At 41.1% G+C, this 144,179-nt stretch overlaps 6 protein-coding genes and 2 pseudogenes across 8 annotated transcripts in view; 3 read left to right on the top strand and 5 right to left on the bottom strand.

Annotated features, from left to right (window-relative positions):
- Positions 1 to 20,405, bottom strand: part of LOC147155515 (uncharacterized) — a 22,300-nt gene extending 1,895 nt beyond the window's left edge. The window contains exons 1-2 of the mRNA XM_086065544.1: positions 19,985 to 20,405; positions 1 to 312 (exon numbers count right to left, since the gene is read on the bottom strand). The exon at positions 1 to 312 is cut by the window's left edge and continues 1,895 nt beyond it. Coding sequence (XP_085921670.1) covers positions 1 to 312; positions 19,985 to 20,108 — 436 coding nt within the window. The 5' untranslated portion in view covers positions 20,109 to 20,405. The remainder of the gene's footprint in view (positions 313 to 19,984) is intronic.
- Positions 11,835 to 15,437, bottom strand: LOC147155516 (uncharacterized). Its single transcript, XM_086065545.1, has 2 exons — positions 13,669 to 15,437; positions 11,835 to 13,158 (listed from the first exon to the last, which is right to left on the bottom strand). The coding sequence occupies exons 1-2, from the start codon at positions 14,107 to 14,109 to the stop codon at positions 12,541 to 12,543; spliced, it is 1,059 nt and encodes a 352-aa protein (XP_085921671.1). The 5' UTR covers positions 14,110 to 15,437; the 3' UTR covers positions 11,835 to 12,540.
- An 18,555-nt stretch (positions 20,406 to 38,960) lies between the features above and the next one.
- On the bottom strand, positions 38,961 to 44,793 carry LOC147155514 (uncharacterized). The gene is made up of 4 exons (XM_086066626.1): positions 44,788 to 44,793; positions 44,178 to 44,686; positions 41,776 to 42,225; positions 38,961 to 39,084 (listed from the first exon to the last, which is right to left on the bottom strand). The coding sequence occupies exons 1-4, from the start codon at positions 44,791 to 44,793 to the stop codon at positions 38,961 to 38,963; spliced, it is 1,089 nt and encodes a 362-aa protein (XP_085922752.1).
- Positions 44,794 to 52,694: 7,901 nt separating this feature from the next.
- LOC147155513 (ileal sodium/bile acid cotransporter-like) lies at positions 52,695 to 54,657 on the bottom strand. Its single transcript, XM_086066625.1, has 3 exons — positions 54,264 to 54,657; positions 53,793 to 54,041; positions 52,695 to 52,759 (listed from the first exon to the last, which is right to left on the bottom strand). The coding sequence occupies exons 1-3, from the start codon at positions 54,655 to 54,657 to the stop codon at positions 52,695 to 52,697; spliced, it is 708 nt and encodes a 235-aa protein (XP_085922751.1).
- A 17,516-nt stretch (positions 54,658 to 72,173) lies between these two features.
- LOC147155512 (uncharacterized) lies at positions 72,174 to 89,193 on the top strand (annotated as a pseudogene). Its single transcript, XR_015091946.1, has 3 exons — positions 72,174 to 72,592; positions 81,090 to 81,263; positions 83,728 to 89,193. The product of XR_015091946.1 is annotated as an uncharacterized LOC147155512 (transcript).
- An 18,491-nt stretch (positions 89,194 to 107,684) lies between these two features.
- LOC147155510 (uncharacterized) lies at positions 107,685 to 129,960 on the bottom strand (annotated as a pseudogene). The gene is made up of 2 exons (XR_015091945.1): positions 129,569 to 129,960; positions 107,685 to 110,784 (listed from the first exon to the last, which is right to left on the bottom strand). The product of XR_015091945.1 is annotated as an uncharacterized LOC147155510 (transcript).
- LOC147155511 (tRNA (guanine(27)-N(2))-dimethyltransferase-like) lies at positions 120,158 to 124,851 on the top strand. The gene is given in 4 exon segments (XM_086065876.1): positions 120,158 to 120,553; positions 120,556 to 120,610; positions 120,713 to 120,823; positions 124,811 to 124,851. Coding segments are annotated over 4 exon segments (342 nt in total). The 5' UTR covers positions 120,158 to 120,418.
- Positions 129,961 to 141,939: 11,979 nt separating the features above from the next.
- The window catches only part of LOC147155509 (uncharacterized), a 19,190-nt gene continuing 16,950 nt past the window's right edge, over positions 141,940 to 144,179 (top strand). Inside the window, exon 1 of the mRNA XM_086065543.1 lies at positions 141,940 to 142,382. Within this exon, the coding sequence (XP_085921669.1) occupies positions 142,256 to 142,382 (127 nt within the window). The 5' untranslated portion in view covers positions 141,940 to 142,255. The remainder of the gene's footprint in view (positions 142,383 to 144,179) is intronic.

Raw genomic sequence — 144,179 nt, 5'->3', positions numbered from 1 at the left:
CATCATCTGTGTGAGATGAGCTGCTGCTTGGACGCTCCGCTCCTCCGTTCTCCTCACTTTGACTTTCAGCTTTACTCTTCAAAGGGACACCAGTTGACGGCAACTTGCAGATATTGTCTTCCTTCTCCTCCTCTTTGATGTAAAGAGTGTGTTCTCTCTCTTTCATGCAAGAGTGTTCTGACTCCTTTTTAATGTAAGGGGACTGCTGCTGCTCTTCCTCATTCAAGTGGGGGGACTCTTCATCCTCCTCTTCCTCTTTCATGGGAGGGCGCGCTGGCTCCTGTCGCTCAGGACGAACATCTTCACTGATGTCTGCATGACACAATAAGACAAAAACACATGGTAATGTGGTTTATATTTAATAATGAAAGTTATTTTAAGCGCCAGATGAGTAATGATTACTACTTACTGTTTGACATTAGTAGGCCTGTCACAATAATTACTACCTATACATTGACAAGTTTTTTTCAGACTCCTTGCCTTTTACGTCTGTCAGTCAGCCGACTCGCCACTGTGCGGCTTTGCACTCAAATGCACACTTGAAAAAAACTTGAACTCACTATGTTTATATTAATATGTCAGTTTATGCACATCATATAAGATTTATTTAATGGGATATATGCCACAGACTTTTGTAAGTCACACACCTACGCTGTTTCCGGTTACTGTTGCTTCATATAAGCCCTGTCCCAATAGTAGCACTTCGGAGAACTGAGACACCCTGAACGCGCAATGGGGTACAAGTTAGGGATGCAACGGTTCTCGTTCTTAGACCGGACCGTTCGGTCCGCCCTGCATGGGACAATACACACTAATGGACCGCAACAAATTTTGCATTGATGCTTTACACGCCACTGTGTGTGTGCGCGTGCCTGTCCAGTGTCCACAAGCGGAGACAACCTGCTGCAGAAAAGAGCTAGTGTCCAATCAATCTTGCGGTTCCGCCCACTCACCCCCTCACAAAGAACATAGCGGCAAAAACAAAATGGTAAGCGCCGAGCGGCGGAGTTGACAGACAGAAGTTTAAAGAGGACGTGTGGAATAATTTTGGCTTTGTTATCGAATAAAACGACGCGGGAGTGAAAAGAGAAATGTTGCTGTCTGTAAACGTTGCTTGAAACATGTCCCACCATACGTTAAACCATTTTGACTGGGAGAGGGAAAGCGGACCCGTCACCCTGCACTGCCCCGACCAACCCTCGGTCCCCCAGCTGATGAAAAGCATCAGAACACACACATGTGAAGGCGACGTGGGCCTCGCTGCACCGCTCGGGAACTCCACTCAAACGCTTGCGGCCGATGCAGACCTGCGGAAGCCATGAAACAAATGACGGTGACAGACGGTGCGCTGAGCCGTCAACCGACTGGCTCGAAGCACCCAGCGCAGCCCACAACTCCCGCGAATCCGCGCAGGCCATGGACACCCGAACAAGACTCCGGGAAATGCCACGCCACTCCCGCGTCGTGCACTCCAATGCACCCCATCCCCCAAGAGACCGAGAACTAAACAAAACAAATGACACGTCCGCACTCCCGGCCCAAAGGCAGAAAATAATGCGCTCCCGGCCAAAATGGGTTAAGGGAAACACGAGCAACATTAACAAGCATCTCCAGCGATTCATCTCCAGGATTTTTTGTATATTATTATCATTATTATTATTATTATTATTTTGTTTACATATTTTATACCATATAGTGTTAAAACTGTCATTGCACAATGCATTTTTTTCTGACAAGCAAAATAAAGAGAATTATTTGGGGAAAAATAGTTCTCTTTACGCACACATCACGTACCGAAACCGAGGCCCAAAAACCGAGGTACGGACCGTACCATGGCCTACCTGCACCATTGCACCCCAAGTACAGGTAGTCCTCTAGTTATGAACATCCGACTTACGAACATTCGCAGATACAAACAAGGGCTGACTGATGTCCATAAATGCCATATTTTGCTCCCAAAGTTAATATTTTTAAGTGCACAGTGCAGACCACATCATGCATTACGGTACAGTATGTACTATAGTTCTCCTCTCTGCCGCAACCCTGCTGAGCAGCACAATTCCTCCCTGTCCGGCGATGCACGGCACGAGAGTCACAGTGCACACCCTTCATGGCAGCACACTGTGAATACATTTCGGTGGCTCTCCTGGAGGATATTCATGAGAAGCAGCCCTCAGTCGTCTTAATTATCGGCGTAGTAGCAAAACAAACAATATCTCTTCAGCTTCGAAATCACTTGAATCTGACTCGGCGGTCACCATCTTGACTCATAATATGCGGCAATCACATTCATGTGCACTTCACGGACAGTGGGAAAACATACTTTCCTGAGAACGTTACAGCAGCTTCACATGAACTCAACTCAATAACTCCTCCACCTTCAGTAAGCATATTTATTTTGTTTTCATGGCAGTGTACTGTGTAAAAAAATAATAATTTACTGTGAGAAAAAGTGGTCAGGTAATGGATAGATAATTGATACATAATTTTGTATTCCGATTGTCACTGGATTCGACTCGCCTGGATTTTACCTGTAATCTCGCGCTGGTATGCTTCTGGATTGCCACCTGTCTATCTTCACGCGGAGCCATGCTGACTGTCAAGACCATAATTTACTGGCTTGCAGGCAGTTTATCACTCTCCAACTCATACGATACATTCCATCAATACACCGCCGTTTGGGTTTTGAAACGCCGGCATTTCGGGTTCTCTGCTGCTCCACTTCCCCCGTTCGTGTTCGGCATTCCTTGCACACCAGCCCCGTCGCCGCTACATTCACAGAGGATCTCGCCGTAAATCAATTCTCAATGACTCATCTCATTACCTCAACGTGGTGGTCTACTACTCGCCGTCGCATCCGCCATCTTCGGCGGACTAGCAATCACCGTCACCTGGCTATCTTAGCCAAAGCGGCAAATCCTCCTACCTGCAAAACCTCCACCACAGTCTGATTTGGCCTAGTCAACATCAGCTCACTTTCCACCAAGGGGCATTTCATCAGAGATGTCCTTGCCGACCACAATTTGGATTTTCTATCAGTTACGGAAAATTGGCAACTCCCGAATGACTTCGTCACACTTAGCGACTCTACTCCAGCTGGTTTTGTTTACGCTCCTCAACCACGGGCTAGTGGTCGGGGTGCAGGTGTCATTCTGTTCCACCGTGCCAGCTGGAAAGTTGTCTCAACTACTGGCCCCGTATTCTCATTTCAATATTGTACCTCGTTACTCCCCGGCCATTCTCCTACCGCTCTAGTAACTTCTTACCGCCCACCAAAATAAAACAAGGATTTTATCAATGAGACCTCCTCACTCAAAACTTAGTCATCCTAGGCGATTTTAACATCCACATGGACAATAGCACTGATCAACTTTCAAAAGACAAACATTCTGTCTAGATAGTTTCGGTCTACAACAACATATCCACTTCCCAACACATAAGGGTCATATTCTGGACTTACTCTGTTGCTCTGTCATCACTCCCTCTGATTGCACATCACACTATCATCCTTATACTGACTATTTTCTTATCACCTTCAATGTTCAACTCTCTTTGTCCAAACTGACCCTTCCCGGAACACTTTCATTCCGCAACATCAAGGACATCAACATTGACACCTCCTCTGCCAACATCACCAGCCTTCCTCCAACAACTGCCAACAGCTCCCCAGATGACCTTGTTTCCCACTACAATATTCATCTTCATTCACTCCTGAATTCTCAAGCACCTCTGAAAACCACATCAGTTTATTTTACCCATTCTGCTCCCTGCTTCACACCAGTTCTCTGCCATCTCAAATCTCAAGGAAGACAACTGGAACATCTTTACATAAAAAAACTGTACTTCCTATTCACAAAGAAATGCACAAAAAACTAAGTGTGTACGAGGACAATATCGCCTCAGCCAAATCTGCCTACCACTCTGGACTGATTCAAACACATAACAGTTACAAAAATCTCTTTTCTCTCCTCTCTAATATCACCAAACACCCTGACTCCATCCCCCCACACATGCACTCCACCGACACCTGTAATTCAATCATGTCATTTTTCATTTCTAAAATCAGTAATATTCATCAACAACTGACTCAATGTCCAGTTTCAGCTGATCTCACTGTCTGACTTCTCACCCCCACAATCCTGTTCTCAAACTTAACTCTTCCATCCATTCACTCCATTTCTAAGCTTATTTTCAACAAAAAATGTCCTATATAATATCTTCTACAATATTACCGGTGTATTTTTCTGGGCCATAAAAAATTGAAATATTGTGAAATTAACGTGATGACGTAATGCGTAATATTATACGTCTTCGTGTCCATTTGGACGTACGTATGTCGTTCGCACATGCATAAAAACAATGTTGTAGCGTGAGCCAGTTCTGTCACGTCTTCGGCAAAGTAGGAGTGAGCTACCTTCGTCATGTGGAAGCGGTGGTTGGAGAAGCAGTCGCGTATTGTTTGGCCAAGATAAACAGTCAGTGGTTGAAGGGAAAAAAACCATGGTTTGATATGTCCTCATGTAACCTCTTATATAAGGATAAGTTGTTGTCCTGAACTGTTGTACGAATCCAGGTGCCCAACAATTTGTAAATAAACGGCGGGATCAGCCTGGGAACTCTTCCTTGTTTTTACTACAGTTTTCCCTGCTTTGCAAAACATGTTTTCGAAAGTGTCTGAGAAAGGGCTTGGCTAGCCCGGTTTCCCACGCTAACGAATAAAAGACGGAGCGGTACACGGTCCGGACGGAGTCAGCTGTGGAACACGTACGATTGCCCAGCCGTTGTTGCAGCTCGCTTCACCCGGACCGTAGGCTCCCCGGTCTAGTGTCAAGGTAAGCGCTGATGATGATCATATTATGCTGCTTAACGTTGTAGTGTATTGATTGCTGTTTGCGGCGAATAAAAGGTACAATAATTCTAGCAAATCGAGTCGTGATTGTTGCTGTTTGCGGGGAATGAAAGGTATAATCATTCTAGCACAGCCCAGGTGTTGATTACTGTTGCGGGGGATAAAACGTACGATTATCCTAGCACAGTATAAATGTTGATTGCTATATGCGGGGAATAAAAGACACAGTTATTCTAGCAAAAGCATATCAAGTCTCTGTGTATTCAATGTTGCCGCCGACCACTACGATCCTGCATAAAAATATAAAGGTGAAGTAATGTTTTCCACAAAACAGTGGTGTTTATTTTACCGTGACCGGTAACTCGTCATCTAGTTGACGCGAGTTTGTGATGCTAACCGGTTGCTAAGCTAACGTGCTGTCGACGAGACTGTGTGTGCGTTGCTGTCGCGCAGCTGCGTAAACATGCACAAACTTCATATCGGCTAGTAATATCTACAAGCAATCACTGCATTTGCTCGCTCCTCTGATCATTGACTAATCAAGAGACATTCGCGGCAAAATAACGCTCGCAGGAGGGTTGTCGGTTACGGCAAAATAACCACTGCCTAAACAATAGCAGGGGAAAAACATTTTTCAACAATACTGTACAAAGCTTGACGATACAAACTGGCTGCTACAGTGATATCCCCCCCTCCCCTACAACACGAGGATCAACCACACAGGAGAAAATGATGGTCTGTCTTGACTCATGCAATTTGCCACTGACTTCTGAATGTTTGTGTTTTCTTTGTATTTGCTAAGTAAATGTGCTTTATGTGCTAAAAGCTGTTGTGTTACAATTAGACATCACAGGGTAAACAACACTTGGTCTGTTTTTATTTCCATTTCATTCCATTACGGTTATTATATTTGCACTTAGTTTACATTTCAATTGTGAAAAAAAGGTGGCTTAAATATTGTGCTGCAATAAAAGTGCTATTATTCCGAAGCACCAATCACAAATCTATTGTTCAGGAATTATTACAATATCGTCAAAAATATCGTCACCGCAAATTTCTTTGAAATATCGTGATATACTTTTTAGGCCATATCACCCACCACTATTCTCAACTCAAAACCCACAACCTGTCATCTTGATCCACTTCCCACAACACTTGTTAAATCCTGCCTCTCCTCGGTTGCCCCTTTCATCACTAATATTATTCATTCTTCCCTGTATTGATGCCCGCTCTCTCAAAAATGCTTCTGTTACGTTGCAAAAACTACACGCGATAATGGAAATCTGCGTTAATTTGATATTTTTCCGTTAATTATAAATATTTTTTCGTTTATTATGTTTTTTCATTTGGGTATGATTTTTAGATTATTATGAACGCTTTTTCATTCATCATATATGTTCTTTTTTTCATTTACATTAAATTATTTTTTATTTACTTATATTTGTTTCCTTTTATTCTAAATGTTTTTTCGTCCATACTATATTTTTTAAATTCATACGTTTTAAGGCCAACACCTCACGACACTATTCTTTTTTTGATAGGCGTTAACATTTTCTCACATACTGTATCTCTTTAAATACTGTAGGCCTATACATTATGTGTTCAAACCTTTGTAGATTTTAAAATAATACCAATAAAATAGAATTAAACTAATATCCAAAACATTTCTTTGAGAAACAAAAATATAACGGCGATCCATTTGTAAAGTTTCCCTAATTTAAAAAATAAAATAAAAATAGTAATAAAAATACACACAACAAAACAGCAGTTAGAAATGACACTTAATTTGAATGATGATGATAAAAGGCTGAGAAATCCATTTTCCAGGCTCGGAGCGCTTTACTGCCTGGTGGCCGGCGCCTGCCTGCGTGGGTCTATTCATCTAGCGGTCTCGGCACGACAAGCTGGTCGGCAGTCGATCCGCAGCGCATATGCAGCTGGTTTAATATGAACAAGCTGTAAATGGAAACAAATCGGCGGAGCGGATCCGCAATGCACACGCATGCGGTGTAATCTAGGGGTGAGCCATGGAGGACACACCCTGGAGCGTTCCTGGGCATGAAATTGGGGAAAATGTCGGGCCTCTATCTCCAGGTCGCGAACCATACATCGTTGGAAAGGTTTTGTCGAGACGAATCCGCGGATGCCCGTATGTCCCCGGTAGGACGTAGGGCTGGGGAGATATGGCCGGCCAAAAACCTCCAGGACTCCGAGGATTTTCCAAAAGTTATCCCGCCGTCGATGGTTCCCATCCCAGGTAAAAATCCGGCGTTTGTCGATCCTTTATCTCCGGGCTGCCCAAAGACCTTCAGGACACCAAGTATTTTCAAACGGACACGACTGGTTCGGGACGGACAATTTTAATGATGAAGATACAAGGCAGGACACGTAAACCCATTTTGACCGGGACCACATCGCCACGGTGCTCCCGAAACTCGACTCGAGCAGTGAACCGTGGGGGGCGGTTGGTGGACGCATTACGCGCTGAGCCGTCAACGGGCACGACTGCATGGTTCTGGGCGGACAATTAATTTTAATTATTGCTTTGCGGATGACACCCAGCTCTATTTCTCCTGCAAACCTAGCATCTCACTCCCCCCCCCCCCCCCTTCCCTTACTGCTAGTTTATCCGAAATCAACTCTTGGTTCACCCACAACTTCATGAAGCTCAACAGTGACAAAACAGAGGTTCTTCTGGTTGGAACAAAATCTACATTATCCAAAGCTGACAGTTTCTCCATCCCTGTTGATCACTCCCTAGTTTCCCCCATCCCCTCATGTTAAGAATCTGGGTGTCATCCTTGACAGCACTTTATCATTCCATAAACATATCAATAACATCACTCCTTCACAAATCCCTACATAAACTCCAATTGGTCCAGAACTCAGTTGCACGTCTCATTACAAGAACCCCTTCCTTCCATGACAACCTGTAACTCCACTGGTTACCGGTTAAATTCCGCATACAATTTAAGCTGCTCATTACCTTCAAAAGCCATTCACAACCTCGCTCCTCCATACCTGTCTGACCTCCTCCCACATTACCACTCCAGTTCGCACCCTCAGATCCTCCTCTTCGATTCATCTTACTATTCCACCTGTCCGCCTCAGTACTATGTGGAGCAGGGCCTTCAGCCGCTCTGCTCCTCAGCTTTGGAACTCTCTGCCTCCCGATCTCCGCAATTCACATTCCTTGACCATTTTCAAATCCAAACTAAAAACCCACCGCTCCAAGATTGCCTACACACCTTAAACTACACTGCTTCTTTATTTTTAGCTTTTTTCAATTTTGATTCTATCTAATCTGTAGAATTTTAGTTTTAAATTTAGTTTTTAACTGTTGTACAGGGTTCTTGAGGATCTTGAAAGGCGCTTTTAAGTGAAATGAATTATTTTAAGTGAAATGAATTATTTTAAGTGAAATTAATTAAGATATGAGGCAGGACACGTAAACCCATTTTGACCGCGGGGCTGCAATGCCGCGGTGCCCCCGAAACTCCACTCAAGTGCTGTGGCCGGTGCGATGCGCTGAGCCGTCTGATGGCGGCGATGGACGGCGTGTGCATACACTGTAAAAAATAAAAAATAAATATTTTTTAAAAAGCACGCTGTAAAAAAAATCGCGAAACAGCGAGGCCGCGAAAGATGAAACGAGGGAACACTGTAAAAAAAAAAAACTGGCTTAGATCCAACCAACTTCAATAACCTTCGACCCATTTCAACCTTCCATTAATTTCCAAAATTCTTGAAAAGTCTGTTGCCACCCAACTTCAGAACCACCTCATCTCAAATAACATCAACAACAATATGAGCAATTTCAATCTGGTGTCCGTCCATTTCACAGTACTGAAACAGCTCGTCAAAATCACCAACATCATCCTCATAGCTTCTGACTCTGGTCTACTCTCGGATGTTTTCAAACTATGTGATAGTATGCTGGTTGTCTTGACAAGAGAAACAATTTAATCTTTGATGGAATTCCAGAGTCACCAGGAGAGTGATGGACTGAGAATGAGGGAAATGTTATGAAAGTGATAACTGAAAACCTAAAAATTCAGCAAACAGTTGATATAGAAAGGGAACATCGCACAGGAAAATTTAGTGAAGACAGACAAGGAAGACCAAGGCTGGGGGTAGTGAAGCTGCAAAGATTTAAGGATAAATCCGTTATTCTACACAAAACTAAGAATCTTAAGGGAACAAAAGATTTCATAAATGAGGACTATACAGATTCTGTTAAAAGGAAAAGAAAAGAGCTGATGCCTGAACTGAGAGATGCAAGAGAAAGGGGAGAAATGGCATACTTACGACACGACAAGTTGATTACTCATGCTCGCACCAGTACACTAAAACTCAGTAAAGGCAAATAATCCACAAAAAGCATGAGAAATATATAATCTCCAGGGCATTATGAATATTTTATAAAGGGTAAAAATATTGTTATTGAAAAAAATTCAGACATATCTAATGATTTTAATGAGTATGTTGTTAATGTTGGCAGTAATTTGGCAAAATAAATCCGAGCCAAGAAACAAACATGAAATAGGCTTAATGTTGTTAATGATACAGAAGTATTAAATGTTAAAATATTAAAAAATAAAAAGTCCACTGACTGCTTCAAAATTGATTTGACATTAGTAAAAAGTATTAAAGATTATGTTGTGCAACCTTTCACATATATATGTAATTTGTTGTTTAAGCCGAAAATAGCTAAAGTTGTTCCTATTCATAAAAATGGAGAAAGACATATATTCACTAATTATAGACCAATATCACTGCTGCCACAGTTCTAAAAAATTTCCCCAAAAATATTTTCATATACACTGGATAATTTTATTGAAAAACATAAGCTTTTAAGTGAAAAATCAATATGGGTTTAGAGAAAAATGGAGCTCGTCGAAGCAATATCTACTAACAAAAAAAAAAAAAAAAATTACTGTTGGAATTTTTATAGATTTAAAAAAGCATTTGATACTATAGATCATTCTATACCAATGAATAAATTAGAAAGATATGGCATAAGAGGTTTGGCATATAGATGGATGAAAAGTTATTTGGATAATAGATATCAGTACTTCAGTTTAACAATAGACAATCAAAACACTTGAAGATTACTTATGGAGTCCCCCAAGGGTCTGTGCTAGGCCCCAAATTATTTATATTGTATATAAATGATATCTGTTGTATCTATAAAAAAAAATATTCAAAAGTGTCTTATTTGCCGATGACACAACTATCTACTGTTCAGGAGAGAACCTGAAGCAGCTTGACTACTGTGGAGAATGAACTAAACCCATTTAAAAATTGGTTTGATATGAACAAATTATCACTAAACTTAAATAAAACAAAGTTTATAGTTTTTGGTACTAGACAAAGGACACAACAAGTCAAAATTATGGTAAATTCAATGGAAATAGAAAGAGCGTATGAAAATTTATTTCTTGGGAGTAGTTATTGATGAAAAATTATGTTGGAAGTCACACATAGATAATGTTTAAAGGAAAATGTCAAACATTATAGAGATACTATCTAAAACTAAGGATGTCCTGAATAAGAAATCATTATACACATTATATTGTTCATTATTATTACCATGTCTGACCTATGGTGTGGAAATCTGGGGAAACGCATATAAAACAAATACCGATCCTGTTTTCAAACTGCAAAAAAGAGCCATAAGCATTATAAATCGATCAAAATATACAGAACCAACTCATTCTCTATTCATTAAATCAAATATAATAAAATTGTACGAATTAGTTGAATTTAAAATAGCACAAATAATGTATAAAGTACACAACAAACTACTCTGCCACAGTACTCAGGAACTGTTTGAAATTAGAGAGAGTCCTTATAACATAAGGGGTACAAGTGTCTACAAAAAATTAAACAAGAACACTAAATATTAAGATGTGTTTCTGTAAAAGGTGTTAATTTGTGGAATGATTTTGGAACTGACCTGAATAGATGTCAGTCACTTGCTGAATTAAAACAAATTGTTTAAAAGCGAAGCTCAAAAACAATACTTACAGTCATGAGCTGTTAAAAATGTATATATGCTGTAATCTCTTTGGATGTATCAGTATGAGTGTAATGAAAATTGTATATGTGAGTATGAGGATATGATTTATAAATATATTATGGTATACGTCTATGAATTTCATGTACAAGTGCACTTATATATATATGATTAGGTTTATACATTTCCTATTATTAAAATACATTACCTTATCATTTTATCAACATAAAACGAGTAAGGGGTAGGACAAGATACGTTTTTAACTTCCTCCTACCCCCTTTGAACATAAACTTTTTTTTCTTCCTATTCTTGTTTTCTTTTTTTACTTCTGCTTACTACTTCTACATAAATTTCAAAATCTCTTGCAGTGTGCTAAGGCGACAACTTTTGCTTTCGTCTTTTGCATGTTGTAATCCTCGTCCAGCCATTGCGCCGTAATGCTGGGCATACTTACTGTCCATATGTCCGTTGTTAAACTGATGTCCAGTCTACCAGTTTTTGCAAATTACAACTACGGGGTCATTGTCGCAAATTGAGAAAAAAAAAGCCCACACTGGAGATGGACGCGCCATGTTTAACCTGCCTTTACTTACGTCTAGCAGCACGTGACTGTCTTAAAGTAAGAGTAACCAATGTCTGTGTATTTGAGGTGCCTCCTCTATCTGTTCATTTTTTTGTTATTGGGACCAATGACTGTGATGTCATTTTTTGCCATTATCTGTCCGATAAGTATTGGTCCGATAATTATCGTGCTTCCCTAACAATTGCAGGCATGTGATTTGACCAAAGTGAAATTATCTGAAAATTTAGCCGGGGGTCTGGGGGCCGCAGGCACCCAGCTAGGTCCAGGGCAGCGCCCTTGTGGGGGGGCCAGGGGGGCGAATCCCCCCGTAGCTCATGGGTTTTCCGTGATTTTAAGTACTTTCAATGCACTCAGATGACAAAGAAATAGACAAAACAACAGCATAAATTTCCAATGTATATTGAACTATCCCATATAAAATTGCAGTTTTAGTCAACTCAAAATCAGTCACATTCAAAAATTATTTATGTCATAAATAATGTTTTTCTATTTTTTGCTCATTAAAACATTCAACATATTTACAGGAATATACAAGTGTTCATTCTTGAGCACAATCCATTCACATGACACAAACACTACTTCCTCCTAGACTTCATTGCTTTGGAATGGGTCTTTCTAGCCTGCTTCTGTGCAGCTTTGATGGTTCTTCTTGAGGCAGCCTTGCTCATTTGAGTGTCCTGTTTCACAGCAAGTTCTGTTCGTTTTGCAGACAACATAGCTGCTTCTGCATCCTTCTCCTCCCTGTACCTTTTGGAGGATGTCCTCAGATTTAGGCACAGTTTGGACTGCACAGGATCCATCAGAATGTCTTTCCTGCCAAAATGGCTGACAGAGGTGGTCTTTCTTGCTCTTAGGGCATATTTCACAGTCTGAATAGAACTGTATGTGGCTATGTCCATTCTGCATGCTCTGGGGTTCAGGACATCACCCATGACACTGAAAGCCCCCTCTACTTGAGGCCCATGGAAGCAACTCATGAGAGCCTTCACCATCTTGGCCAAGGTTGGGTATCTTCCAACAGCAAAGACTTGAGCCCACCAACGATCCAGTGCAATTGCCTTCCCCTCTGAGTCCAAAGGTGTTGGCAACTCACTGTCCAACTGGATCAATGAAGAGATCATTATGGAGTCCTTCAATCTTGTACTCAAATGGCTTGCAAAAATGCTTGGAGGCGTTGTGGATGTGGTGGCAGGTATCCCCATCTATGTCAAGGAGATGTGGTGCTGGTCCCCCTCGCAAACGCGTCTCAACTCCAGATTTGGAACCCCGCATCACTGCACATGAGTCCATCAACACAGACACCAAATTGCTCCAGGGAATATTGTTCTTGGTCATGAGGGCTGAGAGTTCATCAAAGAGAGATTTGCTGTCAACTTTAACAACACTCAAAGATGCTAAATGTTCCACCACAACAGACTTTGTCAACGGGGAGAAATAGCTGACGAGTACACACAGGACACGGTGTAGATTGTTGCTGGTGGACTCGTCAATGTTCATTGAAAAGTGGGAGGATCTTAAGTTTGTTAAAGTCTCATCAAGCATAGTGCGAGCAAGGCCATACTTCATTTTGTATGATGCACTGGTTCTATCCATGGACAGTCCATTCAGAGCTTTTGGATCCCTTGCCAGTTCCTTTGACAGTGTGATGAGCTTTGGGGCCATGGTGAACGGAAGAGAATTTTCGGCCAGCACTCCCAACAGCATTGCCTGAAGAATAAAAGAAATTCAACAATAATCAGTAAACAATTAAATAATTTAAATAATTATTTGAATTACAATCCTAAATGTCATGCGACCAAAGTAAATAAAAAAGGATTTAGTCTAAACTTGCATGCACATTCACATGTCAGAGTATTTATTATGGTAACAAAAAACGTTGCAAATTAGCTACAAAATAATAAATTATCTTTAACCATTGGAAATAATATTTACCATGCAATAAATCATTTAATCAATCATTCTTAATTTAATACATAATGCATAACAAAAACATAAAATACCTCATGCAGCAAGCTCTGGTAAAAACACAATCATTTCGATCATCTCTGTACTAACTGCATACTGTAGACAGTCAACATATTGAAAACTGAAAGTGCTAACATGCAGCATTCATTTGAGTTTGTGGATTAACCATGTTAAATAGTTAAGGCCATTTTTATTACGTTATAATATTTTCGAAAATTTGATTCCGATTAATTTGAAAAGTTTACCACCTACCTCAAAATTCACGACTCTATCAGCAACTGGTGCAGGTTGTTGGGGTGGATCACGTCTCTCCATTACCGCTCCCGATTGTGATGTCAATAAGGGATGGAGGCCATAAAGTTTTGGAGTTTTCGTTTGGGCACCAAAACTTCCAGCGATGGAATAATTTGTTGTTCTTGACTGGAGTTCTTTTACGTGTTTTTTGCTCTTTGCGTGACTTTCAAGAGCTTTGAAACCTCTCCCGCCATAGTCAATGGTATCACGGCACCAAATGCAAAGCGCTTTCCCGGCACGATCGATCTTCCGAATGAAGTCACTGAACAAATTCGTCACAGTCTTCTTTCCAACATTTGTCGATATATCCTTCTCTAACCAGTCCCAGCGAAACTTGTTTTTTACGAGTTTGTCAATTTCCTTAACTCGCGGAGCATCTTTGCGTTCGATCACGGACATCTTTCTTTAAACACTCGGCAAAAACGTGTGCGAAATGAACAACGGCATACTCTTATACCTTTATAACAAGCGCGTTTATTGGTCAACAAACAATGGCATACTCTATGCCTTTATAACAAGCGCGTTTATTGCTCAACAAACAATGGCATACTCTATGCCTTTATAACAAGCGCGTTTATTGGTCTACAAACAATGGCATACTCCTATGCCTTTATAACAAGCGCTCTTATTGGTCAACACGGAGACTTCCGCCAATCGCAAGATCGGTTTCATTTCAGTTGCGGAAACACTAAAACGGAATGCTGTAGAGAGACGAAATCGGATTTTTTTTTGGGGGGGGAGATAAAAAAAGCGGAATTCCGCGAATTAGCGGAAAAATCACATGCCTGCAATTGTTCATACTATGCATTATAGGGTTCGGTGTAGGGCTGGGCGATTATGCCTAAAAATAAAAACTCCAATTTTTTAGCAAAAAATTCGATTTACGATTTTTTCCCATTATATATATATTTTTTTTCTTTAATTATTTTTATTTTTTTACATAAACTAAGAACTTAAAAAGTTTTGCTTTAATTGTATCAGTTAACAAAAGTAACCATATCTCTTCTCTTGGAATCAATGTGAAAAACTTCTGCCTAGAATCAAATACTTCTGGAAAGGTAAATCTATGTGTTGGTAAAGTAGAAAAAGTAGTGATGCACCGAATATTCTGCCACCGAAGATTTTCGGCCGAAAATGGCAAAAATTTACATTTTCGGCATCCGGACGAAATAAAAATCAAGCCGAAAGAGGATGTTGTGGTGACGCAAGCAAAAAAAAAAAACACACAAAAAAAACGCTGCAAGCAAGTGTCTGTTTGAATTAAACACCAAACACGGGAGTGAGTGTCCGCCTTGCTGCTCGCTGTTTGTGAGTAATAGCAGCTTCATTGTGCACACCGGAGAAGGAGAGGGTCGCTTGGTAAACTATGTCAAAAAAAGAGAGCGCTGCCGAGTACTGCACCACAGGTGAGCCACTCTTTCTCCTTCAGTGTCTTTTTCACTTGCATTTTGGTGGCCGTGCTAAATACTAACGTTAGCACTATTGCTAGCAACAGTTTTAAACAAGTAAACACTTACCACTATCTCTGGTTGACTACAGATCTGTACAGGACGCCGTGTTTGACTTTGCAGTCCGTTCCCAAAGTCGATTGGCTGGTGCGAAGAAATGTATTTATTTTTAAATGTTGGCGAATATGTGAATGTGCCGATTTTAAGTGTGCCACACCGTGTCCCGCTCCAAATAGCCTACAAATGCGTCATCCGCACGGCACCGCACGCATCCGTGCCCGCCGGTGCGAACTACTGCACATTAACTACAAAGTGCAATTGCACCGCCAGAAAATGCTCCGTTACTCACCCCACGTTTGGTGTTTAATGTACCACTCGCCAACTTGTCTCTGATGTCTGGTGTGGACACATTTTTTATATTGTGCTTTGTTAAAATGCCCGTGTTAAATAGGCCTGAATATTTTATAATAATATTATAATTGTTATTAATTATAATAAATGCAATGACAATAAAAAATTTGCATTATTTTTTTTCAGCGTTTCGGTTTTCGGCCAAGCATTTCTTATTTTCGGTTTCGGACAAAAAATTGCATTTCGGTGCATCCCTATAGAAATGTACAACTTTTTTGCCAACTTTGTTTTAAAAGCTACAGTGCTATTTGTGTCCCTCAATATGACACAAATAAACGTCACATTTTGGCTTTAATGTAGGAACCGAGATCTGAGCTTGTCATCCCCTCCAACTGGCTGCTGATTTTACAAGTACAAGTACTGTTATGTAAATTGAGGTGACTGTTTTGCCATGACTGGCAAATTTCCTTTTAGCATTATTTGATTGGCCAGTCCACGGAGTAAGAAAGTCTTGGCCTGCCATAAATCGGATATTTTACCCTGTTTACAGTCCGCTTCACCAAGTCCACCCCCTTCTATAGGTCTCCTTTCACTTTTCAATTTGTTTTGTCATTGAAGATAAGGTGTTATCAGCATTACCAGCTTACTACATTTCATAAGGATTTTATGTTGCAGACGACACAGAGGCTGATAAGCGTCACAGGCACGGCGAGTGAAAGTAAACTTGTCTTTCATACCGGTAAGTGCTTGCAAGGCGAGTCCGTCTTGACGAGATAGCGTATATGTTCAGACCGCACTCGTCAGGGAGTGACATACAAGACGCTCTGTCACACAATAAATTATTACAAATGCAGCCGGAACACACCGTGAACAGACCTGTGACCACTAAACTGGACACATTGGCAGTGGTCAGCACAACCTACAATATAAGTCTAAAATTAGTGACGATATTACCGGGGAATTGGTGGGGGGTGCTGTGCTGGTGGCGATTTGAAAGCGGTCTGAATGCGAACGTTACAGAAGTAAATGGTTCACTGAGCCCAGAGTGCCATTTGGCTCAGCGCAAAAGAGTTGTTGTTGGGTTTTTTTGCCGGGTCAAAGGAGTGGCGGCTGGCTTAATACAAACGGAAACCCTGTAAAACGTAAGTCCTACTTCGCAGCCTTAAGCATAATCCATCATTGTTGAAGATAGTCCCAGCCATTTTCACTGAAGCAACCCCCTTCGCTCTCGGCTGTGTTACTGGATTTTGACATATTTTCCAAGGCCCACAGAATATTGTGTTCTATTGCTATAAAAACATGGAACCTACCAAAAGAAAGATTAGAGCCTCTTCTTTAATCAGGATTTTTTTTTTAATCCATTTCCGTTTTGTAGCAATTACCATTAGAATATAGCTAGGTTTAATCATTATTCACAAATCTGTGGATATCCAAAAGGGGAAAGAGCTTTTTGCAACATGGCCCTGGTTGATCTCTTATACTCTGCTGTCACCTGTTGGCCGTTTTTTAAATAACTAACATTTCTTCAACTATTCTCTTCAGTTCAAAGGCTGCACCAAAGCCTTCTGTATGCTCAAGGATAAAATAAAAAAAAGTGTCTTTGGGAGCGTGGTAATATTTAAAATAGAACATATTTATATGATTTTGGACGCAAATGAGTTAATGGAGTCCACACCTGTTCAAACTCTTGTGCCCTTGTGAGATAGATCCAATTTTCCAGTGCAACATACATTGACATGTCTTTGATCCAGGACTGTATAGGGACACTTCCATCTCCAAGACAGTGCAACCACCCTACTGGCCGGCAGAAGGCCAAAGTAAATCAAAGGTTTTGCATTTGGAGTTAGTAGAGAAATTGTCAGATTATGCCTAAAATACAAAGCTTTGCTACACAAGGTACTTGGGTTTTGGTAATTCTGCCTACAGTACACACAACATGTTTCCAAAAGGATGTCAATTTAGGGCATTCCCATACACAATGAAAATGCCTTTTGCTGTCAAACATTTTATACATGTATCTGGAATAGGGCCCGGCCGATATGCATTTTTTTAGGCCGACGCCGATTTTTGGCAGAAAATAAAATACAGATTACCGAATCGATTATTTATATTTATATATATACATATATATATACACACACACAATTATTCCCTCCATTCTTTTTTAGATTTCAAAACTTAGTATTTATTCAACTACTACTAAAGCTGCTCAACTAGTTAAAAGTGTCATCATAGCGTCATGCCCATTCATCCCTTCACTTTGAACAGTTGAACATTATTGTTTTTGTCAAGTAAAAATTATGTTGTTAATATGTGAAATTCAAGCCACTTGCATTTTTATTACTCATTTTCATTCTAAGCATTAATCTTTTCTTTTATACTGTATATTTTTATCTTGTGTTATTTTCACAAGTCGTGGGACTTACTAAACAAACCTGGGACCTCGGGTTTGTATTTCGTGCCATATCATGTGGAAATGTGTGTTAAGATTTTAAAAAAAATCCTTGCATGTTTGCATACTTGAATTTTGAGAAAAGAAATTCTTTGAATCCTTGAAATATCAACTTTAAATATAATTTGAAAGGGCAATGACAAAAATAAAAATAAAAATGTGAAATAACAATAGAATATACTCAAATAATAGCAACTGAAAATAATCACGTTTTTGATTTTAAACGGTTTACCTTATTGTCCATTATTACTCCAAATTTTACATTCGTCTAATTTAAAGACACAGTACCCAAATCATTAGAAACAGCACATATACAGAAGCTGTCTGAAAAAATCTTTGTAAAGAATCAGATACAAGTAAAAAGCAGGTGTTCTTCTGTTTCTATGTTACTCGTACAAAGAGCATATTCATTGTCCTCAATATTAAATTTAGATTGCAAAAATTGTTTAACAGGGATAAATATTGTTAATATTTTTTAATTTGCACTTCTTTAACTTTGGGTGTAATGGGGAACCCTATTCGCATCCAATTGACTTAACATTACGATTGGTAATTTTTTCCATTAAATTCTATCTTCTAAGAGATAAAGGGAGAAACATTATAGTTAAATCTTCTTCTAAGAAATTTGTTTTATTGTCCACAAAAAGACAGGTTTGGACAAATAAAGAGCACACTAGGGACAGTATGTGAGTATAGCAGCAAGCCTTTTAGAATACATAGAGCTTGTAGAATGGCATTACCAACATCAGAGAATTGTTGGACTGAGCAAGCCATATTGTATTTTTGCTGAAAAGCATCATAGCTAAGTAAATTCCCTCTTTCCTCCATTAAATGTAGAACTGACCATATGCCATGATTTGCCATTTTTGAAATATAATCAGGTTTTTTTCTTATGAGGATATATCTGTTGTACCACAATGTAGTATTATGGGGTGTAAAATTATGACTGTATATTAATTTCCAGTTCTGTAGGACTTGTTTATGAAATTTGGACAATTTTATGGCCAAATTGGGAGAAATCAAAAACAATTTTTTAAAGGAATTGAATGCCACCGACTGCAGAGAATATTTTGGAAGGGAGGTTGAACCACATTGTATCCATATGGCCAATAAAATTATGTATCTTAATTTTAGAGCACCGTTCATTAGATAAAAATCAATAACGTTAAGACCACCATTGTTTTTAGAATAACCAGGATGACATACGCTACACATTTGCTAGCTGCTAATGCTACGCAAGCAGAATGGTGCATTTAGGGTGCTTTCATTGCGTCGGAAATTTCGTTTTTCTTCGATTATAGCATTTTAAGGGGAAAATAATTGGCCATTAGGCCCAAGTGGCCGATTGTTTTGGCTGAAGATCGAAGGCCAATAATTGGCTTAATCTGGAATGTCAGGGAACCACTTGTTGAGTTTTTTACGAATAATGTAAGTCCTCATTTGTGTGGTAATAATTTCATACGAGTATTAATAGTCTGTGATTGCGCCCACAAACAAATTGCAGCCCACTCATCTTCTCCAATATCCTCCTTAAGATCTGAATGAACTCCATATGCTATCCTTCGGTTATATCTATGTTTTAGCACAACATCCCCAAGGCAGGATAACTGTGGCACATTTGAAACCTGATTGTGATTTGATGAAATAAGATAAGATGCACCTTAATTTATCCCACAGGGAAGACATTCACAGCGTTACCAGCAGCAATACACATCATCACACATCATATATAAATACTATGTATCACAAAAAAATACTTATGTAGTCTATAGTTAAGTTAGTGTATGACCTTGAGCGTATGATCTTGATAACTCACGGGGCAGGGTTATCAGGTAGTAGGGCACACTTAAAATATCCACTTCGTAAAAAGGCATATTAAGTGGCAGAAATATTGAACGCATCTTCCCCAAACAACTTCATCTGTTTATCATGGCCATAGAGTAATAAGGGTTGAAATACAAACATAATTATTTTAACACTATAAAGTAGTTATTTACTAAAGCGAGAGTAAGACGTGTACAACCTGCTGAGTGGAGCACAACTCGAGGCTGCTCGTAAACATCGTCCAGCAGCTGAAGATGTTGCTCGTTGTCTTCGTTTACTCCAAAAAGTTCCTCCTCGTAATTATGTGTCCTTCTTGTTCGCATTTTGGCGTAATAAAGCCAACAAACAACAAAGTCACACTTGATTTCTACTTGACCACGCGTAGTGTGTGCTTTGCTTTGTTAGCGGCTAACGAACAAAGCTAACCAGGCCGAGAAGCATCAACGCGCCCCCAGTCGAGTTTATCCGAACACAAAGACTTAATAAATGGCGTTTTAATCCTTCAAAGTAGTGATGGACATCCTGTGTGGAGGCTGTAATCCGTTCAGCATGACATCGGAAAGAATGATTGAGCAGAGGGCGTCTGGCAAGAAACGAAAGTAGCCGTGCGACGCAAGTCAGACAGGACACGCCCCGCTGCGATATGATTGGCTGCTGGAAATTGTGTGGACGCATCGAAGCTGACACTGTCATCAAGTCACCAACAGATGTCGCTAATTTTGCTGCAAATTGAACAAACACCCAAATAAAGGGTTTTCCAAACAGGGGTACGCGAGCACATTACAGTACATGGAAACCTTTTCACAATTTATTTCCCAGATCAATGACCTGTGGCACAACCACATCAACTCAAGTCTCATTAAAACTCAGATGACTGTTAGAAAGAAAGTACAACTGCGAGAGTCCCACCCAGCAAAAATTGGTTGAAATGACGTTGAAAAGACGTCACTGGTGTCCGTCCAAAAGACGTCTGAATTTGGTTGAAAAGTTAAAGGTCAAATATTATTCAACTTTTCAACATACTAAAATAGTTCTCAAATGTGTAAGACATGTCTGTGACATGCTGTTGAGTTATGTGCTCTCATTCTGTTAAAGATATGTGTTAATGTGTTTAATATATGTATGTGCTCAAATGTCAGTGAGATTGATGTACATTTATTTTGTATTTTTACCGCAATGCATGAATATTACGTCACTGTCGTAAAATTCGTAATTTTTACGTGCGGACACTCTAAGTTTTGTAGTGAAAGAAAAAAAAATGAGCGGTGGAAGTTGATTTTCAATGAGTGCGCTACGGTTGCTGATGTGTTGTACCAGCGCTATGAAGACAAAAATAAATGCCTAAAAGGTATATTTCAAATCTGGTGATTATCATTCATCAAATCTGAGCGTGCCATCCCTGTTGTGGAAATGGAGGAGCAAATGCAACACATGTATTCGTCAAATATGACTTTGGATGTCCCTAAATCAGCCAAAAAACGCTCTGTTCAAAACAGCCTGTTTTAGAGGTGTGTCACTTTTATCTAAATAGCTGCACCAGGCCACGCCTAGTCCATACCCTTCTCTCTTGAAGGGGCAGTGATTTCGGTCATGGTAGTGTTGACATTGTTAACATTTTTACTGTTTTACTTTATATTTTAACCATTTTGAATTTAGTTATAACTGTGTAGATGTAGGTATAATTATGTTAACTCAGTATGGCTCAATGAATAGTATTGTATTCTTATCTGTCTCTTTCGCCTGAGAAGAAAAGGGCAACAAGTTCTTTTTACTGTTATCTAGAAGGGAGTGTAGTCTGGTACCGGTCTCAGTCGGAAGAGGGGAGGGACAGGCTGATGTATTATTGTTTTTCTCTAATCTGATTTATACCTATGGGAACTTGCTGAACTTGCTGATGGGAACAGAAGGGGGGATTTTCTTGTATTCACTGAGTTGCAAATAAATTTACTGTGGGCCGAAGGAGGAGCACACTTTTGAACAGACCACTGTTTGAGTGACTTCAATTGTGTGATCAGAAGCTTCTGACTAATTACCTTTGCAAAGGGACTTCTTCACGAGAATCTCTCCATTCAGTTAATTGAACACGCAAAGAGTAGAATACAAATATTGTCTACTCTAACAAATGGTGATCCCCGACGCTGAATTCTAACGGATGGTGGTATTTTGACGATTTAACACAGCTGCGGCGTTTCCGGACGGGCGGAATTTCTGGCGCCATATTAATTCCGGTAAGTGGAGATTTTTATCCACGTAGAGAAATTCTGTCTGTTTGGAGGCGCTATAGCCGGTTTTTCGTCTTCTAAATTGTCTAAAATTTTAAATGAGATCTGTGTGAACAAGTTGTAGTTTGATGTCGTTCTATTGAGAGTTGGGATAATTCCTACGATATTGAACTAGACACGTCGTGGGGTAGTGTATTTTGAAAGTGACGTAAGTACACGCCTAGAGAAAGCTTTTTTTGTGCAGGATGAAGTAGTGGTTTTTGTTGTTGTTTTGTTTTGTTTTCGTCTCGCTACGAAGAATCCTTAGACCATAATATATATTGAATAAAAGGGTTGCCGGATGACGTAAGAAGTCTTTCTTCTACTAAGGATCGCGAAGATTATGGTATGCGCTCTGCTTTTTTAGCAGTTTGGCCGATTGGGGACTAATATCGATATTTGCTCATGACTCTTATTGAGAACGTCCATTTACACGTAATATGTTTTTTGAAAAAGCGCCTGTTTGAAATTGAACAGTATTGAGGGGTCCAGGTTGATTACAGCGATAATTGGATTTTGTGTTACTGTATTTGCAATCGAGAGATTACGTGAATTTATTTTAAATTTTGGCGCTCCTACTTTTGTAGTTTTGAGGTCAGGATTACCGTATGAATTCCTTTTGTTCTACGGTTTAATTCGATAGCGCGTGACGCGTTATTTTGAAAATGAGCGCCTTGCAAAAATTTTGCAATATATTGAGAACAGTTTAGCTCGGCGGGATTGGATAACCGCTGTGTATAAACGAGAGGTCACGTGATTCTTATGTGTGTCTATTGTGTGGCCATCGGTGTTAACCTATTGAACTATTATACTAAAAGTGAGACGTCACTGTATTGATAAATATTAATACTACTTGCGTAGAATAGAAACCGAAAGTAAAAAATAAAGAACTACAAACAAAATGGAGGGCGTTTTTGACCGGGATACAGAATGGTTTGACCTGAATGCGCTTCCGGTTCATAGCCGGAATTTGTGTTTAGATATACAAGTTAAGACTGCGTTTGATGTTGCTGTCGAAGCAATGCCCGAAAAACATCGACAAAAAATGAAAAAGCTAATAATGGATTGGATAACGGCGGGCTGTGACAAAGGGTGGTTTCCACCTTTGACATCCACTGTTTGTTTGGTAGCTTTGATGAAAGCAGTGGAATTTGCATGCGTGAAAAAACGGCTTTCGCTGGACAAAATGGTACGTCAGACTTTTGTATTTTCTTTGAATGGAAGGAGAGTTAGACAAAATCGGAAAAAAGTGGATAAATTGATGTGCAATGCTAGACTGTTGGCTTTGGGTAGTTCTGTAAAAACCGCTCGGGGGGCCTTAGCAAATGCTGGTAATGATGCTAAAATGACTCCAGCTCCTGTGGAAGCTATTAACCCATTTACTGAATTACCGTACAAAACTGCGGTTCAAATGCCACAGAATTTGCAAGCGCCGATTTTAAAGGTGAATGGTGGTAATCTCGATGTGGATTGGAATGGTGGAAAATGTGATATAAATTCTCGGCCAATTCGATCTAATTTGCAGGCCGCGGCAGACGGCTTAGCAGCTGGCGTAAGCGCTTCTGTGAAACAATTGGAGAGTAAATTAGACGAAATATTGATGATGAAGGATGTTCCGCAAGAAAAATTGAACCAAGCGGGTGCTTTTCAATTGGAACTGACTAGACACGCTGAAGTGCCCCAGGTTATTCGTAACAAATGGCGTGTGATTCTTTCTCGCTTTGAGGAGGCTGCGAACGACCAATTGACAGAAGAAGGCTGCTTATTAAGGGCGGAACGTGATGAATTGTTTCAACGACATGAACGTGATATGACTAATGAAATTTCTGATGCATTGACGAAGAGCTGTCAAATTGTAGAGATTCGACAACAGTTAGCTGATCTGACATGTGCTGTTGGTGACGTCATGGGACAACGTGGCCTTAGCGCATCCGATAAACTCCCAGAGGCTACTCCTAAACAGATTGTAACCCGTTCTAAAGGGGGGTTGCAAGCGCCCATGTTGACAAAGGTGGATCCAGCCACCGGTAATTCGGCTACTGTATATAGACCCTATTTGCCATCTAATTTGTGCGTGCTTGTAAAAAAACTTCCTCCGATGCAGACGGGGGGGGGGGGGGGGGGATTGGCTGCGGTCGCTACAGAGGGAGGTGATTGGGCAGATTTTAACTGCAGGAGATATACGTACGCTTTTGACACAAGCATGTCCTCTGTCTCAACTCGAAGTGTTGTTGACTAATTCAGGGATGTCATCTTTGAGTGACGGTGAGGCATTATCACGTGATAATTATTTAATGCTGTTTGGAGCACTTGGCGAATTGTTCCCACTCCCGGAAGTTGTCATCTCTGACTTGATATTTGCTCCCAAAGTTGACGAAGAGGCCGCGGCGTTTATTGACCGTGCTCTTGTGGACTTTTCTTTAAAGACTGGCCACTTGCCAAATGATTCTGCACTGTATTCACAAATATTTCGAGCTGCGGTGTTAAGGGGTGTGCCTAAGTCTGTTGTGCAGGCTATGGACGCGAATCCGGATTTGCCTGGAACCGACCATGACAGGTGGTTATCTCATCTGAAACACCATTTGAGAAGGTATGCAAAAGATGTCGAATCAAAAACTGAAAAACATTTAAGTACTGAAAAACAATTGGCGATTTTACAATTGCAGACTTTAAAAAAACAGGAGGATTTTGTTCCTCCGGCTTCTACTGGAATGTCATCATCTGATAATGTCGTGGGAGGGTGTGTTTTGTAACAGTCAGAGCCTTTTCCTTACCAAGACCAGTGTTTCAGTTGTGGCCGTTCTGGGCACTGGGCAAATGCCTGCCGGCAGTTCCCACGTGTGCGAGGAAGGGGGAGGCGTCAACAGAGAGGACGAGGCTCCTACCGGCAAAGGGGACGTGGCTCATGGGGCCCTTCCACACGCCCGACTGCATCACAACAACAACATTACCCTCCTGTGCCTTACCAACAGCTCCTGCCGCCACCTGGTGGACAGTTTCCGCAATGACTGGATCCTGGATTCACATGTCATGGCATGCAGGAGCCAATGATTGACATGACGGTAGGCGGAACTGTTTTTTCATTTATGGTAGATACTGGAGCTCGACATTCTACCATTATGAAGTTGCCACCTGACAGTACGCTCACCACGGATGGTATTTCGCTCGTTGGATTTAAGGGAGAACAGACTGTTTTGCATATGACATCTCCGATTCACACACAGTGCTTCTCACAGATTTTTTTGCACGAATTTGTCTATGCTCCGAATTGTGCTGTGAATCTTTTGGGAAGGGATCTTCTAAATAAAAACTGCTCCATTGATCCAGTGTGGACCGGACGGAATTACACTTCAGTTCCCAGACGGACACACTCATCACTGTAATGGTGAATCCGCATCCAACGTCTTCACCCAGTTTGCAGTGATGCCTCAAAACGCCATGACATGCACCCCTGCTGACATCTACTGGGCAAAGATTGACACTGATTCTTCCGGCTGGAGGGACGCTGAGAACTTTTGGAAACTATGGTCTTCTTGGGTGAGAAATCTAAGATCATATGAGATGGTTTCTGACTGTATGCATTGCACATTATTCTATGACAGGAGAAGTGATGAGATATACAGTGAAGCTTTTAGTACAGTTGTTGACAACGCCTGGGAGTTGCGTGTCGGTGATTTGTTTGCAGGAAAACCCGGCGTGGCATTTTCTGTTAATCTGACTGAAGAACAATCTCGATGGTACAAGATGGCGGAGCCACCTGATGAATCTATGCTGGCATGTCATCCTCATATTTCACTGATGGTGTCATCCCGGCATACGGCAAAAGATTTGGGTCCATTTGTCCTAGCCTGCACAAGAGCAACTGATTGGCAACACTCTATACACACAGATTTATTGTATTCCAAATCTCTTGATGCCTATTGGATTAAATCTGACTTGTTTGCCTCCATGTCTGTTTTAGAACATCAACTTTTGGATCGGCATCATGGAAAGGAGACATCTGACAGCGAGTTTGCTGGTGACATGTTGAGAACCTTGCCTACTGCACTGTGGTCTATTGACCCGACTGATGTGGGCCTGTGTAATGTTGCTCCAGTAACTTTTGAATTGAAACATGACCCCGTTTGGGTGCAACAATATAAAATGAAAAATGAAGGGCGACTTGGCATCTCAGTAACAATTGAGGGTTTGCTGAAAGCGGGGGTCCTTTGTAAAATTGATAAGTCTACCTATAATACTCCTATTCTCCCAGTGGAAAATAAAAATACTGGTAAATTTCGAATGGTGCATGATCTCCGAGCTATTAATGCTAAAGTTTTGACACCTGCACTCCCGGTGCCAAATCCGCATTCTGCGCTGTCACAAATTACTCCATTGCATACACATTTCACCTGCATTGATCTTGCAAATGCATTTTTTTGTATCCCTCTTCACCAGTCTATGCAGAAGTATTTTGCATTTACGTGGAATGATGAGTGTTACTCCTATACCCGGCTACCACAGGGTTTTGTTTTGTCTCCTGGAGTTTTCAATGCTTCCCTTCGACAGCTGCTGTCAACTCTCCAACTTCCTACTGATGTTCTTTTGGTGCAATATGTAGATGATCTACTCCTAGCTGCACCATCTGAGGAGTCCTGCCTACAAGCTACACAGCTCCTTTTGAGCCACCTGGCTTCGGTGGGTTTGAAGTGCTCCAAAGACAAACTCCAAATTGCCCGACCTCAGGTTTCCTTCTTGGGTCGACTTATATCAAAGCGTGGAACAGGTATTTCTCCGTCACACAAAGATGACATCTTGCATCATCCCAAACCGACAAATGTGAAACAAATGTTGACTTTTCTGGGTCTGTGTAACTACTCCAGACATCATGTTCCGGATTTTCCGGAACTGACTCACTCTCTCAGACAATTAGTAAATGAAAAAGGAATGAGGAACCTGTCGCATGTTCTAAGTTGGACACAAGCTGCTGAGAACTCTTTTGTTCTGCTGAAACAGTTTTTGTCATCAGCAGCGGCTCTTGTCGTCCCTGATTACAAAAACATGTTTTTCCTTGATGTTTCTGAAAAATCCAGCAGTGTGTCGGCTGTTCTTTTTCAGAAGGGGGAAGATGGTAATAGACATGTTTGTCTTTATGCGTCAACACCTCTTGAGAAATATGAACAGCGTCATCCTCTTTGTGCAGCTTTTGCTTCAGCACTAGCTCGCTTGATTCAGAAAACATCTCATATTGTGCTACATCACCCGCTTACAGTACGTACATCACATAATACAATGCAGTACGTAACCAGCCAAGCATTTACTATGACGGGGGGACGACAGAGAAAGATTGAATCAGTCCTGACACAACCTCACATTTTGTTTGTACATGAGGGAATTAACATGGCAGAAGGCATGTTGGAGGGACAATCCCACTGCTGCACTCAGCGTGTTTTGGAAGAAAACTCACTGAGAAATGACCTTTACGACATCCCAATAGACGACGCAGAAATGACGTTATTTACTGATGGATGTTGTTTTAAGGGTAATGATGGACTCTAGTCAGGTTTTGCAGTAACACAGATGATTGGAACAACTTTTGACTTGATAGTGGCAGATAGACTCACAGGGCCACAGTCAGCTCAAAGAGCAGAAATAGTGGCAGTGACAGCTGCACTAAAGATAGCAAAAGATAAAACTGTAAACATTTACACTGACTCGGCGTATGCACATATAGTGATACACACAGCCATAAAAGAATGGCAAAGAAATGATTTCATGACTGCTTCAGGGTCACCGATCAAACACCATCAAGATATTTTTGATCTAAAAGACGCCTTGCTATTGCCTAGAGCGGTGGCTGTGATTAAATGTAGGGGACATTCAAAAAAGAATGATTTTGTGTCAGAAGGAAATGATTCAGCAGACAAGGCGTCAAAACAAGCAGCGGGCTACAGCCCAACACTTCAATTGATGGTGAGCGAAGATGAATTAGGACAAGAACTAACCATAGAAACAATTAAGCTGTGGCAGGAGAAGGCCAGTCCGGAAGAACAGAGTGTGTGGCTGGCAAAAGGCGGACAAAAGGATGAAACAGGTATATGGCGGAAAGAAGGTAAATATATCCCATCGCAGAAACAACTAAAAAATCTCATTTCTGAAGCCCATGGACTGTGCCATGTTGGCACAGAGGAAATAATGAGACGATTATGTAACTGGTGGCATCCTTACATGAGACAAATTGTTAAAAATGAACTGCAGGACTGCAGTGTTTGCAACAAATTTAACAGTAAAATGACATCCAAACCTCCTCCTGGCACTCATGATCCAGAAGTGACTGCTCCAGGACAAGTAATCTCAATGGATTTTACAGATATGATTAAACCAGTGGAAGGATACCGATATTTGTTGGTAATTGTGGATTCCTTTTCCGGATGGCCAGAGGCATATCAATGTAAATCTGAGACAGCAGAGGTTGTGGTAAAACATTTGATTAATCATTATATACCATCACATGGGTTTCCCAGCAAAATTAGATCAGACAATGGGACTCGTTTCAAAAATAAACATCTACAGGAAGTAGAACAAGCATGGGCTAAGACACACTTTTGGATCAGTGTATCATCCTCAATCTCAAGGACAGGTTGAGCGAATGAATAGAAATATTAAAGAAAAATTAGCTAAAGCACTGGCCTCGTCAAATTTGAATTGGCTACAAGCCCTTCCCTTATTGCACTAATGAATGTGCGAATGTCATTAAACTCAGCTAAAGGCTGGACTCCATTTGAAGGTCACAAAAACAGACCATTTCCGGCTCCAAATACGCCGCTGGAAGAGTCACACATTGAAGGACCTCCAGTAATAAAACAATTAGTATCTACATTTTCTAAGCTAACAAAAAAGTGGCCAGTTGCTCCTTTAGAAATAAATGATTGTGAATATGTGTGGTTAAAGGTGACTAAGAGAAAATGGTTCTTCCCCAGATGGACGGGCCCTCACCGGGTAACTGAAAGAACGTCGTGTGCAGTGCGCTTGCATAAGAAGGGGAACACCTGGTACCACCTGTCATCTACCAGGCCGGCCGGGACACCTGCTGGCTCAGCAATCCGACCTGCAATCACCGGATGTCCCGACCTGGGAGCCACGTCAGCTAAATCCGTGCCCGGTTCCGGAGCTGCCGTTTGAGGACATCAGCCGTTTGAGGACATCAGTCAACTAAGATCAAATCAAGTGCCTTTTTCTGGGCAATCATTTTACGAAGAGTCACATTTTCGGGCAGAATAATCCCGGTGACATATCGAAGGTCTCGGCAGTCTACCCGAGACCTTAAAAGAAGAGACGAACTATTGCGACACTTTTTTCATTCAACAAAGAACTTCATCACGAGATGGCTTCAAAGCAGAAACATATATCCATCTGCTGCATCGCGACATTTCTTCTCATATTGACTTGGTATTTTTGTCAGCCTTTTGACACAACTTTGAACGCAATTACAACGTATCGTATTAAGTGAAGTATTAATTCTCCATATAATCCCTGGGTCATATTCTGGACTTATAATAAATCAATTGCTGTGACAGTTGCTCCAAATACAAATACTTCTGTTAAAATTCCTATTAAATCCTTAAAGGGATTTGGTAGGGGGAGACAGACTAAGGGGGGGGGATTGGATAAATTACTGGTGGTATTTGACAGGACATGTACAACGAGATTGGAATGCTCTAATAACAACACAGGATGGACGATACTGGCGTCCGGGAACTAGTGAGGAGGCAATCTTCTTTAGCAAAAGAATAACATTGCGTAATATGGGGGGTCGACTCTATATGACCTTTACTTTTCCAGAAGGAAAATTACGGTCGCCTAACACAACAATTGATAACGCCTCCTGTTTTGGATTTCTGTTGTGGGCCTGGTTCTCCGGATATGACCCATATTTCCCCATTTTAGTATGCGTAAATAAAACAATGAGTAATTTAGAACAGCCAAAAATGACTAACTACACAATGAAGAGCGGAGTGAAGGCGGTCAGCGTACCGACTGATGGAATAGTTGAAAGGTTCCGGGTTACAACAGGATTTTCCGGGGGCAGTAACAATTGGCTATTATTGGCGAACGAAGCGGCTCGAGCCTCTGATAAAAATAACTGTGTGGTATGTGTAGGTCCGCGTCCTTTATTGAGAATCATTCCGGCTAAAATAGATGATCACTGTGTAATGGAACTAATGAATAATGCTCGCAATGGGATAAGTTGTATCCCCTCGTCGATTGGCAGAAAACTAAACCAGTATTTTCAAACACAGTTGCAAATGGTAATTTTTCATGTATTAAAATGACAGGTATTGGAGAACAGTTGGGGGAACTAAATTACATCACTCAGTGCGTGTCAATAGTAGATGTGGGACAGAAGTTCCAACCACGATCCAGGGCGGACATATACTGGTGGTGCGGTGATAACAGAATATTTGATAAGTTGCCTTTAAATACAAAAGGATATTGTGCCCTCATAACCCTTCTCATGCCAGTACAAATCTACCCCATATCTATTGATAACCTGTTACAAATGATTGATAATTGGGAACCAAAACCTCCTTCTTTTCAGAGGACCAAACGACATTCTTGGCAAGAGCAGAATGTTCCCACCTACATTGATGCAATTGGAGTACCAAGAGGTGGGCCAGATGAATACAAATTAACTGATCAAGTACTCTCAGGATTCGAATCTATAATTTGCTGGTGGTGCACCATAAACAAAAATGTAGATAGAATTAATTATATACATTATAATGTACAAAGGCTAGGAAATTGGACTCAGTCTGGCTTTGAGGCTGTACGCGGCCAGTTAGCCGCCACATCTTTGATGACATTCCAAAATCGAATTGCACTAGATATGTTACTGGCAGAAAAGGGCGGAGTTTGCTCAATGTTTGGAGATCAGTGTTGCACTTTTATTCCTAACAATACTGCTCCAGATGGAAGTCTGACAATTGCAATTGAAGGGCTGCGAACACTCAATAAGAAAATGAAAGAGCAATCCGGTGTAGATACTTCTGTATGGGTTAATTGGATGAATGTGTTTGGCCGCTATAAAGCTTTGATTTCCTCAATTTTGATATCTGCGGCTGTTTTCACTGCGTTATTAACGATTTGTGGATGTTGTTTAATACCATGTATTCGTTCTCTTTGCCAAGGACTTATTACCACTGCTATTGAAAAACATGATGTACAAAATGAGTCCTCTCATATGATGGTGGCTTCTGCTAAACCATACGTGTCTTCTATCGCATCCAATGAGAGGGACGAGGATCCTGCTGGCATTTTTTTGTAAAAATGTTTGTTTTGGGCTCTTTTTAGAGCCCAATTGAAGGAATGTTGACATTGTTAACATTTTTACTGTTTTACTTTATATTTTAACCATTTTGAATTTAGTTATAACTGTGTAGATGTAGGTATAATTATGTTAACTCAGTATGGCTCAATGAATAGTATTGTATTATTATCTGTCTCTTTCGCCTGAGAAGAAAAGGGCAACAAGTTCTTTTTACTGTTATCTAGAAGGGAGTGTAGTCTGGTACCGGTCTCAGTCGGAAGAGGGGAGGGACAGGCTGATGTATTATAGTTTTTCTCTAATCTGATTTATACCTATGGGAACTTGCTGAACTTGCTGATGGGAACAGAAGGGGGGATTTTCTTGTATTCACTGAGTTGCAAATAAATGTACTGTGGGCTGAAGGAGGAGCACACTTTTGAACAGACCACTGTTTGAGTGACTTCAATTGTGTGATCAGAAGCTTCTGACTAATTACCTTTGCAAAGGGACTTCTTCACCAGAATCTCACCATTCAGTTAATTGAACACGCAAAGAGTAGAATACAAATATTGTCTACTCTAACAGTAGCCATGTGCTAATGTTGTGAATGGAAACGACTGGCCATGGGAATATAAAAAAGAAAAATACAGACATGTCTTTTACACATTTAGAACTATTTTAATATGAGGAAAAGTGGCATAACGTGCTACCATAAGAAAAAGTAGCAAAACATAAATTAAAAAGGTTGACGAACAGTACGCTGCTAATCCCAATCCCGCGCTTTATAAACGACGTGTCACTTTACAGATGGACTTTGATCTGGCTTCTACCACAAAGGTCAGAACTTCACTTTTGAAATCCAGACAGCGTTTTTATGAATCTAGCGTTAAAGCAGGGAAGCTTCTTTCACATCAGGCCAGGGTTGAGGCATCTGCAAGTGTAATCCCAAAGATAAAGTCTACTTCAGGGGTAACCATAACAGATCCGAGTGGTATAAACCAAACTTTTGCAGCGTTCTATGCTGCTCGTTATACTTCAGATGCTCCTCCTCTTCCCGATGTTATACTTGACAAGATCGACTTTCCCCAGGTAGATAATGCTACTTCAGGACCTTTGGTTGCCCCTATTACTCTTGTTGAGGTTCAGGAGGCAATTGGCTCACGCCAAAGTGGAAAGTCCCCTGGTCCAGATGGTTTTACTGCTGACTATTATAAGGCCTATTCACCTTTGCTCTTGAATGAAGCCTTTGCCTGTGGCCGTCTCCCTGATACACTGTCGGAGGCCACTATCACTTTGCTTCTTAAGAAGGACAAGGATCCTTTGAATTGTGGCAGTTATAGGCCTATCTCTCTTTTGAATGTTGATTTTAAAATAATTTCAAAGATTCTTGCCTCTTGTTTGCAACGTGTCTTACCTCTTATCATTGGACTAGATCAGACTGGTTTTATGCCAGGTCGACACTCTTCAACACCAGACGCCATCTTAACATTATTACCTCTAAAGTTTCTTAGTGCCGGAGTTTGTCGTATCACTTGACGCAGAGAAAGCCTTCAACTGGGTTGAATGGGGCTTTCTATATAAAGTACTGGCAAAATTTGGGCTTGGCAGGGCTTTCGTAGATTGGGTGAAGCTTCTTTATTGTTGGCCGAAGGCTTCGGTTCGGACAAACGACATGTTATCTCCCCATTTCCTATTACATTGTGGCACTAGGCAATGTTGCCCACTTTCCCTGTTATTCATTTTGATGATAGAACCCTTAGCCCTTTGGCTACGCTCAGTGGCTAACTTTAAAAGCATTACGCGATTAGGTACAGTAAGGTTTCTTTATATGCTGATGACCTTCTTCTCTATGTCTCGGACCCTATTGCGTCTTTTCCCATGATTTTGAATATCTTAAATGAATATGGCAGTGTTTCGGGTTATAAGATTAATTATCAAAAGAGAGAATTGATGCCAATTAACAGCCCTGCCAAGGAGGTTTCCTCTTCCATTTCACCACTCAAATAGTCGGTTGGCGGCTTCTGATATTTGGGTATACAGATTTTCCTTTCTCTTTTGGATATATATATCGCAATAATTTCAGTCCTCTGATTAGCAAGACAGAGGGGGACTTTGATCGCTGGTCGGCATTGCCCCTCTCACTCGTAGGTCATATACATTTGGTAAAGATGGTGATTCTTCAGAAGTTTCTGTACCTATTTCAACACCTTCCTGTTTTCCTTAAGTCTTTTTTTGAGAAGTTGGACAGGCTGATTTCAATGTTTTTATGGGCCGGTAAATCAAGCAGAATTTGAATGTCAGTCTTGCAGTCTCCTAAGGACAAAGGTGGTTTTGCCTTGCCAGTCTTTAGGTATTATTGGGCAGCTAACATATAGAAGCTTTTGTTTTGGTTGTGCGAAGATTTGCTGCCTGGTTAAGTGGATCTGGAAAGGAGACTGTCACCGTTTTTGTTACGTTCACTTTTGTGTTCGCAACCCCCAATTCTACTCTCACGTGTAGTTAGCTGTCCTGTAGTGTTAACTTCTTTAAAGGTTTGGAATCAGTACATGAAGCAGGTTTGGCTTGCTGGCTTATCTGTTCAGACTTCGGTTTACAGAAACTGTTTTGTTTTTTTAACCATCGAGAACTAATCCAGTGTTCCGGGTCTGGTATGACAAGGGGATAAGGTCAGTTAATGATCTGTATGTAGACAATATATGTTGTTCATTTGAACAGCTTTCCAACACATTTAGTCTCCCAGGGCATCACCTCTTCCGTTTTTTTCAGGCAAGGGACTTTGTGAAAAAACGTTTCCCCCATTTTCCAAATCGACCCCCTGAAACCCGATTAGACACTATTCTGTTGGTGGAACCTATTGCTAAGGGATGCATCTCTGTTTTATATAAATCTATTTGGCTAGCATCCTCGTCATCCCTGACAGCCATTAAGAATATATGGGAGGAAAGCCTTGGTATCAACTTCACTGAGCAACAATGGAACTCGGCCTTGTCTCTTTTTCATGCATCATCTATTTGTGCTTTTGCGTTGGCTGCTATTGCGAGAATGCTGTGACTATCGCGAGACCTACAGCGAGACCGGGAATACCCAACATGGCGGCGCCCTACTGCTCAGACAGAACTAACTCTATTATGCTAAACCAAATCCGAATTTAACCACCATATATCTTGGCTTTTCTCTTCTCTCTTTCATCCGGCAGATTTGGAATACCACCCAGCATGGAGGACCTTGAACGTTTCATCGACTGATATTTTTACAGCTGCGCGATGGAGGATCCTTCCTTTGAGAAACCTTCCAAGAAGAGAAAAAAGGACTCAGCGACGGACACGGACGATCTAACCACTACGGACGTTTCGGTCAGTATGCTGGACTCCATAAATAAAAAAACTAGATGTCCTCTGCCTTATCCGCAAGGACGTTAAAGAATTAAAGGTAAGCTTGGAATTCGTCGGCCAACAGGTAAGTGACCTCCAACGAGATAATGCCAAGTTACGCTCTTCACTCTCGGCTGTTTCAGCCGAGTTGGAAACGATTAAAAAAGAGAATAAAACGCTATAAGAAACTGTTTGGGATGTCCAATCCCGTAGCATGCGGGAGAATTTAATATTCTCAGGCATATCCGAGAATACCTTTGACAATCCAGAGGTCGAGATAAAAAAAATGATGACGACGTCGTTAAAAATTCCTCAGGAGACGGTAAATAGTATCTCTTTTCACCGGGTACATCTGCTTGGAGCCCGTAGGGGCAACAAACCCCGTCCTATTATCGCTAAGTTTGAGCATTTTAAACAGAAATAATTTGTTAAAAGTAAAGGACTAGGAGCTTAAAGGGACCTCTTTCGGGATGAATGACCAATTCCCGAGAGAGATTAATGAGCGGCGAAAGGTACTGTTTCCTATAATGAGACAAAATAGGCAGGAGGGTAAATGGACTACGATAGTCGTTTATAAGCTTTACATCGATGGCTAACTATTCCAGAACCCCAACTCCACTCTCTGGCTGTTCTAATTGGCATTGGTGGAACTAAACTTTGTTTGATTATTAGATGTATACATATACTGTATATGTGGTTATAAAACCTAAAATATGAATACTCATTATGTTTAGGCTATATTACAAATATAATATTAATGACGAACAACGATTTACACTCACACCTATGTACAATTTGGAGCACTCAATTAACCTGCCATGCATGTCTTTGGAATTTGGGAGGAAACCGGAGTACCCGGAGAAAACCCACGCAAGCACTGGGAGAACATGCAAACTCCATCCAGGAAGGCCAAAGCCCGGACTCGATCTCATGTCCTCTGCACTGGGAGGCGGACGTGCTAACCAGTCAGCCACGTGCCACCACGTTACACAAATTAAACCACCTAACCACTTTGATTCTATCCTATAACATGCCAATATTAACAAATAGCCTATACAAATATATACACAGGACTGAGTCTATATTGTTTGTATGCATACATTTGTTCTGGTTTCCTGGAATGTTTGTGGCGCTCGCTCACAGGCAAAAAGAATACAATTTTTAGACGATCTCTTAAAATTAAAAGCAGATATTTGTCTCCTACAAGAAATCCACCTTTAAAAATCTGAAGAAAAATTACTTATTGATAAGAATTTTAGTCAAGCGTACTCTGCCCCTTATAACAGTAGACAAAGAGTTTATTCTTTACTCTAAATAATACAATAACAGACCCAGAGGGCCGATACATTATTATTCATGTGACTATATTTAATAAAATATATATATTTGGTAATTTATATGCCCCCAATAATGATGATCCGGCCTTTTTCCATGAATTTTTCTCTCAGCTGTTTGAGTTCGCAGCGAACTCTACTATTATTATTGGAGGAGACTTTAACGCAGTCTTAAATCCATTAATAGATCGTTCTAATAATACAACATGTATAAGGCGATTACAATCTACTAAAGTAATAGGGGAATATATGGATGAATTTGGCCTCGTCGACAGCTGGAGACTTAAAAACCCAACTCAGAAGGAATTTACCTTCTTTTCCGCTGAGCACCGGTCTTTTTCAATAAGTGATTTTTTTCTTACAAATAACTCTATTGCTGATAAAACTGTTACAAAAATACATCCTATTATTATAAGCGACCATGCACCAGTCTCCCTTGCCCTGTAAGTTGATTATACCTTTAAACCACCCCCGACATGGCGTTTTAGCATCTCACTGCTAAACGACGCAGAGTTTGACAAAATTATAAGAAGAGAGTGGGCAGACTTTTTAGAAATAAATGACTCTCCAGACTTATCTCCATCTCTTCTCTGGGAAGCTGGGAAAGTGGTAATTAAAGGTAAAATTATATCATATTCATCTTATAAAAAGAAACAGGTTCAAAAGTTTGAATAAGACTTGGAAGATAAAATTAAACAACTGACGGATGAGTACGCAATAAACCCAAATAACCAAATATGGACTGACTTACAAAATACCAAAATACAGTTAGACGATATGCTATCTAAAAAGACAGATTTTATAATACAACAATTGAGATACAACAACTTTGAATGTAATAACAAATCTGGTAAATTTCTTGCAAACCAACTTCAACGCATTCGGTAAAAATCTCTTATAACGGCTATTAAAGGGACAACTGGTGAATGCACACAATCACCAGAAGAAATTAATCACATTTTTTATAACTATTAATGCAACCTATACTCAGAAACTAACAAGCCTAACCCTGAGCATATTGAGACATTCCTCAGTAGCTTAAATATACCTCAGTTAACTACTGAATATAAAGATATGTTAGATGCGCCACTTACTATAAACGAGTTGTACAGTGCTCTCGATAGTATGCCAAATGGCAAAGCACCTGGCCCGGATGGTTATCCGGCTATATTTTTTAAGCACTTCTGGTTAATGCTTGCTCCACTATTCTTAAGAGTAGTAACAGAAATTAAAACTAATGGTCACATACGCCCACACATGAATACAGCAGCAATTAAGCTTTTATTAAAGCCAGAAAAATACCCCACCCTTCCATCAAGTTACCGTCCGATTTCACTAATTAACACTGATATTAAAATTATCACTAAGGCTTTCACATCTAGACTAGAAACAGTTATCCCGACAATCATTCATAGCGACCAAACAGGCTTTATTAAAGATCGTCACTGTACTAATAATATTAGGAGGCTACCTTATTAGCATGTCACAGCGGCATGATAAAAAGGCAGTTATTATATCATTGGATGCAGAAAAAGCTTTTGAAAAAGTTAACTGGTCCTTCCTCTTTGCTGTTTTAAATAAATTTGGCTTTGGGAAGTCATTTATTCACTGGGTCAGTATTATATGATTCTCCTAAAGCTACAGTTACTACTAATGGGGTTATATATCTCAGAGTTTTACTCTACAGAGAGGCACAAGACAGGGATGCCCACTGTCGCCTTTATTATTTGCAATATTTATTGAACCGCTTGCATTAGCTATACGCCAGGAAAGAAGAATTCAAGGAATTCACTCTGGGGTAACAGAACACAAAATTAATCTATATACCGATGATATTTTACTTTATTTAGAAAACCCTGCTATTTCGTTAGGGGAAGTATTTAACTTAATAACTAAATTCTCACATTTATCAGATTATTCTATTAACTGGACAAAATCAACACTACTACCTATTACAGAAAATTCATGGAACCCTGCAAGCCAGGACCCACACTACTCATTTCCTATAGGTAATTTTAAAATATTTAGGCATACAAATCTCACCTAAATTAACTGATTTAATTCATTTAAACTTTACTCCACTTCTGGATAGCATTTATAGTGACTTGGAGCCCTGGAATTATCTTCCTATTTCTCTAATAGGACGAATAGCCAACATTAAAATGAAAGTTTTACCCAAAATAAACTATTTTTTCTCAATGATTCCATTTAAACCTACGGCTAACTGGTTCCAGTTGTTGGACTCGGCAGTTACAAAATTTTACTAGAATAAAAAAAAGCAAAGATTAGTCTATCTACTCTTCAGAAAAGTAAATCCAAAGGAGGTCTAGAGGAACCAAGTTGTATGCACTACTATATAGCTAACCAGCTACAATATGTCATTCTATGGGCACAACCCAACAAAGATACTAACTGTTGGCTGGAACAAGAACAGAAGGATTGTAATAACCTTAGACTTGTAGATTTACTCTTTATTACAATATCGATTAAGCGACACAATTGTTTTAAAAACCCAATGATTTCTGCCACCCTGGCTGCCTGGTGGAAGGCACTAGAAATGACAAAAGCCCAAGTGGAGCCCTGCGGGCTTTCTCCCATATGGCATAACCCCGACTTTCAACTTAACAAACAATCGTTGTATTTAGGTGTGTGGGAGCAGAAAGGAATTACATAACTCCATCTTTTCTCAGATAATATGTTTATATCATATACATCCTTGCTCCAAAAATACAATATATAAATACCCAATATATAATTATTCATAGAACATACATTACTCAATATATGATGAAGAAAAGGGGACTTTCAGACTCCGACATTTGTCTCCAGTGTTTACAAAACACTACAGACACTTATTTTCATGCTTTATGGTTATGCACTCCGGTTATGTATTTCTGGACTAAAGTCTTAGAAAAACCTTCTGCTATCTCGGTGTCTGGGGGTTTGGGGGACTGGGAGCGGCTGGGGCTGGGTTGTGGTGGGAGGCATGGGGCAGGGGGAGCGGGGGCTGGGGGGCTTGCCGTTGGTCAGGGGGCGGCGTCTGGGGGCTTGGGGTGGATGGCAGGGGTGGATGGGGGGCGATGGGGTCGTGGGGGGAGCGGGGGCTGTGGACCGGTGGGGTTCCTGGCAGGCCTGCCGTGCCCAGTCCTGCTGCGTTGGGTTGGCGGCGCGGGCCGCGTTGGAGTGGGGGGGCGCTTCTGGATTTGCTCTCCGGCCGGTGGCCCCTGCGGGGTCCGGGGGTTGTCCCTTGGCGCTTCCATGGGCTGGGGGGCCCTGGGGGGTTGTGCTTGCTCTGTCCTGGCCGGGGTCGACGGCTTCCCTCTTTGGTGGAGGTTTTCATGCATGCCAGATCCACCACACCAGCATCTATCGAAATTCAAACACAATCGGCTTCTTCCTCTGGTCGTTGAATCGGGTGAGGCTGATGTCTGTGGATCTCACTCTGCTTCATCTATCATTCCTTCCTTTCCTCAGTCTCTCCCTTTTGTCTCTTGAGGTCTCCCTAAGTTGTTGGAATTTAGATGTTTCTGACACAACGTGGTAGTTTTAGAACCCAGACGCAGAGATAGAGGTTGAGGCTGAAGCAGCTTTTATTAAACAAAACAAAAGCTCCTCATTGAGAGGGAAAAAACAAAAGCTATTCAAGGTTAATTTGACTGCCAGACGTTTTCAGAAAAGGGATACCGTCAGTGCCAGCCGATTTAAGCATTTTGACTGATCTTTCAAGGTCCACAGAAAATGTTCTGTTTGGACTATGGAAACACACGTACTACCAAATGAAAGATTGGACTTTCATCTTTCATCAGAAAAAAAAGTTTGTTTCTACCTTATTCCGTTCTTTAGTAATCAACAATAGAAAATGGTTAGTTTGACCCAATTTCGCCTGTTTTGGACCAAAATACGGAGAAATCAAGCTTTTAGTGAAACGATATTATTTCATGCATTCTAGTGAATTTTACACTTCTTTTTGTCCATGAATGATGCCACAAACACCTAAATAGTGCTTTACTTCTATAAAACACTACCACCAAGAATGAAAAAGTGTTTTTTGATAGCAAAATACGTTTATTTACATTCAACAGTGTAACAACTTGACAACAATTTGGTAAACTATTTACAAATGTGTGCAACTGTGGTGCTATTTACAAATATGTGGATGTTTCAACGACAGTTTTTCTTTTTGTAACACTCTCCTGCGTGCAAGAAGACGCAACAGCATTTGCACAACAGATTGCCTCTTCGCGTGCTCCACTTTCTTGCAGGCCGTTTTTTCCGGGGAATAGCAAGTATATACTGCAGTGTGTGTTGCCATCAAGTCTAATATCAGGATCATGCTACGGTTTCGTTACGTCTCGCTTCCTCGTGTCCTTCAGTTGCTACACCGGGTTGTAAGAGATGTTTTGATCCATTTTATCCACTCCATTCATGGTGGCATCGTAGTACAGAAACAGTGTCTTCTCCGTGATCAGACTGTACCCGCTCCTCCGATGAATATGCATTGGACTCGGGGTACTCTTCATTGTCCGACAAAATGTCCGCATGTGAAAGCTCCGGCGTTAGCAGCGGTAGCCGCGCTAGCCGGTGAGGCTTACTACGTGATCATAACAGTCGCGTCAAGGCTTCCAACTTTGGCGTCAAGCTCGGAGTCATCATCATCATCATCAATCTGCATTGGTCGATGCCAACTCTCCATCGCCCGATCGAATGTCCGATTGTGTAGAAGTACCCGGTCGGCTATTGTGCGCGTTTTCCGGCCTTAGCTGCGCTAGCCGCGCTTAGCCGGTGAGGCTTACTACGTGATCATAACAGTCGCGTCAAGGCTTCCAACTTTGGCGTCAAGCTCGGAGTCATCATCATCGTCGACATCAATGCGCTTTTTAGTATTGATCGATGCTTTCCATCTTTGAAAAAAATGCTCAAGCGTGAGATGCTTGCAACCGGTTGCCATTGTGGCTTCATCAGCCATTGTCTCCTCAACACTCTAGCTCCGCCTCACGTCTTCTACTGACGCCCACGGTGGGCGGCCCATCCAACCTTGTGCAAAGAGAGTCATCGCTGCCCTCTAGGGGCCAAAACGAGTCTTTTACTAATCAGATCTGCCTGATACTTTCAGCACAGCTGCCCAAGGCTTTCCTGCACCCGTTTTCAAAAAAAAAAAAAAAAAAAACATAGGGGACGTCTTTTAACGTCCTCGGCGCCCTTCCCTAGGTTTATGCTAAACGTTTTATAACGTTTATGGCGGTCAAAGAGTTAAACTAAAGGCGCTCCAAAAGGGAGGAAGTCTAAACTACAATCAAAACAAAATCACTCCTTAACTAAAACAATACTGTGGCTATTCAAAGTTACAAACCAAAGTTCTCTCAAGGGACAGGGCAACAAGGCTGTGGACGGTAACTGGCTTTAGTGGCTCTGACGAAAACACTTAGGCACAAGACAGGGGAGACTCAGACCATTTAACACATGAGGGTAATGGGAAACAGGTGGACACAATCAGGAATCAGGGTTGACACTGACACCACACGAGGAAGGGCAAGTGACCTGAAACGAGAGGAGTCAGAATTTTCAAAATAAAACAGGAAATGACAGGACAACCTCACCGCGGTGTGACAGTACCCCTCCCTCTAGGGCCGACTCCTGACAGCCCAGGCTGGTCAGGATGATCCCTATAGAAATCCTCAATTAGAGAGTCATCCATAATGAAGCGGGAAGGAACCCACTGTCTCTCCTCGGGCCCATACCCCTCCCAGTCCACCAAGAACTGCTTGCCCCGGCCCCGTTTGCGGACGGCCAGCAGTCGCTTCACTTTGTAGACGGGACCCCCATCCACAATCACAGGAAGCGGCGGGGGCGAAGGAGCCGGAACCAGGGAACTCTCCCTGACTGGCTTGACTTGGCTAACGTGGAACGTTGGGTGAACACGAAGGGACCGAGGCAGGCGAAGACGGACAGCGGCCGGGTTGATCACCTTGGAGATGGGGTACGGGCCCACAAACCGTGGTGCCAACTTTTGGCATGGCACCTTCAATTGAAGGTTTTTGGAGGACAGCCACACTTTATCCCCCGGCTGGTATGCTGGAGCAGGTCTCCTCTTCCGATCAACTGCTCGCTTGCCTCTGTCCCTCTGGCGCTCCAGTACCTGCCGAGCGGCTGCCCAGATGCGATGGCAGCGACGGACCAAGGCATGGGCAGAAGGAACAGAGGCCTCAGACTCCAGGTTAGCAAAAAAGGGGGGATCGTAGCCAAAAACGCATTTGAATGGGATGAGTCCTGTGGCAGAGGTAGGCAGGGAGTTATGGGCAAGCTCAACCCAGACCAGGTGTTTGCTCCACGTTGCAGGATTCTGGGAGACAAGGCACCGTAGACCGGTTTCTAACTGTTGGTTGAGGCGTTCAGACTGGCCATTAGCCTCAGGGTGGTACCCTGAGGTTAGGCTGGCTTTGGCGCCGATTAAGCGGCAAAACTCCCTCCAGAAACGAGACACAAACTGGGGCCCTCGGTCCGACACAATGTCTCTAGGGAACCCATGAACTCGAAAGACGTGGTTAATCATGACCTCAGCCGTTTCCTTGGCTGAGGGAAGCTTAGGCAAGGCAATGAATCTGACCATTTTAGAAAATCTGTCGACTACAGTGAGAACTGTGGTTTTACATCGGGAGATGGGGAGTCCTGTGACAAAATCCAGGGATATTTCTGCCCATGGTCTGGAAGGAATGGGAAGGGGCTGCAGCAGGCCCATGCGCGATCTGGTGGATGTCTTATTTCAGGCACATACCGAGCAGGCCTCGATGTACTCCCGGACCTCCGGCTCCATGGAAGGCCACCAGAATCGCCGGGAGATGGCGTACATTGTCCGTCGGACTCCCGGATGACAGGAAAGAAGCGAAGTGTGGGCCCAATGGATCACCTGTGGGCGCAGCTGCACTGGGACAAATAGTCTATTAAGCGGGCATCCATTTGGTGGAGTTGCCTCACCGTTGGCTTGTTTAACATCCCTCTCGATTTGCCATGTCACGGCTCCAACCACACAGTTCGGCGAAAGGATGGTCTCTGGTTCCTTAGCTGCAGGCTCGGGCTCATAGAGACGGGACAGGGTGTCGGGCTTGACGTTACGAGACCCCGGCCTGTAAGTGAGAGAGAAGGAAAAACGGTTAAAGAACAGCGCCCACCTGGCCTGGCGTGGCGTGGGTTAAGTCTCTTGGCTTTGCGTATGTACTCCAGGTTCTTGTGATCGGTCCAGACCACAAACTGATGCTTCGCCCCCTCAAGCCAGTGCCTCCATTCTTCCAAAGCAATCTTGACAGCCAGAAGCTCTCTGTCCCCAACATCATAGTTTCGTTCAGCCTTGGATAGTCGTCGAGACAAGAAGGCGCAGGGATGCATCTTTCCATCCTTCTCTGCACGCTGAGACAGGACAGCTCCGATCCCCTCATTGGACGCGTCCACTTCTACCACAAATTGCCGCTGTGGATCTGGCATTGTGAGGATTGGTGCTGTGACAAAGCGTTGTTTGAGTGCTTGAAATGCGGCATCTGCCTCCAGTGACCAGCTGAACCTCACCAGAGGGGAGGTGAGGGCATGCAGAGGGGCAGCTATTGCGCTGAACCCTCTGATGAAGCGTCTGTAAAAGTTGGCAAATCCGAGGAATTGCTGAACCTTCTTGCGGCTATAAGGTGTGGGCCACTCCCTCACGGCACTAGTTTTAGCCAGATCCATCTGTACCTTCCCAGGGGCTATGACAAAGCCCAGGAAGGAGACGGTTTTGGCATGAAAAACACTTTTCTCTGCCTTGACATATAGTTTGTTCTCAAGCAGTCTTTGAAGAACCTTGGAAACATGGATTTGATGTGTGGCTAGATCTGACGAGTATATCAGTATGTCGTCTAAATAAACATACACAATCTGGTCCAGAAAGTCTCTCAACACGTCATTAATCATGGCCTGGAAAACCGCAGGAGCATTAGTGAGACCGAAGGGCATGACTGGGTACTCGTAATGGCCACTAGGTGTATTAAACCCAGTTTTCCATTCATCCCCCTCCCGGATCCTAATGAGATGGTAGGCATTGCGCAAATCCAATTTGGTAAAGATCGTAGCTTGTTGAAGATTTTCAAACACGGAAGACATGAGAGGAAGGGGGTAGCGGTTCTTTATTGTAATGTCATTAAGGAGGCTATAGTCTATACAAGGCCGTAAGGAACCATCCTTTTTCCCCACAAAAAAGAAACCTGCTCCCGCTGGTGATGAGGTAGGACGAATCAGTCCAGCCTTCAGGGAAGTCTCGATGTATTCCTTCAGGGCCGCCTTCTCTGGTCCTGAAACAGAATATAGGCGTCCCTTGGGAATGGTGGAACCTGGAACCAGCTCTATGGCACAGTCATAGGCACAATGGGGTGGGAGCGACATGGCTTTGGTCTTGTTGAAAATCTCCTGGAGGTGATTGTAGCAAGAAGGGACGATGCTCAAATTTGGGTATTCAGAGTCGGTGAAGGAATTAACAGAAATGTGATTAACAGTCGTGATGTCCACTTCTCGAATTGGCGAACCAACCCCATGGCTCACACAATTCTTCCCCCATCCCAGAACTTCGCCAGTCAACCAGTTTACATGGGGGTTGTGTTCACACAACCATGGGTGTCCTAGGACCAGAGTCTGTGAAGGAGACTGAAACACATGAAAAACTAGGTGCTCCTTATGTTTTCCAACTTGGAGCTGGATGGGTTCTGTGATGTGTGTAATGGTGAATAACTCACTTCCATTTAGTGCCCTAGCCTTAATGGGCTTAATTAGTGGCTCAGTCTTGGCTCCAAAATGTCTCACAAGCCCCCAGTCTATCAGGCTCTCATCAGCCCCAGAATCTATCAGGGCATGGAGGTCTGTGGGAGTGGTGCGGTGAATGATTCTTATTGGTGTGAGTTTTCGTGGAACCGACACTGGAGTCGTAACTTGACTCGCCGTTTGGGTCCTTTTGGCTGGGCAGGCGGCCACGAGATGATCTCGGTTACCGCAGTAAAAGCACAGACCTTCCAGCTTTCGGCGCAGTCTCTCCTCCAGCGAAAGCCGCGCTCTGCCCAGTTGCATGGGCTCCTCCTCTCGCCCCAAGGGAACGGGTTGGCGCTGAACTGCCGAAGAACCGAGAGGAGCTGATCCCTCCATCATCCTTGCCCGGCGACCGCGGCTCTGCGTCACCTCCTGCAGCCGATGATCCGTCCATATGGCAAGGGCGATGAGGGAGTCCAAATCCGGTGGCAGATCGACTGAGATGAGCAGCTCTTGGATGGACGTCGCCAGGCCCTTGAGGAAGACGTCAGAGAGCCGTGGAGTTCCAGCCACTCTCTGCCGCGAGAGTGCGGAAGCGGATGGCATAGTCGCTCACGGAGTCCTTTCCTTGTATCAGGCTGCTTAGCTGCCGGGCCTTTTCCCGGTCGGAACAGGCTGGATCAAAGACCCTCTGAAGAGCGGCTCGGAATTCCGTGACGGAGCCGCAGAGTGGGGAACTGCGGGCCCACTCTGCCGTGGCCCATGTTCTGGCTTTCCCAGTCAGGTGGGAAATCATGAAAGCCACCCGGGATCGATCTGTGGGAAAGGCCTGGGGGGAGTACTCAAAATGAATGTCACAGTCAGTCAAAAATGCCTTGCATTGTCTTGGCTCCCCAGAGAATCGCTCAGGGGAGGCTAGCTTGATCCCCGACCCGGTATACGGCACGGGCGGAATTGGCATGGCTGATTGAGTCTCTGGCACGGCAGGAGGGCTATTGGTGCGATCCTGAACGTCCTGTAACTGTGCTGTGAGCTGGACTATTCGCGCTGCCATGGCTGTCTGAAACTCCTTTTGCTGGGAGAGACGGGCTTCCTGAGCTCGCATTGCTGCGGCAATTTGCTCCCTCTCTGCTGGGTCCATACTGGCCTAAGTGTTCTGACACAACGTGGTAGTTTTAGAACCCAGACGCAGAGATAGAGGTTGAGGCTGAAGCAGCTTTTATTAAACAAAACAAAAGCTCCTCATTGAGAGGGAAAAAACAAAAGCTATTCAAGGTTAAACTAAAGGCGCTCCAAAAGGGAGGAAGTCTAAACTACAATCAAAACAAAATCACTCCTTAACTAAAACAATACTGTGGCTATTCAAAGTTACAAACCAAAGTTCTCTCAAGGGACAGGGCAACAAGGCTGTGGACGGTAACTGGCTTTAGTGGCTCTGACGAAAACACTTAGGCACAAGACAGGGGAGACGCAGACCATTTAACACATGAGGGTAATGGGAAACAGTTGGACACAATCAGGAATCAGGGTTGACACTGACACCACACGAGGAAGGGCAAGTGACCTGAAACGAGAGGAGTCAGAATTTTCAAAATAAAACAGGAAATGACAGGACAACCTCACCGCGGTGTGACAGTTTCTGGGGTTGGTGAAAGATCCTGGTTGGTAACCCGGTGGATAGTAGGTAATGTCTAGTCGCTGCTGGATTTCACTTTCCTTTCTTTTCTTTGATCCTTCCTCCGGTCTCCTGATAACCTCACGACTCTAGCTGGATTCTGAAGTATTCGGTTTAGGTGAACGGTATGGGATTTTTAATAGGTTTTAGGTGAACTAATGAGTACACTCACACGCACATACAAAATAAAAATAAAATAAATAAAAAAAGTTATGATGATGACATGTCAAATGGGTAAAATTACCGAATGAACAATACTGAGCTCTCAACAAGAAAAAGAAAAAAGGGGAAAAAAAGAAAGAAAAAAAAGGAAAAAGAGAAGAAAAAAAAGGAGTGGGGGCTTCTTGCGGGATGCCGTGTAGTCGAACAACATGTCGAACCAGCAACTGAGCAGTCTACAGGGCAGAGGGGAGCTTGGGCAGGGCAACGAAGTGTGCAGATTTGGAAAAGCGGTCCACAACAGTCAGGATGACAGAGGAGCCACGAGAAACAGGAAGATCAGTAACAAAGTCTAATACAATGTGGGACCAGGGACAAGCAGGCAACGGCAGGGGGTGAAGTAGGCCGGCGGGAGGCCTTCCTACAGGCACAGGCAGTGCAAGCGTGGACGAAGTCCGCCACGTCTTGACGCAGCTCCGGCCACCAAAACCGCTGCGCAATAAAGTCTGTAGAACGGTGCAAACGCGGACGAAGTCCGCCACGTCTTGACGCAGCTCCGGCCACCAAAACCGCTGCGCAATAAAGTCTGTAGAACGGTGCAAACGCGGACGAAGTCCGCCACGTCTTGACGCAGCTCCGGCCACCAAAACCGCTGCGCAATAAAGTCTGTAGAACGGGAGATTCCCGGATGGCAGGCCACACGTGACTCGTGGCCCCACTTGAGAACCTCTGGGCGGAGAGCCTCGGGCACAAACAACCGACCGGCGGGGTGTTCAGCCGGCACCTGCATCCCTCGCAGGTAGTACATAACCTGGCTCCCAATCTCCCATCGGAGCGCCCCCACGAATCGATGGGCAGGAAGGATGTGTTCAGGACCAGTGGCAACCCGGTCTAGGTCGTGGATGTGGGATAGCGCATCCGGCTTTTTGTTCTTGGTTCCATGTCTGTACGAAATTGTGAAGTTGTGAACAACAGCGCCCACCTGACTTGCCTGGGATTCATGCGCTTGACCGCACGGAGGTATTCCAGGTTGCAGTGATCCGTGTAGACCACAAAAGGTTCCGAAGTGCCCTCCAGCCAGTGCCTCCATTTCTGTAGAGCAGTGACAATAGCCAGGAGTTCTCTGTTCCCGACGTCGTAGTTGGTCTCAGCTGGGGAGAGACGACGGGAGTAGAGGCCACAATGGTGGAGTATCCGATTGACCAGCGAGCAAGACAGCACGGTCCCCACTCCTGAATCAGATGTGTCCACCTCAACCACAAAAGGAAGAAGAGGGTCAGGGTGACGTAAAACAGGAGGAAACGTAAATGCCTCCTTAAGAGCCAAAAAAGCAGATTTGGCCTCGACAGACCAAAGGAAACGAAGCTTCGTGGAGGTTAGCCTGGTAAGCGGTCTTACAAGCTGGCTATAATTCCTAATAAAGCGGCGGTAAAAGTTAGCAAACCCCAAAAATCTCTTTAGCTGTTTGCGAGTGGAGGGACAAGGCCATTCGAGGATAGTGCGGATCTCATAGTCATCCGCCCAAATTTGTCTATCCTCCACCACGTACCCCAAAAACCTAACCGAGGAATAGTGAAACTCCCATTTTTCCGTTTTCACATAAAGTCGGTTAGAAGTAACCGCTGGAGTACCTTCCTCATGTGCATACGGTGTTCTTTGATATCACAAGAGAAGATTAGGATATCATCCAAGTAGACGAAACAAAACACATTCAGCATGTCTCGAAGGACGTTAACCAGGTTTTGGAAGATGGCGCGCCTCCTGCCCCCGCCCGGTTGGGGGGGGGGGGTCCGCTGGTCGCTCCTCTTAACTCACTGCACTAGTTTTGCACAATGCACTTTTATAAACATATATGGCACATAACACACTTTGGGGGGGGGGGGGTTGTAGGGTGGGAACACAGTCTTTGCCCTACAACTCCCCTCCAATTTTAATGCACCACACCATTGTGTGGGGGCGGGGTAGGGGTGCCATCGGTTGGGGCAGACCGCAGTATAGAGCAGTGCTGCAACCTTAGCATTATCACTAGGGTATGTCTGAGATTGTTGGTAAAAAATAATAGAGCAGTTGTGTAAAAAGGAGCCACAATCACCGGGTTCACCACCGTAGCGTGCAGCGAGTGAGAGGTCCGGTTCCCTGAATGGAGCAGACGGAACTTGAGGTACGTGCGCCACGGACACACCGGGCTCGGAACCGCTCCCTACCGGCATTTGCTCCATCCAAGCAACCAACTCCTCCAGCAGACGACCCAACAAGGTCACGACCCCCTGAAGTTCCGTGATGGCGCACCTGACTAGCCAGGGCGTGTCGGACCTCTTTGTGTTCTACGAGATCCATGGTCAGAGTATTCTGTAATGATTTCCGGAATAACCGGATAGTGGATCCCACAAACGCAGAGACACAAAGGGTGTAGATTGACAAATTTAATTGTACACAACGGAATTCTACGACACAAAGCGCTGGACAAAGACATGAGAAAAACTGTTAACAAAAGTCGCTTGCAAAGTATGCAAGGAAAATAAAGTAACAAAAAACACCCAAGGGCTGTAGAAAAACACAATGCGAATAAGAAAAACATAATTACAAAACGAGCTATACAAAGCGGATAAATAAAAAAGTGATGTGGGAAAAACAACACGTGGATACCAATCACTCAAGTGTAAAGCTGAGGAAACACAAAACTACGGAGCAAAAAAGGCTCAACGGGTGGTTAACAAGCACTCAGGCAATAAGCCGAGGAAACAACAACATAAAACTACGTGTCAAAAGACTCACATGGGAAACTGGAAACAAGAAACGAAGCCAGAGATAGGAATTTGGAACACGAAGTCAGAATATAGTTCTTGGGCGAGGATGTAGCAAGGTCAATACTCCTACGAGGAGCGTCGGCAGTTCCAGTCCTTATAAAGCGTTGATTTATGAATGAGAAACAGGTGCGGCGCAGGAGGACACGCCCCTCTACTCAATCAGAGACTGAAAACAAAAAACTAAAACAACAAACAAAAACACAACGCAATGAAAGTACAACCATAACAGAAACGTTACATGTTTAATTTAGACAGTAACTATGATTTGAGGGCTATAAGTGTCTATAAAAAATTCAAAACAAGTAGAAATATTAAGCAAAGGTGTGTTACAATTGTAGGTGTAAATTTGTGGAATAATTTTAGAATTAACCTGAAAAGGTGTGAATCGCTGGTTGTGTTTAAAAGGATGTATAAAAAGGAAGTACAACAACAATATTTTAATCAGGTATAAGTCAGTACAAATGTAGAAAATTGAGTGCAATTAAAAATTGATGTGTAATTCTTTGTGCTGATTATATATATATATATATATATATATATATATATATATATATATATATATATATATATATATATAAATATATAAATGCTTATCAACTAAATGTACAATACTGTTGTCATATCTATGCACGTATAATTGCAGCTGTTTATGTGTAAGTTTGTATTTGTTTGTTTTTTCTTTTGTAAGGGGGTAGGACTCGATATTTTTTTTTACTTCTTCCGATTCTCTTTTGAACATGTAAGCTGTGCTTAATGATGATTATACAGCTGTTGATGCTATTTTATTGTCATGAACATTGTCCATTGTCCATGGACTCACTGCAGCTAAGTGACTTCCCATATTCCCTGCATATTTTATTATTTTATTCTATTACAGAACTGACCAGTGTTTCCATTTTCCGCTTATGTGTCTTCTTCTTCTTTTCCTTTCGGCTTTTCCCTTCAGGGGTCGCAAATCAGCGAATCAGTTGCCTCCATTTAACCATGTCCTCTACATCCTCTGCTCTCACACCAACTACCTTCATGCTCTTAACTACATCCATAAACCTCCTCCTTGGTCTTCCTCTAGACCTCCTGCCTGGTATTTGGAAATTCAGCATCCTTCTGCCAATATACTCACTATCTCTCCTCTGGACATGTTCAAACCATCTCAGTCTGGCCTCTCTGACTTTATCACCAATGCCTCTAACATGTGCTGTCCTTCTGATCTTCTCATTCCTGATTCTAGATATCCTGGTCACTCCCAAAGAGAACCTCAGCATCTTCATCTCTGCCACCTCCACCTCCAGCTCTGCCTCCTGTCTTTTCCTCAGTGGCACTGTCTCCAGACCAAATAACAGTGCTGGTCTCACCACAGTTTTATAAACCTTTACTTTCATTTTGGCTGAAACTGTTCTATCACACATCACACCTGACACTTTTCTCCACCCGTTCCAGCCTGCCTGGACACGCCTTTTCACTTATTTTCCACACTCTCATTTGCTCTGGACTGTTGACCCTAAATGCTTAAACTCCTCCACTTTCTTGGTCTCTTCTCCCTGTAACCTCACTCTTCCACTTGGGTCCCTCCCATTCACACACAGATGCTCCGTCTTGCTACGACTAACCTTCATTCCCCTCCTTTCCATGGCAAAACTCCATGCCTCTGGCTTCTCCTCCACCTGTTCCATGCTCTCACTACAGATCATAATGTCATCTGCAAACATCATAGTCCATGGAGATTCCTGTCTAACCTCCTCTGTCATCCTGTCCATTACCATAGCGAACAAGAAGGGTCTCAGAGCTGATCCCTGATGTAGTCCCACTTCCACTTTGAACTCCTCCGTCACACCTACAGCACACCTCACCACTGTCTTACAGTCCTCATACATGTCCTGCACCACTTGAACATACTTCTCTGCCACTCCAGACTTCCTCATACAAAACCACAGTTCCCCTCTGGGCACCCTGTCAAAAGCTTTCTCCAGATCTACAAAGACACAATGCAACTCCTTTTGACGTTCTCTGTACTTCTCTATCAACATCCTCAAAGCAAATACTGCATCTGTGGTGCACTTTTTTTTTGGCATGAAACCATATTGCTGCTCACAAATGTTCACCTCTGCCCTCAGTCTAGCTTCAACTACTCTTTTCCATAGCTTCATTGTGTGGCTCATCAGCTTTATTCCTCAGTAGTAGCCACAACTCTGCACGTCTCCCTTGTTGTTAAAAATGGGGACCAGCACATTTCTCCTCCATTCCTCAGGCATCTCCTCACTATCTAAGATCCTGTTGAACAACCCAGACAGAAATTCTACTGCTACCTCTCCTAGACACTTCCATACCTCCACAGGTATATCATCAGGACCGAGTGCCTTTCCACTCTTCATCCTCTTCAATGCCCTTCTCACTTCATCTTTACTAATCTTTGCAACTTTCTGGTCCACAACAGTCACCTCTTCTACTCTTCGTTCTCTCTCATTTTCCTCATTTATCAACTCTTCAAAGTACTCTTTCCATCTTCCCATCACACTACTGGCATCTGTCAACACACTTCCATCACTATCCTTTATTACCCTAAACTGCTGCATGTCTTTCCCATCTCTGTCTCTTTGCCTTGCCAACCTGTATAGATCAGTCTCTCCCTCCTTACTGTCCAACCTAGCATACAAGTCATCGTAAGCCTCTTGTTTGGCCTTTGTCACTTCTACTTTCACCTTACGCTGCATTTCCCTGTACTCCTGTCTACTTTCTTCAGTCCGCTCAGTGCCCCACTTATTCTTACCTAACCTCTTTCTCTGGATCCACTTCTGCACCTCTTCATTCCACCACCAAGTCTCCTTATCTCCTTTCCTTCCAGATGACACACCAGGTGTGTGACTCCTGCCTGTCTCCCTGATCACATTTGCTGTAGTTGTCCAGTCATCTGGAAGCACCTCTTGACCAATCAGAGCCTGTCTCAACTCATTCCTGAAAGTCATACAACACTCTTCCTTTTTCAGCTTCCACCATTTCGTCCTCTGCTCTGCCTTTGCCATCTTTGTCTTCCTCACCACCAGAGTCATCCTACACACTACCATCCTATGCTGTCTGGCTACACTCTCACCTATCACTACTTTGCAGTCGCTGATCCTCTTCAGATTACATTGTCTACACAAGATGTAGTCTACCTGTGTACTCCTACCTCCACTCTTGTAGGTCACCATATGTTCCTGCCTCTTCTGGAAAAAAAGTATTCACAACAGCCATGTCCATTTCTTTTTGCAAAGTCAACCACCATCTATCCTTCTGCGTTTCTCTCCTGGATACCAAACTTGCCCATCACCTCCTCATCACCTATGTTTCCTGCACATGTCCAATGAAATCTGCACCAATGACAACCCTCTCACTTCTAGGAATGCTCTACATCATTTCATCAAGGTCCAACCAAAAGTTCTCCTTCCCCTCCAGCTCACATCCTACCTGTGGCGCATACCCACTAACAACATTGATCATTACACCTTCGATTCCTAGCTTCACGTTCATCACTCTATCTGACACTCTTTTTTATCTCCAAGATGTTACTAACAAACTCCTCCTTCACAATAACTCCTACTCCATTTCTCTTCCTATCTACACCATGATAGATTAACTTGAACCTTGCTCCTAAGCTTCTAGCCTTGCTCCCTTTCCAACTGGTCTCCTGAACACACAGTATGTCCACCTCCCTCCTCTGTATCAAGTCAACTAGCTCTCTACTTTTTCCTATCATAGTTCTAACATTCAAAGTCCCTACTCTCAGTCCTAGACTCTTGGTGTTCCTCTTCTCTTTCTTCCTACGAATACACCTTCCTCCTCTCCTTCTTTGACCAACAGGAGTCCAGTTTCCACCGGCACCCTGTTGGTCAACAGCACCGATGGCGGTCGTTGTTAACCCGGGCCTTGACCGATCCGGTATAGAAGTCATATATTTGATCCGCATGTTTGATTTGGCCAAAGTTTTACGTCGGATGACCTTCCTGACACAACGCTCTGTATTTATCCGGGCTTGGGACTGGCACAAGAAGACACTGGCTTGTGCCCCCTTGCGGCTTCATTCCATTTTCCGCTTATGTGTGTTCTATTTAGAAACGGAACTACGTGCCTGATCTTTATAGTGCTGTATTTGTCTCTCCTGTTAACTCACTGTCCAGAAGCATGCATTTGTCAGTTCCTAGTTGACAGTCTTGGCTGGCAAACTAAACCCAACTCCCACTTCGTGAAGGCCCTTCTTAAAAGTTTTCCTGAATTAAATTCTGTCACTTCACATACAGACAAAACACAGACAGACTTGCTTAAAGGCAGGGTTGTGTCTTCACCCGCATTTGGCTTTCAAATCTGTTCAACATTTGTAGCTCACCTCCGACAAACAGGACAGACACCACCAGCTGAAAGATGCTGTAGATTACATAGAATGCAAACATGATTTCCAGTTCAGCTGGACTGAAGGACAGCTGGATAATTGTGTTACACAACTGGGCGTTCTGAAAGCCAGTCTCCTCAGCAAAAATGTTGTCTGAAGAAGTCCAGATGGAGGTGTATATGAGCAGACATAGTGGCATCATTCCCAAGGCCAGCGTGGTGGAACAGGTTGTCATACTGATACTGAACAGATGGGAATTAACAGCTACAAACTTATTTTCGTTTAGAAACAGAAAAGGGTCATTGTGATTGTTTTTTGGCCCACTTGTGCAGTGAGGATGGGCTCACACGTCTGCACAACGCCATGCAGTAATGTAAAATTATGGTGATATGGTCAGTTACTTCGATTCAGCCAGCATACAATCAACACACTTTAAATTATCAAATGGACCAGATACTTCTTTCCTTAGGTCCATATCTCCATCTAGCAAGACGCAGATAATGTTGGAAGCGGGGCCTCCAGGACAGCAACCCAGAATTATGATGACAATGGCCTGAAGAGGCAACACGTTGAAGGCAACCGATAAAGCAAAGGCGGTAAAAGGCATAGTGCCAAATTGGCACAAAAAAAAATAACAATGCCCCATGGTCTCTTTTAGATGCCCCCAATGATCTTTGACCTCCACAGCAATGCCCATGGTAAACATAATAATAGGCAGCATGACGGTGAGCACGATGCTCAACGCAAGACTCAAATTTGCATTAAAGCTAGTAGTTGCAACAAGGCAGTTGGCAACAGAGCAGATTGTGGCCTCAGAGAGGCAGACAGCAGGTTCTGCAGTTATTTCTTTGAATATCGACATGATGGAAATGTGGTTGCATAAGTATCTCTGGCTAGTCAACTTAAAGTGATGTCCTCGTCAGCCTGTATTTCTTAGAACTTACTGGATGAAATATTTTATTGTTTTTTTGCTTATCCAACAAGGTGATGGTATCCGTACTGTCCAGCCCACTGCTCTTTGTGATTGCTGGCTATTGCCAAATCGTATTGGGGAGTAACCATTATGTTTTCTAGGGTCAATGTTTAAAACCCATAGCCGTAAAATAATCATTTTTAATATGTGATTGCAGCATCACTCTTTTAAATGCACTTGTTGTTGGCAACCAAACATTCGACAAATCGTGTCCTCTGTATTTAAAAGAGACTCTTCTTGTTCTTACTCTCTGAGCTGTCATCTTATTACAGTGGGGTGGTTTGTGTTGATGATCCTAGGATAGCCATATTGTCTGTGGCTTTATGCGCATGGCAGCTTCACCCAGAGCAAACATAGACATAGCGTGGTTCAAGAACCTGCTACGATGAACACGGATTTTGGGTGTAATTTTCCCGTGGCCAGACGCAGTTCATCAGAGATGTGGAGCTTGCTGGGCGGCTTGGGCTCCTTATTTGCTGCTTTTGGATTTTAAATTCTGCCTACGATGCAAAGTGGCGGCGAAGTCACCATGGAAACGAACTCACGATGCGTTTTTGAGTGTTCTTTACCTGTTTAAATGGTTATTTTTTCCTTCTTATCAGTAGGTCTACCTCTAAACGGCTTGCTGTCAAGTAAGTTGCCTGTTCCAGCTTTGTCCCATCTTGTTACCTCAGGTCCCACATTTCCCTGAAGAAAAACCTCTCACCTCGGCACCCCCTCCCAATCCATCTACTCACTGCCTGCCTTGAATCGCTCTCATACCCTGCTCGTGTGCTATCTGTTTTTGTCCAATCCTTTCCGAGTCTAATCATATTTTTCTTCTTTGCTTTGAGTCCATCTCGAACCATTTATCTGGTCAGTTGTAACAAAAAGCTTATACACTGTAACAAATAGACTGTAGAATTTACAAGAAATAACTGGCAAAATAGTTGCCAGCTAATTCTTGTAAAATTGTATTTAATTACTGTGAAAATCTATTACAGTATATAGTAAGTATTTACTGTATATAAATTACAGTTACTTACTTTTTTTTTTTACTTTTTACGAAAGAAAACAGCAATTCAATTTAATCCAATTTAAAACAGTTTCTTGCATTCTAATTTAAAGTTGCCAGTAAATTCCTGAAAATAAATAATACAGTTTGTTGTTGTAAAATCCATTCATCCATTTTCTTAACCCTTTATTCCTCAAAGGTTCGCGGACAGACCCGGCTGCAGTGCACACTTCTTCAACCTAAATCGAATGTTCTTCAGGCTGAACAGTGGCGTTGTGACAACTGCAAAAGCGCTCAGAAATATTGTCACCTAAAAGCGGCAGTTTATCATGAAATCTAAAAGAGAAACGAAAAACAATAGTGTAGTTCTGTGTGCATTTATTCAACACAAAAGTTCATTAGCAACAAAGCCGAACAACCATTTCTATAGGCAACTATGTCTGAAGGAATGACTCTGTGACCCAACCCCTTTTAACTGTGAATGGCGAGCCGTTGCCTTTCTTTGCTGGTTGGATTTAAGGCTGTATGATATGGACAAAATTTCATATCTCATGGTCGCGCATGAAAACGACTGCGGTCAGGCCAGCCTCCCCAATGATTGTTAATACTGTGCATTAGGAGGACATGCCGCTGATGTTGTATTTCATAATAAAACTCCTTTGAAAATTGAAATTTTGACCATTATTGCTGATTTAAAAAAAAACATAAAAAATTCATGGTTTGTTATCCCAGGACCAGACACATTATGAGGGACACTACAAGATCCCAGGTATCCAACCACAGTACTTTGACCAAAATCTGATGTTGCATTTCAAAATAAAACTCATTTGAAAAATGAAATTTCAACCATTATAGCTGATTTTAAAAAAAAATCATTAAAAATTCTCCGTCTCTCCGTCTTCAATTCCGCTTATCCGGGGTCGGGTCGCGGGGGCAGCAGCTTTAGCAGGGAAGCCCAGACTTCCCTCTCCCTAGCCACTTCAGCCAGCTCCTCCGATGGGATCCCAAGGCGTTCCCAAGCCAGCCGTGAGACGTAGTCTCTCCAGCGTGTCCTGGGTCGTCCCCGGGGCCTCCTGCCGGTAGGACATGCCCGGAACACCTCCCCAGGGAGGCGCCCAGGAGGCATCCGAACCAGATGCCCCAGCCACCTCAACTGGTTCCTCTCAACGTGGAGGAGTAGCGGCTCGACGCTGAGTCCCTCCCGAATGACCGAGCTTCTCACCCTATCTCTAAGGGAGAGCCCGGCTACCCTGCGGAGAAAACTCATTTCGGCCGCTTGTATCCGGGATCTTGTTCTTTCGGTCACGACCCACAGCGCACAGCTCGTGACCATAGGTGAGGGCAGGAACGTAGATCGACCGGTAAATCGAGAGCTTTGCCTTTCGGCTCAGCTCCTTCTTCACCACAACGGACCGATACAGCGTCCGCATCACTGCAGACGCTGCACCGATCCGTCTGTCGATCTCCCGCTCTAACCTACCCTCACTCGTGAACAAGACCCCAAGATACTTGAACTCCTCCACTTGGGGCAGGACCTCATCCCCGACCCGCAGAGGGCACTCCACCCTTTTCCGACTGAGGACCATGGTCTCGGATTTGGAGGTGCTGATCCTCATCCCAACCGCTTCACACTCGGCTGCAAACCGCTCCAGCGAGAGCTGGAGATCACGGCTTGAAGAAGCAAATAGCACCACATCATCTGCAAAAAGCAGAGATGCAATGTTGAGGCCACCAAACCGGACCCCCTCGACACTCCGGCTGCGCCTAGAAATTCTGTCCATAAAAATTACGAACAGAATCGGTGACAAAGGGCAACCTTGGCGGAGTCCGACCCTCACAGGAAACAAATTCGACTTACTGCCGGCAATGCGGACCAAACTCTGACATCGGTCGTACAGGGACCGAATAGCCCGTATCAGGGGGCCCGGTACCCCATACTCCCGAAGCACCCCCCACAGGACTCCCCGAGGGACACGGTCAAACGCCTTCTCCAAGTCCACAAAGCACATGTGGACTGGTTGGGTGAACTCCCACGCACCCTCAAGGATCCTGCTGAGGGTGTAGAGCTGGTCCACTGTTCCACGGCCGGGACGAAAACCACACTGCTCCTCCTGAATCCGAGATTCAACTTCCCGACGGATCCTCCTCTGCAGCACCCCCGAATAGACCTTACCTGGGAGGCTGAGGAGTGTGATCCCTCTAAAGTTGGAACACACCCTCCGGTCCCCCTTCTTAAAAAGAGGAACCACCACCCCGGTCTGCCAATCTAGAGGCACTGTCCCTGATGTCCACGCAATGTTGTAGAGACGTGTCAACCACGACAGCCCCACTACATCCAGAGCCTTTAGGAACTCCGGGCGAACCTCATCCACCCCCGAGGCCCTGCCACCGAGAAGTTTTCCAACCACTTCAGTGACTTCGACCCCAGAGATAGGGGGGCCCACCTCAGAGTCCCCAGACCCTGCTTCCTCAAAGGAAGGCGTGTTGGTGGAATTGAGGAGGTCTTCGAAGTATTCTCCCCACCGATTCACGACGTCCCAAGTCGAGGTCAACAGCACCCCATCTCCACTATACACAGTGTTAATGGCGCACTGCTGAGACGCCGGATGGTGGACCAGAATTTCCTCGAAGCTGTCCGGAAGTCGTTCTCCATGGCCTCACCAAACTCCTCCCATGTCCGAGTTTTTGCCTCAGCGACCACCGAAGCCGCATTCCGCTTGGCCAGCCGGTACCTGTCAGCAGCCTCCGGAGTCCCACAGGCCAAAAAGGCCCAATAGGACTCCTTCTTCAGCTTGACGGCATCCCTTACCGCTGGTGTCCACTAGCGGGATCGAGGATTGCCGCCCCGACAGGCACCAACCACCTTACGGCCACAGCTCCGATCGGCCGCTTCAACAATGGAAGCACGGAACATGGTCCATTCGGACTCAACGTCCCCCGCCTCCCCCGGGACAACGGAGAAGCTCTGCCGGAGGTGGGCGTTGAAACTCTTTCTGACAGGGGATTCTGCCAGACGTTCCCAGCAGACCCTCACAATGCGTTTGGGCCTGCCTGGTCGGACCAGCATCTTACCCCGCCATCGGAGCCAACACACCACCAGGTGGTGATCAGTTGACAGCTCCGCCCCTCTCTTAACCCGAGTGTCCAACACATACGGCCGCAAATCCGATGACACGACTACAAAGTCGATCATCGAACTGCGGCCTAGGGTGTCCTGGTGCCAAGTGCACATATGGACACCCTTGTGCTTGAACATGGTGTTCGTTATGGTCAGTCCGTGACGAGCACAGAAGTCCAACAACAAAACACCGCTCGGGTTTCGATCGGGGGGGCCGTTCCTCCCAATCACGCCCCTCCAGGTCTCACTGTCATTACCCACGTGAGCGTTGAAGTCCCCCAGCAGAACGAGGGAGTCCCCGGGGGGAGCGCTCTCCAGCACACCCTCCAAGGACTCCAGAAAGGGTGGGTACTCTGAGCTGTTGTTCGGTGCATAAGCACAAACAACAGTCAGGACCCGTCCCCCCACCCGTAGGCGGAGGGAGGCTACCCTCTCGTTCACCGGGGTAAACCCCAACGCACAGGCGCTGAGCCGGGGGGCAATGAGTATGCCCACACCTGCTCTGCGCCTCTCACTGTGGGCAACTCCAGAGTGGAAGAGGGTCCAGCCCCTCTCGAGAGGATTGGTACCAGAACCCAAGCCGTGTGTGGAGGTGAGTCCGACTATATCTAGTCGGAACTTCTCAGCCTCGCACATCAGCTCGGGCTCCTTCCCTGTCAGAGAGGTGACATTCCATGTCCCCAGAACTAGCTTCAGTCTAGTTTTGTACCAAGATCACCTTGTAATTACAACGAGACTCAGATCGAATGTTCTAGACCAGCTACACGAGGAGCACCAGGGCCTGACTAAGTGTAGGGAGCGAGCTAGAGTGACAGTTTGGTGACCAGGTATAGGAGCTCAAATCACTAAGTAAGTGATTTCATGTAGCTTCTGTAACTAGCACAAACCAACACAGAAAAGAGAGCCACTGACAACAACTCCCTTGCTTGCAGGTCCATGGCAAGGTATTGCAGCCGACCTGTGCAAGCTGGATGGGAAAAACGTTCTCGTCGTAGTGGACTATTATTCGAGAGACATTGATATTGCTTCTCTTACTTCAATAACAAGCAGACAGGTTATAAGCTAAATGAAAAACGTGTTTGTGAGATGGGGAGTTCTACTCGAACTGGTTAGGATAATGCAACACAGTTTACATCAGCTGAGTTTCAAGCAGAAGTAAGGGTTCCCCACAAGCCAACGGGACTGCCAAGAGAGCAGTTCAAACAGCAAAACACATTCTAAAACAGCCTGAACCCTGTCTAGCCTTGATGTCTTATCGTGCTACACCAATTGCCACAACTGGTGCCAGTCCAGCCCAATTTATGATGAGATGACAAAGATGCCACTGCAAAGGAGAAGTATTGGTTCTTCTACAACCGGCGACACTCAGCTCAGTTTCTTCCTGATCAGGACATCATAGTCAAGATCGATGGGGAGAAAGGGTGGAAGACGCCGGCTAAAGTCATCAGTAAGTCAGCGGAGTTGAGATCCTACTTGATCGAGAGAGACGACGGGGCAGTGCCATCTCCAAGCGGCTCCGGGAGCTGCCCACACTGAGGAGCAACTGCAACAGCCAGGAGCCAAACCTGCCTCACCACGTCAAGTCTCCAGTTCTCCAGACATGGCACAGGTTGGTCCGAAGGAGTCATCATTGATCCAGCCATCACCAGTTCCTGGTCTAGGGTCTACTCCCCAGCCAAGAACTCCATCGATACCCACAAGGAAGACCGCAAGAGGTCAAGAAGTAAGACTTCCTCTCAGGTACCAAGACTGAGGGTCGTTTGGCCGTGTCGTTTAGCTGATATGTTTATGTTCAAGTGTTCAAAGACAGTTTATTACTTGTTACATTGTATTGTTAAAAAAAAAGTTCTGAAAAGTAAAGGGCAGAATAATCCCTTACTCAGACGGAGGGCAGTCTACCCCGAGGATGTCTGATGTTTCCTTAAGTGTGCAATAGTAAACAAATGGAAATTAGGTAGTGGTGACTTTATTTCAGTGAGAAAACAAAGAGGAATTTTGTAAGATTTGTTTTATGATTACTCTAGGCTATCGTACTAGAAAAGTCATAGTGACGTAGCAGGAAGTATGTGGGGAGTAGGAGTCTGAGCGGGAACGTGTATACTGTTGCTGCACTGAGCTGGAAAAAAGACCGTGTTAAACTCAACAAGGCCGTGCTCCTTTCTCATGACACACCTTACCTCCCTATAGTGCCCTACTGACGGGGTCACGCCATTTTGTACAGGTTGCCGAATGTCCAGGGAGTGAAAATGTAGGGCACTCAAAATTACCCACAATGCACTCTGAAAAGTAGTGAACTCCGGTTTGATATAGACCACATTGCATTGCGAGTATGAAAAAAAAATGGCGCAAGCTCGAGAATCAAAGCGATGCATTAACTATCCATCCATTTTCTTAACCGCTTGTCCTCACAAGGGTCACGGGATGGGTGGGCGCTGGAGCCTAGTTGAAAATATGTACAGCAGAGGAACTAAAGTACAGTTTTAAAACATTTTCACTCACAATAAATAGTTGGTGATTTATACTCCGGTGCGTCGCACAGGTACAGTGGTTACGTGATATGTGACAAGGAGAAAGTACTGAGCTGGCTGTCTGAATTAGGCCACTAAATAGTGTGGGGTGTTGGAAATCATTTCCTTGATTTCTGCGTGTTCAAATAAATTCAAAGTTGAAATCTGTGAACAAGTTTGCCAGCTTTATTTCAGATTCTGAAAGTCATCTGTGTTACTGCTCAATCATCGCAGCTCACCCACAAATGTGTCGTTTTCAAAGTTCATGCATGCATATATAGAAAAATGGTTCCCTCCCCCTCATTGACCATTTGCCCCTTCTCAGCATGTGATATTTCCTGTCACCCCAATTCTACACACCCCCTCTACTATCTCTTCCTCCGGGATGTGGGCCACACTTGGCCCCCCTTCTCCCTCTACCAGGCCCCCCCTTTGATCTTGTCCTGTCAGCAGAGTGAGATACAATCTGGCCGACTCCTATTGAGTTCTTTCAGTCCTTAACAAACATGAGGTATACAATTGGCTTCCTAGATAAACTATTGACCTCGGGAGAGCTGGCTCCAGAGATTCCCGCATACCTGCTGTGTGGATTCCGACACCTCACTTCCTTAGGGGGAAAACAGACCACATTCTAACACAGTTATATTTATCTAACTAAAATCAAAAACACTTTGAAGAATATATATGTAAAACAGAAAAACAATGTTAATAATTCTATCATTCCCTCATTTGAACTATTCTATAGTTCAACACATTAGATATTGTTTTTAAAGGAAAATGCCAGCGGCATCCTCATCCCCCTCATTCGAAGCAACAGGAGACATCCATTGATTAGCAACAGCTACCATCATATGAGACGACTTATTTTGTACATCTTGTTTCTCAATCATAGTGGTAATAAGTCTTTGGCAAAGTGAACGAATACATGGAATAAAACAACATCCGCAAATCGTTAGTAGTGCCGTGAAAACAGCCGCAGTTATCAAAATTGAGGAAATCAAAGCTTTATAACGGCCAAACCCATTCATTCACTTATCCCATACAGAAGTATCTACACCTGATTGCTCTTTCATTTTCTTATTGAGTGTTCGCAGCCCTTCAATTGCAATTGTCAGACTTCCATCTGGAGCAGTATTGTTAGGAATAAAAGTGCAACACTTATCTCCAAACATTGAGCAAACTCCGCCCTTTTCTGCCAGCAACATATCTAGTGCAATTCGATTTTGGAATGTCATCAAAGATGTGGCGGCTAACTGGCCGCGTACAGCCTCAAAGCCAGACTGAGTCCAATTTCCTAGCCTTTGTACATTATAATGTATATAATTAATTCTATCTACATTTTTGTTTATGGTGCACCACCAGCAAATTACAGATTCGAATCCTGAGAGTACTTGATTAGTTAATTTGTATTCATCTGGCACACCTCTTGGTACTCCAATTGCATCAATGTAGGTGGGAACATTCTGCTCTTGCCAAGAATGTCTTTTGGTCCTCTGGAAAGAAGGAGGTTTTGGTTCCCAATTATCAATCATTTGTAACAGATTATCAATAGAGATGGGGTAGATTTGTACTGGCATGAGAAGGGTTATGAGGGCACAATATCCTTTTGTATTTAAAGGCAACTTATCAAATATTCTGTTGTCACCGCACCACCAGTATATGTCCGCTCTGGATTTCGGTTGGAACTTCTGTCCCACATCTACTATCGACACGCACTGAGTAATCTGATTTAATTTTCCCAATTGCTCTCCAGTGCCTGTCATTTTTTGCTGTTCTAAATTACTCATTGTTTTATTTACGCATACTAAAATGGGGAAATATGGGTCATGTCCGGAGAACCAGGCCCACAACAAAAATCCAAAACAGGAGGCGTTATCAATTGTTGTGTTAGGCGACCGTAATTCCCCTTCTGGAAAAATAAAGTTCATATAGAGTCGCCCCCCCATATTACGCAATGTTATTCTTTTGCTAAAGAAGACTGCCTCCTCACTAGTTCCCGGACGCCAGTATCTTCCATCCTGTGTTGTTATCAGAGCATTCCAATCTCGTCGTACATGACCTGTCAAATACCACCAGTATCTTATCCAATCTTCCCCCTTAGTCTGTCTCCCCTTACCAAATCCCTTTAAGGATCTAATAGGAATTTTAACAGAAGTGTTTGTATTTGGAGCAACTGTCACAGCAATTGATTTCTCATAAATCCAGAATGTGACCCAGGGATTATATGTAGACTTAATACTTCGCTTAATACGATACGTTGTAATTGCGTTCAAAGTTGTGTCAAAAGGCTGAAAAAAGTACCAAGTCATCATGAGAAGAAAGGTCGCAGTACAGCAGAAGGATATGTTTTTCAGCTTTGAAGCCATCTCGTAATGAAGTTCTTTGAAGGTCTTTTTGAATGAAAAGAGTGTCGCAATAGTTCGTCTCTTCTTCAAGAATTTGGGGTAGACTACCCAAATTCTTCGATTTGTCACCTGGGATTATTCTGCCCAAAATGTGACTGATCAAAGGAATGATTGCCCAAGAAAAGGCACTTGCTCTTGATCTTCGTTCAATAAGATTGAATGATGTCCTCAAACGACAGCTCCTGAGCCGGAAACTGGATCATCAGTTGACGTGGCTCCTAGATCGGGACATCAGCTGACGTTGTTTTCCCAGTTGGAGGTGATGAGATTGATGATCATCAGTTGATAAGATAGCTGAGCCTGGCACGTCTCCGGCAGCCTTGTAGACCAGATGTGGAATGTCGTCTTCATCCTCCTTTCTGTGCAGCAAACTGCATAAGATTTCCTCTCCGTCCCCCCTGGGGCCGTTCTCCTGAGTGCAGAACATTTTCATTTAGTCTCTCATAAACACACATAAATTTTATTTTGAGGAAAAACCCTGATAGTTTTTGTTAGTTGGGATTAGTAAATGTTATTTGATTAAGATCCGTAGGTACTGCACTGTTGGAACAGGAAAATATCTATTTTTGTGACATTGAAACAGAGCCCAGCCTTTGATTGAGTTGAATGACATTCGCTCATTCATTAATACAACAGACAAAGCTCGTAAATATTTAATTTTCAAATAGATTTCATATAATTGTAGGTAATTTTTTACCTCGACATTTACTGTTCTAAATTTGCATGACTGTGCCTTTCACCATCCTGAAAGGAATCATTTTACTAGCATATCATATATTCTCTTCCCAGAATCTCATGATCGGCCGAATCCTGGCATGCTGGGAAAAACTCACATATATTCATATTATCTATACTCTTTTGCAAACACTGGGCTCCAAACATTACATTTTTCACATGTGATTCTGAGATAAAAGATATAATATAATATAATTACCTTCATTCGGCGAATATGCATTATTGTCCTTGCTTGCTTCAGACTTACTTTGTGATCGATTTCCTCTGGTAGATTTCTTCATATTCAAACTGTGGATTATCACTTTCAAACTCACCCTGTCAAATGGAGTGTAGGCGATACCCCACAACCTTTGTAATTTTGTTTTTAAGTTTGTTTTTCATTCTCTAACCCACAACCTTTTAATTTTGTATTGAATGTTCTAATTCATCTACATTGGTTAATATCTTAAACATGAACTGTCCTTCTGTTCATTCCTCCCTCATTTTGGCAAAGATCTACAGATCTTTACAAACACGCATTGCACTTCAAAGGGAGACACATAAAAACCCCCGTTAGCTCATAAAGAAGGACTGCCAGACCACAGCCCCCGCAAAAGACGTCGTAAAATTCACAACTCCCAAAACCAGATTGTGAGGCAACCGAGATAGCCGCAGGACACTGCAAATAATTAGCACAGACCAGATAAAAACTAAAACACTAAATGTGAAAACTTTGGAGACATAAAAAACAATACTACTAGATTTAAGCAAACTAAAAATGATTCAGAAACTGCTAATCAACCTCACCTCTTCTACAGATTAGTGGGGCTCGTAAAAACACAGCACAAAAAATATCTCTGGGATTTATAAATCACAGTGCTGTGAGAAAAAAATAATAATCGAAAATGAATCATCAAATTATCAATTATTTGTTGAATAACAATATCTCAGTATGATAAGATGTAAGTTTCAATATTATGTCTATAGAACATATACTTAGATAATACATATTTATAACATATACTATCGTGAAGACTTCTGGGAAGACTTCTACTTAATGCTGCACTTCGTATTCAACTTTAACTGCAGCTGGACGGAGCCCAGAAAAAAAAAAAAAAATTCCCCACAGGGAAAACAAAAGTATATCGTATCGTATTAGTTAAATTCCCATTGTACCAATTCAGAAACTGATTATCCCAAGAAAATAGCCAGACATTTAGTAGGCCCTTCTCAACAATAAAATAGAGGAACTAAGATTGAAATTAATTTTTTCCAATCCCTCATTCCAAATTCACATATGTCGTGTTCAATTTCCTGAAATACCTTGCTAGAGATCACAGTTCCCCATCCAACACATTAAAATGCCTTGCATACCACTCGTGTAGCATTTCTTTGAGCAAGATCACACCCCATTCGGACCTCCATCTTTTTTTTTTAGTCTTTGTCCAGTCCTCCAGCAAAAGGCAGGACGGCAGCTGTTGTCAATGTTCAGTCCTGGCCAGCAGGGCGGCTGTTGTGGCAGCAATGTTCAGAGCAGGCATTTAGATTTCCACTGGATGCAAAACAGCCATAGGGGAGAAGTCACTGGAATGAGACGTGTACACAGTCACTGGGCATTGAGGAATTTGAGCATTATGATTGTCTGTCGGCACGGGAGGAGAATGACTGTGCTGCGGCGCGAAGCTCTTTGACTCTTTGTCACGTACATCCAAACGTTGGAAATTGCTGTCTGCAATGGCGGGCTCGATGACACATAGTCTTTCTGAGAGCTCACCTGACCAAAAAATGCACACTCGTTGATGCAATGCATTAAAAATGCCAGACTGAGGATGTGGGATTATAGCAAGATATTTCACTTCCCGTTTTCTTATTATCTTATTTCAAACTTGTTCTTTTTAGAATGCCCCTCAAAAACAGCCACTAGAAATACTTGCAAATACAACGTATCCGTAGAGCTGGGCGCATCCCGTTTGCAGATAGTCATCAAACCCCATCCGCTTTGGAACTTAAACATCAGTTTCTGAAATGACACACTCAGAAAAAACAAATATTAAACATCATAATCATTATGTTAACTACAAAAACATTCATAACTTCTCATTCAACTATCCTAAATCCAGCCACAGCTGTACGGATATAGGGATAATTATTTTAACTCAACATAGCTCAATACAAAATGCTATCATTTTATCATTACTCTTTATTCATTTGTCCCGAAAAGAAAAAGTTAACCTGGCTCGTCTTTATCAAAAACAGTATAGCATAAAAGACTGTCAAATGCAGTCACTAAAAAATAAAAACACTAAATTAATATTTTTCTACAAGAACTTAGCAACAGCCTTAAAAAACTGTTACTTATTTTGTTTTATCATCCTTCTCTTATCTATGAAAGAGAAAAACTCACAATACGAGGACACATGACTAATCCCCCACTCACACTCAAACCCCCTCTTTTTCCATACAGAGGAGGAGAGAAAATTTCTTCATTTAGCATCCCTCAACATCGCAAAACCCATTTTACCAAACTCCTTTTCATTACCTTATTCCATCTGCCATCATCTCACCAGTCTAAACTCACACAAAACCAATTTACAGTTAAGAATATTGAAGAAAATCAAACAAAACCTCCCAATATCCAAACACTTCCAACACACCCCCAACAGAGCAGCCCCCACCTTTTTTTTTAGAAGCTAGGTCCAATTTAAAAGCACATGCTTTGTCCAATTTCACTTTCGGACTCTCCCTCATTTCCAAAATTTCGTACAAGAGAGACTCCAAACGTGTCACAGAGGCGGTTACGCCAGCTGCCAAGCCGTCAGCCGCGGCCTGTAACGTAGACCGAAGCGGTCCAGAATTTTTATCATTACCACTATGCCATTCCACATCAAGATTACCGCTATTTACCGTCAACATCGGTGCCTGCAAATCCTGCAGCATCTGAGCCGTAGGCTTGTACGGTGAGCCTGTAAACGGGTTAACAACATCAGACAAAACAGCAACGAGCGGCCCGCTGCTCGCCAGAGGTGCAACAATGTCAGCATCACAATTAGCCACATCCTTAGCACCCGCTTTTACCAACGCTCCTCGAGCAATTTTAACCGAACTGCCCATCGCCAACATCCTAGCATTCCTCATCATTTGATCCACATGTCTACAATTTCGTCGTACTTCTCCACCCCTCACTCAAATGCATACGCACACACTCTTTAGTCATTATAATAATAAACGGTGTTATTCTATCAATTCGTTGTCCACAAATCTTATAGCATTTAAACCGCAGTTCCATACGGTGATTTCAGTAAACGGGTTAACTTCGAATAAACCATCCGTAAACTGCTCCAACAATGCTGGAGTCATTTTAGCACCAAATTCAGCCTTTTTTCATTACCAACAAAGAAAATACAAACGTCTGACATACCATTTTGTCCAGCGAAAGCTTTTTATACAATCGATCCATAGTTCGTTTTTTCACTGTATAGCGACACTTTTTTCCTCACGGCGACTCACAAGTCCCGACTCTAAACCGGAAGCGCATTCAGGACAAACCATACTGTATCCGGGTCGAAATCGCCTCCATTTTGTTCATAGGCTATTTTACTTTCGGTTTCTTATCTTACGCAAGTAGTATTAATATTTATCAATGCAGTGACGTCTCACTTTACAATATGATAGTTCGAATAGGGTAAATTTATTCGACAACGTTTAAACAACCGTACAACAAGCAATCACAGAAGCCCACAAAACACACAGCACGCACAACACAACATAGAACGTACACACACAACGAATACACAATAACTCACAGAACATACACAGACAACGAATCACGTGATCCAATTCCGCAGTGTCAAAACTGTCTCTCTTTTACTGCATATGTCATACAAGGCGCTCTTTCAGCGCAAAATCAAAACAAAATCACACGTAATCTAGCGATCGCAAATACAACGTTTAAAACCCAATGTCCGTTGCAATCGACCTGACTCCCCCAACTGTTCAATTTCAACAGCGCGCGCACTTTTAAAATAACTTATTACGTGAAATGGACGTTCTCATACAGGCGACATGTACTACCTGAAAGAACAATCCTGAACCAACCAAACTGCCAAGGGCAGGCGCGTCTACTATGATCTTCAGATTTACCAATGGATCTTCAAATATCCACGAAACCCCGTAACCTCTTTATCCTTATATTCAAAAAATAAATATCATAGCCTCTCGAATCCTTCACAGCGCAAGAACATAACTTACAAATTAATAAGACGCTGCTTCTTCCTGTTAACATGGCTCTGTCCCCAGCAGCCGCGCGCATTAACCGGTCCGGGCCAGCACATTCGTCACCACATGCTCCACCCCACGTACGTGTTTATAGTTCAATGTCGCAGAAATTTTTAGAACGACATCAAACTACAACTTTGTTCAAACAGATCTCATGTACAAATTTACACAATTTAGCAGACGAAAACAAGTTGCAATGATTTCAAACATACAGAACTCCTCTAGTGGATCAACGTCTCCACTTACTGTAATTAATTATTTAGGCGCCTAGAAGTTCCATTCGTTCATCAATCACTGCAGCTCGAAATCCTCTTACCTCCTTTCAGCGTTCGGGGTCACCAATTGTTGGAAATCATTTCCTTGATTTCTGCGTGTTCAAATAAATTCAAAGTTGAAATCTGTGAACAAGTTTGCCAGCTTTATTTCAGATTCTGAAAGTCATCTGTGTTACTGCTCAATCATCGCAGCTCACCCACAAATGTGTCGTTTTCAAAGTTCATGCATGCATATATAGAAAAATGGTTCCCTCCCCCTCATTGACCATTTGCCCCTTCTCAGCATGTGATATTTCCTGTCACCCCAATTCTACACACCCCCTCTACTATCTCTTCCTCCGGGATGTGGGCCACACTTGGCCCCCCTTCTCCCTCTACCAGGCCCCCCCTTTGATCTTGTCCTGTCAGCAGAGTGAGATACAATCTGGCCGACTCCTATTGAGTTCTTTCAGTCCTTAACAAACATGAGGTATACAATTGGCTTCCTAGATAAACTATTGACCTCGGGAGAGCTGGCTCCAGAGATTCCCGCATACCTGCTGTGTGGATTCCGACACCTCACTTCCTTAGGGGGAAAACAGACCACATTCTAACACAGTTATATTTATCTAACTAAAATCAAAAACACTTTGAAGAATATATATGTAAAACAGAAAAACAATGTTAATAATTCTATCAGGGGCTATGTAGTGAATGAGGGGTTAGGGGATAAGGGTGGACATTCAGAGACAGCCATGAGTTCCCCTTTGTCCTGTGCTAGCTTACCTTGTCCTTTGTGCCAGAGTTCTAAGCCTTCAAAGCCACATTCCAAGTAAGATCTCAGTCATTGTTTAAATTTTTTATTGCGGATGTGTGGCCTAGTTTAATAGTAGTAAACATATTAGCAAACGATGTAATCTAAATACCAGATTTTCCAAGCAAAGGTATGTTTTTATAACCTGGCAATAGCCAGATTGATATTGTGATTCTAACACCCACATTATCAATCTGGGACTGCTCGACTGTGATTTGCTAGCGTCACAACATGAGGGGGGCTGCCGTTAAGTTATGACTGGATAGTTGTCTGCTGTGTTGACGGCGATCCACCAAAGTCGAGACTCAAGTCTCCTAATGCAAGGTAATAAAATAAAATAAAAAAACACAACACTTGTCACAACGAGGAAGGGAGGACCCAGGCGCAAGGAGTAAGTTGCTCTCAACGGCTGCAGTTTATTTACAGACACAAAAATCTGCCTAGGGCCCCCAAGCCACTAGGGGGGCCCCAAGCTCTATGTGTAGTCTTACCTGAGAACGATACCTGAGGACGATAAAAATGTCCTGTCTTTATCTGTCTCTAATATTTGTTTATTACATGCCTTTTATGCTTAAAAAACAAACATAGGATATAAATGAAATAAATTGTGATGATAAGCAGTGGCTGGTGTTTTTGTGTCACACAGTTAGTGACGTAGAGCCTCTACGTCACTAACTGTGTGAGAATGATTGACAGCTACCCATCTACCTTTACCATTAGCAAGAGTATGTTGGAAAACAATCCTTTAAGTTTTCCGCGTGTTCGTAAAGTTGTTTTCAGAATCAGAGTTGAGATCGGCGAATCAGGTTTCCTTCGAAGGTTTTATTTATTAAAAATTTTCTGGGCAGAAACACATGTGTGGCCAAACGCCATGCTCTCCCCATGCGTCTGTAAAGCTCCTCCCACTTGCAGCCGCCATTATAATTCCAGCATCCCAAAAAGCCCCTCCCCTTCCTCTTCCTGCCCTGCTGCCCCCAAGCCCCCTCCCCTTGCTCTGCCCTCTAAGTCACAAGACAATAACAAATGGTCAATTGCTATGTAAACATTGCCCGGCGATCCGGCCCCCCGCAGCTGATCAATCAGGCGGAAACACAGTTTGCCAGACATTCTGGCACTTTTGTAGACATAAAACTTTACAAAGGAACTAATAACACTTTTTCTCCCCCGAAACAGATGGCTAATTAAGTGATCAAATGTGGAAGGAAGAATCTTCAAACGTTTGGTCACATTATTACACTTATCAATCTTTGCTGAGTAAGTTAAAACAGTTATGATTAAATCTAAACAGTTATAATTAAATTGAAACAGAAGATTCTCTTCAAGTACTAAACAAAACAGACCCTGTAATGGCATCAAAAAGAATCTCAGCGGCGCGAAAAAAAGAAAAAAAAGAAAACTGAAGAAAAAAATGGTCAAAGGAGAAAGGTTGGCACTTGTTGGTGATGGATAGTTGGAGGTGAAACTCCATTTTAATTTATTTTGAGCAAGTTTAGCCAACTCGCTAGCCTCTGACATTTATTTATAGATGTTAACCTTCCCTTGGTCAGCCCCTAGTTTAACGAGTAAAATATGTAAATTATTGTAGAAAATGCTTAAAAGTGAGAAATTTGTACACTATACATCACAATTTTTAATATCAAAACAGATTATTTTTAATATTCTGTATTATTGCAATATTACTGTAATTGAAAAAATCGGAATATTCACTTGTGGTCTATTTGCTTGATAACCCAAGGAGCTATTTTAAGTTAGTTTGTTTTCCTTGTTTTACTTTAAAATTGAGTTTGTTTTGTTGTGTTTTATTTAAATTAAACATTTGTGTAAACACCCAAAAGCTGTTTTATTTATTGATGTAAAAATGACTGTCAATTTAAGATGTTTAATTATAACTGCAACCTGTTTTGTTCATAAAGTCTAATAGAATGTGGGATCTTAGAAGACCACCTAAATGGTTAGGAATCTCTTCATTGTAGTTTGGCAAACTACGGGCCCCCAAACAGCATCTTGCCTAGGGTCCCCATGAAGCTAAAAACGGCCATGAGCAGTTTTAATTTCAATCAGTCATCTGAGTTTTAAAGAAATTTGAGTTGACGCAGCTGTGCCACGGATTATTGATCTGGGAAATAAAGTTTCCATGTGATGCAATGTGCTCGCGTACCACTGGGTGGGAAATACATTCGTGTTTAGAAATAAAGTCCACCATCGCGTGGTTCAATTTACAGCAAAAGTGGCGACATATTTTGGTGATTTGATGACAGTGCATGCTTCGAAGCATCAGCGCATTTCCAGCAGCCAATTATATCGCAGCAGGGGCGAGTCCTGCCTGACTTCCGCAGCACGTCTACATTTGTTGCTTCACGTAATCAGACGCACTCGTTAAAGTATTCAATCCGTTTTTGTGAATGGATTGCAGCCGCCACACAGGACCTCCATCACTACTTTGAAGGACTACAACACCATTCATTAAATCTCCGAGTGTGGATGAACTCGCCTCGGTACGTGTTGATGCTTCTTGGCCTAGTTATCTTATTTTAGCTCGCTAGCTGCTAACAAAGAGAAGCGCACAACACGTCGTCAAGCAAAGATTAAACGCGGATTTGTTGGGATTATCGTGTAAAAATGTATGCAAGAACAACGCCAAAGTATGAGGAGGATTTTTTTGGAGTGAAAGAAGAGAACGAGCGACATATTCAACTGCTGGACAATGTTTGTGAGCAGCCTCGAGTTGTGCTACGCACAGCAGGTTTGTACACTTCTTACAGTTACTTGCTTTTAATTAAAGAATTACTTGATAATGTTAAAAATAAGGCTGGGCGAAATAGAACTTTGTAATATAGCGCCTTTCCACCTTACAAGGCCCTCAAAGCACTTTACATTTTGACTACTCATTCGCTCACTGATAACGCCGCATCAGGACCAACTGTTAGGGTTCAGCATTTTGCTCAACGATACTTCGACATGGTCACAATTAGGCATGGGTACCTTTTGAACCATTTGAACCGGTTCTGTTTCAATTCTCTGCACCGGGGAATTTATACCAGTACTGAATGGTACCAATTTTCTGTACTTTTGCAGGGTTTTTCCTGGCTCAAATTGAGCCAGAGGTGGTACCATCATGATTATGATGAGCAACTACCGATACCAGGTATCGGTGTCTATTAGGGATGCACCGAAATGAACTTTTTGGGCCAAAACTGAAAATGAAAAATGCTTGGCCCCCAAAAAATTATGCCAAAAATATTTATTTAGCACTGGCATTTTAACAAAGCACAATATAATTGAAATATGCCCACACCGCAGACATGCTGGCTAATGGTACATTGAACACCAAACAAGTGTTGAGCATTTTCTGGTGGTGTGATTCCACTTTATAGTCAATGTAGTTCGCACAGGCAGGCACGGATGCGTGCGGCGGGACAAGGTGCGGCGCACTTAAAATCCGCACATTCACATATTCACCAACGTTTAAAAATAAATAAATACATTTGTTCGCACCAGCTAATCGGCTTCGGGAACGGACTGCAAAGTCTCACACAGCGTCCTTTACAGGTCTGTCGCCACCCGGAGATAGCGGTAAGTGTTTCCGTGTTTAAAACGTGTTGATAGCAATAGTGCTAGCATTAGCTAAAGTATTAAACACGGCCACCGGGATGCCGTCGAAAAAGTGGAAGCGTTCGAGGGGCTCTTATATAAAAAAAAAAAAGGGAAGATGCTGCAGGAGGAAGGGTGGCTCACCTGTACTGCAGTACACGGCATTCTGTCTTTTTTCGACACACTTAAATGTTGTACACTAAGCAACGCCCCTCTCCTCTGGTGTGCGCAATGACCCCGGGAGCTGCTGTGACCGACCGGTGCAAACACACATGATGAAAAGCCAGTGAGAAGCGAGGCGGACACTCACCCCCGCGTTCGCTGTTTAATTCAAACAGACGTTTGCTTGCAGCGTTTTTTGCTTGCGTCACCACAACATCCTATTTCGGCCATATTTTTTCGGTTTACATTTTTTTTCCAGTGGCCGAATATTCGGTGCATCACTAGTGTCTATCAGTCTTTTTTAAGGTATTGATACCATTATCGGCCGCCCTCTTGCAGCCCTTTTACGATCAGGAACTAAAAATTATAGGAATAGAAAGTTGCCATTAATTTCATGCAATTTTAAAGAAAATTTTTATATATAGGTCTTTCTTTAAAATCGTCATCATTTTTGGGTGGGGAATTTTGTTTACTAGTGGTATCGGTATTTGGTATCAGTATTAGGGCTAGGCCTGCCAAGATTAGTTGACTAGTCACGTTGACGTAGACGATCAAAACCCCGTCGACAAATTATATTAAAAGTCGACAAGTCGTTTATTTATGTATGTACAGATTACAAAACTGTGGAAACAGATTAGTAAATTGTGGGAGCAGATTGCTAAACTGTGGGTACAGATTAGCAAATTTATTTTTAAAAATCATACCGTGGCACCAGAGGGGCTCCTTAGATTTCACTACCTTCTAGGCCTACATAAAAAAAAAAAAAAGGCTTAGAAGAGTTCAATATGTTTATAAGTATTTATTTTTGTATTTTTAAATAGTTTCATAGTATTAGTAATACTCTGCATAGTTTTTGGTTAAATTTTAAAATACACTAAAGATTTAAATTAAAAAAAATTGTAGGGGGGGGGGGGGGTCATGGATAACCAGAGAGTCAGTGTATCAGTGAACTCCGGGTGGGATGGGTACCGAAGACGGCACGATTCATGTTAAATCAAATGGTGCCATGTTCCGAAGCACGTCTTAAATTGTGTGTACGGGAGTAAATGTGTTGGTCATTTTCTGTGGCGCACTTGAACGCAGCAGTGTACACACAGCCAGTGTACTGACGTCACCCACTCGCACTAGATTTCATTCAAGCTATGCTAAAATGCATTTCCGGATTTGGGTTCATAAGCAAGCGAGATTTGACCGCCGGCAAGCCAAACGAAAGTGAAGCTTCGCGGTTCTTAGCATGCTTTTCTTGAGGGTGGTGCCCCACACCTGCGTAGACTTCTTGGTGCTGAGGCAGAGCGGTGGCTGGGAAGTCCCCGGCTCGCCATATGCGGGTAGCACCGCCGCGACGCCTGCCTCTCCTCTGTGCGGACCACACATGGACATAGCAGATGTCACCCACCGATTTGAATCATGTTATAAGGTGTGTGGCTTTACCATCGTTACAATATATTACTTATACCATATTTATAATTTCATGGGTAACTATAAAACTGCAAAATCTTGTAGCACTAGCAAACATTACGTACTACGTTGGATACAGTCTACATTGAGTTTGCTCCCGAGTCCCAATTATTCTCTTCATTGTCGTTCTTGTCCTCTTCCAACTTTCTTTTTTTGCGAGATTTCACTCCCAAGTTGAGATCGAATTCATCGCGCTACATGCGCATGTACGTTTTTGAGAAACAACTGCAGAAAGAACCAAAATAACACTAATTAATTATTTATCGTCTGTTCTTGTATTGCTGCTTAATTTTGTTCTTTATGTTGTTCATTGTAAAGAACTTGGCTTCTCACTTTGTTATTTGTAATATGAATTTATGGTATTATTTATACTTTATTAATGTTTTATCTAAAAAATTTTTTTTACTCCACCCTCGAGCACATGTTTTAAATTCATTATGTTTAATTTGTCAGAAAATCTGACATATTGTAAAACATCATGAATCTGATTTTGATTTTATTTAATAAAAAATGACTGTTAAAGTGAATGTTATTTTTTAAAATGATTATTTTATTGTTAAATAAATTAACATTTATTACCACAAACAACAGAACAAAAGTACCGGAAATTAGTATTGTTCAGTACTGGTATCGATACCCCAGCACCCACAATTGGAACCAAACCGGTTCAAATGCGAAAGGTACCCATCCCTACTTGAATGCAGCACATGCTGTTTTTTCAACATCTATCCACGGTCCGATAAATGTAGCAAAAAACTTTCGCATTTTCGCAAACAGTTTTTCTTGACGTCATAAAATCTTGAACATTAAAACTCTCCATCCCTCGCTGTGTTGGCCGCACAAAAATCAGCTGTCTGCTCCGAATTTTAAACGCAGGAAAAACCCTGGAAAAAAAGTAAAATACTGATCAATATATTATTTCCAGAAGAGCAGAGATGGGAAGTAACGAAGTACAAATACTTTGTTACTTTACTTGTGTAGTTTTTATCAGTACTTTGTACTTTCCTAAGTACTTATTTTTTTAGACTACTTTTTAGTTTTATCTGTTACATTTTAAAATTAGTATTTGTACTTTTTGCTTGATGCATTTTCAGAACGAGGTCGTTCCTTCTTTTTTTTTATGCACGAAAACGATTAAAATACTTGACCTGGAAGAAAGAGCAGTGTCAATGTCTCCTGGCTCCACCAATCATATGAAGCGTTACACAGGGTCCCCTACATCCCAGCTTGATTTGCTCTACGACACACTATCACATAACGTACAATTGGCTAGATTAGAACAACCTGTAAATATGAGGGCAATGCACGCCACCTCTACAGAGGAGTAAAAAATACTTATATATCCCAATTATAGAAAATTTCCTTAAAATTGCTTGAAATTAATGGCAACTATATTTTTTCAATTTACTCGTAAGTCATTGTGCATAAGGCACACAATCAAATGAATTTAACAAAATAGATCAATAAAATCAAACGAACAATCCAGTGGCCAGGAGAAAAAATTCCCAATCAAAATATGTGGTTGTACAACTTCCTTTTAAGGAATACAGTAGGGCTGCAACTATCGAGTATTTTAGTACAGTACTCCCTGTGTTGTTGTTAGCTTCAGCAACAGATATCCATCGATCAGGCGCGTCACATTTCTGTGTTTACGTTTGAATTAGCTCCACTCCGCCCTCGAGGATTTTTCATACTTGGCGTACCTGTGGCGGTCAATAAATGCAAAATAACCATTTCAGCCTTTAGTTCCTGACAGAAAAACGGCCACAAGAGCGGGGCCGATACCAGTATTTATATCAGGCGCGAGTACCAATACCGTGAAATGTGTCTGGTATCGGCCTAATGCCGATACCTGGTATCGGTACTCGCCCATCTTATTATTGTCATCATCGTCATTGTCTTATTTCATTATTATTGTTTTGTAATATTTTCTTTGTCGTTATCAACATATAATCATCAGCACCATCATTATCCCGTTGATCATATACAAGTGATCTTTTTTTCTTTTTTTTCTCTCCTTTATTTGATATCGGCCTACTGATCTGGAGTTTGGGAGTGGGCGGCTAGTGTGGTTTCGGTCTGGGGTGTGTCTCATCATTTACCTCCTTCTGTATATTACATATTTGTGTTAAATTGAAAATCGGGTGTCACTTTGTTTTGGTTGTCTTTTGTTTTATTTCCCTTTCTTTTTAATTTAATATGGTTACAATGTGACATTGACCAGTCCTGTGCTACGGATTGCTTCTCTCCTGTTAGCTTGATGTTGCCTTACTTCGTTTTTAATTATTTATTTATTTTTATTTATCTGTTTTGGGTCTCTTTTGCACTTTCATTTTTTTGTGTGTGATTTGTTTTTGTTAAGATGGGACTTTTGTCTGTACTCAGCCCGTTATGAGTTAGAGAAATTCACAAACTGCTGTTTGTCCACAAGGCAGTCCATTTATGTTGTATTCACTTATGATTTTTGGTGTTTTTGTAGTTAATTCATTCAAGCCCCAAAACGTATAAATACATTTTTTAATACTCTGTCATGCACTTCCAAAAACTTATTTCTACGTTTTTTATGTTGTTTTTTAATGCTAGAACTTACAGAAGGCTTTGCTGCAGCTTCTGACCTGAAGAAGTCGCTTAAAGCAATGGTTGTTATTACAATAAACGGCCAGCAGTTGGCAGCAGAGTATAAGTGATCAACCAAGGCCATGTTGCAAAAGGGCTCTTTTCCCCACTGTTTTAAACAGAATTGTGAATAATGATGAAACTTAGCTATATTCTAATGCTAATTGCTGCAAAACAGAAACAGATACAAATATACTTTTTTCCTGATGAAAGAAGAGACTCTTATCTTTCTTTTGGTAGGTTCCATGTTTTTATAGCAATAGAACAGAATATTCTGTGGGCCTTGCAAAATCAGTCAAAATCCAGTAAAACAGCCGGGAGCAAACAGGATTGTTTCAGTGAAAATGGCTGGCAGTGAATTTGTTAATTTAATTTAAAAAAAAGAAAGAGATGTGATTTAGTTAACTGATAGTAATAATTGCCCCGCCTGCCCACGTCTGTGAACCTGCTCGGGCCTTCCGGCGAGCACCCAACCTGCAGAAGGATCATTACTGGAGAGCCGCTTGCTCTCCATTGTTCAGACTGACCAATGTACAAGGCAGGGGGCTCTTGTCTGGCCTGCAGTGCGAGCAGTGACCCGCTGCTACATGCGCTTGGGGATTCAACCCGGTGGGTGTGACGATAAAAAAAAAAAAAAAGAAGACACACACACATGCAGGCACAATAGCAAGACAGAGAAATACTTGCAAATTAAACGCATGAATATAAGTTACTAGATATCCAAAAAGGTCGATAACTAAACCATCCAATCGGTAGTAGCGACAGCCGGTGTGGACAAAGGGCAAGGACTTCATTTCATGGTCTGTACGAGTAGTCGAAGGAAAAGAAGAAGATGTGTTAGGTACAGGTGGGTAATTGACTAAATTTTGCCGGCCCATCATTTGTCGGAAAAACGGGCGTCGGTCAGTGACTTACTGACGGAATGCCCACCTTTCTCTGTCGGTCCTGAAATAGTGATAATGAACTGTGATTATGACGGAAGCATGGTTAAAATAACATGACGGACTGAGGATCACAATTGGTTCAGCCTGAAAAAAAAAAGACGGGCTGACAATGATGGCGAGTGCCCAGGATGATGACGAATTACGGACCAGCACAATTTTGTCAATTGCCCACTTACGCTTACGACAGTGGTACTTATTTCTCAGGATATATATATAAAAAAAAAAAAAATTGCTTAATCAGGTTGAAAATAGGGATAGACCGATTATCGCCGGATTATTATTGCAACTCTGACAAAAAAAAACAAATTAGCTACATTCACATGCATTTGTCGCTTAGTGAGATACAGGTAACTTTTTATTTAAATTTCCACTTTATAAAAAAAAAAATGCTGACGCTTGGGACTCCTGACACGAAAGAGGATGTTGTGGTGACACAAGCAAAAAAATAAAAAACGCTGCAAGGAAGCGTCAGTTTGAATTAAACACCAAACGCGGGGCTGAGGGTCTGCCTCGCTGCTCGCTGGTGTTTGTGAGTACCAGCAGCTTCATTGTGCACACCGGAGAAGGAGAGGGGTGTCGCTTGGTAGACTATGTCGAAAAAGAGAGCGCTGCCGAGTACTGCACTACAGGTGAGCCCCTCTTTTATTCTGCAGCGCCTTCCTTTTTTTCTTTGATGAGAGCCCCTCGAGCACTTCCACTTTTTCACTTGCATTCTAGTGACTGTGCTAAATACTTTAGCTAATGTTAGCACTATTGCTATCAACAGTTTTAAACAAGTAAACACCATTATCTCCGGGTGACTACAGACCTATACCAGGACGCCGTGTGTGACTTTGCAGTCTGTTCCCAAAGCCGATTGCGAAGAAATTTATTTATTTATTTTTAAACGTTGGTGAGTATGAATGTGCCGATTTTAAATGCGCCGCACGATGTCCCGCTCCAAATAGCCTACAAATGCGGCATCCGTGCCCGCCCGTGCGAACTACTGTACATTATTCAATTGCTCACCCCGTGTTTGGTGTTTAATGTACCATTCGCCAACATGTCTGTGGTGTTTTAATTTAGATTGTGCTTTGTTAAAATGCCAGTGCTAAATAGGCTTAAATATTTTATAATAATATTATAATTTTAATTAATCATAATAAATGCAATGATAACAAAAATTGGCAATTTTTTTCTCGCTGTTTCGGTTTTCGGCCAAGCATTTCTCATTTTCGGTTTTTGGTTTCGGCCCAAAAAATTCATTTCGGTGCATCCCTATTAGGGATCCTTTACAAAACAAAGGATGTTTTGAGTAAGAAGTCATAATATACATTATTTTGCTCATTATCATTACTATATCTAACCTATTGTGTGGAAATATGGGGAAATGCTTACAAAACAAATACCCTCTTTTCAATTGACAAAAAAGAGCAATAAGAATTATTAACCGATCAAATTATACAGAACCAACAAATTCACTATTTATCAAATTAAACACAATGAAATTTTATGATCTAGTTGAGTTTAAAATTGCTCAAATCGACAAGGTATACAACAACCTACTTTGCCACAATATTCAGAAGCTGTTTGAAATCAGAGACAGCGACTATGATTTGAGGAGTATAAGTGTCTATAAAAAATTCAAAACAAGAACAAATATTAAGCAAAGGTGTGTTAGAATTATAGGTGTAAATTTATGGAATACTTTTGGAAGTAACCTGAAAAGGTTTGAATTGCTGGTTGTGTTTAAAAGGATGCATAAAAACAAAGTACAACAACAATATTTAAATCAGGTATAAGTCAGTACAAATGTAGAAAATAGAGTGCAATTAAAAATGTATGTGAAAGCCTTTGTGCTGATTTATATAACTGTAAAATTTTTTGCTTATCAACTAAATGTACAATACTGTTGGCATATCTATGCACGTGTAAGTGCAGCTGTTTATGCGTAAGTTTGTGTTTGTTTTTTTCTTTTGTAAGGGGGTAGGACTCGATAAGTCTTTTTTACTTCTTCCTACTCCCTTCTGAACATGTAAGCTGTGCTTAATGATGATTATGTATGTAAAAAAACAACTTTTCTTTTAAATCTTTGTATTTTAATTGCAGCATTTCTGTTGCTGGTTTATATGTTCAATAAACAAACAAACACACACAAAAAGCATACATAGTCAGTTCAAGTCAGTTGGGGCTGATTCACGACATAAAAAGTGCTGTTTAATCTTTAACCGATTCCTACAAACATTTGCTCATTTTATTTGTGGTACTATCCAATCATATCCTCTATTTTGATGTATAGCTGGTTGGAACATAACCTACATCAGGTTATTTTACAGACAGGAGTGATACTGGTTTGTCTGATGTTGCTTGCCGGCGGGGTCCAAGAAACTATCAGGGAGTTTGTGTGAATGCTCATAAACTTGAAAAATCGCCTTGTCACCACTTGAGACTTGACCAAACCAAATGTGTTTGTCTTCTTGTGTCCTGCAGACGTTAGTGATAAATATCTTCGTCTCGAGCAACAGGAGCCAGAGTTCCCTCACGTTAAAGAGGAGGAGGAGGAGGAGGAGGAAGAGCACCCTTTCATTAAGGAGGAGGAGGATGATGATATCAGCAAGTCACCATTGACCTTTGTCCATGTAAAAAGTAAAGATGAAGACAAGGGTAAGAGTGAAGCTTTGTTTTTGCTTAACGTGTCTGCAAGGTCCACATGGCTTTGTGCGGCGAAATTACATCATTTCAGCAACCATGACCCTCCGCGCAACGTACGTCCGCATAGGCCAGATTTTTCGCACCTGCTGACATTTCTAAACCACACGGACATTCGTGCATGGAAAACATGGTGGGCGACCAAAGAGCTACTACTTGCCGAGGTTCGTAGGTTCATATATTTGCATGATTCGACTCATAAAGGGGACAACTGATGTAAATTAGCCTATGGCTATTAGAGATAGACCAATATGGTGTTTTCAGGGCTGATACCACTGCCAATTATTATTAGTCAAGGAGGCCAATAACCGATATTAGAAGCCGATGTTAATTTTCAGTAAAAAAAGTGGATGAAAATATTCCCGTCAGTGCAGCTGTGGCTACTTAAGTAGCTTACCGCCACCAGAGTGAGAATGTGTGTGTGTGTGCACGAATAATGTATCCATTGTGAAGCGTCTTTGAGTGTCCAAAAAAGCGCTACAGTCACGGACAAAATTATTGGCACCACTGGAATTTTTCCCAAACTTGCACCATTTCTCCCAGAAATGGCTGCAATTATAAATGTTTTTGGTATCAATGTGTTTGTCTTTGATGTGTATTGGAAAAAACACCCCAAAAAAAAGCTGAAGAAAAAAGTCAAAATTAACACAAAATTTTACACAGAATGCAAAAAAATGGGCTGGACGAAATTGTTGGCACCCTCAACTTTATTTGGTTGCACACGCTTTTGGAAGAAATAAATGATAGCAATCACTTCCACTTCGCAAACAGTTGTTCTTGACGCCATACAATTTTGATTATTTAAATTCGCCATCCTTTCGTCCACTGCATCCCCATCTACCTGTTTGACAAGTGCACAATGAATATTAATGGGGAAAATTTTGGTCAAAGTGCTTCTCACCTTTTTCACCCCTGACCCATAGTTGTCAAACTGCGGTCCACGAGGGCCGCAGTCCTGCAGGGTTTGGAGGTTTCCCTCTTCCAACACAAGCTGATTCCAATCAGTAGGATCGTTATCAGGCTTATGCAGAGCTTGCTGATGAGCTGATCATATATCAGCTGTGTTGGAGAACGGAAACATCCAAAACCTGCAAGACTGCGGCCCTCCAGGACCGGAGTTTGACACCTATGGTGTAGACAGTCGTTCAGTAACCAGAAGGTCGGCTGTTTGATCCCTGCTTTTGGCTTTTTGGCTTGACTTTGTTATAATGTCTTAAAGCATTAATGCGTATTGAACCATTTTTCAGACTTTTCAAAATGTAGTTTGTTTTTTTATCTTAGACAATTTACTTACTATGTCGAGTGGTGATCCAGGAGGAATGACAATTGTGAAAGCGATGGGCTGGTTATCACCATTCATAAAACACAGAGAAACACACACAAATGTGACTTGATAAGTCCATTTGTTTGTTGCTGATCTAGAAAAACTAACTGCTTCTGTAAAATAAGTGTCTCTTTTGCTGCATGCAAATAGAATAAGTCAGCCCCAAGTGTAAATGCTTTTAAATCCTGGTTAAAAATTTTGCCCCCCCATTTTTCCAACATTTTAAAATCTGATTCACTGTACAGTCTTTTAAGTAATTTTAGAAAGCTGCGTTTATCTCTTTACTTTTAAATGTGAAGCACATAGAGTTGCTTTGTGTATGAAATGTGCTATATTAGAAATAAAGTTGCCTTGCCTTATTTGAAAGCTTGCTGTGGAGCAACCCGGCTCACCCTCCCCAATGATTGTATGACATTTCAGATCAAATGAGTTAAAATTCAAAAACATTGCAGTGCTGTATTTATTTTAGCTTTTCATTCAAAATGCCTCATCTAAAGCACACACGCCTTCCAAGGGACAAATCGTGGTGACATAAAGAATGATAAAGTCCTGTCTGACTGGGGTGTCATTCAACAGCTTCAAGCAAGCTCAGGAACGGCAGAATTACACAACGTCACATGCTTGCTGCACAAGCAACATGGCAAATTTAAGGTCAGGAAACCCACTGCGCCATTTGGCACATTATTCATTTTTCTTTGATTACGATGTTTTTAAGATCGTTATAAGCCAAAACCGAAATCATGATTACATTTTGATTAATTGACCAGCCCTACCTTGCGTCTTCCTTGATTGACATTTTATCTTTTTATGATTTCCATAAAAGTGATACAGTACATCATGTATGCGAAGCCGATACAGGCTCGCGCAGTTCACGTCGTAGTGCATCCATAGATCAGATAGCTACATGCAAGAGATTGAGTCGCCATTCTTTTTTTGGGGGTTTGGGCTGAGTCAGGTTCAGATGATATGGCACTATGTGCGGCGGGCCCATATCAAGATACTTCTGTCGAAAAAAACAATTATACATGACTTCAAGTCATTGCTTGAGATCTGACTTGACCAAACTAAATGTCTTTGCCTTCTTGTGTCCTGCAGATGTCAGTGAAAAATATCTTAATCCTGAACAACAGGAGCCAGAGTTACCAAGCATTTATGAGGAGGAGGAGGAGGAGAAGAAAGAGCATCCTTACATTGAGGAGGAGGATGATATCACCAAGTCACCAATGATCAGTGTCCTTTTAAAGAGTGAAGATGAAGACAAGGTTGAGAGTGAGGAGGAAAGAGGGGCGGAGCCTCCACGAAGCAGCTCAAGTCAACACATGACAGACCACTGGGGAGCATCACAAGCACATTACGATGGCACGTCACACTCTCCTGACACAGATGATAATGATGGTGATAGTGAACACGCTAAAGGTGATAGGGCATGTCACACTGACAGTAACCGTTGGGAATGTCCTCAATGTTGGAAAACATTTAGTGCAAAACGGAGTTTGAAAGTGCACACAAGAACACACACCGGGGAGAAACCTTTTATGTGCTCGATTTGTGGTGTAAGCTTCTCTTTAAAGTTAAATTTAACAAGACATACATTAACACACACTGGGGACAAACCTTTTGTGTGCTCAGTTTGTGGTGTATGCTTCTCTGATAAGAATAATTTAACAAGACATACATTAACACACACTGGAGAGAAACCCTTCTCCTGCTCAGGTTGCGGTAAAAGCTTCTCTCAAAAATCACATTTAACAAGCCACACAAGAACACACACTGGAGAGAAACCATTTTCCTGCTCAGATTGCGGTAAAAGCTTCTCTCAAAAATCAAATTTATTAAGCCACACAAGAACACACAGTGGAAGGAAACCCTTTTTCTGCTCACTTTGTGGTAAAAACTTCTCTAAAAAGTCACATTTAACAAGCCACACAAGAACACACACAGGAGAGAAACCTTTTGCCTGCTCAGACTGTGGCAAAAGCTTCTCTCAAAAGTCAGATTTAACAACACACGCAAGAACACATGCTGGAGAAAAGCCTTTTGCCTGCTTAGTTTGTGATAAAAGATTCTCTCACAAGTCTGATTTAATTAAACATGCAAGAACACACACTGGAGAGAAACCTTTTACTTGCTCAGATTGTGGCGAAAGCTTCTCTCGCAAGTCAGGTTTAACAAACCACACAAGAATCCACACTGGAGAAAAACCTTTTGCCTGCTCTGATTGTGGCCGAAGCTTCTCTCGAAAATCTCATTTAATAAATCACACACGAACACACGCTGGGACGAAACCATTCAGTTGCAGTGTGTGCTCTAAAAGGTTCTCTCGCAAAGAGAATGTTGAGAGACACGATTGTGCTGGCGAGAATAGCAGCGATCTTTGAAGCTTAAAAAAATGAAGGGCCTGAGTTTTGTGGTAATCTGTAAAAGTGTAAATGATTTTGGATAAAATATATATTGAATGTTTAATTTTATGATGATAATTTAAAGACACTAGAGTGACAGAAGAACCACTGTGTCCTAGTGGTGGTGAGTTTTTTAAGAGTTTATTTCAAACATGTAAATTCAGTAAGATGTAAATTTGCTTTGTCTGTAACAGTGATTGTGTAACAGTGGCAGTGTAGAGTGACTTGCACTTGTGACATGATTGGACAAACTAAAAGGAGCAACAACTTGACCTCTCTCCCATTCCCCGCTTCTTTTTTATTTACTGTGCTCTGGAGAGTTTTTGTCATTTAGATTTTTACAAAGTTCTCTGGGGTCACAAAAAAATTGGATGTTTGCACCTTGAAGACATTGAATGTCTTTTTAATCATTTCAGTATTATGTGGAGTATTATGATGATATATGATAATGATCTATTGATATTTTGTGGTAAAATCTTGTTATTAGAGTGTTAATCACAATCCATTTTAAATATGCAATAACAATACATTTACGATTATGTCATGTATGACAATATGTCATAATGTATTAAAATGTTATCAATTTAAAAAATACACATTTGATTGATGCCTCGAGGCAGCGTTTTTTCCTTTTGTTCTTCATGCTGCTCGACAGACTGCAACTATAAGTTCGATTTTTCACGTTACTGTCCCAGGGTTTTTCCTGACTCAAAATTAGGGTTAGGGTTAGTGGAGGTGGTATCATCCTGACTATAATGGATGACTACCGATGCTAGGTCTTATTTTAAGGTATCAGTACTTACGGCGGTGACCTATACCATTATCAGCCGCCCTCCTGCAGCCATTTTACGACGGCAACTATAAGGTGATTTTTCGCGTTGCTGTCCCAGGGTTTTTCCTGGCTCAAAATTAGGGTTAGGGTTAGTGGCGGTGGTATCATCCTGACCATAATGGATGACTTCCGATACCAGGTCTTATTTTAAGGTATCAGTACTTGCGGCGGTGACCGATACCATTATCAGCCGCCCTCCTGCGGCCATTTTATGATCGGACTAGAAATGAGAAATAATATGAATACAAAGTTGCCATTAATTTTTGCCATTTTTAAAATTACAATCATTAAAAATTAATCCACTAGTACATATTAAATTTCAAATATAGTTCAGTGTTGTTGTAAAACACGATTATTACACAGTTGACAAATATTAACGACATCCCCTGATCGAACCACAAGATGGCAAGGGAAAAAAATAAGAAAAAAAACATTAGGGGGAAAAATAAGAAACCTTGAGAAGGGACTGCAAATGTGGTAATCCCCCTTCCAGGATGACCAGGCTGCAATCGATGCCGTATGGGCAACAATTTACACAGTTTAGAGTGATACTAAACAATGTTAACTAGAATAGAGCGAAAGTCCATTTAAGAAGTTGAAGCACTGCAAGAAGTGAAAAAGAAGTACACATCTATCAAAAAAACACACAGTCTTTAAGAGCAGTATCTGAAGATATGTAAGAAAATATTGGTTGTATATATTAAAAAACAAAACTTAAGGAATGACTAAGTGCACTTTTCTGTAGCTGGGAGGGAACTTTCGTCCCGCTGTTTGGCCTGCCACAGGTCCATCGGTTTACCCTCGTACAGGGTGCAAAATTGCACCAAATGCTTCTTTGGCAGTCTTCTCATGAAGGATATGTGACCGTAAATTGCCCTTTGTGGGAAGCCACACTTTTGACATAGACTTTTTTTCCCACCTGTTGGGGGGGCTTTCTTTAGGCTACTTCTTGTCTTTGGACTTATGACCGGGTTTTCGGAGGGCTATCAGTTCCAAGTGTGAGGCTGTCGGCCCAGAGTCCGATGACTGCTCGGCTACAGGCCCGTTTGGCTTTGACCAGTCCTAGTCCAGAAAGTCCTCAGCTTCGGATGTCTCATCAGATTCTGATAACCACACCCATCTTTCCTGCTCCTTGACTGTGGGCTTCTTTTGGAGGCGGCAGGACTTTTGGGGGGGCCATTGACTCCTTGGAGTCTGATCACTCATCAATATGCGAACCATTATATAAAGTTCTGGTGGGAACTTCCACTGGTCCTCTAATCTTAAAGTAGCACTAAGGAACGCTTCAACCTTAATAAAATATTTTCATAACTCTTCTGATGAACATCAACTTAAAGGGTAACTCAACAGTAAGTTAGACTCTTGCTCCACCCCTCGCTAAGATCTGAAATCGGGGCTCAAAAGGGGTGTTGCCTGGAGGACCGTTGGGTTGAGAACGGGGAGAGGGCTGGGCGTGGTCTGATTGTGATTGACAGCAGCAACTCGCTAAGAAGGCGTTTAAGGAGGAGTGTACGAGAATGAGCTGGTGGGTGGCGGGGGCGACTACATCACGATCTGAGACAGACCTCCAACACAATACGACCACATAGGTTACGAGTCCCTCAATGGGCAGCGCAACATCTTGGGCAGCTCTGGTTTCATGAATGAGCTGAAAAAAAACCAAACACCCACTATGGCCAGCATTGTATCTCTTTTCAAGGGTATCTCGTGGATCAAATGACATGACAACATAGCGGATCTTAGGAAATACAACATTTTCAAAGATGTCGTTAATGATCAAAGCGTCACATTAAACCAATGAATTGAGAAATTGAAATCTTTATTTCAATTTCTTTACGGGCAAACTCTGCTCTGGTGCGTGCAGCTGCACAAGCTTCAACTGCTGCCTTGACGAGTGAGCTGCTGGATCTGGTCGATGAGTTGGAGCAGACAGAGCGGAACTCCAGCTTGTCCTCCTCTGCAGGCTGCATTGCTGTACTTGACACCGAAGTCTGGGAAACTGCACACTTGTCCTTGCGGAGTAGCTGTTTAGCTAGCCTTTTTACTGTTCTGCTCTTGCTACGTCCCCACTGTAGCTAGACAGATAGACAACTCCCCAATGAAACACCAGCCGATGAATCCTGCAACTTTATTCACCTTGGAGATGATTCAAGAGGGTGTAAAACTGAAACAACAAACACAAAAACACGTACATTCTGTTGTGAAATAAAATACAATAAAATCTTGTGCCCCACAACACACCGAGTTAGCATGCTAACGTTCGCTAGCTAACGCGCTAACCGTTAGCTCGATGCTAATAGTAAATAAAAGTTTCTAGCATCTCTTTAATGCAAACGATTAACCCCTCTAATGTATAATGCTCAACATTTCACGCAAAACATTTTTATATACATCACGTACAGGCTGTGCTTGGCTCAAGACCTGTGGACACGGAGCTGCAATCTGTCTGCGTAGCTTCCTGACATGTCGCTAAACAGAAAGTGCTTAACCAATGATAGAGTAGACAATATTATTATTGTACTCTTTGCGTGTTCAATAAATTGAATGGTGAGATTCTGGTGAAGAAGTCCCTTTGCAAAGGTATAATTATTCAGAAGCTTCTGATCACACAAATGAAGACACCCAAGCAGTGTTCCGTTCAAAAAGTGTATCTCCTCCTCCAGCACACAGATATTTATTGAAAGTCAGTGAATACAAGAAAATCCCTCTCCCCTCCCTTCAACAAGTTCCCATGGGTACAAATCAGATTAGACTTGAACAATAGTAAATCAGCCTGTCCTTGGACTCTCTTCGACCGGACTGGTACCAACTATACTCCCTTTAGATAATATAGAAAAGAAACCTGTTACTTTTCTCTTTCCCAGGCAAGAGAACAAAGGACTATAGATTGGCTTAACATATGAATTAACTGTTGTCTTATATTTATATATTTATAACTAATATCCAAAACGGTTAAAATATAAATCGAAACTGAAAAACAATGTTAATAATCTAACACCAACAACATCCGGTTTTCCTTTCACAATAAACATAACTTTATTTTGCAAATCAAAGCAGATCTGTAACTATATTTGTATGCATAAATTAGTTCTGGTCTCCTGGAATGTGCGTGGCACTCGCTCACAGGCAAAAAGAATACACATTTTAGACCATCTCTTAAAATTAAAAGCAGATATTTGTCTCCTACAAGAAACTCGCCTACAAAAATCTGAAGAAAAATTACTTATTGACAAGAATTTTAGTCAAGCGTACTCTGCCCCTTATAACAGTAGACAAAGAGGAGTCTGTATACTCATACATAAGAAATTATTCTTTACTTTAAATAATACAGTAACAGACCCAGAGGGCCGATACATTATTATTTAGGTGACTATATTTAATAAAATATATACACTTGTTAATTTATATGCCCCTAATAATGATGATCCGGCCTTTTCCCATGAATTTTTCTCTCAGCTGTTTGATTTAGCAGTGAACTCTACTATTATTATTGGAGGAGACTTTAACACAGTCTTAAATCCATTAATAGATCGTTCTAATAATACAACATCTACAAGGCAATTACAATCTACTAAAGTAATAGGGGAATATATGGATGATTTTGGCCTTGTCGACAGCTGGAGACTTAAAAACCCGACTAAGAAGGAATTTACCTTATTTTCCGCGGTGCACCGGTCTTTTTCAAGAATTAATTTTTTTCTTACAAATAATTATATTGCTGATAAAATTGGTAAAAAAATACATCCTATTATTATTAGCGACCATGCACCAGTCTCCCTTACCCTACAAGTTGATTATACCTTTAAACTACCCCGGCATGGCGTTTTAAGATCTAACTGCTAAATGACGCAGAGTTTGACAAAATTATAAGAAGAGAGAGTGGGCAGACTTTTTGGAAATAAATGACTCTCCAGACTTATCTGAATCTCTTCTCTGGGAAGCTGGGAAAGTGGTAATTAAAGGTAAAAAAAAATCATATTCATTTTATAAAAAGAAACAGGATAAACTTTTTTGAAAAAGACTTGGACGATAAAATTAAACAACTGACGGATGAATACGCAATAAACCCAAATAACCAAATATGGACTGACTTACAAAATACAAAAATACAGTTAGACGATATGTTATCTAAAAAGATAAGAGTTTATAATACAACAACTGCGATACAACAACTTTGAATATAATAACAAATCAGGTAAATTGCAAACCAACTTCAACGCAATCGGGAAAAATCTCTTATAACGGCTATTAAAGGGACAACTGGTGAATGCACACAATCACCAGAAGAAATTAATCACATTTTTTATAACTATTATCGCAACCTATACTCAGAAACTAACAAGCCTAACCCTGAGCATATTGAGGCATTCCTCAGTAGCTTAAATATACCTTAGTTATCTACTGAATCTAAAGATATGTTAGATGCGCCACTCACTATAAACGAGCTGTACAGTGCTCTAGATAGTATGCCTAATGGCAGAGCACCTGGCCTGGATGGTTATCCGGCTATATTTTTTAAGAACGTTTGGTTAATGCTTGCTCCATTATTCTTAAGAGTAGTAACAGAAATTACAACTAATGGTTACATACGCCCACACATGAATACAGCAGCAATTAAACTTTTATTAAAGCCAGAAAAAAAAAACACCCTTCCATCAAGTTACCGTCCGATTTCACTAATTAACTCTGATATTAAATTTATCGCTAAGGACTTCGCATCTAGAATAGAAACAGTAATCTCGACAATCATTCATAGCGACCAAACAGGCTTTATTAAAGGTCGTCACTCTACTAATAATATTAGGAGGTTCTTTAACCTTATTAGCATGCACTGCGGCATGATAAAAAGGCAGCTATTATATCGTTGGATGCAGAAAAAGCCTTCGACAAAGTTAACTGGTCCTTCCTCTTTGCCGTTTTAAATTAATTTAGCTTTGGGAGGTCATTTATTCACTGGGTGTCAGTATTATATGATTCTCCTAAAGCTACAGTAACTACTAATGGGATTACATCTCAGAGTTTTACTCTACAGAGAGGCACAAGACAGGGATGCCCATTGTCCCCATTATTATTTGCGATATTTATTGAGCCGCTTGCATTAGCTATACGCCAACCAACTTTTTTTTTCTGATGAAAGATGAGAGTTCAATCTTTCATTTGGTAGTATGTTTCAATAGTCCAAACACAACATTTTCTGTGGACCTTGAAAGATCAGTCAAAATGCTTAAATCAGCTGGCACCCACATATCCTCTTTTCTGAAAATGCTTGGCAGTCAAAGAGTTAATATGGCAAGAGTACAGATAGTAGGGAAATGATTGTTGACCGGTGTAAATTATTTATTACACAATCACACAATTTCTATCTAGGTTTGATTGGCAATAAAAAATGTGATTAAGTGGCAGGCAAATGAGTTCTGATGATTGTTTAGGTGAGTTAATATATATATATATACAACTTCAGAAAGAAGGGGTTATAACATTGAATTTAAAAAATTTAATATAGTTCTTAAGGGCTATAAGGGATCTTTGTAAGAACACAGATTTGTCCATTGTAGTTTTTGGATGAATAAGTCACATAGTTTAAATTTCATTCAATAAGGAGGTAGTAAAGTTTAACAACTTAAAGTTATATAAATGTACTTCTAACTTTTGATATATTGATGACATTAAATGCTAGACTGAGAAATGGCATTTGAGAAGAGTATTTTTTATGGTTACTATTGTATTAATAACTCCAAGTGGTATAGAAAATGTACTGCTGGGTCTGAGTGGTAATCATTGATGACTGATATTTGAAACAAAGTAGAGGAGTGATTTAGCGTGAAGCAATAAGGACATTTTCATGCGTAATGTTATGCTACTTCACTACATTAGGTAGATGTGGGAGCTCCAGTAGTTGGTTGTATGTTTGAATGCGAATTAGTCTTTAATGAGATAAGTTGGAAGATGAAGGAGAAGAAAGTTCAGCAGAATGTGTGTGTGTTTGTGCAAGGTGCCATAAATACTTAAGTTAATAGTCCCTCTTCCAGTACGAGGTGAAATTAGACTGATAAAATAAATGAATAACAAGAAAAAGTATGCTGAAAGGTTTTTCAACCCTGGTCCTTGGGGCACACTATCCAGCCTATTTTCCATGTCCCATTTTCCAACGCAGCTGAGGATCCTTATCAGGCTTCTTCAGAGCTTGCTGATGAGCTGTCATTGGAATCAGCTGCATTGGAATAGGGAGACATGGAAACAAGGCGGGATAGTGTGCCCTTAAGACCAGGGTTGAGAAACACTGCACTGTAAAAACAAAAAACAAAGTCATATAACAGAATTTTACTTTTTATTTTACATTTTTTTCCTGTATTTTAAAAATATCATTTAATTTACAAAAAATATAAGCTCTGATTTTACATGTCAAATGTAACTGTAAAACACACAATAATTCTTTTATTTTACAAAAAAAATCCAATAGAAATACATATATTTATTGTTAAAATACATTCACAAATGTATTGTAATTTCACAATATTTGTCTGTTATTTAATGAAATAAAATGTAAAATTCAACTTAAAAACAAAAAAAAAAGAAAAAAGAAAAAAACGTTTTTATTTACTGAGAAATTAACAGTAAGAATTCATAATTTTACCATAAATTCTTTGTGAATTGACAATTTTCTTTTAAGTGTGCTCAATACCCACCGCAAGCCCATTTCTTTGTGAGTATCAAATGAGACATGCGTTGCCTTCCACCAACTGGAGACGCGTTCCAATTCCATCTTCGACAAGCTCTGCATCAGTTGGCTGTGTTTAAGTGGGCACACATAGTTCGGCCAACCTACAGATCAGCCACTGATTTTGGGAGTTGACAATGGCAAATTGGTGGCAACCATGATGCTGAAAGAAGCCAAACCCTCCAAAGTAATACTGCCGCTGCAGGCAAAGCATGTGCGCCCAAGGATGCTCCTGTGCAAGGGGCAATGTTAAGTGTGGCATTGCATGTCTCTGCACCGAGAACCCCAACAAATGTTCAAGGACTGAGCTTGTGTTTGAAGATATATGTTTTCTCACACTACTATATAAATTATCCTAACGGTCTTGTTTAAAGTTAAAGCACCACTGATTGTCACACCCACCTCAGTGGGATGAAATTCATTCACCACATTTGACCCATCCCCTGAGGGAGTGGTGAGTAGCAGCAGGGGCCGTGCTCGGGAATCATTAGGTGATCTAACCCCCCAATTCTAACCCTTATTGCTGAGTGTCAAGCAGGGAGGCAAATGGGTCCCATTTTTATAGTCTTTGGTATGACCCGGCTGGGAATTGAACCCACAACCTCCCAGTATCAAGGTAGACACTCTACCACGAGGCCACTGAGCTGAGTTCCCTGTCTCACAGTCTGTTAGACAGTATATGATCAATTCTTTAAAAATAATGAATTATGTTGTAATTTAGGAAAACTTTATTTACATAATTTTTTTTAGGTAACTATTTATTTGCCTGGTTTTTAATTTAGCATGCTGATGACCCTGGAAGCACCCTGCAATTTTTGTTATCATTTTTAAACAAAGCTGTCAATATTGACCTTTTGCACGTGATGTCACACCCTTCATGGGAACGCCCCCTACGGGACGCTGTAACCATTGAATATCGTACAGCGTAAAGTCTTTTATCTAATCAATTTTCTTATAAAATGGTCATATCTTGCTGTGCGGTCGGTTGCACAGACAGACAAAGGAGTAAATCAAAGGTTGCTTTTTATTGCATACCTACTAATGAAGACAAAAGACGTCGATTGAAAGCAGCAATCAACAGAAGAGACTGGTGGCTGGTGGATCTCACTTATCTCATTTATCCTTCCTTCCTTCCTTTCCTCAGTCTTTCCTTTGGTCTCTGGAGGTCTCCCTAATTTATTGGAAATTTGATTTTTCTGGGGTTGGTGAAAGATTCTGGTTGGTAACCCGGTGAGTAGTAGGTGACGTCTGGTCGGTGCTGGATTTCACTTTCCTTTTCTTTGATCCTTCCTCGGGTCTCCTGACAACCTCACAACTCTAGCTGGATTCTGAAGTATTCGGTTTAGGTAAATAGTATGGGGTTTTTAATAGGTTTTAGGTGAATTAATGAGTACACACTCACACGCACGCACATATGCCCCCCCCCCCCACATGCACATACTCACGCACATACAAAAAAAGAAGGAAAAAAAAGCAATAATGATGACATGTCAAATCGGTAAGATTACCGAATGAACAATACTGAGCTCTCTCTAAAGAAAAGGAAAAAAGAAAGGACTGGCGGCTCACAAAGTATTCACGGATTTGCAGCGATCATTTTTTGCGAGGTTAGTAGATAAATGTTCATACATTTTACAAGTAAACGTACACTCTAAGAAAGATTGTAACAGAGGTGTGGAATTGCGTGTTTCAAATCACATTAACGAGCCAGATAGTTAGCGTCTATTCCAACTGAACGAACACACAGCTTAGTTTTAAAATGTACCTATTTCATAGCTTGCCACTACGATAGTCATTTGTTCCATGCTAGTAAACATAGTAATATAACATCATCACAGCGTTTCAATATAGAACGGTCTACGTAAAAATAAGTCAGTTAGCATGATTAACAAGTTTTACCTTTGCATTACGAGGTATATTATCCCCCGGTGTGAGCGTAGCATCTCATCCCAGAGACTCAGCCAGCGACAAGCTTTTGAATCAGCCCCGGTGGAAGGAGAAGAAACGGCATTGACTACATAATGATATAGGTCGTGCGCTGTGAATTCTGGCAAAGTCGGCGATTTGATTAACTTGGTAAAAACAGCAGGCAGCAGAAGGTAAGGGCTGTTTTCAAACTAGCAATCTCCAACTTAAGTAAATATCGCGCTCTATGAGTCCCGACTATGTGCAACTTCGACTGACAGACGTACTTCGGTTGAAGTAGTAGATTCCATGGCTCTATGGGCAATATTATATTATATTATATATTGTAAAATAGCAGTCACTAAGTCGCTCCGGGTCACGTCCACTTCCATTCAACAATCATTTCCTTCCGCCGTCCGTCATAGGGCAGTCATGTGATCACGTGGCGTCGGTGCAAATGGTCAATAGTTTAAAATTAATAGAAAAGTAAATTTTTCTAATTTTGACGCTAATATTTTCTCTTTTACTGCAAATGAATATCGGCTTGAAATATCAGTTATCAGTTTTTGTCCAGTTTCCGTTACGCTTGATAGTTTTAAAAAAGTAATAGTCAACCTCATCCCGTTTTTATTTAGTCAACTGTAAATCTAGCATTTTGGTCTTTATTTTAATTCAACGAAACATAATTTTATTCATCTAGTTTTAGTCAACAAATGTCAATATTTTAGTGTAGTTTTAGTCAGTTTATTATTATTGGAACGTTACAGCCGTTGGATTAATGTTACGTTATAAGGTTAATATATATATATATTTTTTAACCTTTCTCCTGTCTGACCCGTGTTTGTGCATGTTGCACTCGCTAGCTGCAGAATTGTAAGGAGGTGTGTTACTGTGTCACATGACAATGTCACAGTGACAGATTAGCAGACAGGATTTTACAAAATCAAAAAATGTGTGTCTCGTCTTTGTTCATTAACGATAATGTCCATAGATTTGAGTCCAGTTTTTATGTTTTTATATTTAAGTGAATTACATTTTCGTCTTGTCTTCATTAGTCGACGAAAATGCATTCTGATTTAGTCCCAGTTATTATTTATCAATGAGCGTTTTAGTCTAGTCTCGTTTTTGTCCGGTGAAAATTGTGTTGATGAAAATATTTTTGTTTAGTTTTAGTTAACAAAATTAACACTAGAGGCCCTCTATGATAGCACACTCTCCTTTAATTCACATACCATTAACATTACTCGGCTTATTTCCATCTACGCAACATCTCTAACCTCCACCCAGCTCTCACCCCTCACGCCACTGCCATTCTTGTTCACAGCTTAATTACCTCTCTCATTGACTACTGTAATCCACACCTGTATGGCCTCCCCAATAAATCCCTTCATAAAGTTTAACTCCAAAATTCAGCAGAATATGTCATTTCACGCACCCCAACCTCCAACCATAACACCCCTCCAACAACTCCACTGGCTCCCCATTAAAGAAAGAATTATTTACAAACTTCTCACTTTCAAAGCTCTACATTATATATCTGACCTCCTTCACATTGCTACTTGCTGCTTGTTCACTCCGCTCCTCATTCACCCTCCAATCCATGTCTTCCGTGTTCGCCTCATCACTATGGGATGTGGGAGTGTTCAGTCACTCTGCTCCCAAGATTTGGAACTCCCTCCCTCCTGACCTTCGTACCATCAAATCCCTCCCACTCAAAACTAGACTTAAAACTTACCTGCTCCTTTTTTTTTTGTATGTGGGTGAGTATGTGTATGTGGATGTGCGTGTGCGTGTGTGTGTGCGTGCGTGGGTGCGTGTGTATTCGTTAGTTCACCAAAAACCTATTAAAAAAATCCCATACTGTTCACCTAAACCGAACACCGCCGTCAGGAGACCCGAGGAAGGACCAAAGAAAAGAAAGGAAAGTGAAATCCAGCACCGACCAGACACCACCCACCGGTCCACCTACCAGAGTTCTTCACCAACCCCAGAAACATCTAAATTCCAACAAATCAGGGAGACCTCAAGAGACCAAAGGAGAGACTGAGGAAAGGAAGGAAGGAGAAACGAAGCAGAGTGAGATCCATAGACACCAGCCTCCACCGATTCAATGACCTGAGGAAGAAGCAGATTGTGTCTGAGTTTCTATAGATGCTGGTGTGGTGGATCTGGCATGCATGAAAATCTCCCCCAAAGAGGGGAGCCGTCGACCCCTGCCAGGACAGAGCAATCGCAACACCTCAGGGCCCCCCAGGCCGCGGCAGCGCCAAAGGACGACCCCCGGGGGTCGCCAGGGCCACCGGCCGGAGAGCAAACCCAGGAGCAGGAGCGCCCCCCACCCCAACACGGCCCACGCCCCCAACCCAACGCAGCAGGACGGGGCACTGCAGGCCCACCAGGCACCCCACCGGTCCACAGCCCTCATAAATGTGATTTATGAGGAGGTTAGACCATTGGTCGATATTCAGTTTGTTTATTTTTCCAGTTAACAAGAATTGTTTTTTTTGCAATAGTAAGGGCTACAAGTGTAGATTGAAATTGTTTATGTGGTAAGTCAGTTGTTGTTAAGTAACCTAGCAAACACAAGTTTGGAGAGAACGGTATCCTACAGTCCAAGACAGCGCAAAGTTTTTCTAAGACTTTAGTCCAGAAACACATAAACGGAGTACATAACCATAAAGCATAAAAACAAGTGTCTGTAGTGTTTTGTAAACACTGGAGACAAATGTCGGAGTCTGAGAGTCCCATTTTCTTCATCATATATTGAGTAATGTATGAATTAATACTTTTATATTGGATACGTTGTAAATTTGTGTGTTTTGTCATTTTAAAAACGTTTTCACAAACTTGAATCCAAAAATCAGATTCCGGAGCTATAGTCAAGTCTTTTTCCCATTTCGAGATGGGTAAAGACGTTTTATCAGTATATGAAAGTAACTTGTATATTTTTGAGAGTTTTTTTGTTGTTGTCGGAGAAAGCTTGGTAATATCTTTCGCTAAAACAGGCGGTTGGAGCGTACCCTGAAGTGTTGGAATTTGTTTCTTTATCATACTTTTAACTTAGCAGATGATGTAAAACATTTCCGTTTTTTATTTTGTATTTTTGGAGCAAGGATGTATATGATATAAACATATTATCTGAGAAGAGATGGTGGAGATGTGCAATTCCTTTCTGCTCCCACACACCTAAATAAAAAGATTGGTTGTTAAGTTGAAAGTCGGGGTTATGCCATAGGGTAGAAAGCCCACAGGGCTCCACTTGGGCTTTTGTAATTTCTAGTGCCTTCCACCAGGCAGTCAGGGTGGCGGAAATCATTGGGTTTTTAAAACAATTATGCCGCCTAATTGATGTTGTAATAAAGAGTAAATCTCGAAGTCTGAGGTTATTAAAATCCTTCTGTTCTAGTTCCAGCCAACAGTTAGTATCTCTGTTGGGTTGTGCCCTTAAAATGATATATTGTAGCTGGTTAGCTATATAGTAGTGCATACAATTTGGTGCCTCTAGACCTCCTTTGGATTTATTTTTCTGAAGAGTAGATAGACTAATTTTTGCATTTTTTTTTTTATTCCAGTAAAATTTTGTAACGGCTGAGTCCAACAACTGGAACCAGTTAGCCGTAGGTTTAAATGGAATTTATTTTGGGTAAAACTTTCATTTTAATAGTGGCTATTCGTCCTATTAGAGAAATAGGAAGATTATTCCAGCGCTCCAAGTCACTATAAATGCTATCCAGAAGTGGAGTAAAGTTTAAATGAATTAAATCAGTTAATTTAGGTGAGATTTTTATGCCTAAGTATTTTTAAATTACCTATAGGAAATGAGTAGTGTGGGTCCTGGCTTGCAGGGTTCCATGAATTCCCGTAATAGGTAGAAGTGTTGATTTTGTCCAGTTAATAGAATAATCTGATAACTGTGAGAATTTAAAATACTTCCCCTAACGAAATAGCAGGCTTTTCTAAATAAAGTAAAATTTCATCGGCATATAGATAAATTTTATGTTCCGTTACCCCAGAGTGAATTCCTTGAATCCTTCTTTCCTGGCGTATGGCTAATGCAAGCGGTTCAATAAATATTGCAAATAATAAAGGCGACAGTGGGCATCCCTGTCTTGTGCCTCTCTGTAGAGTAAAACTCTGAGATATAATCCCATTAGTAGTAACTGTAGCTTTAGGAGAATCATATAATACTGACACTCAGTGAATAAATGACTTCCCAAAGCCAAATTTATTTAAAACAGCAAAGAGGAAGGACCAGTTAACTTTTTCGAAAGCTTTTTCTGCATCCAATGATATAATAACTGCATTTTTATCATGCCGCTGTGACATGCTAATAAGGTAGCCTCCTAATATTATTAGTAGAGTGACGATCTTCTGTTTGGTCGCTATGAATGATTGTCGGGATTACTGTTTCTAGTCTAGATGTGAAAGCCTTAGTGATAATTTTAATATCAGTGTTAATTAGTGAAATCGGACGGTAACTTGATGGAAGGGTGGGGTATTTTTCTGGCTTTAATAAAAGTTTAATTGCTGCTGTATTCATGTGTGGGCGTATGTGACCATTAGTTTTAATTTCTGTTACTACTCTTAAGAATAGTGGAGCAAGCATTAACCAGAAGTGCTTAAAAAATATAGCCGGATAACCATCCGGGCCAGGTGCTTTGCCATTTGGCATACTATCGAGAGCACTGTACAACTCGTTTATAGTAAGTGGCGCATCTAACATATCTTTATATTCAGTAGTTACCTGAGGTATATTTAAGCTACTTTTTTTTTTTTTTTTTTAATATATATATATATATATATACACATATATACATACATATATACATACATACATACATACATTTTTTTTTTTGTGTGTGTGGGTGAGTATGTGTGTGTGCGTGCGTGCGTGCGTGCGTGCGTGCGTGCATGTGTTTGTTAGCTCACCAGAAAACCTATTAGAAAAAAAAAATCTCATACCGTTCACCTAAATCGAACACCAGGAGACCCGAGGGGACCGAAGAAAACCAAGGAAGGTGAAATCCAGCACCGACCAGACACCCCCCACCAGAACTCCTCCCCAGCCCAAGAAACATCCAGACCCCAACAAATCCAAAAAACATAAAATCAGGGAGGCCTCAAGAGACCAACGGAGAGACCGAGAAAAGGAAGGAAGGACAGACGAAGCCGCGTGAGATCCGAGACACCAGCCTCCACCGATTCAATAACCTGAGGAGGAAACAGATTGTGTCTGAGTTTCGGTAGATGCTGGTGTGGTGGATCTGGCATGCATGAAAATCTCCACCAAAGAGGGGAGCCGTCGACCCCCGCCGGAACAGAGCAAGCGCAACACCTCAGGGCCCCCCAGGCCGCGGCAGCGCCAAAGGACGACCCCCGGGCCCCACCAGGGCCACCGGCCGGAGAGCAAACCCAGGAGCAGGAGCGCCCCCCGCCCCAACACGGCCCGCGCCCCCGGCCCAACGCAGCAGGACGGGGCACTGCAGGCCCACCAGGCACCCCACCGGCCCCCAACCCCCGCCCCCCCCACAACCCCCCGCCCCCCATCCACCCCCGCCACCCACCCCAACCCAGCCCCAGCCGCCCCCATGCCCCCAATCCCCCAGACACCCCCAGCACCCCCCACCCCGCAACCCCCACCACCGCCCCCCCCAACAAAGCCGCCCCCCCCCCCGACCAACCGGCAGCCCCCCAGCCCCCGGGGACCACCCGCACCCAGGCACCGGCGCCGAAGAGGGGCCGGACAGCGGAGCGGAGAGGGCAGCCGCGCCCACCTCACCCCCCGCCGTGTGGAAGGACGGAACACCGGGGGCAGAAGGGGGAGATGGGGGCACCGGAGGGCGGCCGACACCCCCGAACCCCAGGCCCAGCGGGGGAAGGCCCCGGTCGTCACCCCAGCGTTCTTTGTGAAAATTAACCCCTGTTACTGAGTCCGCCAGCTCGCGGACTGGCGAACTCTACCCCTAAACCGTGAATGTGACCCCACCCAGTGTATATACAAGTGTGTGTGTGTGGTGCATTAAAATTAGGAGCAGGTGAACCGGAGCCGATGGAAATGATATTCCCACGCTCCGATCCACCCGCCACCCAAGCATGTTGCTGAGTGTATGTGGTGCATTAAAAAAAATAGATAGGGCGGGGGGGGGGGGGGGGGCGGGTGGCGACACGGACAGGGGACCGCAGCACTGCTCTATACTGCGGCCCCCAACCGATGGCACCCCCACAAGCCCCCCCCCACCCACAAGTTGTGTGGTGTATTAAAATTGGAGGGGAGTTGTAGGGTGAAGACGGTGTTTCCACCCTACCCCACCCCCCAAAGTGTGTTATGTGCCCTATATGTCTATAAAAGTGTATTGTGCAAACCTAGTGTAGTGAGTTAAGAGGTGTGACCAGCGGGGCCCCCCCCAACCCGGCGGGGGCAGGAGGCGCACCGGCCCACCAAGCCCCCACCCACCCCACCAGGACCCCGGCGGGCATATGGGACCCGTCCGGCGGGGCGATAGGGCTCGCCCCCCGGATACTGGGTCCCGCCCGAGGTGTCAGGACGCCCACCGGAGCGGGGCGGGCACGACACCAAACCCCAGCCACCCCCGCCGGCCCCCATAGCACCGAGACCCGGGCCATGGATGGAGCCCCCGGCCCAGGGGAGGGGAAGGAAGGCGTACCGGGGAAGGGGAAGGGAGGAGGGAAGGGGACGACAAGAAGGGCAGGGGGCAGCGGCAGGGACGCAAGAAGAGGGGGAGAGGAGGAGGAAGGGCGACGAGGGAGAGGGGACAGGGAGGCGGAGGACGGGCGGGGAGAGGCGAGGAGGGAGAGGCAGCAAGGGGGAGGAAGGGGGAGGGGAGAGGGAACCACCGGGCACCCCGGCGGCCCACAGGCCCCGAACCGCGTCGCCGGGCCCAGAGCGACGGACCGCGCCGGAACGGCGCCGCCCCCGACACCAGGGAAAGCCCCGCAACGCAGCACCCCCCAAGAGACCCAGGGAACGGCCAAGACGCAGCCGCCACCCAGCAGCCAACAGAGGGGCAGACCCGCCCACTCCCCGCCAGGGGGGACAGCACCCACAGAATTAACCCACTGGCATGCCGTGAATCCGAATATCAACCCCTGGTGCCCATCGGAGGTGAATCCGCTCGATCCCGCTGGCAGCAGCCGGGTTCCTGACTATGGAAACACAACCATTAGTTACAAATTGCCTAATACAGAAACATCAATGCCAGTTATAACGCTGCTGTGGCTCTCGCTAACAGGCAGAATTAAAATCCAAGTTTAGGTTAAAGAATTCTATATACGTAGACCATGTTTCTTTAAATTTTGACATTTGGTTTTTATTTGAGGCAGATATTTTTTCCATTAAAATATGATTTATGAGGAGGTTAGACCATTGGTCGATATTCAAAGTTTGTTTATTTTTCCAGTTAACAAGAATTGTTTTTTTTGCGATAGTAAGGGCTACAAGTATAGATTGAAATTGTTTATGTGGTAAGTCAATTGTTGTTAAGTCACCTAGCAAACACAAGTTTGGAGAGAACGGTATCCTACAGTCCAAGACAGCGGAAAGTTTTTCTAAGACTTTAGTCCAGAAACACATAACCGGACACATAACCATAAAGCATGAAAATAAGTGTCTGTAGTGTTTTGTAAACACTGGAGACAAATGTCGGAGTCTGAGAGTCCCATTTTCTTCATCATATATTGAGTAATGTATGTTCTGTGAATAATTTTATATTGGATAAGTTGTAAATTTGTGTGTTTTGTCATTTTAAAAACATTTTCACAAACTTGAATCCAAAAGACAGATTCCGGAGCTATAGACAAGTCTGTTTCCCATTTTGAGATGGGTAAAGACGTTTTATCAGTATATGAAAGTAACTTATATATTTTTGAGAGTTTTTTTGTTGTTGTCGGAGAAAGCTTGGTAATATCTTTAGCTAAAACAGGCGGTTGGAGCGTACCCTGGAGTGTTGGAATTTGTTTCTTTATCATACTTTTAACTTGCAAATAATGTAAAAAGTTTCCGTTTTTTATTTTATATTTTTGGAGCAAGGATGTATATGATATAAACATATTATCTGAGAAGAGATGGTGGAGATGTGTAATTCCTTTCTGCTCCCACACATTCAAATAAAACGATTGGTTGTTAATTTGAAAGTCGGGGTTATGCCATAGGGGAGAAAGCCCGCTGGGCTCCACTTTGGCTTTTGTCATTTCTAGTGCCTTCCACCAGGCAGTCAGGGTGGCGGAAATCATTGGATTTTTAAAGCAGTTATGGCGCTTAATCGATGTTGTAATAAAGAGTAAATCTAGGAGTCTGAGGTTATTACAATCCTTCTGTTCTAGTTCCAGCCAACAGTTAGTATCTCTATTGGGTTGTGCCCATAAAATAATATATTGTAGCTGGTTGGCTATATAATAGTGCATAAAATTTGGTGCCTCTAGACCTCCTTTGGATTTATTTTTCTGAAGAGTAGATAGACTAATCTTTGCTTCTTTTTTTTTTCCAGTAAAATTTTGTAACGGCTGAGTCCAACAACTGGAACCAGTTAGCCGTAGGTTTAAATGGAATCATTGAGAAAAAATAGTTTATTTTGGGTAAAACTTTCATTTTAATAGTGGCTATTCGTCCTATTAGAGAAATAGGAAGATTATTCCAGCGCTCCAAGTCACTATAAATGCTATCCAGAAGTGGAGTGAAATTTAAATGAACTAAATCAGTTAATTTAGGTGAGATTTTTATGCTTAAGTATTTTAAATTACCTATAGGAAATGAGTAGTATGGGTCCTGGCTTGCAGGGTTCCATGAATTTTCTGTAATAGGTAGAAGTGTTGATTTTGTCCAGTTAATAGAATAGTCTGATAACTGTGAGAATTTAGTTATTAAGTTAAATACTTCCCCTAATGAAATAGCAGGCTTTTCTAAATAAAGTAAAATATCATCGGCATATAGATTAATTTTATGTTCTGTTACCCCAGAGTGAATTCCTTGAATCATTCTTTCCTGGCGTATGGCTAATGCAAGCGGTTCAATAAATATTGCAAATAATAAAGGCGACAGTGGGCATCCCTGTCTTGTGCCTCTCTGTAGAGTAAAACTCTTAGATATAATCCCATTAGTAGTAACAGTAGCTTTAGGAGAATCATATAATACTGACACCCAGTGAATAAATGACTTCCCAAAGCCAAATTTATTTAAAACAGCAAAGAGGAAGGACCAGTTAACTTTATCAAAAGCTTTTTCTGCATCCAATGATATAATAACTGCCTTTTTATCATGCCGCTGTGACATACTAATAAGGTTAAAGAGCCTTCTAATATTATTAGTAGAGTGACGCTCTTTAATAAAGCCTGTTTGGTCGCTATGAATGATTGTCGGGATTACTGTTTCTAATCTAGATGTAAAAGCCTTAGTGATAATTTTAATATCAGTGTTAATTAGTGAAATCGGACGGTAACTTGATGGAAGGGTGGGGTCTTTTTCTGGCTTTAATAAAAGTTTAATTGCTGCTGTATTCATGTGTGGGCGTATGTGACCATTAGTTTTAATTTCTGTTACTACTCTTAAGAATAGTGGAGCAAGCATTGACCAGAAGTGCTTTAGAAATATAGCCGGATAACCATCCGGGCCGGGTGCTTTGCCATTTGGCATACTATCTAGAGCACTGTACAACTCGTTTATAGTAAGTGGTGCATCTAACATATCTTTATATTCAGTAGTTACCTGAGGTATACTTAAGCTACTGAGGAATGCCTCAATATGCTCTGGGTTAGGTTTATTAGTTTCTGAGTATAAGTTGTGATAATAATTATAAAAAATTTGATTAATTTCTTCTGGTGATTGTGTACATTCACCAGTTGTACCTTTAATAGCCGTTATAAGCGATTTTTCCCGATTACGTTAAAGTTGGTTTGCAAGAAATTTACCTGATTTGTTATTATATTCAAAGTTGTTGTATCTCAATTGTTGTATTATAAACTCTGTCTTTTTAGTTAACATATCGTCTAACTGTATTTTTGTATTTTGTAAGTCAGTCCATATTTGGTTATTTGGGTTTATTGCGTACTCATCCGTCAGTTGTTTAATTTTATCTTCCAAGTCTTTTTCTAATTTTTGATCCTGTTTCTTTTTATAAGATGAATATGATATAATTTTACCTCTAATTACTGCTTTCCCGGTTTCCCAGAGAAGAGCTGGAGATAGGTCTGGAGAGTCATTTATTTCCAAAAAGTCCGCCCATTCTTTTCTTATAATTTTGTCAAATTCTGCGTCGTTTAGTAGTGAGATGTTAAAACGCCATGTAGGTGGTGGTTTAAAGGTATAATCAACTTGTAGGGAAAGGGAGACTGGTGCATGGTCGCTAATAATAATAGGATGTATTTTTGTAACGGTTTTATCAGCAATAGAATTATTTGTAAGAAAAAAATCAATTCTTGAAAAGGACCGGTGCACAGCGGAAAAGAAGGTAAATTCCTTCTTATTTGGGTTTTTAAGTCTCCAGCTGTCGACGAGGCCAAAGTCATCCATATATTCCCCTATTACTTTTGTGGATTGTGATCGCCTTATACATGTTGTTTTATTAGAACGATCTATTAATGGATTTAAGGTTGTGTTAAAGTCTCCTCCAATAATAATAGTAGAGTTCGCTGCTAATTCAAACAGTTTAGAGAAAAATTCATGGAAAAAAGCCGGATCATCATTATTAGGGGCATATAAATTACCGAATGTATATATTTTATTAAATATAGTCACCTGAATAATAATGTATCGGCCCTCTGGGTCTGTTATTGTATTATTTAGAGTAAAGAGTAAATTCTTATGTATGAGTATACAGACTCCCCTTTGTCTACTGTTGTAAGGGGCAGAGTACGCTTGGCTAAAATTTTTATCAATAAGTAATTTTTCTTCGGATTTTTGTAGGTGGGTTTCTTGTAGGAGGCAAATATCTGCTTTTAATTTTAAGAGATGGTCTAAAGTTTTTATTCTTTTTGCCTGTGAGCGAGCGCCACAAACATTCCAGGAAACCAGAACTAATTTATGCATACAAATAATATAAACACAGTCCTATGTATATATCTGTATAGGCCATTTGCCACCACTGGCATGTTATAGGATAGAATCAAAGTGGTTAGGTGATTTATATAGTTTGTATAAAATATGAGGTAACGTATAAGGCAACATGTAAGGTAATGTGTAAGGTAACGTGTAAGGTAACGTGTAAGGTAACGTGTAAGGTAACGTGTAAGGTAACGTGTAAGTAAATAAAACAGTGCAAAAACGAGTAGGGCGGTGAAAGTGAGGGAAATTAACAGGGGATTAAACATAACAATACACCAGTAACCCCAGCGAGATTTTTTTTATTTTATTTTTTATAAATATACTTTAGATATAGTTGTGTATTAATATTATATTTATAATATAGCCTAAACATAATAAGTATTCATGTTTTTGGTTTTATAACCACATATACAGTATATGTATACACCTAGTAATCAAACTAAGTTTAGTTCCACCAATGCTAATTAGAACAGCCAGGGAGTGGAATTGGGGTTCCGGAATAGTTGGCCATCGATATATAACTTATCAACGGCTATCGTAGTCCGCTTACCCTCCTGCCTATTTTGTTTCATTATAGGAAACAGTACCTTTCGCCGCTCATTGATCTCTCTCGGGAATTGATCATTCATTCCAAATGAGGTCCCTTTAAGCTCCCGTCCTTTACTTTTAACAAATAATTTCTGTTTAAAATGCTCAAACTTTGCAATAATAGGACGGGGTTTGTTGCCTCTACGGGCTCCAAGCCGATGTACCCGGTCAAAAGAGATGTTATTTACCGTCTCCTGAGGAATTTTTAATGAATTCGTCATAATTTTTTTTATCTCAACCTCTGGGTTATCAGAGGTATTCTCAGATATACCTGAGAATATTAAATTCTCCCGCATACTACGGGATTGTACATCTAAAACTGTTTCTTTTAGCGTTTTATTTTCTTTTTTCATAGTTTCCAGCTCGGCTGAAACAGTCGTGAGTGTAGAATGTAACTCGGCATTTTCCTGTTTAAGGACACTTACCTGCTGACTGATAAATTCCATACTTACTTTTAATTCTTTGACGTCCTCGAGGATGAGGCCGAGGACGTCAAGTTTTTTATTTATGGACTCCAGCACACTGACCGAAACGTCCGTAGTGGTGGTGGTTAGGTCGTCCGTGTCCGTCGCTGAATCGTTTTTCCTCTTCTTCGAAGAGGGTTTCTTTGATGGTTTCTCGACGGCAGGATCCTCCATCGCGCAGCTGTAAAAATATCCGTCGATGAAACGTTCAAGGTCCTCCACGTTGGGTGGTATTTCAGATCTGCCGGATGAAAAAGAGAGAAGAGAAAATGCAAGATATATGATGGTTAAATTTGGATTAGTTTAGTATAATAGAGCTAGTTCTATCTTAGCAGCAGGACGCCGCCATGTTAGGGTTTCTGGTCTCGCTGTAGGTCTCGCGATAGTCACAGCATCTCGTGAGCGTTTCCCATCATTCTGATGCTTGTCATCTACCTGAGCGTTTCCCATCATTCTGATGCTTGTCATCTACCCAGGTATATTTAAGCTACTGAGGAATGCCTCAATATGCTCAGGGTTAGGCTTATTAGTTTCTGAGTATAGGTTGTGATAATAGTTAGAAAAAATTTGATTAATTTCTTCTGGTGATTGTGTACATTCACCAGTTGTCCCTTTAATAGCAGTTATAAGCGATTTTTCCCGATTGCGTTGAAGTTGGTTTGCAAGAAATTTACCTGATTTGTTATTATATTCAAAGTTGTTGTATCTCAATTGTTGTATTATAAACTCTGTCTTTTTAGTTAGCATATCGTCTAAATGTATTTTTGTGTTTTGTAAGTCAGTCCATATTTGGTTATTTGGGTTTATTGCGTACTCATCCGTCAGTTGTTTAATGTTATCTTCCAAGTCTTTTTCTAATTTTTGATCCTGTTTCTTTTTATAAGATGAATATGATATAATTTTACCTCTAATTACTGCTTTCCCAGCTTCCCAGAGAAGAGATGGAGATAGGTCTGGAGAGTCATTTATTTCCAAAAAGTCTGCCCACTCTTTTCTTATAATTTTGTCAAATTCTGCGTCGTTTAGCAGTGAGATGTTAAAACGCCATGTCGGTGGTGGTTTAAAGGTATAATCAACTTGTAGGGAAAGGGAGACTGTTGCATGGTCGCTAATAATAATAGGATGTATTTTTGTAACAGTTTTATCAGAAATAGAGTTATTTGTAAGAAAAAAATTAATTATTGAAAAAGACCGGTGCACAGCGGAAAAGAAGGTAAATTCCTTATTTGGGTTTTTAAGTCTCCAGGTGTCGACGAGGCCAAAGTCATCCATATATTCCCCTATTACTTTAGTAGATTGTAATCGCCTTATACATGTATTATTAAAATTTACCTGCTCGTATTCCACCCATTGGTAGCTAAATCATCTCTTTTTACCTTGTTTTATTGAGTTTTATTTGGTTGTGTTTTTAAAGTTTTGTACAGGGACCTTGAGCGTCCTGAGAGGTGCTTCAAATAAAAAATAATATTAAGAAAGATAAGAATATGTTAATAAAAAAAAAACATGAAAATAAAAACAACAAAAGGAATTTCGGATAAATACACTCAATAACTTAATTCAAAAAGGACCTTCCAAGTCAACATATCCAATCTATTTTCATTGACAAAGACTCACTCTTTGATTATTTGATTTTATTCAGAATTACATTTACACTTTATCACCTTCACATCAAAATCCAAAGTTTCTTCACAGTCCTTCTAATCCAGGGGTGGGCACACTCGGTCCCTGCAAGTTTTGGAGGTTTCCCCTCTTCCAACACAAGCTGATTCCAATCAACAGGATCGTTATCAGGCTTATGCAGAGCTTGCTGATGAGCTGATCATATATCAGCTGTGTTGGAGAAGGGAAACATCCAAAACCTGCAGGACTTTGGCCCGCGTGGACCGAGTGTACCCACCCTTGATCTAATCAGTCATGAATTTATTGCATATGGACATCAAAGCACATACATTGCTTTAAGTATTTCAGCACCAGTGCTACCTCTAAACAATTGTCCACAGGATGCTTTTAGAAGATACAAAGACTAATATAAAAACATAAACATGGTACATACTACTTAGAATAAAGAAATGTTGGTTTTCCAAGCGGTTATCATTGTGAATACCTTGAGATACTAAACATTTTTTCAATTTTATTTTATCCAATGCTATTTGACGATTGCGTTTCTCAACAGTACACTTGTGTCTCTTATACATGGACTGCTTTTTATGTAGTGATTACCATATGGTGCAAATCGCTTTACAAAGCGTCACATTCAGCCATCCACAAACACATTCATACACCAGTGGTCGGCTGCTGCAATGCAGGGCGCAGCCAGGTCCACTGGGAGCAAATCGGGGTTCAGTGTCTTGTTTAAGGGCTGAAGATTGAACCCACAACCTCACGGTTGAGAGACGGCCACTCTACCGCTGAGCCATGCCGTCACTGTCTTTATCTTTCTCAGATAACTTTTACTCACAAACTGAGCAGGGAAAATGTTTCTCACCAGTGTGGATTCCTGTGTACATTCTTAAGCGTTCCTTCTGAGAGAAACCTTAGTCACAAACTGTGCAGGCAGAAGGTTGCTCACCAGTGTTGGGTTCTTGTATGACTTCTTAAGTGCCCCTTCTGAGAGAATCTTTGGTCACAAACTGAGCAGGCAAAAGGTTTCTCACCAGTGTGGATTCTTGTGTGACTTCTTAAGTGCCCCTTCTGAGAGAATCTTTGGTCACAAACTGTGCAGGCAAAAGGTTTCTCACCAGTGTGGGTTCTTGTGTGTCTTTTTAAACTTCCCTTCTGAGAGAATCTGTGGCCACAAACTGTGCAGGCAAAAGGTTTTTCCCCATTGTGGGTTCTTGTGTGTATTTTTAAGTGTCCTTTCTGAGAGAAACTTTGGTCACAAACTGTGCAGGCAAAAGGTTGCTCACCAGTGTGGGTTCTTTTGTGACTTCTTAAGTGCTCTTTCTGAGAAAATCTTTGGCCACAAACTGTGCAGGTGAATGGTTTCTCACCAGTGTGGGTTCTTGTGTGTTTTTTTAAGCTTCCCTTCTCTGAGAACATTTGACCACAAACAGAGCAGGCAAAAGGTTTCTCGCCAGTGTGTGTTCTTGTGTGTATTTTCAAGCTTGCCTTACGTGAGAACCTGTGGCCACAAATTGAGCAGACAAACGGTTTCTCACCAGTGTGTGTTCTTGTGTGTATTTTTAAGTCTGTCTTACTACAGAATCTTTGGCCGCAATCTGAGCAAGTGAAATGTTTCTCACCAGTGTGGGTTGTTGTGTGTGTTTTTAAGCTTGCCTTCAGAGAGAATCTTTGGCCACAAACAGAGCAGGAGAAAGGTTTCTCACCAGTGTGGGTTATTGTGTGTGTTTTTAAGCTTGCCTTCTGAGAGAATCTTTGACCACAAATTGAGCAGATAAAAGGTTTCTCACCAGTGTGTGTTCTTGTGTGTGTTTTTAAGCTTATCTTATGAGAGAATCTTTGGCCACAATCTGTGCAGGCGAAAGATTTCTCACCAGTGTGGGATCTTGTGTGACTTCGCAAGTGTCCCTTCTGAGAGAATCTTTGGTTACAAATTGAGCAGATAAAAGGTTTCTCACCAGTGTGTGTTCTTGTGTGTGTTTTTAAGCTTATCCTACGTGAGAATCTTTGGCCGCAATCTGTGCAGATGAAAGGTTTCTCACCAGTGTGTATTCTCATATGTTGTTTCAAATTGCTTTTACAAGCAAATGTTTTCCGACAATAAGAACATTTTGAACTTATATAGTCAATGTCACATATATCGTCGTCATTATCATCATCGCCTTTGGGAAGCCCGTGTGGCGACATGTCATCACTATCTGATAGTGGAGCGATGAGGCCGTCTGCTTGTGATCCTCCCCAGTGCTCTCCATCACCTTCTGTTGCCATGTGTTGACATGAGCTGCTGCTGGGAGGCCCCGCCCCTCTGTTCACCTCACCTGGACCTTCATATTCACTCTTTAAAAGGACTCCAGTCAATGGCAACTTGTAGATATTCGCCTCCTCTTTGATGTCGGGAGGCGCTTCTCCCTCCTCTAACATGTAAGGGTGCTCTGGCTGCTCCTCGTTTATAATGTAAGGGGGCCACTGCTCCTGTACTTCTTTCAAGTGGGGGATCTCTTCATCCACCTCTTCTTCTTTAATGTGAGGGTTCTCCAACTCCTGTTTCTCAGGGCGAACATCTTCCCTGATGTCTGCAACACACAAGAATAAAGGATGGAACAAGCTCTCATGGCATTGCAGTGACAACATTTCTTGTCCTTGCACAGCACAAGGTTATTTTCTTTTGGCTGTTTTTTGGTTTGTTGAATATTAGTTGAAAAGTCACAACGACGTCGATGATCAAAATTGTTGACAATTAATATTAATAGGCAACAAGTCATTTATTTATTTGGCACTCTATCGAAAACTGCTTCTCCCGCTGGCTTGATGCTATGTCTATGACACATGTGCAGTTGCAGTCATTTGTGACGTAAACAAAAGCATTATGGGTAATGGAACGTCATGGCTAATCCGTGTTGGCAACAGAGTCAGAAACTTCAGGCGCATTTCACCCAAAATGCTTAATACTAGTGGTGCAACGGATCACAAAAGTCACGGTTCGGATCGGATCACGGATTGATTATTTTTTTTTTTTTAATGAAAATGAAAATTTAAAACCACACGTGTGTTTTTCATGTGTTTATTGAAAACATGCGTAGGCAATACCAATGCTGTGGCGTGGCTTCTACTCTGCTTGCGCGCTCCCGAGCCTTAATTAGCGCATCATACTTCTCAACGAGGAGTGCACGTCCAGCGAGCGCTTCAGTGCATGAAGCCATCTTCCTGTGCCCTCTCGCACACACGCTAAAAGAGGCGTGTCGCTCACTTAAGGCGTTTTCCGCATATCGGTAGACAGGCGGCCATGCGTGTATGTGTACCTGCCTTTAAAACAGAGTTGGCGGGCTGTCTCGTATTTATTTTTTTAAGTACCAATACTAAGAAAAATTGATGCCAAGCCGTTTTTGACGGCAAAACATCGAGGTATGATACTGGTACCGGTATCCCGTGCAACACTAGTTCCCTCGCTATAACGGGGTTCACCTTTCACAGCCTCATGTGTTACGTTGAGCATGTTTCAGCTTAATTGATATGTCAGAATGGTATCGACTGTGAATGCACACTTTGTTTAGTTTTTTCCACCAACCAATCCGCGGATAGGGCAGTCGTAAAGCAGCATTTAAAAACGAAGCATATAGTGGCTGATGCCTAAAAGCATTTCTAGCTTAGTGATAGTCATGTCTGGAAGCTAGCATTAGCATCGTGTGTGGAACGCAATGTTCTGTTTAATACGCTAACATATTTATAAGGTCTCTTATGGAATACGGAGGCTTTAGTCAGCGAACTAGCGTTTATTAATAACCAAAAGGTCTAGGACTGGGTTTAAAATATAAAATCGATATTGCCTTTCATAGCCCAATATCGATTCATAAAACCATGTATTGATACTTTTAATACGGCTTTTTCCGGTAAATTAATGTGCCTTCTGTTATTCAGAGTACCCCAAAAGGAGCCCAGTGCTTACAAAGAAAAGAAACAGCTCAAGCATGAGCTGCTCTGAGCTGCTGATTGTTATACAACTTTAAAAATGGGCTGCATTTTAATGCAAGCGGATCGCATCACGGGTCTCCCTCTCAAAAAATACACGCATGCAAACACACTGTTTAGACAGATGCACTATGGAAAAGCTTTTCTTTTTGCAGTAGTTTTAAATGGCTTACTGTGCATCTTGCTGCTCTAAATAGTAAATAAGTCATACTACACAATAACTTACTTCGACTACTTCTTCTAATTGCATTTGATGGTTGTCAAATTATTTTGGTTCATTACCGCTCCCTTCTTTAGCATAGATACTTATGGCTATGAAGAAGGCCACTGGCGGTAATGCATGACTTCTGTTTTCTTACCGCTTTTGGTGCATTACTGCTACATTACGGAGTGCATGCATGTGGAAGTAATTAAACTGTACATTAAATGAAAAAAAAGCGAAAGACTGAACACAAATACCTCCCAAAATAAGTAAGGTAAGAAATTGGACATAAAAACACAAAATGCATAATTATGCACTATGACTGTGTCTCTTATGTCAATTTGTTTTTATTTATTTGTGAACCACTGGAACCTTAGCATAAAAACCGTCACAGGAATGTGAATGTCGTGATTTGCCAGAGCGTTTTTCCCACTTTATTTATTATTATGTATTGTAATTGATTTCAATTATTATTTATTGTTCTGATCAGGTCATCCATCCATCCATCCATTTTTTTAACCGCTTGTCCTCAACAAGGGTCGCGGGGGGCGCTGGAGCCTATCCCAGCTGGTTTCGGGCAGTAGGCGGGGTACACCCTGAACTGGTAGCCAGCCAATCACAAGGCACACAGAGACGAACAACCATCCACACTCACAATCACACTTATGGACAATTTGGAGTGTTCAATTAGCCTGCCATGCATGTCTTTGGAATGTGGGAGGAAACCGGAGCACCCGGAGAAAACCCACGCAAGCACGGGGAGAACATGCAAACTCCACCTAGGAAGGCAGAAGCCCAGACTCGATCTCACGTCCTCTGCACTGAGAGGCGGACGTGCTAACCAGTCAGACACCGTGCCGCCCTTGATCAGGTCATGTTCAATAAAATATACATGATTAATGTAATTGGGTGGCTGGGAGGGGGGGTGCTGGGGGCGGCTGGGGCTGGGTTGTGGTGGGTGGCGGGGGGAACGAGGGCTGTGGGCCGGTGGGGTGCCTGGCGGGCCTGCCGTGCCCCGTCCTGCTGCATTTGATTGGGGGCGCGGACCGTGTTGGGGGTGTTCCTGGCTCCTGGGTTTGCTCTCTGGCTGGTGGCCCATGCGGGGTCCGGTGGTTGTCCCTTGGCGCTGTCGTGGCCTGGAGTGCCCTGGGGGGTTTTGCTTGCTCTGTCCTGGCCGGGGTCGACGGCTCCCCTCTTTGGTGGAGGTGTTCATGCATGCCAGATCCACCACACCAGCATATCGAAATTCAAACACAATCTGCTTCTTCTTCTGGTCGTTGAATCGGTTGAGGCGGATGCCTGTGGATCTCACTCTGCTTCATCTATCCTTCCTTCCTTTCCTCAGTCTCTCCTTTGGTCTCTTGAGGTCTCCCTAATTTGTTGGAATTTAGATGTTTCTGGGGTTGGTGAAAGACTCTGGTTGGTAACCCGTGGGTAGTAGGTAATGTCTGGTCGGTGCTGGATTTCACTTTCCTTTCTTTTCTTTAATCTTTCCTCGGGTCTCCTGACAACCTCACGACTCCAGCTGGATTCTGAAGTATTCGGTTTAGGTGAACAGTATGGGATTTTTAATAGGTTTTAGGTGAACTAATGAGTACACACACACACATACAAAATAAAAATTAAAAATTAAATTAAAAAGAGCGCAATGACTTTGACATGTCAAATACAACAATAAAGGCAAACTGGGGCTAATATAGTTACTATCAGTACCTGGAGTGTTAGTAGGAAAGAACGCTTGCATTGCTGGTGGGCGTTGCTGCTGGGTTGATCCCACCGGGACTCTGGAGTGCTCCAAAACACGACAGACAGTCATCGTGTGCAAATGCGTTTGCATAGTGGTAGTGTTCCCTCCATTAGACGAAATATCCAATTTGCAAACATTGCAAGTTGGCCTGTTGTTAGCTTTTCTTGAAAGATGTCAACAAACTTTCGAGCGTGCCGTCATGTTTGTTGCTCGGCGCGCGCAGAAATGTCGCGTAACTCGCGCGCGTGGTGACGTCATCGTCCCACACGGAACCGATAAGGGAATCATTAGTAAAAACGGCAAACTATGCCAAGGAATTGAAACACTAGGAGCCGGTTCTCAACAAGAACCGGTTTTCGATTCCCATCCTTATGCAACAGATTGCCATGTGTTACCAGTTAGTTTACAGTCTTGTTAATTATGCAGCTGGCAACAATAATTAGCCGATAAACAACTGACAATAGCTTACTTACCGTTCTTTGTGCAACTTCAGATGTTGAACGAAGTTGCCTCTCTGTCAGTGATCTAATCTTGGACAAACTGCAATTCATGTTTTGTTGACCACCTCATAATTTTTGTACCCAAACAACTAGAGGTGCAACGGATCACAAAAGTCACGGATCGGATTGTTTTTCAAAAAAAAAAAAATCTGATAATTAGAATTTTGTAGGGGTGTGAATTGCCTAGTACCTGGCAATTCGATTCATATGTCACGATTCGATACCGATTAATCCCGATACGAATCTATAAATTGATTATTACGATTTTTAGATTATTAGAAAATACTTATCAGTGAACTTGTACATGTACACTGTAAGATTTGTATGAACATGTATTTATTTATCTGAAAATTCAGGCTTATAACCGAGCCACTGCATTTAACAAACAACAGGTTACAGCAGTCTGTTTCAAGTTTGAACAGCACTGAAATAAAATATTAAGGCTTAATGTTACATTAATATAACATTCTTCCATGCTTAATGTGTAAATCCTAACCCTAAGTAAGACGTTTTGTTGAATATGTCCATTAAAAAATTATGTTTAAAAATCGATTCGCCCGCATATTGAATCGATTCGAGAATTGTGCGCTGTAATATCGCAATATATTGCCGAATCAATTTTTTCTAACACCCCTAGAACTTTGTCTTAATTTATTTTATAATGCTTTTGCCCTTTAAATTTTTAAAATATATATATAAACTCAAAATGTCTAATATGGCCATTAGGATTTAGGAACACACTTTTAAGTGCAATATAAGGCAAAATACATAATTATTTTATACATGGGCCATATTGGACATTTTGATTTAAAAAAATAATAATTTAGGCTAGTGTTTTATAAAATAATTATGAACGAAGGCAAAGTTCAATTTATTTATTTTTTAATTATAAGTGCAATTTAAGGCACATTCCCCTCGTCTAAACAGGGAGAGTGGATTACAAAGTAGCATAGGTCCACAATAAGAAAAGCAAGCGAGCCAAGCAACAGCTGTCAAACTACTTGGAAGCCAGGCACTCGATAGCCACGAATGCCGGGGACGAGTACCGTATCGTGCAATGACGGCGTAATTAACTTGCGTGTTCTTCGTGTCCTAAATTTGCTAATTAATATACTTTCGGGGTGGCATTATGATAGTGGTGGTACTAGAAAATATGTAATTTCAATAAAAACGTTGATAATGCAAGTCAAGCTGGCATTCCCGCCACCATGCAGGCAGACTTCAAAGTAAAATCCGCCAAGGCTGTTGCATTGGTGTCAATGTATTATTTGGTCAGCTTTATTTTGAAGTTTGTCAAAGGGCTCAAGTTCGAGTGAAGTCACAAGTCATTGATGGTAAAGTCCAAGTCGAGTTGCAAGTGTTTTAACATTTTGTCAAATCGAGTCTTAAGTCGTCAAATTCATGACTCGAGTCAAAGTTACATGACTAGAGTCCACAGTACAGTAGTCTGCTTGCAAGATGGGAGGAGGAAGATGGCTTCCCTGTCGCTTCAACGGCTGGCACGGGCGTGTTATGGGCTATCGGCTATCCAGTCATATATTCAGATTAGTGGTGTGGACGTTTTCCCGCACGCAGACAGGAGAACCAACGCAACAGGCACATTTTTTCTTCTACAGACAGTTCTCGGAACGAACAGAGTGGATATAAGAATTTAAGACTTGGGTAAATAAAATTTTAGACCTGGGACTAAAATATGGGTGTTTTTAAGACATTTAAGGCCTAAAATTTACATTTCTGAATTTTAGACTTTCTAAGACTTTTTTTTAGCCCCCTGCGGGAACCCAGTTTAAAAATATTGTGCTACAAAAATACATAAATCAGGAATAAATATAAAAAGAATCTATGAGTGTATATGCAGGAATATGCATATTATGCTGTGTGTACTCATAGGTATGTATGGGTATATGCTGTATGTGCTCATGTATGTACAATTAATTTTGGGAAATGTATCATATTGGGATTTAATTGAATTTAAATTTATTTGAAAGGGACAATGCACATTAATCAACATTTTACAATGTAAATGTTAGCTAAGTCAAGCTAATTTTCATTGGCAGTCCCTTGGGCGGATGTAAAAGACAGCCTAAAATGAGTCAATTTCGAACAATATACAATAATATTACACGAGAGTACATCTCCTGTACAGTTATTTAATAGTGCTAACTAATCCCTCTAATTCAGAGACCAGCCACGGTTTCAGTTTTTTGTTGAAGACACTTTTATTCATCTCCAATTTAAGTTCAGCGGGGAGAGCATTCCATAGTTTAGTTCCCTGAAAGCAGAAGCGAGACTGTCCAAAAGTTGTCCTAAACTTTGGGAGCTCACGGTCCCTACTTATTGAGGCTCTAGTGGTCGGTCTACAGAAGCTTTGACACCTCACCATGAGACCAGATAACAAGGGTGACACACAGATGTACAAAAATTTAAAAGACAGTTTAAAAATACTAAAATTCACAACATTTTCAAAGGTAAAAAGCTTGTGTTTTTGAATGATTTCGCAAAGGTGCCAGCTCATTGGTTTCCTATCATAAATCTTAATTGCCCTTTTACACAGAGAATTTATTGGCTTCAAAATGGAGGTGAATGTTTGTGACCATGCTGTAACGCAATATGACGGATGCAAAACCATTGCATACATATACAACAAGGCAACTTGTTGTGGTAACTCTTTTCGAATGAAGCGAAAGCCATTTAGATTTGACTGAACCTTTTTGCAAACATAGTTTACGTGACTTTGAAATTTCTGATGTTTATCCAAAACAACACCCAGATATTTTGTTTAATTTACCTCAATAATTGGTTTACATTTTAAAGACACCTCAAAGGAACCATTTTCAGAAAAGAGGATATGTGGGTGCCAGCTGATTTAAGCATTTCACTGATCTTTCAAGGTCCACAGAAAATTTTGTGTTTGGACTATGGAAACACAGATACTACCAAATGAAAGATTGAACTCTCATCTTTCATCAGAAAAAAGTTTGTTTCTACCTTATTCCGTTTTTCAGTAATCAACAATAGAAAATAGGTTAGTTTCACCCAAATGCTCTGTTTTGGACCAAAATACGAAGAAATCAAGCTTTTAGTGAAACGATATTATTTCATGCACTCTAGTGAATTTGACACCTTTTTTTCCCATGAATGATGCCACAAACACCTAAACAGTGCTTTACTTCTGTAAAACACTACCACCAACAATGAAAAAGTGTTTTTTGATAGCAAAATAAGTTTATTTACATTCAACAGTGTAACAATTTGACAAAACAATTTGGCAAACTATTTACAAATGTGTGCAACTGTGGTACTATTTACAATTGTGTGGATGTTTCAACTACACAGTTTTTCTTTTTGTTAGGTATATTGTGTAAAACTCCCCTGCGTGCAAGGGGACGCAGCAGGATTTGCACCACAGATTAGTTTCACTGCGATTGCCCCTTCGCGTGCACTTTCTTGCCGGCCTTTTTTTCCGGGGAGTAGCAGGTATATACTGCAGTGTGTGTTTGGTCATGTTGTCATCAAGTGTACTCTCAGGATCATGATACGGTGATCTGGTGTTACGTCTGGCTTCCTCATATCCTTCAGTTCCTATACCGGGTGGTAAGAGATGTTCTGATCCATCTTATCCACTCCATTCATGGTGGCATTGTAGTCCAGAACCAGTGTCTTCTCCGTGGTCAGAATGTACCCACTCCTCCGATGAATATGCATTGGGCTCGGGGTACTCTTCATCGTCCGATTGAACGTCCGCCTGTACAGAAGTGCTCGGTTGTGCACCACGTTTTCCGCCGTTAGCATCGCTAGCCGGTGAGGCTTTACGACGTGATCGAAGCCGCCGCGTCAACGCTTCCAACTTCGGCGTCAACGCTTCCAACTTCGGCGTCAACCTCGGAGTCACCATCATCATCATCAATGTGCTCTTTAGCATTGGTCGATGCTTTTCGTCTTTGAAAAAAAATGCTCAAGCGTGAGCTGCTTGCAACCGGTCGCCATTTTCGCTTCCTCAGCCATTCTCCCCTCAACACTCAAGCTCCGCCTCACGTCTTCTACTGACGCCTACCCAATCTTGTCCAAAGAGAGTCATCGCTGCCATCTAGTGCTCAAAAATAGTCATTATACTAACTCGACCTGCTTGATACTTTCAGCACAGCTTGCCAAGGCTTTCCTCCACCACCCTCCCCCCCACCCAAAAAAAAAATAGTGAACGTCTTTTAACGTATTTGACGGCACTCATTTGGATTTTACTAAACGTTATTAAACGTTTTTGGCGGTCAAAGAGTTAATGTTAAAAAAATAAAAATAAATAAACACATGTATAGCCTGTACAGTATTTAAACAATAAAAATACCTTACCTTTTTTGTTGTGGCGTTTTGGTATCAGTGGATGAAAAATGCTGTGTTAATGCATGCTTTAATTCTGTGCTTAGTTAGTGTATTTTATTTTGGCCATATTGTTAAACTACTAAGGGGTTCTTGTGGGCTGTTTAGCATCAGGCACGTTGTTGCACAGCTAAGGGGGGTCCTTGTGTCAGTATTTAAAGAAGTAGTCACGGTCGGCGCGATGATCTCCTTCCTAAATCCACTATGGTTCATAGCACTGTACGTTTTTCTTTGCTGCCACTGGCACTGCTGTCTTTCCTTGAGCCCAGGTCGAAGAAAATTGTGGTGGAAAAATCAAAATGCACTTGCAAACGTACAGAGCACCTCCTCTTCACCCGCTCTGACTGGAAATGAGCAGCGTGAGCATTCGGCATCGCCTCGCTTCACTTGGCTACCTGATCAAAGTACGTTCGGCTTTACTTGGGTGTTAAAATTTCAAGAATGAGGTCAAACTCCAAGGCATTTTTTACTCCGATTTTTGGGCCGAAGTCCGATTTGTACGAGTTCTGAGACATTCGAACTCTGAGGTTCCACTGAAGTTCTCAAATGTGTAAAAAGAAATGTCTGTATTTTTCTTTTCTTCTGCTCCCATGGCCAGTCGTTTCCATTCACAACATTAGCACATGGCTACCATGACCGAAATCATTGGCCCTTCGAGAGAGAAGGGTATGGCCTAAGTGTGGCATGGTGCAGCTATTTACATAAAAGTGACACACCCCTAAAACAGGCTGTTTTGAACAGAGCGTTTTTTGGCTGATTTAGGGACAGCAAAAATATTAGATCCAAAGTAAATTTTGACGAATGCATGTCAGAGAAGATCTTTTACACATTTGAGAACTATTTTAGTATGTTGAAAAGTTGAATAAAATGAGACATTTAAGAGCATGTACCTCTGTCCACAATATTGTGACTAATGAGGACATTATAACTAGTAAATATTGTAACTACTGTACGCTCCCAGTAAAAAACAACAACAACAACTGTATGCTCGCAGTTAGGCTAATGGCGGCTGTACAGCCCCCAGCCCCCCCCCCCTCTCCCGAAAATTAAAACAACCAACCGATGTTTGTCTGCACAGGAATTGTGCTCAAGGAAAATTTGTATTTGTGATAAAGAAACAAAGACATATCCCTAGATTTTAATTACCATATTTTCACAACTATAAGGCGCTTTTTAAAGTCTTAAATTTTCTAAAAAAAAATAGACGGTGCGCCTAATAGTTAGGTGCGCCTTGTGTGTGGACCAAGGTCCAAAATCTGACTGACTGTGTGGGAGGACTTCCCGCGACACATTGCTTATATACAAGAAAGGCAGACCTGACTGAGGACAGACATGAGAGCACGGAAGAGTCAACTTGGTGGAGAGTTTTCCAGCACTTCCTCCTCCTCCTGTACTCTAATTGAAACGCATAACCCAAAATGTATTTTTTTCTTCAGATGCAGCATTCAATTTTCCCATCCGTTGGAAAACCTACAATAGAACGCTGCACAGCATGCTGCCGTTTATTTCACTGCCCCCTTTGCCCAAAGGTATTTATAAACAAAGCCTGCCGCCGAGGCTTCAGCGGCATTTAGATGTGCATGTAAAAAATGCCATTACATTTGAAGGTAATACATTTCAGATTAAAGATGCAATAACATGCATACAATTTTGACATGTTTTTTTTTAATCATTTCTAAAATTTATAATCTAAACATTTTCTTTATTTATTTATAAGATCTGCAGCTGCAATTTTAAATGCAGAGATGGGGGACATTTTCATTGACCTATGTGTGACAAGACAATTATTAGAAAGTCAGACATGGAAGGACACGTGAAGACTTGTTCCGCACACAAAAAAGCATCCGCCTCGGCCACTGCAAGGCCTGAAACAAGTCTGCAAAAAGCCACAATAACATCATCTTCAGCCCTGACTGCTCTTGTGCAACAAAATGCTGCTGAGTCCATTCAAGCACCTACAGTCCAAGCCTCTGAAGACACACACATGTCCTCTGTTATGGTTTCTTCTTCAATTGTTCATACTGCCCAAGAGACTGACGGTCCACAATCTAAACTTATAATGGTAAAATTTCCACTCTGTACAATTACTTGTTGGAAGAAAAACTTGGCCAAACACATACAGAGCAGCCATTCCCACACCATGTTAATACTTGGGCAGGCCGCCCAAGTAAACTGGCCGCCGCCCAAGAAGTTTTCTTGAAAATTTACTGTTTTCAAGACTATAAGGCACACTTAAAAGTCTTTAAATATTCTTGTGTGCACACGAAGTTCCGGAGACATTTTCCTTCAAGACAACCCTTGGGGCAAATTTTGCTATGCCAACGCGTGTTTCTGATTGATGGGCTGGTTCACGCTTGTTGCTAGTTGGCTACTGGCTTGTATTAAGGTACAGCGGCGGACGGAGGGGAGAAGGCAGAAGAGAGTTGCAGCTGTATGTACTCAAATGTGGAGATGGAACGAGAAAATGAATAAAAAGAGAAAATAAAACGCCAAATTGTAGTGTGATCTCCTGTCTCCTGTACTTAATTTCGTCTACCCCGTTTGGACCCCACCTTTTTGGCGACGTGCAGCCGCCGGGCGCTATCCGCAGAGACGATTTGAACACCGGCCGAGACCGAGCAGGAACGGATAACAAAATACTGCCGGTATTTGCATTGTCGGTTTGGCTAAAAAACTCCGGAAAATGGCATCAGCTAAGAGACATGCTTACGAAGCACAATTTAAACTGCAAGCTATCAGTTACGCGGTTGTACATGGGAATAGAGCAGTCGTGAAATAATTCCACATCAATTAATCCATGGTTCGGAAGGGGAAGAAGCAAGAAAACGAAGTTGGGTCTTGCCATCATTCCGTGTGGATTAACGAAGGAACTACAACGGGTCATTGAAACTGGGCATTGAAAGTAAAGTTGCGAGAAGCATGGGAGCGATCAATGAGAGAAGGCGAACACACTCAATCAAAACAAACTGGGAGGCAGCCCCGGATGGACAAGGCATGCCACGGTATGTGAATGGATTGTGGACGTCTGGGTTAAAGTGTCGGATGTTTTTCATTATTTTGCTTTCTTCTCTGTAAGGTAAGGTAAGCATGATTAATTTCGGCCAGAATTATCCCATATTTTTTTAACCTGTATTAAAAGGCAAAATAAATGCACAGGCAGCACATGTCCCCTTTGTGTGTGGAGGTGGCATTTGAAAAAAACTCAAAGCTCTTTTGTTTTTCAGTCCATAAGCCAGCGTTACATTATTACAGTTGCCTTGGTCGGGTATTTGTAACTTATAATTCCATAGCAAACACATGGCATTGCCCTTGTGCGAAACTAAGGATGTCATGTGTCCACAAAAACGTAAGCAAATGGCATTTATTTCTACCAAACCGGGATGCGTTCAGAACAGAGGAAACCAGCACCAGTGCACCACCACAGCCCCAAGATAATTTCTATCCACCATCAGCTGAAATCTTCAAAAAACTTGTAGAGTATACATATAGACAGGCTTGGGAAGTAACGAAATACATGTACCGCCGTTAGGATCGGTATCGGCAGATACTGAACCCAAAGTATCGGTATCGAATCGGTAATGGAAAAAAGTGGATTGGAGCATCCCTACTTTTTACATCATCTATTGACCAAATGGTTCAGCAGTTACGGTACAGGACTCTCTCACTCGCTTTTCTATAGGACTCGGTTGAATTTGGGTGTTCTGCATGATGGCAGAAATCGCAAACTCTTCTCTGCTAGAGTGGACCTGCCCAAAGGAGGAGGAACAGGCTGAGGCCACTGAGTAATATAAAAGACTGTCGAAAGAACATATAGATGAGCAAAAAAAAAAGAATTTACCCTGGAGGTCTTCAAATTCAAATTCTAAAACATTCAGGACCTGTTGATCTTTTGTCAGACGATAGATGATGAAAATAAATATTTTATATATTGCTGTACAGATTAATAAATAAATGTAAGTCTTTGAACATGTTGTTTTCACATTGAGCCCTTAATTCATTTGGACTACAATGTCGATCTCGAGAGTGTACGTAGTAGTTGTTTATTTTGTTTTTTTGTTTATAGTACACACTTTATATACACTCACTCACACAAACACGCACACATATAAACATGGTCTCCCGGGTGGGGAAGCGAACCCATGCTGTCCACATCGAAGGCAAGTGATGGTACAGAGTGTAGGTAGTAGTGGTATTACAGTATTTAGTTTGTATTTGGGTGTTCCAGCAGCATAATGCTTAGCATAGACATAAAACCAGAAATGAAATCTATGGCAGTAAATAATACAATTACAAAATAGTACAAGATTTTTTAATATGTTGGGGAAAAGTGTTGCTATACAGTCAAATTAAATTTAGTGTCAGCATAGGAACTACATTGGTACAATTCTATTGCAAGTTCCTACACGATTTTATTTTGTCATGAAAATAACGTGGAATTTATGGAAGTTAAGAATTAAAAATACAAAACAATACAGGAGGAAAAGAGCTCATATTACATGAAAGCTATTACGTTTTAACAATTATTACGTTAAATCATGAAAATTAACATGAAAAACCTAAAAAATTATCTGTTAAAATGTGAATCTTATGTAAAAACGTGAACATTATCATGTACAAATGTGAAAATTATTACGTTAAAAAATCCCGTAAAACTCAATGTTAAAAACTGCATTAGCACGAAAACCGGAAGTTCCTACGTGAGTTTATTTTGAAATGAGCACCATGTATTTCCTGCCCTGGCAGTTGAGGCGTCCCGACAGTTGAACCAACCTCGCAGTGGAGGTCTGCATCCAGGCACTCTTGCACATCTCTCAGCCAATGTGAAAAATAAAGTTCGGCAAATGAACGCGGAGCTTGCGATCATTCCGGGAAGCTGGCGAACACAGCTTTACCAAGACTGGGATGCAGCACCGTGCGAAGTTACGCCACAATTTGTCAATGGATCGTGAATGCTTGGGCAAACGCAAAGGCCGGTAATTATTTCAGCGGACAGGACAACGAGACGGAGCCTGGCGTGTTTGATGGAGAACTTGCCCAGTTGTTTGTTTCGGATACGGAAGATCATCAGGATTTGGATTAGGATTGATCAAAAGCAACGCGAGTACATTGTTATATACTTCAAGTAGGGCTGGGCGATTTTGCATAAAAATAAAGATTTTTTAACAAAAATTTGGATTTACGATTTTTTCCCGATTTTATATTTTTATTATTATCATTATTTAAATTGTTTTAATTATTTTTTCTTTTTTACATAAACCAAGAACTTAAAAAGTTTTGCTTTTATTTTATCAGTTAACAAAAGTAACCATATTCTCTTGGAATCAATGTGCAAAACTTCTACCTTGAATCAAATACTTCTGAAAATGTAAATCTGTGTTGATAAAGTAGAAAAGTAAAACTCTTTTTTGTCAACTTTGTTTTAAAAGCTAAACAATGCTATTTGTGTCCCTCAATATGACACAAGTAAACATCACATTTTGGCTTTAATGTAGGAACCGAGGTCTGAGCTTGTCATCCCCTCCAACTGTCTGCTGATTTTACAAGTACAAGTACTGTAATGTAAATTGAGGTGGCTGTTTTGCCATGACTGGCAAATTTCCTTTTAGCGTGATTTGATTGGCCAGTCCCCGGAGTAAGAAAGACTTGGAATGCTGTAAATCGGCTATTTTACCGTGATTAGTCCGCTTCACCAAGTTCACCCCATCCTATAGATCTCCTTTCACTTTTCAATTTGTTTTGTCACTAAAAATAGGCTGTTATCAGCATTACCAGCCCGCTATACTACATTTCATAAGGATTTTATGTCGCAGATGACGCAGAGGCTGACAAGTGTCACGGACACAGCGAGTGAAAGTAAGCTTGTCTTTCATACCGTTAAGTGTGAGATAGCGTACATGTTGCGACCACAAGCGACATAAGCTTGTAAATGTCTATAAGCAATCAGGATAAAAGATCCAATTTACAGCAGGCTAAAGATTCATCGCTCCGGCGATTGACCAATATTGGAGCCGTTAAGAGCAAAACTATTGCTAGCATTTGAGTTGCCAGTCACGGCAAAATAACCACTGCCTAAACAAATGGCGTGGGGCAACTTGAGCAATATACTTGCGGCTAGGTAGCATGAGTTGCACATACCCTGCTTCCGTTTTCAGCAAGTGGTGAAATCGAGTCTTATTAGCAAGGTGCAACATGTCCGCTTTGGTGATCGCTATTATTGTGCCCCTTTCTTGTCATACGTGCTTCCCTGTGTTAATGACTCCTCCACGGTAACATGGAACACTGTTGTTGTGTTTAGCGGGAGTTTGTTTGCTGTTGTCGAGTTCCTCCCGTATGGAGTGTGTGAGGACACAACTTGCAGAGCTAAAGCTACGGAAGCCCATGGGGGCGAAAGCCGCGGGCGCGGCGCAACGAAAGGGGGAAAAAAATGTGATGTTATAATTGTTTTAATCGTCCACAACAAAACACTCGAATTAGTTAAAAAAAAAAAACAATTTATCACCTAGCCCTACAAGTACAACTGAACTCACTGCTTACATTGTTACTTCAACCGTACTCAGTTTTGTTTTGCTTGCTGCCTTTTTAAAAACATGTGCTAGCACTAGCATATGTTTTAGCATAATAACATACTACCATTTGTTTTGAGCTAGCGTATGTTTAACCGTGCCTGCGCCCAATAGTGCTGTGCGCCTTATGGTCGTGAAAATACGGTACAACATTTTTTGTGTTTGTATTTGCACAAAACCCAGGCAATAAAGATGATAGCATGGAGCCAACAGACGCCATCCAAAAGAAGGCCAGAAAATCCTTTGCCAGTTACTGCAAAATATCTCCAGCCCCAGCACCATAACATTCTGTAGAGGCTGAGCTTAACTGCTACATGGTATCTTCCCACTATAGATGCTGAAGAGAATCCTGTCTCTTGGTGGCAGCTCAATCAACTCAACTTTCCACACTTGCCAGAAAGTACCTCTGCATACCTGCCAACAGCTCACCCTCCCAGAGGCTTTTTAGTGCCTTGGGCTATGTGGTTACATGACAGCGTACTTGTTTCAAACCAGACAACGAGAACATGCTGGTCTTCCTGGCAAAAAAAACTTGAGTAATTTTGTTATGCAGTGTAGTTTTCCATGGTTAATGTAACGTTGAAAAGGAGAAAAGTTACATCCTAAGCACTTTGATTTCAAGAATTATTATACATTAGGGTGGGTGATATGGCCTAAAAATTATATCACGATATTTAAAAGAAATTTGCGGTGACGATATTGGTAATAATTACTGAACAATAGATTTGTGATTGGTGCTTTGGAATAATATTACTTTTATTGCAGCACAATATTTAGGCTACCTTTTTTCCACAAGCGAAACAGTGTGCAAATATAGCAACTGTAATGGAATGAAATGGAAATAAAACCAGGCCAGGTAGTGTTTACCCTGCGAGGTCTAATTGTAACATAACTGCTAAAAGCCCATAAAGCCCATTTACTGAGCAAATACAAAGAGAACACAAACCTTCAGAAGTCAGTGGCAAATTGCATGAGTGAAGAAAGTCCATTATTTTCTCCTGTGTGGTTGATCCTTGTGTTGTAGAGGCAAACAAATAATAAAATGATATGGTAGCAGCCAGTCTGTGGCGTCATGCTCTGTACATCGCAGGCAAGTGTATTGTTGAAAAATGTTTCCCCTGCAATTGTTTAGGCAGTGGTTATTCTGCCATAACCGGCAACCCTCCTGCAAGCGTTATTTTGCCGTGAATATCTCTGATTGGTCAATAAGATGAGCGAGAAAATGCAGTGATTGCTTGTAGACATTACTAGCGGGTATGAACAACGCAAATGTGCATGTTTACGCCGCTGCGCAACAGCAAGGGGCATGCCGTCTCGTCAAGAGCATGTTAGCTTAGCGGTCGGTTAGCATAATAAAGTCACGTCAACTAGGTGGCGAGTTACCGGTCATGGTAAAATAACCACCGCGGATTGTTTATCTTGGCCAAACAATACGCGACCGCTTCAGTATTATCCAACCACCGTCTGTTTTTTTCATAAGGAGTGCGTCTAATCAAGAGTGCTCCAGTAATTAACTTTTGTTGACGCAAAACAACACGAGCTGTTTCTTTCCATGTCCTCCTTGCGTGCCTGCTCATCCTCTTAACTTTAACGGCAAAAGTTGTCCTGCACAATTTGCAAACATTTTTTGCATCATATCTGACCTCTTGTAACCAAACAGCCTCCGCACGACGAAGCTCACTCCTACTTTGCTGACAGAACTGGCTGCAGCGCACAACCTCACACGCTCCGACATTGCTTTTTTATACAGCAGCGAGCGACGCATGTACGTCCAAATAAACACGAAGACGTATGATGTTACGCATTACGTCATCACGTATATTTCGCAATATTTACAATTTTTATCACCCCCAAAATTTTACAGGTAATATCGTAGAAGGTATGATATGCTTCTTTTTTTTTTTGCACATTATTAAATTTAAATACAGGATATTATTTTTGTTTAATTTAAATATAGAGAAAAACACTCATGCTTGGGCACTTTGTTTTCTAATATTTTATTTTAAATAATTCAGAAAACCTTTGTTTTAATAATAATAATGCATCAGATTTATATAGCACTTTTCTAGACACTCAAACACGCTTTACAATGGAATGGATACATTATTCATGCACTCACACATTCACACTGTGGTGGCAGTAAGCTAGTAAGTAAGTAGCCACATCTGCCCTGTGTGAGTGCACGTTTTGATCCATCCATCCATTTTCTCAACTGCTTGTCCTCACAAGGGTCGTGGGGGGCGCTGGAGCCTATCCCAGCTGGCTACGGGCAGTAGGCGGGGTACACCCTGAACTGGTTGCCAATCGCAGGGCACACAGAGACGAACAACCATCCACACTAACAATCACACCTATGGACAATTTGGAGTGTTCAATTACCTTGACATGCATGTCTTTGAAATGTGGGAGGAAACCGGAGTAGACCCAGACTCGATCTCATGTCCTCTGCACTGGGAGGAAGGTGTGCTAACCAGTCAGCTACCGTGCTGCCACCTTTGTTTTCTAATATTTTATTTTGAATAACAGAAAAACATAAATGTTTAAACTTACATTTTGAGATGCTGTTTACAATTATTGAACTAATATTGAAAATATGTAAAACTGAGTTCAGTTTGAGCACTGTGCGACTGTGAATTTTTAATTCACAGAATATCAGTCAGGTTAAAGCACTTGGGAATTACATGGTTGTCACTTACCCATGGTTATGCATGGATCAAATAACTGATTAGGAGTAAATGTTTTTTTTGTGTGGCTTTTTTTTGTGTCCTCGTAAGTTTATGGTAACACTTGTTTAAAAATTTAATATTTGCAACCTCGTAAATTTAGCATCAATTACAATTGTTTAGATCAGATCATTTAAAGCTTATTTATTTTGATACTAGATAATGAAAATATAATTTTAGAGACATGTTAAATATCGCGATAATCAACACCCATGTTGCATATCACGTTGTCCTTCCAGTCAAGCACCGGGGCGCGTTTCTGATTGGTGGGCAGGTTTCATGCTGGTTTCTGGTTGGCTGCTTCCTCAAGCTACTGTGAAAGGCTGTGTATGACGTGTGAATTAGAAGTGTGCATGCATGGGGGAAGAAGTACTGCAATGTGACCTCCTGTGACCTATAACATTTGAAGAATGTGAACATGGTGGCCTGTGGCAAGGAAAACTCATTGCATGTTTTTTTTTTAGTTGTATTGGCTTACACCTCACAACAGCTCAGTCAGATTTTGGGATTTGCCCTCAGTACTCTAATAATAATAAAAAACCGTATGTCTTTGTTAATTAAAGCCTATTTTTCCAATATAACAGATTATTTTAAAGGAAGACTTATATATCCCAATTTTTTTCCCCCTTAAAATTGCATGAAATTAATAGCAACTTTCTCTTCCTATAATTTCTAGTTCTTGATCGTAAAACGGCCGCAGGAGAACGACTGATGCTGCTATCGGCCAGCGCAACGATTACTGATACCTTAAAATGAGACAGGTATCAGCACCAATACCAGTATTGGTAGTACCAGCTCTGCCTCAATTTGAACAAGGAAAACCCCTGCATGTAATGACCCTATAATGCTCATACCTATGTCACAAAAGTATCCGGAAACACAGTAAGTTTTTTTTTCTTTTTTTGCCGTTGGTCCCCTCTTCTTTGTGGCATATACACTATTATTACAGTAATGATTTGTTCATCTTGCATACGTCTTTGACAGTTCTTTCTCCGACGCATGTTTACATGAGGGTATTTAAAAAAAAAAGTAATAATTCTATTAACCACAATTCAAGAACCATGTCTATTTTTATTAGTTCATTTTCATTATTTATTTATATTTTTTACTTTTGCCAGATTCAAGTAATTTCTGTGACCACTGTGGGTCTTACATTAACAAAAGGGTACCAACACTTTTGACCTCGTGTGTTTAGACTAATAACAGACAACATATGAATGCTTTTCAAAATACAAAGTATTTCCTAAACAAATGAGTGTAAGAACTTAAGAAGTGACCCAACCTGCTTGCTGAAGCACAATTCTTGGCTGCATCCTGCTAATGGGGTCCGGTAGTTGAGATTGTCGCTCGTTTTCCTCATACTCTGCTGTCCTTCTTGAGTACATTATCATACGACAATCACAACACTTTACGCTCACACTTGAGCGATGTGTTGATCACAAACGCGTCTTTATTGTTATCAGCTAGTAAGCTAAGCTAAGGTGGGCCGTGAAATATCAACGTGCACCAAGACGACTTTAAGCAGAAACGATAATTCAACAAATCATGTTTTTGTCCAGGCGAGTGATAATGGACGTCCCGAGTTGAGTTTTTGCCACTACAATACAATACAAATTCAGGAAAATTTCGTGAAACGGGTTCCTCCTACTTCGCTCCTGTGTCGATTGATTCTTCTTCAACTTTTTCTTCTACTTTCTTTTAGCGGTTGGCAAGAAAAATCGTACATTACCGCCACCTATTGAACTGGAGTGTGAACTGCCATCTCGCGGCCATTTAACATAATGCTGTCATTTAGAGTCATGGATACCAAGAGTGAAGTCTTGATAAATGACATTAGTGTCCACTTGCCTATATTTACAATACATCACTGCAAATACACAAAAAATAATCAAGATAATAAAACACACTCCAGACGAGTTAGGACTGAGGAAGCCATTGAGGCTTTTAAAAATGATTTGCTGAATCAGGACTGGAATATAGTATACAAAGAAAAATATATAGAGCTTGTGAATTTTTGATATGATGCTAAATGTCTAATTAAACAGTACAAAATAAAAACAGTAACACAATGATAATCAATGGATAACAAAGGTTTTAATAAATGACTGCAAAAAGAAAAAATACTTTATATAGGGAATGTCTGAAATACAGAACTAACGAAGCAGAAAGCAAATATAAGAATTATAAAAAAAAAAAAATTGACTAGTATATGAGAATATGTAAAAGAGAATAATATACTAAATTACTAGAAAATAATAGGAACAACATTGAAGGTATTTGGAATATATTAAATGATGTGATAAGGAATGGCACCAGACAGAACAACTATCCACCCTATTTTACAGAAAATTACACACACATCAGCAATATAGTTGATGTTGTAGACAAGTTCAACAGATTTTTTGTAAATGTGGGAAAAAATCCTGACCCTGATACAGCAAACAATACTAACACCAACATTTAAGTTCAATGTTTCTCAGCCCTGTTGAAGAAAAAGAAGAAATTAATATTGTTAATAAATGTAACGATAAAACATCTACTGATTGTGATCAACTTGATATGAAAACAGTGAAAAGGGTAATTATGGACATTTCTAAACCACTTAAGTACATCGCCAACTTTCCATTTCAAATAGGGCAATTTCCAAACAAAATGAAAACTGCAAAAATGATTCCGATCTATACAGCTGGGGAGTGGGAACAAATACAAGTTCACAAATTACAGGCCCGTCTGCCTTCTACCACAATTCTCCAAAATTCTTGAAAAACTTTTCAATAATAGATTAAATTAATTAATAGAAAAACATAAATTACTTTCTGATAGTCAGTATGGATTTAGAACTAAACACCCAACTGTACTAGCTTTAACAGAAATTACTGAAGAAATTACTGAATCCATTGATAAGAAGAAACATTCAATAGGACTGTTCGTCAATCTACAAAAGCATTTGATATTATAAACCATGATATATTGATTAGTAAATTGGATACAGCCTTGAATTGATTTAGAAGTTATTTACAAGAAAGAAAACAGTTTGTAGATTTGGGTTAATTTAAATCAAAATGTTTGGAAATGATATGTGGTATCTGTCCCCCAGTGATCAGTGTTGGGGCCAAAATTGCTTATTGACCTTTTGCATATCACAGCCCTCATGTGAACACCCCCTCGGGGACACTGGATGGCAAAAAAGCCGTATTGTAACCATTTAATCTCATACAGCGTAAAGTCCTTTATCTAATCACTTATCTTATAAAATAGTCATATCTTGCTTTGCGGTCGGTTGTACAGACAGACAAAGGAGTAAACCAAATGTTGCTTTTTATCACATACCTACTAATGAAGACAAAATATGTAGATTGATAGCAGCAATCAACAGAAAGGACTGGCAGTCCACAAAGTATTCACAGATTTGCAGCAATAATTTTTTGCGAGGTTAGTAGATAAATGTTGTAATTAGTAGATAAATGTTCATACATTTTACTAGTAAACATACACTCTAACAAAGATTGTAATAGAGGTGTGGAATTGCGTGTTTCAAATCACATTAACATGCATACATACATGCATACATACATACATACATACATACATACATACATACATACATACATACATACATACATACATACATACATACATACATACATGCATACATACATACATTGGACCACAACATATTGGATCCAAACTTTCTATTTCTAATCTACATTTTGGCAAAAGTTAAACATTTTCTCAACCAGAAATCATTACACATTCTGTACTGCTCTCTAGTATTACCATATTTAAATTATTGTTCAAAAGTTTGGGGAAACACCTACAAAACATCATGACAACCTCTGTTCCTGTTGCAAAAAAATAGTTATAAGAATAGTCCATAATGTAGGATATCTCCACCACACCAATACACAGTTTTTACGATCTAAAACTGTTCTTTGATCTTGTGGAATTTAATACTGTCTAATTAGTGTATAAAGCTTGACGTAATTTACTGCTGGGCAATATTGAAAATATGTTTTCAGAGAGACAGGGAGGCTATGGTTTGAGGGGAATACATAACTTAAAGACAAAGTATTCAAGAACAACATTGAAGAGTTGAATATATATATATTATACTATAGAGTTATGAATATGAAATTGATCAAGAATATTCATATATTTATTGTGTATTGTATATTAAATGGTAGGACCTGATAAGTTTATACTTCTTCTTACTCCTTTTTGAACATGTATGTGTAAATGTGTAGTTTATGACTGGGTGAACGACTGCAAACCTTCTTATGTTGCTTTCGTTGATTAAATGTTTGTTACTTTGTATGTTTTGTGTCTTTTGTCTTCACAATTGTACTTTTATTTTTATCAGTCTGTTTTTTAAATATACATTCGAAATAATAATAATAATAATAATAATAATAATAATAATAATAATAATAGTCTGAGATTTATGGAGTAGCAATGCACTCGTCCATCATGACGTGTATGGTCACGTTGTCATGTCTGGGAAGATCTGGTTTTGGTTGAGGGTCCCGATTGGTCCTGAGTGGGTTCCAGCCCTTCCGGCCCTCAGCCACTTATGCCTGGCCCCAGGTGTGGCTAGTTACCCAATTAGTGTGAGTGTATTTAATTCCCGGGTGGTGATCAGTCGGTGTGGGATCATTGCCGCTTGTCACGGTCACGGTCACGGTCACGGTCACGGTCACGGTCACGGTCACGGTCACGGTCACGGTCACGGTCACGGTCACGGTCACGGTCACGGTCACGGTCACGGTCACGGTCACGGTCACGGTCACGGTCACGACCGGAGTTCTGTCTGTCATTTTGATTTGGTATCTTTTCAGTTTGTTGTTTGTTGTTTAGTTAGCATTAACCAGTACCCTGGTTAGTGTTTTCTGTAAAATAAAGCACGCCAGTTTTGCACTCCTGCTGTGGTTCTCCTGCCTCCCTGCATTTTGGGTCCTCCACTTCACACGCCGACAGACACCACGCTGCTCCATGACCACACCGTGACACACGTGGTATGCGACGAGGAGCATGTAGTGACCTGGCTGCCCGAATCACCAAACAAAATATGTTAAGCCACTGTATAGCGCGGGATATGGAGGTAAATATGGTGCAAAAGTAACTCGTAAAAAAAAATTGTACCTGTAAAAATTTGTACCTGTAAAAAAACAATTGTACCCATAAAAAAAACAAAAAAACAATTGTACCCGAAAAAAACCAAAAAAAACAATTGTACCCGTAAAAAAACAAAAAAAACAATTGTACCCGTAAAAAAACAAAAAAACAATTGTACCTGTAAAAAAAACAAAAAAACAATTGTACCCGAAAAAAAAAAAAACAATTCTACCCGTAAAAAAAACAAACAATTGTACCCGTAAAAAAAAAAAACAATTGTATCTGTAAAAAAAAACTATTGTACCCGAAAAAAAAAAAACTATTGTATCTGTAAAAAAAAAAAAAAACAATTGTATCTGTAAAAAAAAAACAATTGTACCCGGAAAAAAAAAAAGTGTATCTGTAAAAAAAAAAAAAACTATTGTACCTGTAGAAATGACAACTTGTAGTCAAAAAAGTCGCTACTAGGAGTCACAAGTGGGTTTTCTGCTGCTGTCCAGTCACGTGACTTTTGTACCAAATCTCTCGCTACAAATGGTGCAAAACTGATTCGTACTTGTAAAGCACCGTGATTTGTACTCTTAGAAGAAGAGGGCGGGATCTGGAGGATTTGAGCTACCTAAAGCTCAACCTCATTGGTTGAGTGAACGACAGTGGGTTGAACTCCGACGCCGCTGCCCGAATCACCAAACAAAATATGTTAAGCCACTGTATATATAGCGCGGGATATGGAGGTAAATATGGTGCAAAAGTAACTTGTAAAAAAAAATTGTACCTGTATAAATTTGTATCTGTAAAAGTCGTGATTTGTACTTGTAAAAAAATTGTTGTATCTGTAAAAACAAATTTGTACCTGTACAAAAAAGTGTAAATTTGTAGCTGTAAAAGTTGTGATTTGTACCTGTAGAAATGACAACTTGTAGTCAAAAAAGTCGCTATTAGGAGTCACAAGTGATTTTTCTGCTGCTGTCCAGTCACGTGACTTTTGCACCAAATTTCTCGCAACAGATGGTGCAAAACTGATTCGTACTTGTAAAGCACCATGATTTGTACTCGTAGAAGAAGAGGGTGGGATCTGGAGGATTTGAGCGGGCTAAAGCTCAACCTCATTGGTTGAGCGAACGACAGTGGGTTGAACTCCGACGCCACGTTTTTATCATTAATATGCACAAGTCCGAAATTCCAAACAAACAGATTAGCCACACCGGTTTACGCGTCATTTTGGAAGAAGAGGACATCCCAGGCGTGAAAATTTCAACATGGTTCAATGTACAAACACCGTGTGGAACAGTTTAAACGGTTGACATGCAGAGCACTCAAAGTGGGCAGAAAGAAATAAGTTTTAGTATGAAGGTAAGATTTATTGTACGATCATAGCTCGTAATCCGGTGCTAGCTAGCTCATCTCATGTTGTTAATTGTCACGAAAACTGAACACATTGAAGTCATGATTTTCATTTCAAGATTTGAAGCCTACCTTTGGACTGTGACTTTCTGTCCTGAATGTATTCTTTAACCTGGGCCATTTGAGACAGTGTAAACATACGATCAATAGCTTGTCCCTGCACCTCTTTAATGTCTTCAAAAACTACCTGTATACTTGAACTGAGATATATTAAGCTCGCCACCTTTTCATATGATGTGAGTTCATGATGACATATTTGCCATTTTTATTTCAAAATCCTATGCTGTACATACAGTATCACATGTGTTGTTAAAACAAGTTTTGCAGTCAAATTCAAATGATCATTCTTAACACTTGTAAACATACATATTTGCCTTCAACACTATAGCCAAATAAAAATAATACAAATGGAAACGTTAATGAACAATGTCTGTGTCTATCAGTATTACCACTATTTCTGATATTAAGATGTGACAACATTTTAATTTTTTTCTGGCTAACAAGATGAAGCTAAACGTTTAACCGATTACGAATAATGTCAGTGGCTGTGTTTTGATAATGACCCAGCTAGGAAGCTATGATTATTTTTTATTGTATGAATATGCTGACCCAACCATTCTGTTTGCACAGATGCCAGCATGCAGTCAATCAAAGCTACTTCTTGATCCATCTCTAGACGTGGCACATGGTGTGACATCAAACCTGCTTCAAAGCGGCTGTGAAGTTCAACAAATGAGAATTCTTGATACACTGGTTACTGTTCTATGAGAATTTCACTGCAATCACCTTTGGTAAAGTGAAGAAATTATGCTTTCCAGACATCTTCCAATTTTGAGTTTGAAATGTTAAAGGAGTACAATTTAATCCATATTGAGAGTTATTTGAAATAGTCAGATCAATTAAACAACATGAATCATTCAATAAACAAGATTGTGCAACATTTGAAATGTTTTATTTGATGTCCAGAAGAGCAGTTTCTGCATACATTGCTGTGGTTGTGTCAACCTTGATTTGAAGATCAGAGGAGTATTCCATCAACGCAGCTAAAGAAAGCGAGGCTCATGCAAAAAAGCAAAGCTGGAAGTGAACACCATCTCCGAATAAAGCGCCAAGTCGTTCCACTAACCCATTGCAGCCGCGTCTAATCAAGGCTAACGTAAGCCAGGCTTGCAATTTTCACGCCTGGGACGTCCTCTTCTTCCAAAATGACACGTAAACTGGTGTGGCTACTCTAAACTGGTGTGGCTACTCTGTTTGGAATTATGGACTTGTGCATATTAATGATGAAAACGTGGTGTCAGTTCAACCCACTGTCGTTCGCTCAACCAATGAGGTTGAGCTTTAGCCCGCCCAAATTCTCCAGAGCCCGCCCTCTTCTTCTACGAGTACAAATCACGGTGCTCTACAAGTACGAATCAGTTTTGCACCATTTGTAGCGAGAGATTTGGTACAAAAGTCACGTGACTGGACAGCAGCAGAAAAAACACTTGTGACTCCAAGTAGCGACTTTTTTGACTACAAGTTGTCATTTCTACAGGTACAAATCACGACTTTTACAGATACAAATTTACACTTTTTTGTACAGGTACAATTTTTTTTTACAGATCAATTTTTTTTTTTACAGGGACAATTGTTTTTTTTTTTACAGGTACAAATCACGACTTTTACAGATACAAATTTTTACTTTTTTCTACAGGTACAATTTTTTTTACGACTTACTTTTGCACCATATTTACCTCCATATCCCGCGCTATATATACAGTGGCTTAACATATTTTGTTTGGTGATTCGGGCAGCCAGGTCACTACATGCTCCTCGTCGCATACCACGTGACCATACACGTCATGATGGCGCATCACTACTCCATAAATCTCCGACTATTATTATTATTATTTCGAATGTATATTTAAAAAACAGACTGATAAAAATAAAAGTACAATTGTGAAGACAAAAGACACAAAACATACAAAGTAACAAACATTTAAGCAACGAAAGCAACATAAGAAGGTTTGCAGTCGTTCACCCAGTCATAAACTATACATTTACACATACATGTTCGAAAAGGAGTAAGAAGAAGTATAAACTTATCAGGTCCTACCATTTAATATACAATACACAATAAATATATGAATATTCTTGATCAATTTCAATTTCATAACTCTATAGTATAATATATATATATATATTCAACTCTTCAATGTTGTTCTTGAATACTTTGTCTTTAAGTTATGTATTCCCCTCAAACCATAGCTTCCCTGTCTCTCTGAAAACATATTTTCAATATTGCCCAGCAGTAAATTACATCTAGCTTTATACACTAATTAGACAGTATTAAATTCCACAAGATCAAAGAACAGTTTTAGATCGTAAAAACTGTTTATTGGTGTGGTGGAGATATCCTACATTATGGACTATTCTTATAACAATTTTTTTGCAACAGGAACAGAGGTTGTCATGATGTCTTGTAGGTGTTTCCCCAAACTTTTGAACCTTAATTTAAATATGGTAATACTAGAGAGCAGTACAGAATGTGTAATGATTTCTGGTTGAGAAAACGTTTAACTTTTGCCAAAATGGAGATTAGAAATAGAAAGTTTGGATCCAATATGTTGTGGTCCAATGTATGTATGTATGTATGTATGTATGTATGTATGTATGTATGTATGTATGTATGTATGTATGTATGTATGTATGTATGTATGTATGTATGTATGTATGTAACTATGACGCTAACTATCTGGCTCGTTAATGTGATTTGAAACACACAATTCCACACCTCTATTACAATCTTTGTTAGAGTGTACGTTTACTAGTAAAATGTATGAACATTTATCTACTAATTACAACATGTCTTCATTAGTAGGTATTTGATAAAAAGCAACATTTGGTTTACTCCTTTGTCTGTCTGTACAACCGACCGCAAAGCAAGATATGACTATTTTATAAGATAAGCGATTAGATAAAGGACTTTACGCTGTATGAGATTCAATGGTTACAATACGGCTTTTTTTGCCGTCCAGTGTCCCCGAGGGGGCGTTCCCATGAGGGCTGTGATGTGCAAAAGGTCAATAAGCAATTTTGGCCCCAACACTGATCACTGGGGGACAGATACCACATATCATGTCCAAACATTTTGATTTAAATTAACCCAAATCTACAAACTGTTTTATTTCATGTAAATAACTTCTAAATCAATTCAAGGCTGTATCCAATTTACTAATCAATATATCATGGTTTATAATATCAAATGCTTTTGTAGATTGACAAACAGTCCTATTGTATGTTTTTTCTTATCTATGGATTCAGTAATTTCTTCAGTAATTTTGTTCTAAATCCATACTGACTATCAGAAAGTAATCTATGTTTTTCTATTAATTAATTTAATCTGTTATTGAAAAGTTTTTGAAGAATTTTGAAGAATTGTGGTAGAAGGGAGACGGGACTGTAATTTGTGAACTTGTATTTGTTCCCACTCCCCAGCTTTATAGGTCGGAATAATTTTTGCAGTTTTCATTTTGTTTGGAAATTGCCCTATTTGAAATGGAAAGTTGGCGATGTACTTAAGTGGTTTAGAAATTCCCATAATTACCCTTTTCACTGTTTTCATATCAAGTTGATCACAAACAGTAGATGTTTTATCGTTACATTTATTAACAATATTAATTTCTTATTTTTCTTCAACAGGGCTGAGAAACATTGAACTTAAATGCTGGTGTTAGTATTGTTTGCTGTATCAGGGTCAGGATTTTTTTTATTGTTGCTAGATTTGGTCCCACATTTACAAAAAAATCTGTTGAACTTGTCTACAACATCAACTATATTGTTGATGTGTGTGTAATTTTCTATAAAATAGGGTGGATGGTTGTTCTGTCTGGTGTCATTCCTTATCACATCATTTAATATATTCTAAATACCTTCAATGTTGTTTCTATTATTTTCTAGTAATTTAGTATAATATTCTCTTTTACATATTCTCATATGCTAGTCTTTTTTTAAACTTTTTTTTTTTTTAAATAATTCTTAAATTTGCTTTCTGCTTCGTTAGTTCTGTGTTTCAGACATTCCCTATATAAAGTATTTTTTCTTTTTGCAGTCATTTATTAAAACCTTTGTTATCCATTGATTATCATTGTGTTTCTGTTTTTATTTTGTACTGTTTAATTGGACATTTAGCATCATATCAGAAATTCATAAGCTCTATATATTTTTCTTTGTATACTAAATTCCAGTCCTGATTCAGCAAATCATTTTTAAAAGCCTCAATGGCTTCCTCAGTCCTAACTCGTCTGGAGTGTGTTTTATTATCTTGATTATTTTTTGTGTATTTGCAGTGATGTATTGTAAATATAGGCAAGTGGACACTAATGTCATTTATCAAGACTTCACTCTTGGTATCCATGACTCTAAATGACAGCATTATGTTAAATGGCCGCGAGATGACAGTCGCATGCCGTCAGCCAAGTGTTGTTGAGGTAATGAGGCAATTAAGACTGCAACACTCAATTTGTCAATTGTTCCGTACGGCGAACGTTATGTGCTGCTCTCTTTGTTGCTGTTTTTCAGACCTTAATGATTTCTTCATTTAAGTTTTTATTTATTTTATTTTATTTGTTACTATTTTTCACGAGTCTTTCATCACTGTTGCTGTTGTTGGGCGTCGGTTCACGCATTGTTTATTTATATAGGATGTGGACTCATCTGCCAAGTAATTGTTTCCAAATGTTTAGCACCCTTGGTTAGTGGAACGAGGTACATCATTTTTTTTCGTGTTTAGTTGTGTTCTTTATTGATGGGTTGTGATTTTTGTGCTCTGTTTTAATAATATTAGTTTAAAATGTGTGTTTATTGTTTAGTTGCAATTAGTTGTGCATATGCATGTTAATTTTTTTTGAAAGTGTTCATATTTTGTAAAGTAAAATTTAGTTGAAGTAACACACTGCACGCCAATTTGGAGTTAAACCTTGGAAAGGAATTTTGGAGTTTTTGAGATTGGCAAACATTGTGTGTGTGTTTTTAAATGGTTTTAAATGTGTAATTCAAATATGTTTATCATTCAAAGCAAAAGGTAAATTAAATATTTCTTCATGACTTTAAGTAATCATGTGTTGGTGGTTACAAACTTGTTAGATTTTAGTACTGAGAATATAAATGTTATAGTACAGTGTATAGTAGGCTATAGCTCGATTAATTTAAGACCTACAACTATGAGGCCTCATTCATGACATTTCAAGTGAATTAAACAAATCAAAATGTCACTTCAGTCACAGAATATGTATCGACTCGATGGCCAACCATCCAGGTCTATCTCCTGTGAAAGAACTTTAACAGACAAGGGTCGGGAGCTACGCGAAGAGACGGCTAAGGAACATGAGCGAGCCTTTGTAAAGGCATACAATTCCTGGAAAGAAATGGCCAAGGATACCAGGATAAAATTGAAGGCATTCCTCAAATTATTTTAAGAATGTGCAAACTGGAGAATGAGTGGAAACTGGACGTAAAACAAAAATGGTGGCTGAAGGAAGATGAAATGGAGCAAAGACGGGAAGAGCATAACCTGAAATTAAGGCAGCTAGAGTTGGAAAATGAGGTTAAAATTGCAGCAAAGGAGCTAGTACTCTGAATACAAGGGCTCAATGTGATGATTTCAAATCAGGGATGCGCATACCCATTCCAAGTCAAACCCATTTTGTCTAGTGTGTGAGGAAAAAATGCAAAAGTGCCCGCTTTTTGTAGAAAAACCTATTGAAGATATCCAAGAAAAACAATTGTGCTTTGGTTGCCTGTGGAAGAGACATCTCATAAAGGATTGCAAAAGTATGTACTATATGCCATCCAACCTGCCTGAATGAAGAGGGAGGTAACACATCTGTGGCAGAATTGGAACAAGAGTCTACTAACACAGAAAATGCAACTCAGGAAGTCCATAATGTAGGATCCCACATAGTGAGTCAAAGTTCTCTCTCCACTTCCAATATTGTTCCAGTGTTTTTATCATCAGTGGAAGTACTCATTTATGCCTTACTCGACACACAGAGCGACTCTACCTTTGTTTTGATTTGCCTTGCCGGAGGCATTCTGACTGGCATCTGCAAGATAGATACCGCAGATGCCAGTGAAATGCATGCCACTCATCAGCAGAAATTAGGTCTGGCATCAGCGGAAGTGAGGCCTGGCATCAGTGGTTGCTACTTGACACTGCCTCCAAGATCATATATGCAAGTATGGAAAATGGAAATCAAAAACTCAACTTTACACACTTTCACATTGATACTATTACCTATATTACACTTATAAATTACTCTCTTAACAGGAAGGCTCTGAAAACTGTCACTATTTGTATATATAAAAAAATTATTTGGATATAGGCCTATATGCAACCCCTAGCATTATTGTGTTGTTTTTTGTGTGGTTTTGATTTGTTTCCTCACGTTTTACACTAGTAAGCGCCACAATGTATAATGTTTCATTTAGTTTATTTCAGGTATACTGTTCTGTTCTTGTTCTGTGGTTCAATAAAGATGGTTAAAAATACACATAGGTCTATATGAATTATTTTAAAAAAGTGACGTAGGCTACTGCTGACTCAACACATGCCGATGCTACTAAATGCGCCAGCCGCTACTGTACAAACCAGGCAGTTTGTTATAGTATAGTGAAACCACATTTGACACGCTTTGCGGGGTGATCTTGCTTTCGCCGAGTTGATGCTGCATTCGTAGAAGGTGAGAAGTCAGATTGATGCCACTTGGATTGACCCACATCCGACCTTAAAGCGTTCGAGGCAAATGTAAATAACAAAGATGGCTTATTACAAATTCCAAATCACGTGAAGTGACTTACTTCGAATAATAAAGTTAATGCCATATTAAATAAACAGATACATATTTTTATAATGTGTAATTTTGCTTTGCCGTTCACGGTCCACGGTCTGTCTCTCTTGTCGAGTGATGTTAGATTGGAGCCAGTCAGTTATATCGGGATAAAATGTTTTTTCACGACTTCGCAACTTGGATTGCAAAATTCAATGGGGCCTTTCCGTGCACTCCTCGTTTGAAGTCGGTTTTCAGACTTCCCACCTTCCTATTGTCCTTGAATGCAGCATTAGACAGCCATTTAACTTGTGACGTAAAATCGGATTTGGGACGTCAATGACAAAGCAGCTTTGTGAATTTGAGCACAGCCCAAGTCTTCCTGAATTTGTTGCCAACGTGCGAAAACCTCTACTCAAGACGTCCATTGTTACTTCACTGGACAAAAACACAATTTGAAGAATAACCGTGTAAGCTTTTAAAGTCGTTTTGGTGCAGGCTGAGGCTACTCGGCCTAGTTAGCGTAGCTTTCTAGCAGCGAACATTATATATTTTTTTAAAGCAGCTACAAAGATCACAAACGCGAACACGTCGTTCAGCATATATCAAATGTGAGCGTAAAGTTTTGTGATTGTTGTGTGGAAATGTGTGAAAAACGGACAGCAGAGTATGAGGAGGAACTTTGTGGAGCAAAAGAGGACAACAAGCGACAACATCAACTACTGGACACCATTCACAGGATTCAGCCATCAATTGGGCTTCACAGAGCAGGTTGGGTCTCCTCTTACTCTCTCACTTTTTTGTGTGAAATACTTTACATTTTTAATGGTATTTATAAGTTGTAGTTAAAACACACGTGGAATAAATTGTTGGGATCCCTCTGCTAATGAAAGAAAACCCCACAGTGGTCACAGGCTGAATGGATCCCTTGAATCTGACAAAACAAAAGCAAAAGCTTTTACCAAGTGGATATTTTGTCGTATCACTGGTGTTGTGCCAAAGTACGTACACCAATAAAACAAGGTATCCCCTGCCGCATGTTTTTCAATGAAGTCGTGAAAAAACACGCATGGGTTTTTTAGTCTTAGAAACAAGTTTTTTTCTCTTTTAAATAAGAAAAAGAATATATATCGCAGAGAAACAAAAGAAGCAAAAACTCGCTTGCACTCTGCAGTGGACTCAAGGTAGGGCTGCTCGATTATGAAGAAAATATTAATCACTATTAATTTGGTAATCATAGAAATCATTATTAGGACAATCATTAGTTTTTTGGTACAAAACAAGATCATGTTTAAGCATGTAAAATATTAAGATAAATATTAACAACTCAATATTAGTATTAACAATCTTTTATTTATGTCTATGATTATGCCAGTTTTGTGATAATTAGAGCCCGAGCAGCTACTGCTGCGAGGTCCCTATTGTTTTTGTTCGAATTATTATTATTATTATTATTATTATTAGGGCCCGAGCAGCTACTGCTGCGAGGTCCCTCTTTATTTTGTAAGAAATCTTCTTCTTCCTCTTCTCCGTAAACGATCTCATTTTTGGGAACCTAAACCTTTACAAAAACTCACCAAACTTTGCGCACACCCCGGGCTATGCAAAAAATGTGACATTATGAAGTTGCCATGATAACATAACAACATATAGCGCCCCCCTTTTGACCGAGGGCTACAAGAATTTGCAGGCACGTGAAGCGCCCAGAGACACACAAAAAAGTCGGTAGTGGAAGCCTTATCCTAAAATGTACAGGAAGTGAGCTATGAATTTTTGAATGTCCAATTTTGGCCCATTTTTGCACATACACTGTGGTCATTCTTTTTGCCCATTTGCCAACAGTTTTAATCAGATTTACTTCTAACTTGGCATGTATCATCTCAAGACCTGGGACAACAACTGGGGAAAAATTCTTGACTTTTTAAAATACTATATGACGGGGGCGGGGCCTCAAATTTAGCCACAGCCTGAAAACACCTATATCAGAGGTGGGCATCGAGGGCCGAAGTCCTGCAGGTTTTGCATGTTGCCCTTCTCCAACTCAAATGATATATGATCAGCTCATCAGCAAGCTCTGCATAACCCTGATAAAGATCCTGTTGATTGGAATCAGCTTGTTGGAAGTGAGAAACCTCCAAAACCTGCTGGACTCCGACCCTCGAGGACTGAGATTGCCCACCTCTGATCTATCATAATATTCGGTTATACATGTAGCGCCACCTAGTGGTGACAAGAAATGTCATACGTTTACATTTTTATCTGTTGTGCCGAGCCCATTTGAGGGATCCAGTTGAAATTTTGTTAGAAAAGCTTTAAGATGTAGATCATTCGCAGCACCGAATATTGTAGCATTTCGCCAAAGGGCGTGGCCGTTACGGTGCCGCGAAGCCTGATGACTCATCGTGACAATAAAAGCTGCATTAATTAACCGAAGTTATTTATATATATATATATATATATATATATATATATATATATATATATATATATATATATATATATATTTTTTTTTTTCTTCTTTTTTTCTTTTTTCTTTTAAAGAGCTCAGTATTGTTCATTCGGTAATGT

This window comes from Leptonotus elevatus, chromosome 21 (assembly GCF_054856555.1).
Source record: "Leptonotus elevatus isolate MCC_2025b chromosome 21, RoL_Lele_1.0, whole genome shotgun sequence".
Taxonomy (NCBI): Eukaryota; Metazoa; Chordata; class Actinopteri; order Syngnathiformes; family Syngnathidae; genus Leptonotus; species Leptonotus elevatus.
This window is presented reverse-complemented; position numbering and strand designations above follow the sequence as displayed.

Excerpts from the sequence above, each read along its gene's own strand:
- LOC147155516 (XM_086065545.1), bottom strand. The coding sequence starts at position 14,109 with ATGTCCGTGATCGAACGCAAAGATGCTCCGCGAGTTAAGGAAATTGAC. Across the intron at positions 13,159-13,668 it reads ATAGAGTCGTGAATTTTGAG|GCAATGCTGTTGGGAGTGCT; the intron begins GTAGGTGGTAAA and ends TTTATTCTTCAG.
- LOC147155514 (XM_086066626.1), bottom strand. Across the intron at positions 42,226-44,177 it reads GACATTACAATAAAGAACCG|TGCCCATGCCTTGGTCCGTC; the intron begins CTACCCCCTTCC and ends CTCTGTTCCTTC. Across the intron at positions 39,085-41,775 it reads TTCTTGGTGGACTGGGAGGG|CCCCCAGACGCCGCCCCCTG; the intron begins GTATGGGCCCGA and ends ATCCACCCCAAG.
- LOC147155513 (XM_086066625.1), bottom strand. The coding sequence starts at position 54,657 with ATGTCGATATTCAAAGAAATAACTGCAGAACCTGCTGTCTGCCTCTCT. Across the intron at positions 54,042-54,263 it reads GCTAGATGGAGATATGGACC|TCAGTATCAGTATGACAACC; the intron begins TAAGGAAAGAAG and ends ATTCCCATCTGT. Across the intron at positions 52,760-53,792 it reads GTCTGTCCTGTTTGTCGGAG|GAAACATAGGTGATGAGGAG; the intron begins GTGAGCTACAAA and ends GGACATGTGCAG.